Raw genomic sequence first — 118,657 nt, forward strand, 5'->3', positions numbered from 1 at the left:
ACCCCGGGGGGGGTTGGACTCCCAAAATCCCCCCCCCCCCCGAGGCAAAGGAAAGTTGGGGTTTACTCTGATTTTTAGGGGGGTGGGGGTTAGTGGGGTTTTATATCCAAGAAAGGGGAATTTTGGGGTGTTTTCTTTGGCTTTGACCATTTCCAGCTGCTCCCCGCCCCCCCCCCCATTTTCACCTTTCAATTCCCCCCTCCCCAAAATCCTCCCCCCCCACCTCCCCTTATCTCACCCCGGGAGCACTTTGACAAATCGGGTTTTTGGGGCTAAAAACTGAATTTTTGGGTTATTTTAGGGGTTTCTTTTATTTTGGGGTGGGGTCATTCCCTCTCCACCCCCTGGGGGTCCCCCCCCCTAAGTGCCACTGTCCCCCCCCCCCCACCCCAAATCCAGGGCCCCTGGGCTGAGTTTCAATGAGAAAACAAATTTTAAAACCTAAAAAAAGGGATTTTCACCCGTAAAAATGGTGAAAACCTGGAAAAAAAAAATCCCAAACCCAAGTGCAATAGACGGGGGGGGGAGGGGGCCCGGGGGGGCCGAACTCTTGGTGCTATAAATGAAATTCGGGGGGGGGCGACAGCCCTGTCACCCCTCCCTGGGGGGGTCTCAGCCCCGGGGGGCTGCGGGCAGTTCCCCCCCCCCCAAAAAAATGATCCCGGGCAGTTCCCACCCCCCAAAAAAACGACCCCAAACCCCTTCCCCGGGGTCCTGGGCAGTTCCCACCCCCCCCAGAATTGATCCCCCCCACCCGAAAAGTGATTCCCAGGATTTGGGGTGTGGGGGGGACATTCCCAAAATGACCCCAAACCTTTCCCGGGCTCCTGAGCAATTTCGACCCCCCCCCCGACCCCGAAAAAAAAAAAAAAAATCCCCCCAGTCCCAAAAATGCCCCCAAACCCTTCCTGGGATCCCAGGCAGTTCCCCTCACCTTCCCCTCACCCCAATCCCAAAATTCCAGGGGGATTTGGATCCATGTCCAGCCTCCTCCCCTCAGCATAGGTTTATCCCTATTTTTATTATTATTATTATTATAATTATTATTATTTTTGGCTTGCCCCCCCCCCCCACTGCCGCCCCCAGGGCTGTGATATCCAAGAAAATTCCCTTTTTTTATTCCCCCTGCCCTCCCCCAGCTCCAAACTTCGAGGATTTTCCTGCTTTTTTTCCAGCTAGGGGTAGATCCGCTTGTGAAAATGCTTTTTTGGGGTTTCTGTTTTGGGGGGGGGGGGGGGGTTTTTTTTGGTTCCTCCAAAGGCATATCCCATTCCCATCCCGAATTCCCACCTGAATTCCCCCATCCTGCCCCGTTTTGCTTCCGCTCTCGCTGCCGATATAACCAGGACTCATCCATGTATATAAAACTGAGCTGTTTCTTGACACATTAAAAGGTGAAAAGAAAAAGAAAAAAAAAAAGGACAAAAAAAGGTTAAAAAAAGAAAAATCCACAAAAAAAAAAAACAACCAGACAAAACAAAAAAACCCTGAAAACCTGTACATTGTGTAGGAAAACAAAAAAAAGCAGAAAAAAAGGGGAAAAAAGCCACAAAAAAAAAAAAAAAAAAAAAAAAAGAAGAAAAAAACCCAACAAAACGAAACAAACAAAAAAAAATAATAATAATGGAAAAACCGGCAAAAATTCCCGGGTGTTGTGGAAGTGTCACGTCCGTGTCGTGTGACCTCGTGTGTGTGACATGAACCGTGCAAGGAGGGGGGGCCGGGGGGGCTCCGGGCTCCGGGAGCCCCGGCCCCACTCCCCGAATTCTGTGCCTTTCACACGGGGCGGCACCGGGACCCCCGGGGGGGCCGAGATCCCTGTTCCTGTATTTGCACTGTTTTTATTCTGGATTGGCTTCCCGACAATACACGGCTCCAACAACCCCGGCTGCGCCTCTTCCTCTCCCCAAAATCCCCCGCGGGGCCGGCACGGGGCGGGAAATTTGGGATGGGGGGTGTGGGGATGGGGGGGGGGTGGGTGGGACGAAATTCCAGCATTTCAGCCCAAAATTCCAGCATTTCAGCAAAAAATCCCCAGGATTTTAGCAAAAAAAAAAAAAAAAAATCCACCCTGAAATTCCAGGATTTCAATCCAAAATTCCAGCATTTCAGCCCAAAATTCCAGGTTCTTAGCAAAAAAATCCAGCCTGAAATTCCAGGATTTCAACACAAAATTCCAGCTCAAAATTCCAGGATTTTAGGAAAAAATCCAGCCTGAAATTCCAGGATCTCAACCAAAGAAATCCAGGATTTCAGCCCAAAAATCCATCCCAAAATTCCAGGATCTCAGCCCAAAATTCCAGCCCAAAATTCCAGGATTTTAGCAAAAAAAATCCAAGATTTCGGCCCAAAATTCCAGGATTTCAGCCTGAACTATTGGTTTCCACTCTCCGTTTTCAGGATTTCACACCCAGGTTTTTTATTTCCCAGCCAAATGTGGGGATTTTGCTAAAATTTCCAGCATTTCAGCCCAGTTTGTGCATCAGAAAAAAAAAAAAAAATCAGTATTTGAGGCCCAATTTCAGGCCAGAATTGTGGATTTTGGTCCCGGTTTCCGGGATTTTAGGCCAAATTTCTGCGTTTCTGATCCCAATTTGCAGCATTTCAGTGCCCAGCTCCTGCATTTGGGCCAAACTTTTAGGATTTGGGGGATTTGGGCCCCATTTGCAGGATTTTCATTCCCATTTCCACTGCTCAAGCCAAATTTTGGGGATTTTGGCCCCCAATCTGTTGGGTTTGGTCCGAGTTTGGATGATTTCAGCCCCAGATTTTCAGGATTTTGGCCCCCAATTTTGGGCTTGGCGGGGGGGGGGGTGGAAATGGGGTTTTTTTTGCACAAATTTAAGGGGTTTTCCCCATTTTTTCCCCGTTTTCCATCGGGTTTGAGCTCGGGCTGATGGCGAAGTGGGGTGGAGGGGGGAGTGAGGATCCCCCAATTTTTGGAGAAAGGCTTCAAAATAAAATAAATTAAAACTTTAGCCCTCAGTAATAATTATTTAATTAAGAGAGAAATCGTTTGGCAAATTGGGAGGGGGCGACCTCAAATCCAAATAGGGCCCCTCAAATTCCCTCCCCCGCAAGAAACCTCCAGGACATGGGGACATGGCTTTGGTGTCCCTGTCCCCAATCTGGGGGTGGCAGGGACCAGATTTGCTACAAAAGAGTTTTATTTGCCAAAAAAAGTCCCCAAAATGGGGATTTTTTGTGTACAAAGAGCCCCCGGGGTGGGGGGGGGAGGCACCGGCGGCTGGGGGGGGGACAGGGGGGGAGGGACAGGGACCCCCGAGATGGGACACGGGCTTGGGGGGGGACGTGAGGAACTGGGAGGTGCTTGGGGACATGGGGGGGGGGGACACGGAGGGGACAGGATGGACTTGGGGACCCCCAGGATGAATTTTGGGACCCCTGGATGGACTTGGGGACCCCCAGGATGGATTTTGGGACCCCCGGATGGACTTCGGGACCCCCGGGATGGATTTTGGGACCCTCGGGGTGGACACGGGGTGCTCAGGCACGGCAGGACGGACACGGCGGACCCCCCCCAGGACACACCCGGGGACTTCCAGGACACCCGTGGGGGCACAGAATGGACACGGGACCCCCGGGATGGATTTTGTGACCCTCGGGGTGGATTTTGGGACCCCCAGAATGGACACGGGGTCCCCCGGGATGGACAAGGGGACCCCAGGATGGATTTTGGGACCCACGGGATGGATTTTGGGACCCTCGGGGTAGATTTTGGGACTCCCGAGATGGACATGGGACCCCCACGGCCGCCGCTGCCGGGGCCGGGCCCGGGCCGCTCCGGACAGGCTCAGATGCGGATCTGCCCGTCCCGGAGCCGCTGCCAGCGCTCAGCGTCCAGCGGGACGAAGGCTCGGGCGGCCTCGTCCAGCACAAAGAGCGGCTCTGGCACCAGCGCGGGGTCACAACCGTCCCGTGCCAGCCGCACCTTCTGCTGCTTGAAGGTCTCCGTCATCTCCAGCCGCTCCTGGGGGCCCAGCGGGAATTGGGGACCCCCCGGAACCCCCGAGCACCCCCCAAAAATCCAGCATTTCAGCCCACAATTCGAACATTTCAGCCCAAAGTCCCATGATTTTAGCCCGAAATCCCAGCATTTGAGCACAAAAATCCAGGTTTTTAGCCCAAAATTACAGGATTGCAGCAAAAAAAAATTCCAGGATTTCAGCCCGAAATTCCAGCCCAAAATCCCAGGATTTTAGTCCGAAATTCCAGCTCAAAATTCTAGGATTTCAGCCCGAAATTTCAGGATTTTGGCTCAAAATCCCAGGATTCCAGCCCAAAATTCCAGCATTTCAGCCAAAAAATCCAGGATTTTAACCCGAAATCCCAGGATTTTCAGCCCAAAATCCAGGGATTTTAGTCCGAAATTTCAGCCCAAAATCCAGGGATTTCAGTCCGAAATTTCAGCCCGAAATTCCAGGATTTTCAGCCCCAAATCCCGGGATTTTCAGCCCGAAATCCCAGGATTTCCCCGTTACCTGCAGGCGGAGGAAGCGTGGCCGCGCGTATGGCGGGAGCAGCTGCTCCAGGTGCCGGTAGAGGCCGGGACCGTCCAGGGAGCGGCCGGGACGCAGAACGAGCGCGGCCATCCCGGCACGGCCCTCGTGGCCTGCGGGTGAGGGGATACTTGGGGACACCGCGGGGCTGGCAGGGGGACCCAGGAGGCGGCACCGGGGCCGGCGGTACCTGGGACGGTGACGCCGTAAACGGTGGCTTCCTGCAGGGACTCGTGGGCCAGCAGCGCCTCGGCCACCTCTGTGGTGGCCACGTTCTCGCCTTTCCACCTGGAAGGGGACGGGGAGGAGCAGGATGGGGATGAGACCCCGCCCAGAATGTTCCACGGGGCTGAGACAAGCCCAGAACGTTTCCTAGGGCTGAGCCCCCCGGCCATGCAGGGAGGGGGCTCTGGGGGTGCCCCCGGCCCGGGATGGGGCTCGGGTACCTGAAGGTGTCCCCAATGCGGTCCCGGAAGCGCACAAACTGCTCCTCGTCCTGCTCCACCAGGTCCCCGGTGTTGAAGAACTCGTCCCCCTCGGCGAAGACGCCGTGGAGCAGCTTCTGCTCCGACAGCTCCCGGCTGCCGGCGTAGCCCAGGAACGGCGTCCGGCGCGTCACTGGGGCAATCAGCAGCCCCGTCTCACCTGCGGCAATGGGGACGGTGACGGGGGCGCCCTGGGCACCCCCCGGTGCCGCCCTGCACCCGCTCCTCACCCGTCCTGGCACGGATGCAGCGTCCGGCCTTGTCCCGTTCCGGCGCTCCGGCCGCGACGTCGTAACGAACGACCTCAAAGGGCGAGAAGAGCTGGGGAGAGGGGCGGTGTGGGGGTCAGTGCCTGGGCTGGAGAGAGTTGGGGGCGCAGCCCCCCGTCCCCAGCACCCCAGACCTTGTAGATGAAGCTGCAGCGCCCCACGGCCCCCGGCGTGCCAGTGTAGTTGAAGAGGGTGACGTTGCCCTCGCTCATCCCGTACGTCTCAACGATGCGCACGGGCCCGAAGCGCTGCTGGAAGCTCCGCCAGACGTCAGGGCGGAGGCCGCTGCCCACTGCCAGCCTCAGCCCGTGCTGCCGCTCCCCAGGGCGCTGCGGGGCCACCGTCAGCTCCGGGGGTGCCCCCCGGGACCCCCCTCGCCCAGCGCCCCTCCCTGACCTGGGGCTGGTTCACCAGGTACCGGCACAGCTCCCCGATGTACTGGAAGACGGTGACGCCCTCGGCGCGGCAGTCGTCCCAGAACTGGCTGGCTGAGAACTTCTCCTTCAGCACACACGTGGCCCCTGCGGGATGGAGAGTGGAGGGATCAGCCCCAAAACGTCCCCGGAACCCCCCCCGTCCTGGCTCACCGATGCCGAGGCAGCCGACGATGCCCAGCAGGGACCCGGCCATGTGGTAGAGGGGCAGCGCCAGGTACACGACGTCCTGGCTGGAGGCTCCCACCAGATCGTAGAAGCTCAGGCACATGATGGACTTGAGGTGGGACACGCGGGCGGCTTTGGGGAGGCCTGGAAGGGGAAAACAGAGTTGAGCCCCTCCCTAGGCTCAAACAGAACCCCCCAGACCCCCGGTGCCGGCCCCACCGGTGGTGCCCGAGGTGAAGATGTAGAGGCAGGTGTCGTTCATGTCCTCGGGCTCCCACACGTCCTCGGGCTCCAGCTCCTCGGAGGCCGCGTCCAGCAGCTCTTGCAGCGCCACGACGCCGGGCGGGTACGGCCCCGCTCCCAGCACCCACACGGCCACGCCGTCCTCCCGCAGGCTGGGCAGGAGCGGCTCCACCGACCCGAACAGGTCTGGGGAACGGCACCTTGTGGGGACCACCCCGCCGGCCCCGGTGCCACCACCCCACCCCCGGTGCCACACGTGCCACCCACTCCTTGTCCCCCTCGTCCCCAGTCCCGCCCCGTTCTTTATTCCCCTGGTCCCACTCCGGCTCCCCGTCCTCTCATCCCCCCGGTCTCACCTCCGTCCCCGTTATACCCCGGGATCTCCCCACTCCGCGGCCCCATCACCCCCCCGGTTACCCCCGTTTCCCCGGTGCCTTTCCCCCGGTATTCCTCGGTCCCCTCCCGCTCCCCTCGGTGTTCCCCCGGTCTCACCGTCCGCCACCAGCAGCGCCCGCGCCCCACAGCCGCGCAGGCAGTGCCGGAGCCCCGCGGGGCGCAGCGCCGTGCCCAGGAAGGCCGGGCGGGCCCCGAGCGCCGCCAGCCCGAACCAGCCCCACACGAAGCGGGGCTCGTTGCCCACCAGCAGCCCCACGGTGTCTCCGGGCCGCGGCGGGGCCCGCAGCGCCCGCAGCGCGTTCGCCACCCGCGCCACGCTCCGCGCCGCCCGCCCCAGCGGCTCCGCGCCCGCCCGGCCCCGCAGGAACGGCCGCGCCGGGGCCGCCCGGGCGGCGCGGAGGAACCGGGAAGCCACGCTCCCCCCGGGGCCGCCCCGCGCCCGCCGCCGGACTCGCAGCGCCCGCAGCGCGAACGCCATGTCGGCCCAGAGGTGCGGCCGCAGCCGCCGCTGCAGTGCCAGCAGCGCCCCCAGCACCCCCGCGGCCAGCGGCCCCCCCGGGAGCCCCGCCAGGAGCGCCCCCAGGACCCCCAGCCCCACCGCCGCCGCCAGCGCCATCGCCCGCGCCCGCCTCAGGGGCGGGGCGGGGCGCACACGCCCACCTTGGCCACGCCCTCCAACCGCGCCCACCTTGGCCACGCCCGCTCTGGCCGCGCCCCCCTCCCAAACCCCGACCCCTCTGCCAAGCCCAACCCCGCCCCCACAATGTCACCTCTGTCCCCACCCCGGCCCCGTGGTCCCCCCGGCACGGTGCCCATTGTCCCCTCCCCATTGTCCCCTCTTGTCCCCCCACTGTCCCCTTTCTGTCCCCCCTTTCTGCCCCGTCTCTGTCCCCTCCTCTGTCCCCCACCTCTGTTCCCTTTATGTCTCCTTTCTGTCCCCTGTTCCCCCTCTGTCCCCTCTCTTTCGCCCCCTGTCCCCTCTCTGCCCCCCACCTCTGTCCCCTTTATGTCCCCTCTGTCCCCATCTCTGTCCCCTCCGAGGCCTCCCCGCTCCCTCCCTGTCCCAGATTCCCCTGCCTCGGGGGGGTCTGGCAATGTCACCGTCCCCGGGGGAGCCACGTGCCCCGGCCAGGCCACACCGGGGGGGGGACGGGGACACACACACGGCCCCCGCCCTCCCCCCCCGCCACAAATTGGGGCCGTTTGGTACAAAACATGAAGGTTTTTATTGCTGCTTTTCTTAAAAACATTTAAAAACGCTGAGGGGGTGGGGGGCTGAGCAGGACCCCCCCCAAATCCTGCTGGCCACGGGTGATGACCCCCCCCATGGACCCCGGGGGGCTGGACCGCCTGTCCCCCCCTCCCCAAATCATCCTGGAGCAGCGACTCATTTCACCCTTTATTTACATTTCTGGAGGAAAATGGAGGTGGGGGTCCCCCCCTTCCCCACACCTGTGTCCCCTAGGAGGGACCCCCTAGGGTGTGGCGGGAGCCGGGGGGGCCCCAAGCCCAGGGATTTTCTGGCACCGGTTTGGGGGGGGCTCCCCGAGGCGGGGGAGGGGTCCCCAATGTTGGGGGGGTCCCAGCCCTCAGTCACTGTCCGAGCCCACGGCGGAGGAGCCTTTCCTTTTCCTCTTGGCTGGTTTGGGTTTGGTGTCCTCTTCCTCCTGCAGGGACGGGGACGGGGGGGGGTCACCGCAGCCACCTCGGAGTTTTGGGGACCCCAGGGGGGTTCTGGGGGGGGGGCTCTCACCGAGGCGCTGCTGGAGCCCGACTCCTCCTCGTTGTTGGGGGGCTGTGCGGCGTTCTTGCGGCTGCGGGGGCTGGCCAGCGCCGTGGCTTTCCGGCGGCTCTTGGGGGGTTTGCTGGAGGAATCCTCGTATTCCTCAGCCAGGGAGAAGAGGTCGGAGAACCTGGAGGGGAGCAGAGGGGCTCAGGGGGGGTTTGGGGGGTCCCCCGGAGGGGAGGGGAGGCAGGAGGAGGGAGGGCGGGGGTCTCACTTCATCTTGTGGGCCTCGTCGCAGCTGGCCTGGACGTGCTGCAGCGCCTGCAGGATCGGGGTCTGGCTGAAAACTGGGAGAGAGGAGGGAATGGGGTGGGAATGGGGTCAGGGGAGCGCCCCCGATCCCAAATCCCGCAGCCCAGACCCCCCCAGAGGCACCCACAGTTCTGCTTGGTGTTGGTGAGGTTGAGGCGGAGGTTGTCCAGGTGCTCCAGGATCTGCTCCAGGGTCAGCTGGGCCAGCTTGCTGCTGGAGCTGCGCAGGCTGCGGGGAAAGGGATCCCAAAAAACAGGGTGAGAGCCCAGAAATGGGGATGAGACCACAGAAAAATGGGGGTGAGACCTCAAAAAACAGGGATGAGACCCCAAAAATGGGGATGAAACCTCAAAGAACAGGGGTGAGATCTCAAAAAATGGGGATGAGACCCCAAAAATAGGGATGAGAGCTCAAAAAATGGGGGTGAGACCCCCAAGCCCCCCCACCCCAGACCTCTGGCATTTTTGGGGCAGGTGAGAAAAACCTCCCCAAATCCTTCAGGAGGGAATTCCCAGGAATCAGGGAGCAGAATTCCAGCACTCCCAGACCTCTGGTGCTTGTGGGGCAGGGAGAAAAAAACCCCAAATCCTTTAGGGTGTGAATTCTGTGAGAATGGGGTACAGGGGAGAAAAAACCCCAATCCTTTAGGGAGGGAATTCCCAGGATTCAGGGACCAGAATTCCCAGGATTCAGGACCAGAATTCCCAGGATTCAGGGACAGAATTCCCAGGATTCAGGGATTCCAGGATTCCTAACCTCTGGCGCTTGCGGGGCAGGCTGTTGTTCTTGATCAGCAGGGCCTTGATGTGTTCGCCCAGGAGGTCGTCGTGCCGCAGCCCCCAGTGCCGCAGGATGCTGGTGGTGAACTGGTCCTCGGGGTGGCATGGCCGGCTCAGCACCATCTTCACCATCTCCTCGCTGGGCCTGGGCATGGCGGGCACGGGCAGGAAACCCCTCGGGACCCCCGGGAGAGCCCCCCAGATCCCTGGGACCCCCGGCACAGCCCCCCAGGACCCCCAGGAAAGCCCCCGGAGCGGGCACAGGCAGGAAACCCCCTGGGACGCTTGGGAAAACCCCCTGGGACCTGCAGGAGAGCCCCCCAGATCCCCCCCCACCAGCGGGGCCAGCGCGGCCCCACGACGTGGGGACAGCCCAGAGACCCCCAGAGCACTGCAGTGTCCCCAAGTCCCCTCAGTGTCCCCCAAAGCCCCCCTGTGCCCCCCAGATCCCCCCGGCGCTCACTTCTCCCTGCGGAGCTGCAGCAGGAGGCAGGACAGGGCCTCGGGGTGCTCTGCAAGGGGGGAGGGACAGGACAGTAATGTCACTGGGAGTGTCACTGGGAATGTCACCAGGGAATGTCACCTGGGGATGTCCCCCAGGAATGCCCCCCGTGTCTCCCCTGGGAATGTCCCCAGCAGTGTCCCCATGTCCCCAGCCGTGTCTCAGCAGTCTCCCAGCCATGTCCCAGTGTCCTCATGTCCCCAACCATGTCCCCAGCCATGTCCCCAGTCGTGTCCCCAGTGGTGTCCCCAGCGGTGTCGCCGGCTGTGTCCCCAGCCGTGTCCCCGTGTCCCCAGCGGTGTCCCCATGTCCCCAGCCGTGTCCCCAGCCGTGCCCCGCTCACCGCGGTACTTGAGGTGCTGCAGGATGGGGATGATGGTCTCCAGGGGGATGTTGTGCGCCAGGAAGAGCTGCCAGGTGCAGTACTGCTCAAAGGTCTCCCAGTCCAGGCTCTGAACTGGGACCGGGGAGGGGAGAGACAGAGGGACAGAGGGGACAGGGGGACAGAAGGACAGGGGGACAGAGGGGACAGGGGGACAGAGGGATGGGGGACAGAAGGACAGAGGGGAGAGGGGGACAGAGGGACAGAGGGATGGGGGACAGAAGGACAGAGGGGACAGGGGGACAGGGGGACAGAGGGGACAGGGGGACAGGGGGGATGGCAGGGATGGATAATGGGGACAATGGTGTTAACAGGGATAATGGGGATTGGGATAACAGGGATAGTGGGGATGGATAACAGGGACAATGGGGACAATGGAGACAATGGGATAGTGGGGATGGGTAACGGGGACAATGGGGTTCACAGGGATAATGGGGATTGGGATAACAGGGATAATGGGGATGGATAAGGGGGACAATGGGATAATGGGGTTAACAAGGACAGTGGGGATGGATAAAGGGGACAGTGGGGTTAACAGGGATCTGTGCCAGCCCCTTCCCAAGCTCTGAGGACCCCCAAACCTGCCTGGGGTCCCCCCACCCCTCCACGCACTGGGAATGGGGACAGAGCCCTGTCCCAGGCAGGGGCTATGGGGACAGAATTAACGAGGCTCCCTAATTAACGGGCTTATCCCGCTGCTCCCAAAGCTGATCAGGGAGAACGGGATTTGCTCTGGAAACACCGAGGGACCCCACGGAGAGGCTCTGGAGCCGGGGCAGATTTGGGGATTTTCCCCATTCCCTGCCTGGCACGGCGGGAGCTGCCGGGAATGGCACCCACAGGAGGGCAGGGGGGCACAGGGATAAATCCCAAAATCCGCCTTGGGGCCGCGATCCTTTCGTGCCCGTGGGGAATTCAGCCCCAGGGATCTTCCTCTGGATTTGGGGGCTGCTCACCCCTGTTCCCATGGGAATGTCACTCACTGAGGATGTTCAGCACAGAGTCCTTGCGGAACATGACAAGGTTTCCCATCATCACGTGGCACACGAGCTCCTGAAGCTGGGGTGGGGGGACAGGGAATGGGGTCAGGGGGGGGCTCTGAGGAGCCTCCCCCCGGCGGGATCCAGCGGGAAAAATGCCAGCACCATCCCTGGGATGGGAGCTGGGGTGGGGGGGCTTCCCACTCCCACTCTGCCTCCCCTCCTCCCTGCCCCTCTGGAGATCCCACAGGATCCTCTGGAGCTCCACAGGGAAGCACCTGGAGGACGCCAGGAAGGAATGGCAGCAGGGAGGGGAAGGAAAAGCTCCGGGGCAGGGTCAGGAGCCGCCAACCCTTGGGATTTGGGAGCATCCCAGCCCGGAGCTCCCTGGCACAGCATTCCCGGCCCGGGAAGGGCAGGAGGGGCCGGGAACGCCGCGGGGCCCGGGGTTATCAGTACATCCAGAGCCTGCTCCAGACATTCCAGAGGTGCCCCCGTGCCCCCACGGCTATTTCTGGCTTCTCATGGCAACTCTGGAGCTGGGGGGGGGGCGGAATTCCTGCCGGGAGCCTCAGCCAGGGCAAGGCATAGCCAGCGAGATCCCCCCGGGCAAAGTGGGGCTCATTAGGGGTAATTAGTGCTGATTGCCCAGGAAATCGCTCTGCGGGAGATCCCTTGGAAGCAGCAGCTCGGGATCAACCTTTGGACACAGCAGGAGAGCCGCGTGGAGCTTTTGGGGCTCATTCCAGTGAGGATTAGGGGAACCGGAGCCCGAGGGTGGATCATTTTGGGGTTAAATCTCCCGGGAATGGCGCAGAGGGGCCAGGAAGGGGCCGGGAATGGCTTGGAAAGGGTCGGGAATGGCCGGGAAAGGGTCGGGAATGGCCGGGAAGGATCCCCCGTACCTGGAAGGAGTCGATGACAGCCACGATCATGTTGAGCAGCTCCCCGCTCCGCAGGGTCTCATCCGGAAACTGGGAACACACAAAACACGGGCAAGATTCCCAGAGAGCCCTCCCAAAAACTCGGATCCCCACGGAAAAGCTCCGACAGCGGGAGGCAGCCGTCAGCCGGCCTCGAGTGCCTGGAATTCCCTGTTGTGCTTCTCCTCCTGGCTCTGGAATTCCCTGTTCTCCCTCTCCTTCCGGTTCTGGAATTCCCCATTCTCCCTCTCCTCCCAGCTCTGGAATTCCTTTTTCACCCTCTCCTACCACCTCTGGAACCCTGGGACAGATCGTGGGATGTGGGGAACAGCGGGACCCTGCCCTGACATGGATCCTGGGATTTGGGGTCAGTGTGGGAACAGTGGGACATTGTCCTGGGATGGATCCCGGGATTGGGGGTCAGTGTCAGGAACACCCTGGGACGGATCCTGGGATTTGGGGTCAGTGTGGGGATTCTGTGGATTTAGAGAGAATTTTTGGGGATTCTCTGCTGTAGCACAGCTGGGACAGGGCTCAGGACACATCTGGGATGGGCTTGGGACACACCTGGGACGGGATTTGGGGCACCCCTGGGACGGGACCCGGGGCACACCTGGGATGGGATTTGGGGCACCCCTGGGATGGGATTTGGGGCACCCCTGGAGCTCGGGGCTGACCCAAGCAGGAGCCCGGGCGCGCGCGGGCAGGTGAGGCCTTACCTCGGTGTAGATGGAGGGCGTGAGGAAGCAGAGCAGGCGCACGTCGTCCTCCTGGCACGCCTTCATGTCCATCATCAGGCAGGTGTGCAGCTCGCCCAGCTGTGTGGCCTGGGCGAACGACTCGTACAGCCCCATCCTGCCCAGCGCCGCCTTGCTGGGGACACAGCGCAGCTGGCACGGCTGGCACAGCTGGCGCACACCTGGCACAGCTGGAGCACAGCTGGAGCACAGCTGGAACAGCTGGTGCACAGCTGGCACAAGTGAGCTACGCCATGACTGGGGACAGGCACAGGCAGGGGAGGGGCCCAGGTAGGAAGAAGGTGCCCAGGTGAGAGGGTGTGGTCCAGGTGAGGGGGAGGAGTCACATGAGGGTGGGGCCCAGGTGAGGAGGAGGAGCCACAGGAGGGAGGAGCCACAGGAGGGTGGGGCCCATGTGAGGGAGGTGTCCAGGTGAGAGGGAGGAGCCACAGGAGGGAGGGAGGAGCCACACGGTGGCCCCGGGGGGTCTCACCTGGCCCTCAGGTAGTACAGCAGGTGGTATCCGATCTTGGGCTGCTTCTGGTAGAGCTCGGAGAGCAGGTCCAGCAGCAGCGAGAAGCCGCTGTTGTCCTCCTGCATCTGGCACAGGTTCCTTGGGAAGAGCAGGAATGTTGGTAGGATAACAGCTCCTGAGGCACCTCCCACTCCCCAAAATCCCAAAAAAAACCCTGGTTTCCCACTGGAAATATGACAGAGGGAAGTGGGAAACTCTTTGGGATTTTGGGATCAGCACTGAGTGGGCAAGCCCAGAATTCCCGAGGATTTTTTGGGAACGTACCGGAAGATCAGGTACAGGGGCTTCCCGACGGACTCCTCCAGGGACCTGGGGACAGACGGACACTCTGAGCTCCCAGGGCACCCACGCTCCGGGTTTTCCCAGGAATGGCACAGGAACAGCCCTGGGGAACAGCCCTGGATCCCGCTGGGTTTTTCCAGGAATGGGAACAGCCCCAAATCCCTCTGGATTCTCCCAGGAACGGGAGCAGCCGTGGCCCCCGTGGCCGCAGATCCTGCAGCAGCCCCAGCTCCCAGCAAACCCTGGAGGAGGAGCTGGCCGGGGTGAGGCCAGCAGAACCTTCCCAGGGAAGCTGTTTCCAAACCAGGAACGTTTCCCTGGGAATATTCCCCCCATTCCAAGGGGGATCCCGAGCCCTTACTCCTCCGTGATCTCCTCCGGCAGCACCTCCCCGCGGAAGTGAGCCTTGAACAGCTCCTGCAGGCACGAGGCGAGCACCGAGAGCTGCTCCGAGTCGAAATCCTCCTGGGAAAGGCACGGGAAGGGGGGAAAGGAGGAGCTCAGACCCTGCCTGGCACCGGGAAGGGATGCCGGGCTGCTCCGGAGGGGATTCCAGCACCAGGGATCCCCAATCCCTGCCAGGGATCCCAGATAATTCCCACCAATCCCAGACCACTCCCAGATCTCTGACATCAATCCCAGATCCACTCCCAGCAATCCCAGATCATTCCCAGCAAACCCTGATCACTCCCAGCAATCCCAGACCACTCCCAGATCTCTGTCACCAATCCCAGATAATTCCCAGCAATCCCAGACCCACTCCCAGCAATCCCAGATCTCTGCCAGCAGCTGCTGGGGACATTTGGGCACGGGGAACAGGGACACGGAGCAGGGATGGATCCATGGATGGAGCTGCCCAGGCTCTGAAGTGGATCCCAAACAGATCTGGTGTCCCCAGGCCCCCAGGGGCAGAGGCGATCCCAAATCCTGCCCAGGACGGATCCCAAATCCCAGCCGGGATGGATCCCCAATCCTGACAGGGATGGATCCCAAATCCTGCCCAGGATGGATCCCAAATCCCAGCTGGAATGGATTACAAAACCTGCCCAGAACGGATCCCAAATCCCAGCCAGGACGGATGCTGAATCCTGACAGGGATGGATCCCAAATCCTGCCTGGGGTGGATCCCAAATCCCAGCCGGGATGGATCTTGAATCCCACCCAAGATGGATCCCAGATCCCACCCGCCCCCAGCTCCGTTACCTCCAGGACCTGATCCACGATTTCCTGCATGACCTCGCACTGCGCCTCCGTGTCACTGCAGCACCACAGGGACAGGAAATCCTGTTACTGGGAGCACTGGGAGAGCGGGGATGGGCTCGGGGCTGCTTTTGGGGGAGGCCCAGGTGTGCAGATCCCAGGGTGGGATGAATTCCGGGATTTTAAGGGCACTTAAAGCCAGGAATTCCATGGAATTGCTGGGGCTGAGCTCTGTCCAACCTCCCCTGGGCGCTGGGAACTGAGGGTGGAGGTGAGAGCTCCAAGGCTCTCCTCCAGTTTCCTTTTCCTGCAGGAATTCCCTCTCCATGGGGACAAACCACGGGGCTGAAGGAGCTCTGGGAGCCCTGGACACATCCATGGGAATGGGAATGGGAAGAAGGGCAATGGCCCCACCTGCCCTTCTGCAGCTGCAGCACTTTGTCCTTCAGGGACTCGTCCAGCTGCTCCAGGAAAGGGGTGATGTCTACGGGCTCCTCCACGATGGATTCCTTGATCGGATGGAACCTGAACTCCCTCTTCTTCCCTGAAATTCAGGAAGCCCCAGTGGAATGAGGGATTTTATTCCTTCTCAGCAATCCCTGTCCTGGATCCTTCTCCCCCTTGGAGCCCGGATAAAGGTGGGAATGTCTGGGATCGTGGTCCCCGCTCAGTCCCCGTTCCCAAACCTGACCCTCCAACATTCCCAAGGTGTCTCCAAGGAGGCACAATTTGGGATTGGGATTCCGAGGCTCCCAGGCCACATCCTCTGCCCCATCCCAGGCCTGTGGGCACTTCCCACTGCTGGGAAAACACCCTGGCACAGTGGGAATCCCACAAGGATCCCACCAGTGAGGCTCCAGAGGGGGAGCAGAGGGGATCAGGGTGAGACCAGTTGGGATCTGAGGCTGGAAAAGTGCTCTGAGCTCCTGGGAACGGCCAGGAGATGGAACAAACCCTTCCCACTGGGATGTGGGATTTGGGAATCAGCCCCTCCACACCCTCCCTGCAGGAGGAAACCTGGGATCTCCCAGCGGGATCAGCTCCTGGGCAAGGGGCTTTGAGGGAATTGTGCTGACAGACGGGAATTCTGCGGTGTGGTGGGAGCTGTGTGTCCCACCAGGGGAATTCCAGGAGCTCACTCACCTTTGCTGCTCAGCTCCTCCTCGTCATCGCTGAAGGCGGCCTCGGCATTGTCATAGCAACCGTCATCCTTCTCCAGGTGATTCTCCATCTCCAAGGGAACCGGCTCCTCGATTTTCACTGGGAGCATACATGGAGCCAGGTGAGGCCTCTGCCATGGCCTCTCCCAAAAAAAAGCTCCGGGAAAGGGCTGCAGGTGCTTTGGGAAGGGGTCCTGGGCAGCAGAGGGGACGCTGGAGTGACCACAATTCCTGAAATCCCATTTGAATTCCCTAAACTCCCAGCCCTGCTCTCCCTGGAGCCTCACCCCACCCATCCAGCCACTGCTGCTGGAGGAATTCCTTGGAAAACTCCCTCAGAGGATCTGCCAGGAGCCCCCCCATTCCCTACCTTCGATGGGGGGCGAGGGAGAGCTGCAGAATTCTGGGAATTTCTCCCTGAGCATGGCCCGGAGCTCCTTGTCCAGCTTGGGGTTGTCAAAGAGCGGGGCCAGGTGCCTGCAAGGGATGGGACAGGGATCAGCTGGAGCTGGGATGGGGCCTCATCCCCGTGGGAATGCTGGGGGCTCCTCCCCGGGCCAGGGTTTGTCACCTGCAGCTCCCTGGGATGCCACCAGAACACGGGAGTGGGACAAAGGGCTGGAATTCCTGGGAGGAATTCCGGGAAATCCCAATCCCCTCACCACCCCATCCATTTTCCCTCACGGGGCAGCCCCCAGGACACAACCCTGGCTGCTCCCAAGGTTTCATGGATAACAGCATGGGCTCAGAGCTCTGGGAGCAACCCAGGGGCTGGAATTCCTGGGAGGAATCCCGGGAAATCCCGAAATTCCCTCATCCCCCATCCCTTTTCCCTCACGGGGCAGCTCCAGAAAACAACCCCGGCTGCTCCCAAGGTTTCATGGATAACAGCATGGGCTCAGAGCTCTGGGAGTGACCCAGGGGAGCAGGGGGCAGCTGTGTCCACATTGGGAATTCAGGAAAAACGTGGGAAAACCCGGGGCTCTTACGCCAGGACTCGCTTCTCCACGATGTGGGTGAGGGAGTTGAACACGCCCTGCCGGACGTGGGCTTCCAGAGGGGGGTAGAAATTGGGAATGATCTGGAAGAAATCAAGGGTGGAGAGTGGGGTTAGGGGTCTGCAAGCAGGAGGAAATCCCTGCCAGGGGCAGGAAATTCCGGAATGCTCGGCTCTGTCCAGGCTTTTGCTCCTGGGATTCCACCCTGGAGGCCAGGACATGCCAGGAACCTTCCCCCAGTCCTGCTGCCAGGAGCAGCCAGTTGGGACTGGGAGGGAGGGATGCAGCTCCAGGCCCTTCCCAGAAACACCCCCAGCCCTCCCCGGGACCCCATTCCTGGATCCAGCAGCTCCTGGTGCTGCTTCCCTGCCCTGGCATGGGACAGGGATCATTCTGGATCATTCCCTGACACTCTGATCCCCACTGGGGGACGGGGCTGGGCCAGAATTCCATTACGAACTTCAGGGAACAATCCAGAAGGTTTTTTCCTCCGCCACCCTGGCAGGGTTTGCTGGCAGCGCTGCCTTCCCACCAGTAACAGACAACACGCAGCCCCAAAGCTCCAGGAACACTCGGGATTTTTCCCACCAAGTGCTGGGGATGATTTGGCAGCGAAGGGAAAATCCCTCCTTGATTTGGGATGAGGATGGGAGCTTCAGGTGACTCTGGAACCCAGAGGGATGCACTGGGAGGGGGGGTGAAATCCCAGGGGAGATCTTTTTGGGTGGGATTTGTGGAGCCCAGCAGGTCCCTCTCTCTCCCTCTCTCTCTCTCTCCCCCCCAGCTTTCCCCATCCCCAGAAATTCCCTGGGGAAGGAGGGGCACTCACCCGGCACATGAAATCCAGCAGCGTGGCCGTGATGGCCGGGTGGGGCTTCATGGAGTGGTGCATGACCAGGATGGCAGGCTCTGGGGGGAGGGAACAAGCTGAGAGACCCCCAGAGACCCCAGATCCCTGCCGAGGGATCCATGGGATCCATGGGGTGGGATCCAGGGGCTGAGGGGCAGCCGGGTCCAGAGCTGCCCGAGGGTCACACACAACGACCCCATATCCCACCCCAGGAACACCCCATGGATCCCATCCCATGGTGGATCCCCACGATCCCACCCCAGGATCCCACCCCATATGGTGGATCCCCATGGATACCACCCCCAGGAACTGTCCATGGATCCCATCCCAAGGCAGATCCTCATGGATCCCACTCCCAGGAACACCCCAGGATTCCATCCCATGGTAGATCCCCATGGATCCCATCCCATAGTGGATCTCCATGGATCCCACTCCCAGGAACACCTCATGGATCCCATCCCAAGGCAGATCACCATGGATCCCTCCCCAGGAACTGCCCATGGATCCCATCCCATGGTGGATCCCCATGGATCCCACCCCAAGGTGGATCCCCATGGATCCCACTCCAGGAACTGCCATCCCCAGGCAGATCCCTACGTATCCCACCCCAGGATCCCATCCCCAGGCGGATCCCGGGGATCCCACGGCGGGCAGGCCCCACATACCGATGTTCATGATGCTGTCCTTCTCGGGGTTGAAGAAGAGCCAATCGTAGAACAGCGCCAGCTTGGCGTTGGAAGCGGCGACGTTTGACTGCAGGAGACCGATAAACCCCAAATTATTCCACAAAGACAACGCCCAGATCCCTCCAAGATTCCCTCAAGATTCCTTGAGATCCCTCCAAGAACCCCCTGTGATCCCATCCCATGCCCTGGTTTTGGGATGTTCCCATTCCCAGCCCATCCCACACCCTGATTTTTGGGCTCTCCCTGCTCCCAGCCCACCCTGTGCCCTGTTCTTAGGATGTTCCTGCTCCCAGCCCATCCCATGCTCCATTTTTGGGATGTTCCCATTCCCACACTCTGTTTTTGGGCTCTCCCTGTTCCCAGCCCACCCCATGCCCCATTTTTGGGATGTTCCAACTCCTATGACTCGTTTTTAGGATATTCCCATTCCCTTGCCCCATTTTTGGGATGTTCCAATTCCCATGCCGCGTTTTCGGGCTCTCCCCACTCCCGGCCTACCCCGTGCCTGTTTCAGGGCACCCATTTTGGGGTGCCCATTTTGGGCTGCCTGTTCTGGGTACACATTTCAGGGCGCCCATTTTGGACTGCCCACTTCGGGGTACACATTTCAGGGTGCCTGTTCTGGGGTGCCCATTCCAGGGTGCCCGTTTTGGACTGCCCGTTTCAGGGTGCCCATTTCAAGATGCCCATTTTGGGGTGCCCGCGGGCACTGACCGTGCAGGTGGTAAGCAGCCAGCCGATGATGGCCCAGCGGGGCAGGATGTCGGAGCTGAGCACCTCGTTGGAGGGGTGCACCACGCCGCAGATGTAGCGGATCAGGTCGCAGCGCAGGGATTGGCTGTCGGGTGTGGACAGGTACTGCCGCTGGAACCAGTCCTGGTAGCGCTTCTGCTGCCCGAAACGCACCTGGGGACACAACAGGGTTGGCAGTGGGGACAGGGACAGGGCTGGCAGTGGGGACACTCAGGACCCTGAGGGACATGGGACAGGGCTGGCAGTGGGGACATGGACAGGGCTGGAAATGGGGACAGGGACAAGGCTGGCAGTGGGGACATGCAGGATCCTGAGCCAGTGGGATTTGGGAGGGAATCCATTGGGAATTTGAGATGGAACCCATTGGGATTTCAGGAAGGAATGCAGGGGGAATTTGGAAGGGAACCCATCATTAATTTGGGAGGGAACTCACTGGGATATTGGGAGGGAATCCATTGGGAATTTCGGATGGAACCCATTGGGAATTCAGGAGGGAACCCAGGGGGAATTTGGGGATGGAATCCAGGGTGAATTTGGGGATGGAATCCAGGGGGAATCCGAAAGGCAACCCAGGGAGAATTTGGGATGGAATCCAGGGGGAATTTGGGATGGAATCCAGGGGGAACAGGGGAGGGAACCCAGGGGGAACAGGGGAGGGAACCCAGGGGGAATTACCCGCGAGGTCATGAAGAGCAGCTTGGTCTCCATGTCAGGGGTGAGGCGGCACGCCAGGAACTTGCGGGAGGTCCTGGACTGCAGGAGCTGCAGCACACCTGGGGAGGGACAGGCAACAGGATTTTGGTCGGAAAAGGGCTCCAACACATCCTGAGGAGTTTCCCTGAGCAGCATCTGAGGTGTTTAAGAGAATTTAACCGGGCCCCAGAGGGGTGGGAATACTTCCAAGCCCCATTTCCCTGGAATTGCTGCATCCAGAACCTGCTGGGAAGCGCCCAGAGAAGGGAACAATTTATAGGAATATCATTAATGTTAATAAAGGTGGTGAATCCATCACTCTTCCTATAGAACGAGGCTACTGGGAGGAATTAAATCCCATGGAAGTGCCACTTGCTGCAACTCCTGGAATTCCTGCTTTTTATGGAGCTTCTCCAGGCTCTGCTCAGCCACTTCAGAGTTTGGGCTCACCTTTTAAATCAATTAAGGGAAGTAGCTCTGATTATCCCGGAATTGCAGACTGGTTTGGGTTGGAATCACCCAGAGATTACCCAATCCACAAATAGGGACAATTCCCACTGGATCAGGCTGTTCCAACCCAGCTTGGAACAATTCCAGGGAGTAGAAACTACGGGAGTGTGGAGCCCAGAAGGAGCAGCACCATTTAAGGATCCCACGAGGTTTTCTGGGATGGGTCAGGCCTGGATGCCTCCGAGGCCTCTGCAGCATTGGAAAATCCCTGGGAAAGGGTGCTGGGTGAGCACAGGGAATGTTCCAGGCCTGGTACCTGTGAACTGGGAGCTGAGCACCTGCGGGTTGTGCAGGATGTCCTTCCAGAGCTGCTCGAACTCTGGGATCCGCGCCACGTTCTGCAGCAGCCGCACCAGGTCCCGGCCGATCATGAAACAATCCATGAACTGGGGAAAAAATATGTGGAATTCACAGGAAAATGCTGGTCGTAGCAGGGGGATGGGAGCAGGGAAGGGAGGAACGCTCGGTGCTGCCGTCTCCCTGGGCACGTTCCGCTCCATTCCCCGCTGGAAGGCGCAGGTTGGGATCGGAGGGGGGACAGGCAGGGAAGGTTGGAAGCTATTTTGGAATGTTCTCCCTCCCAAAGCAAACAATCAGCCCATAAATCCCATAAATCTGCCACCTTCCCCCCAGTGCTGCAGCCAGATCCTGGCACTGAGCAGGCAGCGCTGGGAGCTGGGGGAGGATGGGGAAGGATGGAGGATTTGGGATAAATCCCAGCTCTGGGGGGGGGTTCTCCTGCTCCATCCAGAGCCAAACGAGGCCTGGAGCTGCTGCCGTGCCCCCATCCCAAACTGCCCTTCCCAGGGGAACAGGATCCCAGCCCAATCCACTCCCCTGCTCCTGGAGCAGGGAGATGCAGGATCCCAATCCCAATCCCATTCCCATGCACTCACCCTCTCCTGGAGCAGGGATATGCAGGATCCCAATCCCACTCCCAATCCCAATCCCACTCCCAATCCACTCACCCTCTCCTGGAGCAGGGAGATGTAGAATCCCATTCCCAATCCCATCCTATTCCCAATCCAATCCCACTCACATTCCCACCCCATTCCCACCCCACTCACCCTCTCCCGGAGCAAGGAGATGCAGAATCCCATTCCCAATCTCATCCTATTCCCAATTCCATTCCCAATCCAATTCCAATTCCATTCCCAATTACAATCCCAATCCAATCCCATTCTCATCCCATTCCCACTGCACTCACCCTCTCCCGGAGCAGGGAGATGCAGAACTCCACCTCCTTCTGGCGCAGCGCCTGCAGCGCGGCCGTGCCATGGTGGTCCACGATGAGCCTCAGGTAGGTGTACACGGCCATGGCCACCAGCAGGCTGCTCTTCAGCACCCACTCCCTAAAAACCCCAAATCCGCCCCAAAATCAGCGCAGCCCCCAGCGGGACGGACCCCCCGGGCACCGGGGTTTTTTTGTGGGATCGGGGTTTGGGAACACTGGGAACGGGCCAGCAGCAATGCTGGGAACGGGTTGGTGTCACCTGGAAGCATCAGGGTGTCAGCAAAGGTGTTAATTAATGAGTGTGTTAATTGGGGGATGTGCTAATTAATAACGATATTAAATAATAAAGATATTAAATTATGTCTTTGAGGGATCGGGGTTTGGGAAGGGAACACCGGGAACAGGCCAGCAGCAAAGGTGGGAACAGGTTGGTCTCACCTGGAACCATCAGGGTGTCAGCAAAGGTGTTAATTAATGAGTGTGTTAATTGGGGGATGTGTTAATTAATAAAGATATTAAATGATATATTTGTGGGATCGGGGTTTGGGAACCCCGGGAACGGCGGGGAACGGCGGGAACCCCGGTTTGGGAATGCCGGGAACGGGCCAGCAGCAAAGGTGAGACCAGGCTGGTGTGTATTAATTGGGGAATGGGTTAATTAATGAAGATAATAAATAATAAAGATTTCAAATGATACAGATATTAATTGATAAATATATTGGTGATGAAGGTAGAATTGATAGACATTGGAAAATCCACCCCAAGTGGCTCCTGCTGGCTCTGGGAACAACAATCCCAGGATAAATCCAGCTGGATAAAGGCTGGGACACAGAGAAATCATGGATTTTAGGGAATTTGCTCCATGGGGCAATCACGGATTTTAGGGAATTTGCTCCATGGGACAATCACGGATTTTAGGGAATCTGCTGCTATTCCAGCTTGGAGCAAAGCTCCTCCCAACCCTGCCTCGGGAATCCTGAAGCCAGGAATTCTGTGGATCCTCACTGGCCAGCCTGGGATGAGCTTCCCAGATGGCCAAACCCGGAGCAGGAGCTGCCCAAACACAGGAAACTTTTCGGGCAATCAACTCCAGGCCGCTGCTCCCAAAGGAAAACCTCCCCCACGGCTCGGGAAGCTCGGGAAGGAAACATTCCCGGGATGCTGGTCCCGAGCCACGCACGCTCCTCAGCCCTGCAGAGGGATTTGGGGGGGATCTGGGGAGGATTTGGGGATGTTCAAGCTGCAGGAAGAGCTGGGAATTCCCAGTTTGGGAATGTGGGAAGGGCAGGAAGGTGTTCCACACTCGGCCTGGGGCGGGGATTCCTGGCTGTACCTTTGCTCCGTCAGGATCTCCAGGACGTTCTCTGCCAGCCAGATGTTCTTGGCAGTCACGTCCCCACCTGGAAAAACGGCAGGGAAAAACAGCTGGATTTGGCAGTGGGATGGAACAGAGGGATGGAGCAGAGGGATTTGGAGATGGATGGAGCAGAGGGATTTGGAGATGGATGGAGCAGTGGGATGGAGCAGTGGGATTTGGCAGAGGGATTTGTCAGTGGGATGGCTGGGAAAACCAAGAAAAACCAGGGAGAACCAGTGTGATTTGGCAGCTGGATGGAGCAGAGGGATGGAGCAGTGGGATTTGGGCACCCATCCTACACTCCCAGAGAGGCTCCCCACGGAATCTGCTCCATGTCTGAGCCCCCCACAAGTCCAGAACATTCCCAGGGATGGCTCTGAGGGATCGAGGGAACCGGGAGAAGAGCTGTGGAGGCAGCGGGGATCCCGCTGGAGGCAGGATGGGATGGGAAGCAGCAGCTGGAATGGGAAATGCTGGAATACTGGTGGCTGCTGAGGCTCCCAGAGGGGAAGAGCACCGGGGGAAATGCCCAAACTCGGGAATGAGGGCCAGGTGTCCCCTTGGAGCAGGGCTGGAGCATGGAAACCAGGGAGAACCTGGGAGAACCAAGGAAAACCAGGGAGAACCATGAAAAACCATGGAGAACCAGGGAGAACCTGGGAAAACCAGAAAAAAAACTGGGAAAACCAGGGAGAACCATGAAAAAACAGGGAGAACCAGGGAGAACCTGGGAAAACCATGGAGAACTAAGGAAAACCAGGGAGAATCAGGAAGAACCATGAAAAACCATGGAAAACCAGGGAAAACCTGGGAGAACCAGGGAGAACCATGAAAAACCAGGGAAAACCACGGAGAACCTGTGAGAACAAGGGAAAACCAGGGAGAACCAGCAGGTCCAGAGAATGGGATGGCAGTGAAGGGCATGGAGCGTGAGCCAGAGGGGCCCTGCAGGGGAGAAGTGGCCCAGGGGACACTGGGCCTTTCCCAGGGACGCCTTTTCCAGGGCTTTTCCAACTGCTCAGCACTCCCTCCCTCCCAGCATTTCCCACCCCAAACGTGACACCGGGGGACAGGGGGACAGAATTCCTGCTCCATAGATGTCAGCCCCGGCCCCGGGAACACGGAAGAGGCTCCGGAAAGGCGTGAGCAGGGCTGGCTCCGAGGGGCTTCCCGAGGGATGAGCGGTGACCCCGGGGCTGCCAGCCCGGCTCTGCCACCCCCGGTGATCCCGGTGATGCTGGTGATCCCGGGAAAAGCCAGGAGCAACAGGAAGCACAGCACTTCCTGCCTGCTGCAGCCTCTGCCAGGAGCCTCCCAGCTCCGGCTGAGCCACAGGAGGATCATCCCGGGGAGATTTCCTGCCCGGAGAGGATCCGGGGACAGATCCTGCAGGATCCTGCCGGGATCCGGCTCCGTGGGATCCGAGAGAGGGACAGACCCTGGGGTTGGATCTGTGGGGTCCCAGCTGGGGACAGATTTGGGGACAGAGCCTGGGATCTGGCCATGCCCAGAGGGATCCCAGCTTGGATCTGGGAATGCTCCTGAGGATTCCCGGCTCAGATCCGGGGAATTCCTGGCTCAGATCTGGGGGATTCCCAGCTCAGATCCCGAGAATTCCCAGCTGAGATCCCAAGGATTCCTGGCTCAGATCCCGAGGATTCCCAGCTCAGATCTGGGGGATTCCCAGCTCAGATTCTGAGAATTCCCAGCTCAGATCCCGAGGATTCCCAGCTCAGATCCTGAGAATTCCCGGCTCAGATCCGGGGGATTCCCTGCTCAAATCCCAAGGATTCCCAGCCCAGATCCCAAGGATTCCCAGCAATTCCCAGCCCACATCCCAGCATTCCTGCCTCAGATCCCGAGAATTTCCAGCTCAGATCCAGGAGATTCCTGGCTCAGATCCTGAGAATTCCCTGCTCAAATCCCAAGGATTCCCAGCCCAGATTCCAGTGTTCCCGGCTCACCCGCGATCTGCTTCATGAAGGTCATGCAGACTCCATCAGCTCCCAGCACTCCGCTCTTCACCAGCTCCCGGAGCAGCCACACCAGCTGGGCATGGAGATTTCGGGATCAGAGCCACCCACGGCCCCATCCCCACTCCTCCCTCCCGCCCTCAGTGCTGGGACAGAGGATTCCAGGTGGGATAGGAGATTTGAGGTGGGACAGGAGATTCTGGGTGGGACACGAGGTGCCAGGAGGGACACGAGGTGCCAGGAGATGCCAGGTGGGACAGGAGATTCCAAGAGATTCTAGGTGGGACAGGAGAGTCCAGATGGAACAGGGGATTCCAGATGGAACAGGGGATTCAAAGAGATTCCAAGTGGGACAGGAGATGTCAGGAGATTCCAGGTGGGACAGGAGATGTCAGGAGATTCCAGGTGGGACAGGATATTTGGAGTGGGACAGGAGATTCCAGGTGGGACAGGAGACTCCAGGGATCCCTGACCTGGGTCCTGCAGGTGTCCTGCAGCTTCAGGTACTTCTCCATGAGGATGTGGTTGATCTTGTTGAGGACGATGTTCATCCCGTCCCGGCTCACCAGCGCCAGGTCCCGGTAGCACTGAGTGGGGAAAAGAGGGAAAACACATCCTGAGCAGGGAATGGACAGCAAATCCACGGATTTCGGGGATAAAACCAGCCCAGGAGGAATGTTTGGGGTGTGTGGGGTCATTGCTGGCAGGAAACTCGAGGGAAGGGCTGGATTTGTGGGATTTCTCCTGCCATTCCCTGGCAGATCCACAGGGAAAGCCTGGAAAAGTGGGAATGAACCCCCCCTGGGAGGAAAACAGGGAATGTCACCAGCACAGATGGCACAGATGGAAAAATCCCCCAGGGGGAGAAGCTGAATTCCTCCATTTCTGCCAGGCTGGCACAATCCAGGGGCTCCTCCCTGCCCTGGGTGGTTAATTAACACTGAGTGATTAATGGAGGCTCCAAATGAGGGGCCAGGGAGAGCAAACAGCCCTGGGGGGGTTGGGATGGACAGAGAGGGATGGCAGGGAAAGCTGGGATCATCCCTGGGCTCCCATCTGGAGTAATCACAGCTGGAGGAGGAGGAGGAGGAGCTGAGGGCAGCTGGAGCCAGCTGGGGGCAGCTTTGGGGGTCCCTGTGCCCAGGTTTGGGGCACATTTTAGGGCAGATTTTGGGGTCCCTGTGCCGAGTTTTGGGGCAGATTTTGGTCCCTGTGCCAAATTTTGGGTCCCTGTGCCCAGTTTTGGGGCAGGTTTTGGTCTTTTGGTCCCTGTGCCAAGTTTTGGGGCAGATTTAGGTCCCTATGTTGAGTTTTGGGGCAGATTTTGGGGTCCTTGTGCCCAGTTTTGGACCACATTTTGGTCTTTTAGTCCCAGTGCCCAGTTTTGGGGCAGATTTTAGGGCAGATTTTGGGGTCCCTGTGCTGAGTTTTGGGGCAGATTTTGGTCTCTGTGCCAAATTTTGGGTCCCCGTGCAAAGCTTTGGGGCAGATTTTGGTCCCTGTGCCCAGTTTTGGGGCAGATTTTGGTCTTTTGGTCCCTGTGCCGAATTTTGGGGCAGATTTAGGTCCCTATGTTGAGTTTTGGGGCAGATTTTGGTCCCTGTGCCAAATTTTGGGTGCCTGTGCCCAGTTTTGGGGCAGATTTTGGGGTCCCTGTTCCATGTTTTGGGGCAGATTTTGGGGTCCTGGAGGGGTCCTTGGGCAGGTTTAGGGTCTCTAGGCCAGGCTTTGGGAATTTGGTTTTTCCCAGCTCAGCAGATCCTAGGAATCCACCAAGACCTCTCAGGGTGGGGAGTGTGGGAGCTCCTCGGGCAGGGAAGGGTTAACCCAAGCCCAAATCCCAAATCCCAGCTCCCAGCAGGAATCAGGAATCCCTGGCCAGGCTCCCTAGCTCCAGCAGAGCCTGGCAGATGCAATTATCCCAATTATCCCAATTAATTATTCCCTTGGAAAAGTGCCGTGCTCCGGGGAGTAGCCAAGGCAGAATCCTCCCTTTTCCAGAGGAAAATTCCACAGGAATCCATGGAAAAATCCCCTCCAGAGGGGTGGGATTGTCCCAACCTTTCCTTCCAGCTGTGGCAGCCCCTGGAGGGGTCATTCCATGGGGAGAAGGGGTCACCCTTTGGAAAAGCAGCTCTGGAAAAGCGGGAAGAGCCTTCCCGGCCTCGGGAACAGATCCTGGCAGGATTCAGCCTTTCCAGGGCTCCCTGGGAAGGAGCTGGGAATGCTCAGGTGGATCCAAGGAAAAAAATCAGATTCCCACCAGCACCAGCAGCAGGAGGATTCCCAGGAAAAGTGGGGTTTTGATTCCATGAAAGCCTGGATTTGCTCCCAAAGCTGGAATTCTGATCCAGGATGTGGAATTAATTGAGCTGGGAATTCGTTTTCCCTGGAGCTGAGCATGTTCCTCCCCCAAGGGATGAATTCCAGGAGCATCCACGCGTGGCTTCCCTGAGACAAACCCATTCCAGGCCTCCCAAGGCAAGGGAAAAATCTGGGAAAAACCCTGCCAGACCCTTGGAAAAACTGGGATCTGCCTGCCAGGGAACAAACCCAAGGAATTCCTGGCGAGGGAGGCAGCCTGAGCTCCCCGCTCCCCACGGATCCTGGGATGTTCCAGGGCAGGGCTGGGCACTCAGGGAATTCCATGCAGGGAAATTCCCAAATTCCCTCCCTTTTCCAGGTTTTTCCTCACCTTCTGTGCCTGGGTTGGGTCGGTCAGGACGAGGGTGAAGAGCCCCAGGCAGATTTCCTCGTGCTGGGGGGTCCCTTTGCAGATCTGCAGGGGGGGAAAATCCAAAAATCCAGGTGAATTCCAGCTGGGATTGGAGGGGAAGGGAAAATCCCCCCGAAATCCCTGGATCATCTGGGAATCTGAGACATCCAAAATCCAGGTGAATTCCAGCTGGGATTTGAGGGAATTCCAGGCTCCAGGAGGGAATTCCAGGATCAAGGAGGGAATTTTGGGATTGCAGGAGGGAATTCCAGGAGCCAGGAGGGAATTTTGGGTCTCCAAGAGGCAATTTCAGGCTCCAGGAGGGAATTTTGGGGCTCCAGGAGGGAATTTTGGGATCCAGGAAGGAATTCCAGAATCCAGGAAGGAATTCCAGGACTCCAGGAGGGAATTTGGGGCTCCAGGAGGAAATTCCAGGATTCCAAGAGGGAATTTTGGGATCCCAAGAGGGAATTTTGGGAATCCAAGAGGCAATTTCAGGCTCCAGGAGGGAATTTTGGGATCCAGGAAGGAATTCCAGGATTCTAGGAGGGAATTTTGGGGCTCCAGGAGGGAATTCCAGGACCCCAAGAGGGAATTTGCTGTTCCAGGAGGGAATTTTGGGGCTCCAGGAGGGAATTTTGGGGCTCACGTGGGCGTTGAGGGCGTCGTTGGCCTCGCGCTCCGAGAGCCCGCTGGTCAGAGAGGTCACGATCCCAACACAGCGCTCCAGCCTCTGGAAAAACGGGGAAAACAGGGAAAAACGGGGGGAAAATGGGGAAAAGTGAGAAAAATGGGGGGGAAAATGGGAAAAATGGGGGAAAATGGGGAAAAATGGGGAAAATGGGGGAAAATGGGGGGAAATGAGGAAAACGGGGGGGGGGGATGGGGAAAAATGGGGGAAAACGGGGGGGAAATGGGGAAAAGTGAGAAAAATGGGGGGGAAATGGGAAAAAAGGGGGAAATGGGGAAAAATGGGGAAAATGGGGGAAAATGGGGAAAAATGGGGGGAAATGGGGAAAAATTAGGAAAACGAGGGGGGAAATGGGGAAAAATGGGGAAAAACGGGGGGAAAAATGGGGAAAAGTGAGAAAAACGGGGGGGGGAATGGGGAAAAATGGGGAAAATGGGGAAAAACGGGGGGAAAAATGGGGAAAAGTGAGAAAAACGGGGGGGGATGGGGAAAAATGGGGAAAATGGGGGAAAGTGAGAAAAATGGGGGGCAAAATGGGGAAAAATGGGAAAATTGGGGGAAACGGGGGAAAAACAGGGAAAAGTGAGAAAAAGTGGGGGAATCGGGGCAAAATTACAGGAAAAAAAGGGGGGAAATGGGGAAAAATTAGGGAAAAAGAGGAAAAAAGGGGGAAAGAGGGTGAAAAATTAGGGAAAATTGAGGGAAATGGGGAGGGAATGGGGGAATAAGGTGGGAAATGGGAGAAAACAGGGGGCAATTGGGGGAAAACTGGGAAAAAATGGGGAAAATGGGGGAAAACCGGGAAAAACTCCACAGGGATTTGGAGAATTTTGGGGATTTAGGGGGATTTGGGGAATTTGGGGACTGGAAGAATTTGGGGGATTTTGGGAGGATTTGGGGAGAATCTGAAGAACTGGGGGAATTTGGAGAATTTGGGAGGATTTGGGACCAGGAGAATTCCAGGGAAGGTGTGTGTCCTGTTATCCCTGTTATCCCCGCTTATCCCGGTGTTCCCGGTTATTCCGGTGTTCCCGGTGATCCCGGTGTTCCCTCACCTCCTCCAGCTCATCCTTGGAGTCCAGCAGCGAGCACAGCAGCAGCTTCCCGCCCGCCGCCGCCCCCGCCTTGCCTTTGGCGAGCTCCATGGCCCGGGAGGGGCCCCGGGAGCGGCACCGGGAGCGGCACCGGGAGGGGGCGGCCCCTCCCCGGGGGCTCTGACCGGAGACCCCCCCCTCGCGGGGGCCCGGGCGCCCCCTCCCAGCTCGGCCCGGCGGGATCGGGGGCGATCCCCGGCAATTCCGCGCTCGGGAGCCGCGGTGGGGGCGGTGATGGGGGGATCGGGGCGATGGCGGCTCCCCCGGAGGAGGCGGGGACAGGCCCGCGGAAGGTCCCGGTTGGGGGAACGGCGGCGGAGCGGCCCCGGGGACACCGGGGGGTTGCGGGGCGGTGAGGAGGGGGCGGTGCGGGAGGCGGGTCCCGGTGAGGGGGGTCCCGGGCCCGCTGGGTCCGGGCCGGGGGGAGGCGGCGGCGGCCGGAAGTTACCGGAGAGCGACGGAGGCGCTCGGCCGGAAGCGGAAGCGCCGCTCGGGAAGAAGGTCCCGCCCTTTTCGCAGCCGTGAACCAATGGGAGCGGCGGGATGGGCTTGAGTGACAGCTCGAGGGGCGGGGATTGAGGGGCGGGGCAAAGGGGGAGGTTCGGCCAATGGTGAGGAGGGAGCGGGGCCTGTGCTGCGAGGAGGCTCCGCCCACCCGCGCCTGTGGGGTAAACCCCGGGAACCCCCCGGGAACCCCCCCGGGAACTCCCCCGGGAACCCCCCCGGGAACCTCTCAAGAATCCCCCAGGAACCCCGAACTCACCGGGGAACCCCCCGGGAACAGCCCGGGAATGCCCTGGGAACCCCCAAGGAACCCCGACCCCCCCGGGAACCTCTCAGGAACCCCCCGGGAACCTGCCGGGAACTCCAAACCCACCGGGAGCCTCCGGGAACCTCTCTGGAAACCCCGGGAACCCACCGGGAACCCCTCTGGAACCCCCCGGGAACTCCAAAATGACCGGGAATTTCCCGGGAATCCCCCGGGAACCCCTTGGGAACCCCTCAAGAACCACCCAGAGACTTCCCGGGATCCCCGGGAACCCACCGGGAACCGCGAACCCACCGGAGAAACACCCAGGAACCCGCCAGGAACCTCCCGGGAACTCCAAACCCACCGGAAACCTCCGGGACCCCCCCGGACCCCCGGGATGTGACTCACCGGGACCCCCCCAGCCCCCCCCGCGTTCCCGCAGCCGCACGGAGAGCCCCGAGCGCGTCCGCAGCAGCTTTATTACAAAAACGGCGGCTCCGGGGACGCCCCCGGCCCCCCCGGACCCCTCCCGGTGCCACCGGGGGTCCCTCCGGAGCCACTTCGGGGGGTTGGCGATCCGGGGGTGCCCCCGCTCCGTGCCCGTGGTGCCCCGCGGTCTCTGGGTGTGGGTTTTGGGGCGCGGGTTTTGGGGTCAGCCCCGGGTGCTGCTCCCGCGCTCCCCCAGCAGCCAGTAGGTCCTGAGCTTGCCCTTGCCCTGCGGGGGGGGATTGGGGGTACCCCGGGGTGCGGGGGAGTCCCCTTTGGGGGGGCACTGGGGGGGTTTGGGGCAGTTTGGGGGTTATCAGGGCAGTTTGGGGGTGGGTTGGGGCAGTTTGAGGGGTATCAGGGCAGTTTGGGGGTGTGTTGGGGGTGGTTTGAGCAGTTTGGGGGGTATCAGGACAGTTTAGGGGGGTTTGGGGGGGTATCAGGGCAGTTTTAGGGGGTATCAGGGCAGTTTGGGGGGTATTGGGGCAGTTTAGGGGGCATCAGGGCGGTTTGGGGTCAGGGCACTTTGGGGGGGTATTGCGGCAATTTGGGGGGGTCAGGGCGGTTTGGGGTTGGGGCATTTTGGGTTCAGGGCAGTTTGGGGGGATCAGGACTCACCTTCATCTCCACATCTCCCCGCAGCTCCAGCTCGAAGCACCCGAATTCCTCCAGCACGGCCTTGGTGACCCCCGAGATGTGGATCTTGAGGGCTGGGGGGGGGGGTGGCACCCTGAGCACCCCCGGGGTCTCCCCGGGGTGTCCCCAGGGTGTCCCCGGGCTGTCCCCAGCCCCCCGTGCTCACCCTCTCCGTTGGACTCCATGCGCGAGGCCGTGTTGACGGTGTCCCCGAACAGGCAGTACCGCGGCATCTTCAGCCCCACCACCCCCGCACACACCGGGCCTGCGGGCCACCCGCGGCCGTCACCCCTGTGCCACAGCTGTGCCCTGAGGTGTCACTGTCCCCCTGTGCCACCCTGGGTCAGGGGGTGCCCAGCCCCCATCTGCTCTGGCTGTGTCCCTGTCCCTGTATCCATCTCTGTCCCCGTCTCTGAACACGTTCCCATTCCTGTTCCCATACTTGTTCCCGTCCCCGTCTCCATTCCCATTCCCATTCCCATTCCCGTTCCCACCCGTGTGGATGCCGATGCCCATTCCCATTCCCGTTCCCATTCCCATTCCCACTGGTGTGGATGCCAATGCACATTCCCATTCCCATTCCCATTCCTGTTCCCGTTCCCATTCTTGTTCCCATTCCCGTTCCCGTTCCCATTCCCATCCCCATTCCCGTTCCCATTCCCGTCCCCATTCCCGTTCCCGTTCCCATTCCCGTTCTCGTTCCCATTCACGTTCCCGTCCCCATTCCCGTCCCCATTCCCGTTCCCGTTCCCACCCGTGTGGATGCCGATGCGCAGCTCCAGCTGCTGCTGGGGCCGGTGGCGGATGCGGAAGGAGCGCACGGCGTCCAGCAGGGCCAGCGCCATCCTGGCCACTTCCCGCGCGTGCAGCTTCCCATTGCGCACCGGCAGCCCCGACACCACCATGTAGGCGTCGCCAATAGTCTCCACCTGTGGGAGAGCGGGAATTCTGAGAATTCCTCAGGGAAAGGTCTCGGGAAGGGAGGTCTGGAGTGCCCAGCCTGGGGTTGACCCAGGAATGCCCAGAGGTGGCACTTGGGGCAACATCTGGGGTGGGGATGGGGCTCTGTGGGCTGGGGGGGCTTTTCCTGCTGCAGTGATCCTGGCATTCTGGGGTTTTGAGATTCTGGGGTTTTGGGATTCTGGGATTTGGGGATTCTGTTATGCTTGGATTCTGTAATTCTGGGGGTTTTGGGATTCTGGGGTATTGGGATTCTGGGATTTGGGGATTTGGGAATTCTGTTGTGCTTGGATTCTCTAATTCTGGGGTTTTGGGTTATTGGGATTCTGGGGTATTTGGATTCTGGAATATTAGCATTCCAGGAAACTGAAGCTCTGGAACTCTTGGGTTCTGGGATTTTGTGGTTCTGGGATTCCCTGATTCTGGATTTCTGGTATTTTCTGATTCTGGAATTCCGTGACACCTACTGGGGACATGCCAAGAGCATCCAGCGTGTCCAACACGTCCCTGTGTGCCTACACCTGTCCCCCCATGTCCCCAGGTGTCCCCCTCACCTTGTAGACGTCGAAGTTGTCGATGATGGCGTCGAAGCAGGTGTAGAGGTCGTTGAGCAGCGTCACCACCTGCATGGGGGTGCTCTGGGCCGACAGCGCCGTGAACCCCACGATGTCGCTGAAGTAGATGGTGACGCTGTCGAACGCCTCTGCCTGCACCGTCTCCCCCCGCTTGAGCTGCTCCGCCACCGAGCTGGGGGACAGCGGGGGGTGGGGGGTCAGGGCAGGCACGGCCCCCGGAGGTGCCCCCCAGGACCCTCCCGGAGCTCACTGGGGCAGGATCTGGTAGAGCAGGGCCTCGGCCTTGCGCTTCTCCTCCAGGTAGGCCTGGGTGCGCTCCTCCACCAGCTCCTCCAGGTTGTTGGCGTATTGCTCCATGCGGGACAGGAGGTTGTCCAGGATGTTGGTGCTGCTCTCCCTGCGGGAACAGGGTCACCTCCCGCCCATGGACCCTTTTCGGGGGTCACCTCCCACTCAGGACCCTCCCTGGGGTCACCTCCCACCTGGGGACCCTCCCTGAGGGTCACCGCTCACCCGGAGATCCTTTCTGGGAGTCACCTCCCACCCAAAGATCCTCTCTGGATGTCACCCCTCATCCGGGGACCCTTCCGAGGGGTCACCGCCCACTCTGGGACCCTCTCTGGAGGCCACCCTTCACCCAGGGACCCTTTCTGGCCCGCGGGTTGGGGTCCACAGTGGCACCTGTTGAACTTGCGGAGCTGGACCTTGATCTGGTTGAAGTCGGGGCGCTCCAGGACATCCTCGGCCCAGCAGTGCTGCATCAGCTGCCCCAGCTCCTCCAGGTGACAGCCGACATTGGCCGAGGGCCGGAAGCTGGGCCGCTCCCCGCTCTTCACCCGCTCGATGATCTCTGCGGGGTTGGGGACCCGTCACGGAGGGCAGCACCCACAAGGACTCACCAGCGGGTCCAGGAAGCCATCCGTGGGTCCAAACACCCGTTGGCCAGTCCAGGAACTCATCAGAAGGTCCAAGAACTCATCAACGGGTCCAAAACCCCATCCATGGGTCCAAAAACCCATTGACCAGTCCAGGAACTCATCAGAAGGTTCAAGAACCCATCACCTGGTCCAAGAACTCATCACCTGGTCCAAGAACCCATCACTGGTTCCAACCATCCACACACATCCAAGAATGGACCAATGGATCATCCAAGAACCCACCAATGGTTCCAACCACCCATCCACACCTCCAGACCCCACCAGCCAGTCTGGCCACCCCCCAGCAGGTCCCTGCTGACCTTTGGGGCTGAGGTCCATCCCCTCCACGTAGAAGACGCCGCTGCGCAGGGCGATCTCCTGCAGGATGATGCCAAAGCTGTAGACGTCGCCCTTCTGCGTCCCCCGCGCCGGCGGCTCCTCCATGCGCAGCAGCTCCGGCGCCGTCCACAGCTTCTCTGCGGCACCGGGGATGGGGTCAGGCCAGGGGACACTCGGGGGACACTTGGGGGACGTGGGGGGTTCTCACTGGCGAAGAGCGCATGGGTGTCGTCACCGTCGGGGGCCACGCGGAAGCTCTCCAGCCCGTAGTCCGTGATCTTGAGCACAAAGCGTGAGTCCACCACGCAGTTGGAGGACTTGAGGTTCCCGTGGGAGACGATGACCCCGTTGTGCAGGAATTGCATCCCCTGCAGGTGCAGAGAGAGCTTGGACACGGCCGGACCCTGGTGAGCCGTGGGGTGGGGGGAGACCTGTGGGGTCAGGGAGACCTGTGGGGTGGGGGAGATCTGTGGGGTGGGGGATTCCTGTGGGATGGAGATCCTTGTGGGATGGGGGATTCCTGTGGGATAGGGGATTCCTGTGGGATGAGGGACTCCTGTGGGATGGGGGACCCCCACAGTTTGGGGAACCTCCCAGGAGCATCACTGATACCTTGACGATGTCATGGGTGAGGGAGTAGCGGAACATCCAGTCCAGCGTGATGCTCTCGTTCTCCAGGATGTCCTGGGGACACGGGGGTGAGGGGCGGACCCGGGCCGGGGGTCCCGGTCCTGGTGCAGCCCCAGGAGGATCCCGGTCCCGGTCCCGGTGCAGCCCCAGGAGGGTCCCGGTCCCGGTCCCAGCGCAGCCCCGGGAAGGTCCCGGCCGTACCTGGAGGCTCCCACGCGGGCAGTACTCGGTCAGGATGCAGATGTTGGGCGGGTCGGTGCAGGCGCCGACGAACCGCGTCAGGTGCTCGTTCTGCACATCCCGCATCTACCGGGGACAGCGTGGGGGGGTGGGCCGGGGTCCCGCTGTGTCGTCACCCCCCCACCCCGGCCCGGGGCCTCCCCCTGGGGTCACCCACGTACGTGTTTCAGCTCAAAGCGGACCTTGCGCGTCAGCTCGATGCGTTTGCGGTTCACGTGCTTCACGGCCACCAGGTTCCCCTGGGGGGACACGGAGGGGTGGGGACACGGCAGGTGGGAACACGGCGGGTGGGTGTCCCCCCCCTGCTGCCCCGCCCCCCCTACCTTGTAATAGGCGGTCTTGGCGTACACCTGGAACTGCCCCTCCGTGGTCATCAGCGAGCCGTAGTTGGAGCCCCTCTGTGCGCGGGGTGTGGGGTGAGCCCGGGCACCCCAATCCTCCTGTCCTGCGACCCCGAGCAGGGCTGTGGGGTGATCCCGGTCCCCACAATCCCCGGTCTCTGAGCTCCGGGGTGACCCCAGATCCCATGATCCCCGGGCCCTGAGCGGGGCTGCGGGATGACCCCAGTCCCCACAGTCCCCAGTTCCTGAGCTGTGGGGTGACTCCGGTCCCCATGATCCCCGGGCCCTGAGTGGGGCTGCGGAGTGACCCCGGTCCCCACGATCCCTGGTCCCCATGGTCCCCGAGCCCTGAGCTGTGGCGTGACCCCGGCCCCCACAATCCCCGGTCCCTGAGCTGTGGGGTGACACCAGTTCCCGGTCCCTGAGCAGGGATATGGGGCAACCCCTGTCCCCCGTCCCCGAGCGGGTCCGGGGCGTGACATCGGTCTCTGATCCCCAAGAGGGGCCATGGGGTGACCCCGGCCCCACTCCCCGCGCTCCCCCCGGTGCCCCCAGTGCCCACCAGGGACAGGGTGAGTTTGCTGCCGGCGCTGCGCAGATGTTTCTCCAGGCTGCTCATCTGCAAATCCTCCCAGCGCACCCGCCACAGCTCGGCCGCCAGCTCCTTCTCCAGCTGCAGCTTCCTGTGCCCGTGGGGGGGCTCATGAGACCCTGGCCCGTGCCCCCCCGCCCTGCCCCGGGGTCCCCACCCGCCCCGCAGCCCTGCACCTGTAGATGAAGAAGGAGGTGATGGTGATGGCTGCGAGGATCAGGCTGACCACGAGGGACAGGATCTCCAGCGTGGACAGCGAGGCTACTGGGGAGAGGAGGGAGCGGTCAGGGCCCGGGGGGGGGGCCGGGCGGGGGTCTCGCGGCTCCCCCCCACACCTTTACCGCACTGGGAGTCGGTGTCCTCGAAGCCGCAGGGAGGGACATCGGACGGGACCGCGTTCCCCGGCCAGTGGATCTCTCGCCCCGGCACCATCTGGATCTTCTTGGTGGTGCCGTTGTAGTTGGCCACGATCTTTGGGATGTTTGGGGGGGACAAGGAATGATTGGAGGGAAGCCCCCGGACCCCCCCCCGGGCCCGGCTGCCCCCGTGCCGGGGCTCACCTGGAAGTTTCCCTGCTCAGGATCCATGTCCCACAGGGAGTAGTCGCTCTCCCGGTCCCCCTGCTCGTCGATCTTCAGGAAGCCGGTGACACCTGGGGAGGGAGGGTGAGGGGCTGGGGCGGGGGGCTTCGAGGGGGGCTCTGATCCCCAAATATCAACCTGGGAGTGGGGCTGGCGGGGGGACTGGCAGGCGGCACCGGGCTGGGAGGGGGACAGGGCTGGGGACAAGGAGAGGATGGGACAGGACGAGGAGGGGTTGGGCTGGGTCTCACCGTAGAAGGTGCGGTTCCACATCTGGCGGGTGATGGCCGAGGCATCGCTGACGGAGCCGCCGCGCTCCAGGGTCTCATTGAGGGCCTGGGCGTAGAGCAGGACCCCGTCGTGAAAGGCGGCGGCGATGAAATTCATCTGGGGACACAGGGACAGCTCAGGGGACAGGACACAGCTGGGGGTCCCCATCCCCGGATCCATCCCGTGTCCCCCAGCAGCTCCAGCTCAATCCGGTGTCCCCATATTCCATTGTCCCGTTGTCCTCAGCTCCATCCCGTGACCCCCAGCTCCTCCAGCCCCACCCTGGGCTCTCCTTGTCCCCAGGTGTCCCCCGCCCGGTGTCCCCCCCCTGCCGCGGCTCCAGCAGTGTCCCACCAGTCCATCCTTCATGGAGAAGTTGAAGTGGTCCCGTGCCTCCTCCTTGAGCCGCTCTAGGAAGGGCTGGTACTCGGGGTTCTCGGGCTCCTTGTAGGTGATGATGGTGACAGCCTGGCACGGGGACAGGGGCTGGAGGGGCTGGACGGACCCTCCTGGAGCCATCTGTGCCCACCTGGGCATGTCCCTGCGGCCTGGGGCTATCTGTGCCTGCCTGGGAGTGTCCCTGTGCCCACCTGGGGTTATCTGTGCCCACCTGGGCGTGTCCCTGCCCACCTGGAGCCATCTGTGCCCCCCTGTGTGTGTCCCTGACCCTCTGGAGCCATCTGTGCCCACCCGGGTGTGTCCCCGTGTCCACCTGGGCATGTCTGTGCCAGCCTGGGGCCATCTGGGCCCGCCTGGGCGTGTCCCTGCCCACCTGGGGCTATCTGTGCCCACCTGGGCGTGCCCCCGTGCCCACCCCGCTCACCTGGAAGGCACGGCGGGCGCGGGCGTCGTGCGGGTCCCCGCGGTGCCAGGGCCGCTGGGGCTCGGGGAAGCGCTGGCCCTGCAGGCTGGCCCCGAACGTGTCGATGTAGAAGAAGGCGAAGTCGCCACCAGTGAGCCCCTCGTGCTCCGCCTGCAGCATCAGCTCCCGCAGTGTGTCCGGGGCGCAGCACACGTACACGACTGGGGGGACACGGCCCTTGGAGCGCAGGACCTCTGGCAGCCCCGAGACCCCAGCCCCACATCCCAGGGGTCTCTGGTGATTGTGTGACATGGGCTGGTGACCCCAACACACCTGGGAGACCCCTGGAGACCCCAGCCCCATATCCCGGGGGTCCCTGGTTACTCTGTGACATGGCCCCAAGACCCCCAACATGCCTGGAAGACCCTGGAGACCCCAGCCACACATCTTGGGGGTCCCTGGTTATTGTGTGACACAGCCCTGAGACCCCCAACACCCTTGGGAGACCCCAGCCCCACATCCCGGGAGTCCCTGGTTATTGTGTGACACAGCCCTGAGACCCCCAACACCCCTGGAGACCCCAGCCCCGCATCCTGGGGGTCCCCGGCCGTTGCGTGACATGGGAATGGGTCGCGGTGCCCCCGGGGCGGGGGGTCCCGACCCCGCTGCTGGCCCCCCGTGCCCTGCCTGGCGCTGCCCTCGGCGCCAGGCCGAGGTTTCCTGTTTTCCTGACTCCGTTTCCTCTGCCCCGCGGCCCTGATGGATTCCCGGCGACACCGTGACCCCGGGGGTGCCGCTGGGTCCCCGCCACGGCCCCTCCCGCCGTGCCACCCCCGGGGGCCCAAAATGCGCCCCCGAGGTTGAGCAGCCGGGGCTCCCGGTGCCAGCCGGGGCTGGAGCAGCGCCATGGAACGGGACCGAGCCAGCCCAGGACACTGGGACAGGTGACAACGCCCAGAGACCCTGATGAGACACGGAGTGGGGAGAGGTGCAGGGGTCCGGACGCTCAGCGTGGGGCAGGGGCAGTGTGGGGGACATGTGTGTGCGGCTGTGACAGACGTGGGCTGCCACAAACAACGGTGAACAACAGTGAACAGCCATGAACAGCTGTAAACAACCATAAACCACCATGAACAACCATAAACAACCACAAACAGCCATGAACAGCCATGAATAGCCGTGAACAACCATAAACAACCATGAACAGCCATGAACAGCCATGAACAGCTGTGAACAACCATAAACAACCACAGAAAAACATGAACAACCGTAAACAACCATGAACAGCCACTCACAGCCATGAATAGCCATGAACAACCGTAAACAACCATGAACAGCCATGAACAGCCATGAACAGCTGTGAACAACCATAAACAACCACAAAAAACCATGAACAGCCGTGAACAACCATGAACAACTATGTACAACCATGAACAGCCATGAACAACCGTGAACAACCCTGAACAGCTGTGAACAACTGTACACAGCCATGAACAACCATGAACAGCCTTGAATAGGCTTGTACAGGCATGAACAACCATGACCAACTGTGTGCTGTGATGAACAACCATGACCAACTGTGAACAGCTGTGAAACAACCATGAACAGGCATGAACACCCAGAAACAACCAGAAACAACCAGAAACAACCGTGTGCTGCCATGAACAACTGTGTACAGCCATAAACAACCATGAACAACCATGAACAGTCATGTACAGCCATGAACAGCCATGCACAACCATGAACAGCCATGAACAGCCGTGTACAACCATGAACAGCCATGAACAGCCATGAACAGCTGTGTACAACCATGAACAGCCATGTACAACCATGAACAGCCGTGCACAACCATGAACAGCCATGAACAGTCATGTACAGCCATGAACAGCCGTGCACAGTTGCGAACACCCACAAAACCCCCGTGCAAAGCTCTGCCTAGCCCTCTCCGGCCCCGAAAACCTCGGCACAGCCGTGAATAACCACGGAATCCCCGCATGAAGTTCGTGCATGGCCGGGCACGGCTGCAAACACCCCCACAAAGCCGTGCCCGGCCGTGCCCGGCCACCTGCGGAGCGCCCGTGAAAGCCCCATGTGAAACCGGGCACGGCTGGGCATGGCCAGGAGTGCCCGTGGCCAGCTGTGGGCACCCCCTGTAAAGTTGTGCACAGCCATGTATGGCCATGAACACCCGGGCACAGGCGTGCCAAGCCTGGCACACCCACGGGCACCGGTGTGGGGCTGGGCACTGCCATGTGGGGCTGGGCACTGCCGTGTGGGGCTGGCACTCCCGTGTGGGGCTGGGCACTGCCATGTGTGGGGCTGGCACTCCCGTGTGGGGCTGGGCACTGCCGTGTGTGGGGCTGGCACTCCCGTGTGAGGCCAGGCACACCCGTGTGGGGCTGGCACTCCCGTGTGGGGCTGGGCACTGCCGTGTGTAAGGCTGGCACTCCCGTGTGGGGCCAGGCACACCCGTGTGGGGCTGGGCACTGCCGTGTGTGGGGCTGGCACTCCCGTATGGGGCCTGGCACTCTCGTGTGTTGGGCTGGCACTCCCGTGTGGGGCCGTGCGCCGCCCTGTCCCCGTCCCCCCGCCCCGCTGGCCCCGTCCCCCGGCACTCACTGCGCCCCTTCGCCTTGATCTCCTGGATGATGAAGGAGAAGTTGCCGCCGTCGCGGAACACGACGTCCATGACCGTGAGGTTGCGCAGGGTGGGCAGCTGGACGTACAAGCCCTCGGCGGCGAAGTAGTAGGGCCGGTCGTCCACCCGCTCGTCCCAGTAGACCAGCAGCGCCCGCCGCGTCCAGTTGAAGCGCCGGTGCAGCTGCACGCCCAGTTCGCCCAGTTTGCGGTGGCTGGGGCCGGCACGGGTGGTCAAGCCGAACTCCTCGCTCTTGTCGTCGAAGCCGTGGGCTTCGGCCCCCGCCGTGACCAGCGGCAGCTGCCAGTGGCTGGTGAACCGGGCCACCGGCGCCGCCGAGTAGACGCACCCCGGCCCCAAAAACGCCGCGGGGTGATGGGCGAGCCGCAGGTCCACGGCCACCAGCGGCGCGGCCATTTCCGAGCAGACCCCGTGGCGATCCTCGCTGTTGCCGAACACCCACCCGAGGGTGAAGCCGGGCAGCAAATCCCGCCGGGAATTCACGGCGGCCGCGGCCAAGCGCACGGCGGGTCCCACGCGCGGCCAAGCCCACGGGTAGGTGAGGTTGTGCTGGGGCAGCACCACGGCGAGGGTCAGCGGGGCCGGGGCCGTCACCGCGCCCGGGAGCAGGGCCAGGAGCGGGGCCAGGAGCGGGGCCAGCACCGCCAGCATCGCCCACGGACGGAGAGTGGCTTCCCCCCCCCGCCCCGCGGCGGGGCTGAGCCCTTGCTCGCCCCCCCCACTGGTGACACAAAGGGCCGTTATCATCCACACCGAGCTTAACTCCTTCCTGCCCGCTCCCCCCACGGCATTCCAGCCGGGATGGGCGGCGGATGGGGCCGCCCGCTGGTGGGTGGGGACATTCCCACCCGTGGGGCGGTGGGACGGGGCTTGGGGCGATGTGCGGAGTCTGTCCCCTCCGTGCGTTGAGTCCCGGCGGCCGCCGCCACCCACGTGCCGCTGCTGACCCGGTCACGCGTGGGGCGCTGAGACACGAGAAACTCATTAGGGAGCAGGGGACGTCCCGACCCACGGACCCCACGCTGTCCCCACGCAGCTCCGGAGCCTTCGCGCAGCCCTGGGGGACCCGAGGGGGCTCGGACACGTCTGGCCTCCCACCTCCGTGGGAGGTTCTGCCCCGTGGAGGGGTCACGGCAGCCCCACGGCAGCGGGGGTGTGACCCCGGAGGTGCCAGTCGGGGGTTGCGCGGCTGCCGGGGACACTGGCAGCGCTCGGGGGACACGCGCGGATGGGGACACGGCCAGAGGTTGGGGACACGCGCGGATGGGGACACACACAGGGGGACGCACTTGGTTGCGGGGGCGCGCGCAACGGTCCGGCCGCGTCGCGCCCGCAGCTCCCGGGGCCGCGCGCGTGGCGCTCGGGGACGCGGGTGGGGTGACACCCGTGACCCCAAGCGGTAACCGCACGCTGCCGCTGCCGGCTCGGCGCGCGGGACAAGCCTGGGCAAAGCATTAGGGAGCGCTAAGAAATCAACGCAGCAAATAAAAAACATTAAGGAGCAAAGCAAACCTCGCGCGGAGTCAAGTGGAAGGGGGGCAAAAAGAAAAAAAATCTGCTAGCAGAGGATGGTTTCGATCCATCGACCTCTGGGTTATGGGCCCAGCACGCTCCCGCTGCGCCACTCTGCTACTGTATTTCTCTTTCGCCGGGCGCCTTATGGCCGTGGCGCGCGCCATTCATGGGCCCTGCGTTCTCCATTCATGGGCTCCGCGCCCCCTCCAGCGGCTGCCCGGCGCGCGCCGCCATTGGCCGCTTCCCGCTCTGATTGATGCGCCGCTTCACCAATAGCTGCCGGCGGAGCGCCCGCGAGGGGCGGGTGGGGGGAGAGCAGCGACCAATGAACGGGCGGGTTGCTGCGGGGTCTGCGAGCGGCGCTTCATTGTCGGGAGCGGCGGCGACATGAGGTGGGGACAGCGGCTCTGGCACTGGGGCGACCGGCGGGATCCCGGGTTTAGGGGAGGACGGGGGGAAGTGGAAGGAGAACCGGGAGCGGGAGGGACCACGGGGACCGTGGGGGGAGCGGCACCGGGGAAAGACCGGGACTGGGGGGCCGCGGGACCGGGGAGACACCTGGAGCGGGGCGGAAGAACGGGAAAAGAGCGGCGGGAGCGGGGCGAACAACCGGGGGGATCAGGGCCAAGGGGGACCGGCAGTGGGGGAGACCAGCACCGAAACCGGGGATGGGGGACCGGGGAGGGACCGGGGGAGGCGGGCGGGGAGCACCGGGAGGGCCGGGGCGGGGCGGGGGTCGGGGCCCCCCGTCAGCGCCGCTCCCCTTCTCTCTCCGCAGGGGCGATCGAGGCCGCGGCCGCGGCGGCCGCTTCGGTTCCAGGCGAGTCCCGGGGCCGGTCCGGTGCTACTGTAGGGGCCCGGGGGGCCGGCTCCCTGCATGTCGCGACAGGACCGTGTCGTGACAGGGCGGGAGGTGGGGGGGTCTAGGGCCGCAGGGAATGAATTGGGGTTTTCTCTGCCCTGTAGGTTCCGGCCCTTTGTGCCCCACATCCCCTTCGACTTCTATGTCGTGAGTAACCCCCGCCCCCAGGGCGATTCCCGGGAATTTTCCAGGACTTTTCCCGGTTTAACGACCCCCCACCCCTCATCCCTGATTTGTGGGGGTTGGGTTCTCGTGGTGTGGCTGAACTGAAGGAATTCCCTAAAAACGCTGGTGGTTGAGTAAAAAAGCCACACTAGAGGATTTTTCTCCTGTTGGAAATGGGATAACGGGGCCCAGTTGAGGAATAATGACACAAATCGCTCCAGGATTGGGGTTTTTGGGATTGTAACAGGTAAATCCTTGGAGTGAGGTTTCTCCCCCCTTCTCAGGGTGATGCCAATCCCCTCAGCTGTTCACATACCTGTTTCCCACCTTTCCCACGAGGAAATCATTCCCTCTTCCCAAATTCCCTGAGTTTCTGCCCTCTGCACAGGTGACTCCAAGGCCCTGTGGCTGCACATAACGGGGTTTAATGAGTTAATTTAGTAACTCCTTTAGTAGACTTCATAAAACCCTCTGGGGGTGCACAGGTGGGAGCTGCTGCACACCTGTGCAGCTCCTGGAGGCTGACAGAAGCATGGAGGATGAGATCCCGGTGGGAATTCTGTCCCTTTCCAGTGTGAGATGGCTTTTCCCCGCGTCAAGCCCGCGGCGGACGAGACGGCCTTCAGCGAGGCCCTGCTCAAGAGGAACCAGGACCTGGCTCCCACTGCTGCCGAGCAGGTGCTGTGCCCAAAATTCCCCCAGCTCCTCAGGATGGGGCTTGGGGAATCCAAAGTTTTTCAGGAGTGGCCTAAAAATTAGTTAGTTGCCTGGAATAAGCACTCTGGGGGAGTGGTTTGGAGAATAACATGGATTCTGTGCTCGGCAGATGGGATTGTTCCCAGATAACCCTGTCCTGTTCCTTCCCAGGCTTCCATCCTGTCCCTGGTGACCAAGATCAACAATGTCATCGACAATTTGATTGTGGCACCGGGAACATTTGAAGTGGTGAGTGCAGACATTGGGGAAGGAGCTCCATGGGTGAGGCCCAGAGTGGTGGGACTGGAAAATGGGAGGGTGCTCCTGGCTCAGGGTGGGTTAAGGCTCAATGCTGACCCCCCAAATGCGGCATGTGGGTTGATTCCGGGGATTTGGGTTGTTTTTTCCGCCAGCAAATCGAGGAGGTTCGCCAGGTGGGCTCTTATAAGAAGGGGACGATGACGACGGGGCACAACGTGGCGGATCTGGTGGTGATCCTGAAGATCCTGCCCACCTGTGAGTGCCACCTGGGCGGCATCGCAGCGGCTCTTGGCACCAAGCCTCGCTCCGACCCTTCTCCTCCTCCTTTTCCTTCTCCTTTTTCCCAGTGGAAGCCGTAGCAGCCTTGGGGAACAAGGTGGTGGAGAGCCTGCGGGCACAGGACCCCAGCGAAGGTGAGGCCGCGCTCCCGAGCGGCGAGGCGCAGAGATCCGTGGAGATTCCCGGCCCCTCCACGCGCAATTCCCGCTCTTTCCCCGCAGTCCTGACCATGCTGACCAACGAGACTGGCTTCGAGATAAGCTCAGCTGACGCCACGGTGAAGATCCTGATCACCACGGTGCCGCCCAACCTGCGCAAGCTGGACCCGGAGCTGCACCGTGAGCGCCCAGCCATGCCTCCTGCCCGGAGCTGCCGCGGTGCCCGGGGCCGCCTGGGAAAACCGGGAATTTCTGCTTCTTGCAGTGGACATCAAGGTGTTGCAGAGCGCCCTGGCTGCTATCCGGCACGCGCGGTGGTTCGAGGAGAACGCCTCGCAGTCCACGTGAGTCCAGTGCCCGCAGAGCCGGGGCTGGATCCAGGTCCTCATTCTGGGTCCAAATCCTCGTTCTGAATCCAAATCCTCGTTCTGGATCCAAATCCTCGTTCTGGATCCAGATTCTCATTCTGGGTCCAAATTCTCATTCTGGATCCAAGTCCCTGTTCCCAAGAACACGGAGAGCAATCTCAGTGTGGGACTGAGCCTCTTCCTGCCTCTGCTCCAGGGTGAAGGTCCTGATCCGGCTGCTCAAGGACCTGAGGATTCGCTTCCCTGGCTTCGAGCCGCTCACGCCCTGGATCCTGGACCTGCTGGTGGGGTCACCGATGCGGTGCTGATCCCGATCCCGGCAGGAGTTGGGATTCTTGCCCCAGGCTGGGATTCTTCTGTTCTTCCTGCCCTAATTCCTGCTCCTTTCCTCTGCAGGGGCACTACGCCGTGATGAACAATCCCACCCGGCAGCCCCTGGCCCTCAACATCGCCTACAGGTCGGTGGCATGGCTTCCCTCACAGGAATTCCCATTGTTTTCCTGATAAAACCATTGGAATCTCACGGGCTGACTGGGAGATAAATCCAGCCCATCCAGCTGGGATCTCCTGGTGGAGTTTTTGCTGGAAGAATCCAGTTTTTAACCCAGAACGTCCCTGTGCAGGCGCTGCCTCCAGATCCTGGCGGCCGGGCTCTTCCTGCCCGGCTCTGTCGGCATCACGGATCCGTGTGAGAGCGGCAACTTCCGCGTGCACACAGTGATGACACTGGAGCAGCAGGTGAGGAGGGGGTCCCTGAAGGGCAGGGGACTCGGGGAGGGGTCACTGACCCCACACTGACCCGTCCCCGTCCCCAGGACATGGTGTGCTACACTGCCCAGACCCTCGTGCGCATCCTCTCCCACGGAGGGTACCGGAAAATCCTGGGACAGGAGGGTGACGCCAGCTGTGAGTGGGGCTGGGGGGTGCCCAGGTGGCGACGGGGCTGGGGTCCCTGAGCGGGTGCCCAGCATCACCTCTTGGGGCAGACCTGGCCTCCGAGATGTCCACGTGGGATGGGGTGATCGTGACGCCGTCGGAGAAGGCGTACGAAAAACCTCCGGAGAAGAAAGAAGGGGAAGAGGAGGAGGAAAACCAGGAAGAGCCAGCGGCGGGCGAGGAGGAGGAGAGCATGGAGACACAGGAGTGACACCTGTGCTGCCCGGAGCAGGTGAGGGGACACCAGCCGAGGGACACCTGGGGGTCAGAGCCCCTCCTCGGTCACCTGACGTGTCCCTGTCCCTTGTCCCTGTTTTGTACGTTGCACATTAAAGTTGTTCCCCCTTTCCAGCGTGTTCTGCTTGTTCAGGTCCATGTGGGACAGATGGGAACGAGGCAGGTGGAGCAGCAGGAGAATGATCCAAGACTTGAAGGAGCCACCTGGGGCTGCTCAGACCCCACTTGGGGCAGCCCAAATCCCCCCTGGGCCTCCCCCAGTTCCACCTGGGGGAGTCCAAATCCAACCTGGAGGTGCCCAGACCCCCCAGGCAGCACCTGCCTGGCTCTGTTGTCCCCAAAGCCCCTCAGGGACGTGGGAGCATCACAAATTCTCAGTCACTTTTATTCCAGCACCCACAAATCCGGGAATACGGCTTGGAGCGTCCCGGGTCCCTCAGCTGCAGGTGATGGGGGACATCCCCTCAATTCCTGAGCTGGGATAAACAGGGATTCCTGCTCCCCTGGCTGGTCACCTGCTCCCCTGGCTGGTCACTTGCCCTGGTAGCCCCCGGCCTCCAGCATGGCCCTCCTCCGCACTGTCTCCTTGGCCACGCTGTGATTCAGCCTCCGCAGCCGCTCCTGGACACAGCAAAAGTCACCTGTCAGCACCTGGGGGGGGCTCTGGGACCCTCAAAACTCCTGTGCCCCCTCACCTGGGCATTCTGCAGGATGTTGTTAACCAGCACCACGCGGCGCCGGGCGTTCAGCAGCTTCTTCACGTAGGGGTCGAGGTCCAGCGCCACTTTCTGGTCCTCGTTGATGCGGCAGAGCTCTGGGGAGGGGTTTGGGTGAGCCCCCTGTACCCTCACGCTGAGGGGGACAGGGGTGACCCCCCCCGGCTTTGGCTCACCTGTGGCCAGGCTGTCGATGTGCTCCCGCAGCTCCACCTGGCTCTCCCTGTGGAAGGGGGACAGGTAAAACCCTGGATCCACACCCCAAATCCACCTCTACATCCCCAATATGGAACCCAGCACCCCCCAGCCACCAACGCCAAGAACTGCCCACCTCACGTACCCCCAAAGCCCTTCAGCCCCAAAATTCGCCCTCACGTACCCCCAAAGTCCTTCAGGCCCAGAACTCGCCCTCACGTACCCCCAAAGCCCCATAAAACTGCCCTCCCCGGCTCTACCTGCCCCTCAGCCTTGCAGCCCGGCCCGCCGCGCCCCGCCCCGCTCCCGGCCCGTCCTGCCCCGCTGCCGGCCGCTCTCCGTGGCTGGACCTGACGCTGTGGACGTGGCGGTCGAGCTGTCGCACCGCGGGCCGCAGGAACTGCAGGAGCCCCTCAGCAAAGAGCTCCCGCGCCCCGGGGCCGCTCCCCGCCGCCATCTTGGCCCACAGGCGCCGCGGGGGCTACTGGGAAACTGAGTCCGCGGGGAGAGGGAGAGGCCGCTTCCGGTGCGCGCCGCGGGGGCTGGTGGGAAATGTAGTCCCAACGTGCAAGGGCACAGCTGGATGCACATCTGAAAACTCATCTGGCGGCACATCTGCAGCGCTGAGCGGCCGTCAAAGGCGCCGGCACAATCAGGCCAGAGATTCCAACCCCATCCATTAAATAATGGTTAAAAACAACATGGTGTTGGTCCTTTCACCTTGTTGTTTCGGCTTTAAAATTTTTTTTTTGTTTATTTTCATACAAAAGTTAAAGCAGGAGGTGAAAATCAGCGCTGAGGGCCGCACCACACCCAGGCCACAAACACCCATCCATTAAATAACCGTTAAACCAACACATTTTTGGTCATTTTGCTTCATTTTTTCTTTTTTGCCTTTTTTTTTTTCCTCTTTTTTGGCCGCTCCTTCCCGGAGTCAGGCGTGGGCATCGGGCAGGGCGTGCAGGACGTGGTCGAGCAGCTGCAGGGCACGGTGCAGGTGCACCTCGATCCAGCAGGGCGTGCAGGTGATGCTGGCCCGGGGGTAGTCAGGCCCCCAGCCCTTGACGAAGCTCAGCCTAACGAGGCACAGGCGCCGCAGGTCGTCCACGCCGAGCCCCGCGGCCACCGACAGCCCTGGGGGGGGTGGCACGGTCAGCACGGGGGTCTCAGCCCGCCCTGTGGGCAGCGGGGGGGGGGGGGCGTCACAGGGGTCCTGTCACCGCTGTGGTCACTCACCGATAGCCGGGGCAATGCCACCCACCGAGCCAGGCCCGGGGAGGCTGCCAGCCACAGCGGCGGCCTGGGCAGTGGCCGCAGCCTGGGCAGTGGCCGCCTGCTGCTGCATCTGCCGGTGGCACTGGCGCAGGTCAAATACCTGGGGGGCCACGGGGGGCACCCCTGAGCAGGGTGGCTTTGGGGTGAGTGGTACCCTGGGGCCCACCTCTGCATGCTCATGGGGGTCCCCCCATCCCTGAGGTCCTTCCACTCCTAAAATCTGGGCCCAGAACTCCCCCCAGCCCTCCTGGGCAAACCCCTGAGCAGGGGTGGGGGTACTTCGGCAACCCCTTGGGGGTGCCCGTGGGGGTCCCTCCATTCCTGGGGTCCTTCCACTGCCTAGAACACCCTAAAATCTGGGCCCAGAACTCCTGGGGGGACACGAGGGGACCCCTGAGCAGGGGTGGGGGTACTTTGGGGCCCCCCTCAGCATGCCCAAGGGGGTCCCCCCATCCCTGGGGTCCTTCCACTCCTAAAATCTGGGCCCAGAACTCCCCCCAGCCCTCCTGGGGACCCCCGGGGAGCCCGACCTTGATGTGTGCTCCGGGGTACACCTTGTGCACAGCGTCCCCGGGGGCTCTGCCCGCCTCCCTGTCCAGGTAGAAGCTCTGCACGAACACGGCGTGGTCGCTGCGGCAGCGCATCCACACGTCTCCCTCTCCTCGCCGCTCCAGCTGCACGCCCTTCCCGATGTGCAGCCTGGCCGAGAGCCTCAGCACGGACCCCCCAGACCCGCCCTGGTCCACCTGCCCAGGCCAGGCCCCAGCTTCTCCCTGTTTTGCCCTGATTTTCCCTCATGTTCCTCACTTCCACCCTGATTATCCCCCACTTCTGCCCTAGTTTTCCCTCCTGGCCCCCTCTTCTCCCCATTTCCCCCCTTTCTCCTGATTTTTCCCCTTTTCCTCCTCCTGCCCTGACTATCCCCCCTTTCCCCCACATCCCCATTCCTCCCTGTTTATCCCCAACCCCCCCACCCTGATTACCCCCCTTTTGCCCCCCATCCTTCACCCTCACAGCCCCTGTGCCCCCCTGCCCCATTACTCCCCACCCTCCCCCGTGCTCCCCATTCCCCCCGACCCACTGTGCCCCCAGTGCCCCCCTCACCTCCTGCGCCCTCTGACCCACTGAGCCCCCCATGTCCACCGTGCCCCCTGCCCCATTACTCCCCACTCTCCACCCTCTGACCCATCGAGCCCCCCGTGCCCTCCATGCCCTACTGTGTTGCCCATGCCCCCCTGACCCCCTGTGCCTCCTGACCCACCAAGCCCCCATGGCCCTTGACCCACTGTACCCCGCTGACTCCCTATGCCCCCCCGATCCCCCATGCCCCCCATGCCCCCTCTGACCCCCCGTGCCCCCGACCCACCGTGCCCTCTCGCTGGCCGCGCAGCGCTGCACGTTGGAGAGCTGCCCCAGGCAGAAGCGGGCGCCCCCCGAGGGGTCCACGTAGCCGTCCACCACCACGGAGGGGCAGCTCGAGGGCACCTTGAAGATCTCCCCCACCTGCACATCCTGCTCGAAGTAGGCAATGGAGCACCAGAATTCCGGCCCTGGAAGGGGGCACATGGGATTTTTTTTGGGGGGGAGGGTCACGGCACCCATGGGTGTTAAGGAGGGAGGGGGGCACTCACCAGGGTGGGTGGACATGGGGGGCTGGAGCACGGGGGGCCCTGGGAGGGGCAGAGAGGGGGTCAGCACCCTGAGGATCCCCCCCCCAGCCCTCGCTCAGTGCCCCCCAAACCTACAGCAGTGGTTGGGGTGGTGCTGGGGGGCCTGGGGGTGGCTCTGGCTGCTGGGATGTTGTAGTGGGGGGGCCTGCGACCCCCCCAAACTTGGGGTGTAGATGGTGGCACTGGTCCAGCTCAGCGGTGAACCTGCAGGGGGGGACACAGGGGGACATAAGGACGGTCCCACCAAGGGGGTCGGGGGGCAGTGGGGTACCCCCATACTCACTGTGGTGGGGTGGTTTGGGGTACCCGTTCTGCGGGGGGGGCTGTGCTGGGGGGTCCTCGGGGTGGGCCAAGGGGTCCTGGGGGGTCACTGTGGGGGAATATGGGAACAGGGGGGTCATGGGGGGTCATTGCAGGGTGAGGGGCTCAGGGTGATGCCTCCAAACCCTCACAGGGTCGGGGCTAAGGGGGGGGGGTCTCACCTTGGGGCACCATGGGGAACGCAGAGTAGGTCCGGGGCACACGGGGGGGCTCAGGGGGCCGCCGGGGGGGCAGCGCTCGGTGGGGCCGGGCGGGGGGCTCGGCCCCCGGCTCCCGACGGGCCGGCAGCTCCATCTGCACACAGTCATGGACAAACTCCTCCTTCACCGGGCGCGGGGGGGGCACTGGGGAGGGCGGGGGACACACACCGGAGACCATGGGGGGATATGGGGACCCGCTGCCGGGGGCTGGGCTGGCTCCGGGGTGGCTCCCCGCCGGCCCCGGGCCGGGGTCTCACCTGTGCTCTGGATGCTCAGACCTGCGGGAGAGGGGGGGGGGGGGGGGGGATTAGGGGTGCCGGTGACGCCCCCTTGGGAACCGCCCAACCGGGGGTCCCGGCTCACCGCTGTCGGGGGTCCCCACGCGCTCGTAGTGGTAGGGGTTGACACAGACGCTGTCGCACTTGAGGTCGAAGGCGAATTGGCAGAATTGGACGGGTTTCAGCTCGTTCTTGTGCAGGTCGGGCCAGCGCCAGAGCCGGGCGTAGATGACGTGGGGGAACCCCTTCCTGCCGGCCACCTGCGGGGAGCGGGGGGGGACACAAAGGGGGAATGAGGAGATGTGCCCCCCTCCCCGGGATCCCCCCCAGCCCCCGCAGCACGGAGCTGGCGCCAGGCCGGGGGTTCCCCCCGCGCTTCCCGGCTCCAGACATAACAAACTCCCCGTCCCTCCCCGATCCCCCCCGGCCCAAGGCTGCCAGACACTGACTCACCGGGCAGGGCGGCGCGGGGCACGCCGCGGAGGGGAGGGGGATGCGGCCAGGGGACCCAGCCACTCCCACAGCGTACGGAGGGGGCTCATGGGGCACCCAGCACCCCCAAACTTAGGGTGGGTTTACAGGGGGTGTCACGGGTCGCTTGTGTCCCCTCCCAGCCCGGGGGGTCCCCACGGGGGGCGGCCACGCCGAGCCCCCATGCCGGTGGTACCTGGAGCCGCCCGTCCAGGGTGCGCTGCACGGTGACACACTGGCCGGGCTGGGCTCCTCCAGAGGTGACAGCGGCCACGAGCGCGTCCAGCTCGTCCCTCTTCTCCTTCAGCTTCCTGAGCAGGCTCTGGATGGCGCGGCGGGCGAAGGCCTCGCTGTCCCCTCCCTGCCGGTGGCACAGCAGGCTGTGCACGATGCCGGGGCCGCTCTCACTGCCCAGGGACATGGCGCTGCGTCCCTGCAAGGCACGGCGTGTCCCCGCTTGTCACCCTGCTGCAGGGCATACCGAGCCGCGTGCTGGCACGAGGGACGTGTGTGGCACCGGGAAGGTGGCACTCTCCAGGTGACAAAGCCATCTGTCACCCAAAGCCTGGCTTCCGTGGTCCCTGGCTGATCGCACGACCCGAGTCCCAGAGTTTGTCCCCAGCTTGGGGAAGAGGTGAGGTGACGGGACACACTTGGGGTGTCCCCAGCTCCCCATAGCAGCAGAGCCACAGCTGGTGGTGGCACCCTGGCATCAGGCTCGGGGACAGCGGTGTCCCCAGCGCCTGGCAGGGAGCAGGGCTGTGTCCGTGCCCGGTGCCACGGGGACAGACCAGCTCCCGCTGCCGCCGCCGAGGCCAGACTAAACAGAGCCCAGCCTGGCGCCGCTCCTTAACCCCTCTCTCTCCCTGGCTTCTCCCTTTCCTGCCTCCCTGCCAGACCCTGCTCACGCCAGAGCCTGGATGCAGCGCTCCAGAGCTTTGGAAAATCCTTGGGATGGCGGCAGACACAACAAACCGCTGGTCCCTGCTCCTTATCTGGGACTGTGAGGGAGCCTGGCTGTCCTGCCAGCACCCTCCGCGTGTCCCCCTGTGCCGAGCTCCTCCAAGATGCCATCTCGGTATTGGGGGCACTTCCAGGGATGCTGGAGGGACCCCATGGAGCCCCCCGTGGTGGGGGTGCGACCCTCAGCCCCCCGCTAGGCTCTGGGGTTCATCCCGGGGATCTCATCCCGGCTGCTGCCTCAATGCCAGCATTCCCTGCTCCCTGCCCATTCTCTGCCTCATGTTTCGGGGCTAAAAGCAGTGGAAGAGGGGACCTGGGGTCCTGCTCCCCCCAGGAGCTGCATCCCAAGGCTGCTCCAGGAAAGCCTGGAAGGGTCAGAGCCATCTCCGTCCCTCTGCAGAGCTCAGCCCGCTCTGGTTTTGGGGGAAGCTGGGGTGACCAGTGGGGCCAGACCTGGCCCCATCCTCACCCCGCATCGCCCTGCCAGGAGAACTCCCGGCTGATCCCTGTCCCGAGCCCCAAAGCCCGTCCCACAGGGATGCTCCTGGCACACCACGGGGCACGGGAAGGTGACAGGGATGGCGCAGGGGGTTTGAGGAGCGATGGGCTTCAAGGAGGGGACACAGTAGGGACCCCCAGGGGACTGATGATGGCTCAGGCTCTACTCACCTCCACTGCCCCCGGCTGCCGTCACTCGCGGCCCGGCTCCCGCCGCATCTCCTCCGGCTCACGGTGGTGCTGCCGTGCCTGCAGCCCCCTGCTTTTCCCTCAGCCGTTCCCTCAGCCCTTTCCCTCAGTCCTTCCCTCAGCCCCTTCCTCCTGCCCTCAGCCTCCTCCTCCTGACCTCAACCCTTTCCCTCAGCCTCCCTCACCTCCCCCCAGCCCTCTCCTCCTCCTCCCGGCCCTCTCCCCGGTCCCGTTCCCGCTCCCTCAGCCCTTTCCCAACTCCGTCCCTACAATAACAAAAGGAGCGGCCGGAGCGCGTGAGGCGCCGCCGCGCCGCAGCCAATGGCAGCGCCCGTGACAGCCGGGCCGCGCCCCGCCAGCCAATCGCAGCCGCGCTTTCACGGCGCGAGCCCCCAGACGGGCCCCGCCCCCGGCGCCGCCGGGCCCCGCTCCCACCGGGAGCGCCGCGGGTCCCGGCCCCGGTCATCCCCCGGGAACGCCGCGGGATCCGGTCCCGGTTATCCCTCGGGAACGCCGCACCGGGAAGGAAGCAGGAGTTGGTGGATTCTCTCTTCCTTCTGCCCCTGCGGAGTAAACTGAGGAAAATCCCATTTCCAGAGAAAAGCCCCACACACAGCTTTGGGAATTCTCTCTCCTTTAAGTAACCAGAAATGCAAGACTCCAAGGGAACAGGAAAACTTAAAGCGTGGAAGGGGTGGGTGATCAAATCACAGACCTTTTAGTCACACTGGGTTTTAAAAATTCATCAGTTTTTTTGGATGGGGTTTGGAGCCTGTTCTGGAAAAGAGGCATTTTCACTTCACTGTCCTGGCTGAGTTTTCTGTCCCTGCCTCTCATTTCTTTAAAATGCTTGAACCACACAGAAACACAGCGCCAAAAGAACTCAAACTTCAACCCCTCAAAATCCACTAAAACAGGGAAGTTCTCCACCTGCCCCAACCCCACAGGGATTTTTGGTGCAGAACCAAAGGATCTGTGAGGAGAACAGCAGCCAAACTCGGGCTCTTCCTGCGGGGAAGGTGGTTAAACTGAACTCCAGCAGGGAACATGGACATTCCAAAACATACATGGGCTGATCCCAAATATCCAATAAACCCATCCCAAAACTCAACCAGAGAGCTCCAGAGGCACACAGGGATCTGGTCCCCAAGCCATGGATGCATCCCTGGTGCTGCCAGCAGTAGATTCTCCATGGCAGATCCATCCCATCCGGGAAAAGCAACCAAGAAGATCCCCCCCAAAAGAACAATCCAAAAAAAGTTTAATACAACAGAGAGTATCAAAACATCGAAGAACACACTAAATCTGAATTCTCCATCGGGGATTCCCCCCGCAGCTCCCGATGGAACGAACCCCCCCTCCCCCGGCAGTCCCGGCCCCTCAGTCGGTGGCCTCGGGATCCGTCTGTGCCATGTACGCGTCCAGCTCGGCATCCAGGTGTCCCTTGGTCTTGGACATGTAGGCGTCCAGCTGGTTGTCCAGCTGCTCCTTGGTGAGAGCGGGGCGTGCCGAACCTCTGCCGCGGCCCCGGCCTCTGCCGCGCCCGCCGAAGCCGCCCCGGCCACGCCCGGCCATGCCGCGCCCTGCCCAGGGACAAAACACTTGTCACCGCCTGCGTCCCGGGATTTCCCACCCTGTGGATGACCACAGGGGTGTCTGACTCGTGGATACACTCCCAGCTCCTTCTCGCTCCTCGGAGCAATGAGGAGCTTCCTGAGAATTCCTCAATGCCAGCCTAACACCGACATCTGGTTGCTGCGTTTCCCCTCCCAACCCCTGCTGAGCTTCAGTTTTAAAAATAACCAAGTCTTGGATAAACGGTTTGAATTCCAGGCTTGGAGTTCTTGGGGCTGCAGGTTCCAAGCCCCAGCCTTAGCCAGGACAGAAGGATCCCAGCTGAATTATTCCTGTTATTCCCAGGCCCGGGCACTCACCTCTGCCACCGATCCCTCCCCGGCCCATGGCGCCCCGGCCCAGGCCGCCTCTTCCCAGGCCACCGCGGCCCCTGATCCCGCCTCTCCGCAGGCCCATCCGGGGGGCGATCCCTCTCCCGCCGCGCAGCAGGCCTTGACCTTCAGTGGAGAAGCCAGAAAAGCGGGATTTCAGCCTGCGGAATGGCGTGCAAGGGGCTGGAGCGGGGATGGCGGCGGACTGACCTCGGAGCGCGACCCCTCCTCGGATCATGGCCCGGGCGCCGCGGCCCCGCAGGGCCCCCCGGGGCATCCCCCGCTGGCCCAAGGCCAGCCCCCGGCCCCCCAGGGCTCCGCGGGCCAGCGTCCCTGCCGGCCGGCCCAGCCGTGCCTGGATGTTGCTCTTCCCGAGGCGTTGCTTCAAGCTCTTCTGGAAGAGAAGATTTGGGAGGGACAGGAGTCATGCAGCAATCTGGGATTGGGGACACAGGAGGGACACAGCGCTCGCAATGGAGGGGTTGTGCCTGGAGTCCAGGCCTGCATTCCCAATCAGTCAGCATGGGAGCCGGTCCCGCTGCTCCTCGGGGAAAAACCACCACAGCAGCGGCTACCGAGGGAGGGTGGGATTTTAGGGGCTGTCGCTGCCGTGGGACTGCGAGGTGAAGCACTCGGCAGCTCCCTGACCCTGGGATGAGCCATTTCTCTGGAAAAATAGAGAGGAGACATCAACAGCCAGCACCCAACGCCCCCACACCAACGCCGACAACCAGGGAATGACAACTCGTTACCAATCTGAGGTAAAAAGCCAAAATTTTCTGCAAGTCCCTCCCAGGTACCTCATTTTTAGGATCATGGAATGCTCTGAGTTGGGAGGGATCCATCAGGATCATCCAGGCCAACTCCTGCCCCTGCACAGACACCCCAAAATCCACCCTGTGCATCCCTGGGAATGGTGTCCTGGAGCTCTGGCAGCATTGAGGCTGTGCCCATTCCCTAGGGAAGCTGGGCAGTGCCCAGCACCCTCTGGGGGAAGAGCCTTTCCCTGATCTCCAACCTGAGCACAGCTCCAGCCACTCCCTGGATCCTGTTCTTGTCCCAGGGAGCAGAGATTGGAGCTGCAGATCCCCGAGTCTCCCCTCAGGCTTCTCTGCTCCAGCTGGACACACCAAGTGCCCTCAGCCACTTCAGACCCTTCTCCATCCTCATGTCTCTCCTCTGGACACTCTCCAACACCGTTTTTACACAATCCCACAAGTCTCCAGGTTGGAAAAGACCTCCCAGACTACTGAATCCCCACCTTGTGCCCAGCCCAGGGCACTGAGCGCCACATCAAGGCCTTGCCTGGACATCTCCAGGGGTGGCAACTCCAAAATTCCCTGGCCAGCCCCTGCCAAAGCCTGACAACCCTTCCCAGGAAAAAATTCCTCCAACCTGACCCTCCTGTCAGGGAGATGTGGAGAGCCAGAGGGTCCCTCCACGAGCCTCCTTTCCTCCAGTAGCTCCCCACACTCACCCTCCATCCCCTTTCCCTCTCTGGCCTCTTTCTCTTTCCAGATAAGCTTTTTCCACATCCTGCAAGGCCAAAATCCCTTTTCCTCTCACCTGTTTGAGCTTCAGAGCGGCCTGCACAGACGGTCTGTTCTCCATCTGCTGGGCCAGACGTCTGTTTCGAGCGCTGGCCAGCTGCTGCTGCTGCATGGTGGCCCGGATATTCACCGGCATCGGCTGTTTGTTCTTCAGCATGTTAGTGAAGCTTCAAGGTCGAATAAAACGGGGTTTAATTAAAGCTTAAAACACACAATTATCGGCATTTCACGGTGCTCGAGTGGGGCTCCAGCTCCCATGAACCTTATGCAAAGAGTGGCACTTATGGGATTACGGATCCCTCGCTGGCCGTGAGGCCCGGAGAGGCAGGAATGAGGTGGAAGTTTTCAGTGGGAATGAGAAAGCCGGAGGTTAGTGGGTTTAGAGATGGCAGAAGGGGTGACAACCAGCAGGAAGCGGGGATGGTCGTGACAGGAGGGGGAGAAACAGGACAGCAAAAGCCAAATCAACCCCCAAAAAAATCTGGGAAAAAGAGTCAAAATTCCAGGCCAGGAGGAAGGTTGGGATGAAGCCGTACTCAGCGTCCTCCAGCGCCAGGTTGGAAGTGATCATCTTAAAGCCTTTTCCAACCTCAGGAGTTCCATGATTCTACAAAATTCCACCACTCTGAGCATCTCCTGAATGCCACCCAACTGCTCTCCTGGAATCAGGCCACTTGGGAATTTACGTGGTGTTTTTATTTCTCCATGGAAGAGCAAACACGCAGTGTGATGGTAAATAAAGCTCCTCAGCAGCACCCCAGCAGCTTCCTGGGAGTTGGCGAACAAAACCCACCCCCTAAAAACGAGGGGTTTGGGCTGACAGGGAGGGAAGGAGGCAGCAAGGTGTCCCTGAGCTCAGGCCACACCTCCCCGCAGCACAGCCGGAGCAGAAGCTGCCCCATGGCAGCGTGTTTAACCCCAAAATGCTCAGCGGGAGAGCGGGACACCCATTAGTCATCACAGAGGAGCCACACGTGGAAAAACCCAGCGGAATGACCCACGGGAAGAGCTCGAGGACAGAGAGAGATGGAGGTGAAGCGAAGCTGTTGCCTCTTACAAGGCCCAGAAGGGCCTTCGGGCCGGTTCCAGGGCCGCTGCCGGCCTCTTACAGGGCCCACCGGGGCAGGTGGGACCCTCGGGCGCGGCAGCAGAGCCAAAATACCAATGTCAAAACATGTGGGAGAGACAGGGAGGGTGTGAGGTTGGTCTCTGCTCTTACAACACATCCCACCGGATTTATGAGGCGAATCAACACTAAAGACACGGAGAAATCCCTCCGGGATTTTTGGCCCTTTTAACCTTGCGTGCCGCAGGGGTCGGAGGGTAAGGCGGGTGTGTGGAGGCACCCGCTCGCTCGACGAGGTTAAAAGAGGGCGGAAACCACGGTGGGTTTTTGGATTTTGGATAGTGAGAATTAAGTAAAAAAAAAAAATTATATGATTTCTTAGGAGCTGAAGGTGCCGTTGGCTTCCTCACCGCTCGTTCAGAGACATCTTGGTGGTGCTCTTTAGCACGACCTTCGGTGCTGACTGTGCAGCCATCTTCAGAGAATCTGCAAAACAGGCCCCAAAAGGGAAAATTTAGGCATTTGTTACACGTTTATACCACTAAATACTAAAAACCCCTTCTGTTCTGCCTCCTTGGGTGGAGGGAATCAAGATTAGGGCAGGTTATGTGTAATATATTCTTTTTTTTCCAGTGATTTTTAGCCCTCTGCCAGAATTTTTCCATTTTGATTCTGAGACTTTTAATCCTCTCCCAGTTTCAATAAATCAGGGAGTTCCTTTATTTGTCCCTTACCAAAAATTTATCTTTTTACAGTGAATGCTTCAGCAATATTAGGAGGAAGAATACAAAAATCCAGGAGCAGGATGGCAACCAAATGCCACCTTCGGAGCAAAGATGCAAAACAGAACCCAAGACATCAAATTAAAACAATTATTATGCATTTACATGATTAAACATTGAAAAACTTCTGTTCTCTGTGTAGAGAACTAAGAGTGAGGCAAGTTATAGGTATTGTATTTATGCATTTTTAATGTTTTCTAGCCTTCTACCAGGTTTAATAAAAATGGGGGTTATTTTAATTTACCTTTAGTAAAAATTTATCTTTTTACAGTGAATACCTTATCGGTTTTTTGAGTAGCAACATAAAAATCCAGCTATAAATAGCATCCAAATGCCTTTAGCACATTGACACCTCCACATCTCCCGTGTTCTTAACATGACCAAGGTGCAAATCCCAGTTTTAAGGGCACGGGGAATAAAACTGGGAATAAAAATCTTAGATAATGCTACACAGCATCGTATCCTTTAAAAACATCGAGGTTCCACCTCCCTCAGGGCAGGGATTTAAATCCCCCCCCCAGTGCTGGATGCTACAGAAACACGCTGGGTTCCAACCCCCGAGCTCTGCAGATCGATTTATTAATTTAATTTATAATTAGCAGCAAATTTAACGGGTGGATGACGGTCGGGATGCGCTCACTCTGTAATACCCTCAAAAAACCGCTTTATTGAGAGAATTTACACCCAGAAACGGAGACAACAGAAAGCCTTATTCCTGTTTTAAATTAATATTAATAATTTTATTTTAATATACAGCGGCTTTTCCATTTTGAAGTGGTTTTTAAAGCGTTTATCTTCCTGAGGAAAAAAAACCAAACCAAAACAAAAAAACAACCGCTCCGGCCCCCTCAGGCCCGGCTTCGGAGCCCGGTCAGGGGAAAAGCCCCGACCCTGAGGGGGCTCCCCCGGGCTATGAGGAGACCATGAGGGGGCCATGAAGGGACTCCCCGGGCCTTCAGGAGCGCCCCCCCGGCGCCCCGCCCCCGCGCAGCCGGGCCGGTCACTCACCGAAACACACGGTCGCCAGGTCTCCGGTGGCTCCGGCGGGCGGGCAGGTGAGTGCGAGGTGAGTGCGGGGCCGGTGCGGGGCCGGTGCGGGGCCGGCGCGGGGCCGGGGCTGGCGCTGAGCTCCGCCCGCTCCCGCCGTCGCCGCCGCTTCTCCCTCAGCCGCCCGCGACAAAATGGCGCCGGCGCCGCTCCCGCCCCCGCCGAAATGGCGGCCGCGCTCTCGGCCACGCCCACTGCTGCGCGAGCCCCCCCTCGAGGGGGCGGTGGTTGGTGGAGCCGCGGAGGGGGCGGGGAAAGGGGCGGGACGGAGGGAGAGGCGGGAACGTTCTGGCGGGAGTCGGGGTGGAGTCATAGAGAGTGGTGTCGTCATGGAACCGTGATGGAATCGTCATGGAACCGTCACGGAGCCATGGGACGAGGGAGTCGTGGGGTCAAGGAACCGTGGAGTCACGGAGCCGTGGAATCACGGAGTCTCGTGGTGCTGGAATCCCCGAGTCCCAGGGAATTGTGGAATTGCCATGGAATCGTCGTAGAATCTTGGAATTATGGAATCACAAAATACTCCGTCATGGAATTGTATAGGATCCAGGTGTTTGGGAGTTGTGGAGCTGGAAGGGGTCTGTAAGAACTGTGGAGTGCCCTGCCCAGGATGCTCCCAGTGTCCCACCATGTCCCTGGGAACACTGTCCAGCTGCTCCTTGACCCCTTTCCCGTGCCCCTTTCCCGATGTCCATCCCAGCCCGGGCAGGGCCGATCCCGAGCCGGGATGGCAAGCGGATGATGGCGCTGGTGGCCCTGGTGGGGCCCTTGGCCACCGTCCCATCCCAGTGGGCTGGGAGATCCCAACCGGTTCCTCCAGCCCCGCGGGCGCCGTGCCGGCACCTCCGGAGCCACCTGCAGCGAGTCCCAGCCTGTCACCCCCTTCCCAAATCCCAGTGCTCCCGTGTCCCACACCCCGACACCGGCGGGGATCCCCCGCCCCGGGGTCACCCTGCCCCGGGCGCTCGGGGTGGATCCCAGGGTGGATCCCAGGTGGATCCCAGGGTGGAGCCAGGGCTGTCTCCAGGCACTTGGGGTGACCCAGGGTGGCTTTTCCCTGTGACCCCAGAGTGGGATATTCCCAGGGGGACAGGGCAGGAATCCCGAGCAGGAATGAAGGAAGGAGCTGACAAAACATTGGGCAGGGTCGATGCCTTTATTGTGCAGCTGGATCCCAGTGGGATCCCCTGGGAATGCTGAGGGGGTGAGCTGGGGGGTGGCGGGGGGGGGCTCTGGATTTTGGGAGCCCACGTCCTGCTGTGGCAGGAGGGGGGTCAGGCGTTCTCCCAGAAGAAGTTGTTGCAGGCCACAGTCAGGGCGGCCACCAGGACCACGAATTCCTGGAAATCCACCTCCCCGTCGCCGTTCTCATCCAGGTCCTGCATGATCTTCTCCACGGCCCCTGCGTCCTTCTGGGTCTGGGGGGGGGCACAGGGTGAGCCCTGAGGCTGGGCAGCCCCCGGGGAATGGGGAAAGGGAGACCCCTGCACCCCAGACTGGTCCCAGTTACCTCCAGGAAACATCCCAGCTCGCTCTGCAGCAGCTCCTTGAGCTCCTTCTTGCTCAGCTTGTACTTGTCCCCCTCCTTGCCCGAGTAGTGGTGGAACACATTGATCAGGGTCTCCATGGCCCCTTCCAGCTGCGATCCCATGGCTGCGGCTGCGGGACCCCCAGCATGTCACCCACCAGCCCCCCTGTCTCGGTGCCACCCCCAGATGTCACCCACCCCCGGCCGTGGTCCCCCTGGGCAGGACTGGGGGGTTCCCAGGGGCTGGGCGGGGAGGTTTGGCAGGGGGGACAGAGACACCTGTGCTCACCTGAGCTCCCCGTGCTCCGAGTGCGCCCGCCCGGCCTGGCCGGGCACGTTAAATAAGCTCCAAGCCCCCTCCCTCCGGGAGGATCCGATACCGGGGCTGGACAGCCCGTCTGGCACCGCCGGCCAGCCCCGCGGGGGCCGGGCGTGGGGGGCACAACCCCCGAGGTGGCCGCGGGCAGCACCCGCAGAGCCCGCGGGCACGGCCGGGGTGACAGCGTCACTTCACGGGGGACTCCCCGTGCCACCCCCGAGCGCCCCTCGCCGCCCACCCGGGATGCGGAAAAAATCGGGGACATTGGGATGCTTGGGACGGGCACCGGGGTCCCTCGCTGCGGTCAGTGCCCGGGGACCCTCGGGTGACCGCGGTGGCCACGCCGTGACCCCGCGGGGGCACCGGCGGCATCCCCCATCTGTCAGCACCGCGGGGCCGGATCCGTGGCCAGCCCCGCTCCCGGGGCTGATGAAGGGATCCGGTGTCCTCGGAGCGGCCACGGGAGCCAGCGGGGCCCGGGGGGAGCCGCGGGGGCTATCGGGTGACTCCGCGGGGCCCCCCGCGCGCTCAAAGGGCTCTTGTCCGGCTGAAAAGGCCCCACAATGCCGAGCCCGACGTTGCTCCAGCAACGCCTCGGCCAAGAAACCGGACTCCGAGCCGGCCCGGGTGATGCTGATAATCCCGCGGATCCCGTTACCGGCCCCGGATCTGCGCGGGATGGAGCCCGCAGCCTCCCCGGCTCCGGCATCTCCGGGGAGATCAGCCCCCGAATTCCTCAGCCCCCAAATTCCCCAGCCCCCAAATTCCTCAGCCCCCAAATTCCTCAGCCCCCCAAATTCCTCAGGCCTCAAATTTCTCATCCCCAAATTCGTGATCCCCCAGATTCGTGATCCCCCAAATTCGTGATCCCCCAAATTCCTGATCCCCCAAATTCCTCAACCCTCAAATTCCTCAGCCCCCAAGTTATTCAGTCCCCAAATTCCTGATTCCTCAAATTCCTCATCCCCCAAATTTCTGATCCCCCAAATTCCTCAGCCCCCAAAAGCTTCAGCCCCCATATTCCTCAGGCCTCAAATTTCTCATCCCCCAAATTCCTGTTCCCCAAAATTCCTCAGCTCCCAAATTTCTCAGCCCCCAAATTCCTTAACCCCCAAATGCTTCAGCCCCCCCTCCCTGGGACCCACCCCTCCAGGAGTTGGGACCCCCTCAAACAGGAGCTGCATTTTCAGCAGGGCCGGGTGGTGCTGGGCTCCTCACGCCTGGTTCCAGCCCTAATTTGGGGCTAATTACATCCTGCTGCCTCTGCTCCCACCTCCTGCACTTCCTGTCCCTGCGGCTGAGGATGGGCCCTGCCTGGGCACCCCAAAAGCGGTGGTCCTGTGGGGCCAACCCCCCTCCCCACTGCCCTGGGAATGGGGAAACTGGGGCATCCTGGATGGATGCGGGGGGGGGGGGTCCCCAAACAGAGGAGGGGTCCCAGCTGGAATTGCGAGTCCCAGAGGGCAGCGGGGATCCCAAAGGGCAGCTCAGGAGCTGCTTCCCAGCAGGACACGGCTCCATTCCTGGGGCTCCGGGAGGGGTTGGATCCCGAGATCCTGAGCCTGGGGATGGGGGCACTGGGAGGGGCCCCGTGGCACTCACTCTCAGTGTCCCCGTCCCCTGAGTGGTTCGGCAGCGGGCAGGACTCTGGGAAAGCCCAGAAACGTCACTGGGCCAGCAGCTGCTCGTGACAGGAACGGGCATTGCCCAAAAATAACCCCGACCCCACTCCCTGCCAGGGGACAGGGCCAGGACTGCCTGGCAGTGGCACAGCCAGAGCGTCCGAGCGCTCCCGAGGGACAGCAGGACCCCCAAACCCTTCGGGACAGCAGCACCGGGGTGCCCCAGGGTGAACCCCAACACTGGGGGGGTCCAGGGGGGATCCTGGGGAGTCTCAGACCCTGAGGCCGGGGCAGAGCACGCCCAGCACGGCTGGCAGATTCCCAGGACAAGCTCTGGGAAGCGGGAGCAGCGAGGGACATGCCAGGAGCTTTACACACAGCTTGGAACAGGTTTCAGCCACTGCGACTCCCCTGCTCCACTTTGACCCAGCTAAACCAGTTGCTCCAGTTCCCGGTGCTGGGCTGGGCCGATCTTGTCTCCCCATCCCATCCCAAAAGAGGCTTTTCCATCCCCGGGGTTTGGAGAGGGAGGAGCTGCAGTGGCTAGGCTGGGGACACTGCGGTGGCTCTGGGCACCTGCTGTGGGCCCCACGGTCCCCTCCAGCGAGCCCCGATGGGGCCAGCAGGGGCCACTGCTGGGCTGGTCACCGTGGTGGCCATGGTGACCATCCTTAGTTGGGGTTCCCAAGCCAGACAGGTTGTGGAGAGCCCCAGGACCAGGATGTGGAAGTGGACACTGACCCCCTGCACATGGTCACCCTGTCACACAGGGTCCTGTGGTCTTATATGGCCCAAGTCCCTGTCTGATCCCATCCCTGACCCTATATGGCCCAAGTCCCTGTATGGTCCCTATGTAGCCCAAGTCCCTGTATGATCTCATTCCTGACCCTATATGGCCCAAGTTCCTACACGGTCCCTGATCCTATATGGCCCAAGTCCCTATATGATCCTGTCCCTACATGACCCAAGTTCCTATACTGTCCCTGACCCTATATGGCCCAAGTCCCTGTATGATCCCATTCCTGTCCCTATATGGCCCAAACTCCTATATTATCCCTGACCCTATATGGCCCAAGTCCCTATATGGTCCTGTCCCTATGTGGCCCAAGTTCCCACACGGTCCCTGACCCTGTGTGTCCCCCATCCCTGTCCCTACATGGCTTCAGTTCCTCCATGGTCCCAGTCCCTCTATGCTCCCAGTCTCAGTCCCTTTATGGTCCCCTCCTGGCCATACCGGGGTCCTCGAGGCCGGGTCACCACCCACTGCCCATGGGGACGGTCCTGAGGGGGATCCCAGGCTGATAAAAGACCTGGAGGTGCCTTTCCCATGTCCCCTCCTGTTGTGGGGTCACTGCTGCATCTGCCCCTTCCTCACCCCATCCTGGCTCCCCAAATTCCAGGGCCAGGGAGTCATGGGCCCGCCTGGCTGCGGGGCCAGTGATTCACCCCAAACCTGTCCCGGTCCCTGCCGGGCCTGACTCACCCGGCGCTTTCCCAAGAGACCATCCCGGTACCCTGACGTGGGGCTCGGTGAACGTCCCAGCCCCGTCCCCCCATCATCCCGGGGCCGGATGGGGCTGCAGGAAGCCAATTCCTGCCCCATGAGCCGGTGTGACGGCTGTGGGGTGGGGACAGGGCCACCCCGTGCCTGTGGGAGCCTCCCCGTCCCTGCCACTGCGTCAGGGCTCAGCACAAACCGGGCCGGTGACGTTGTGCTGGGGACCCCCCTGCCCTCGGCCCCCAAAACACCGCTGGGGCTTTGGGACCCCAAATTCCCACGTGTGGCCCTGGGGGGGCTGCTTGCTGCAGCCTTGTTGTTTGTTACAGCCGTGGGTGAGGCTGGGGACATCGGGGACAGTCCTGAGGCCGTGTCTGGGGTCCCCTAAGGGTGTTAGGCGCAGCTCGGGGTCCCCGTGGGAATGGGGGTGCCACCGGGAGCTGCTCCATCTCCCCGGTGGACACGTGCCAGGGCTGCCATGTTAGAAATAGCCACTGATTAAAGGGGAGCGCTGGGGCTGTTCCAACCCCCTAATTAATTTGGATTAATTAATTTTTACAGAGCCCACTATTAATAGGGATGATGTCATAGGCGGCTGAGTCACAACTCTCACTCGGTGCGGGCCGAGCCGGGCCCTAGGTCGGTGACACTGCCGGAGCCGGGATGTGACAGGGATGGCACCGGAATGTGACCAGGGCTCTGGGGTCACCTCCGTGTCCCAGCCCTGAAAGGAGGGAGCTGGGGGGTTATACCTGCCCTGCACCCCCGGAACGGGGCTCAAAGTTTGGATTCAATCATCTCGGAGGTCTTTTCCAATCAAAACGATCCCGGCGATGTTTCTGTGCAAGGTCCCGCTGATGCTCCAGCCCCGGGCCATTCTCTGCCCGCGGTCCCCTCCTGTCCCCACAGGAGGTCCCCGTGCGGCGCCGCTGAGGCCGCGGCGAGTTAAGGCCGAGCTTGGTCCGGTGCCCGGGCGGGGAGGGAGCAGAGGACGGAGGGACGGACGGACGGACGGACGGCGGCGCCCGGGCGGTGACTGCGCGTCCGTCCGGCCGCATCAGGAAACTCAACACCGGCGCGGGGGGGACAAAGGCTGCGCTGTCCCCTCCTGCGGCGCGGCTATAAAACCTCCTGAGAACTCCCCAAACCTCCCGAACCCCTCGAAACCTCCCGGGGGCCACGACCTGCCCACAGCCAGGGGGTAAGTGGGGCATCGCTCCCCGCAGCTCCGGCCGCACCCCGGCCACGGCAGCGGCGCTGGGGACCCCTGATGTCCCCCTGTCCCCTCCCCGTGTCCCCGCTCCGGGGCCGGGCGGCAGCGGCATCATCACGGGGACCCGCTGCCCCTCGCCGTGGTCCTGCACAAGCCCCGGGACCCTAACCCTGAGCCCTGCGGGGCTGAACTGAGCCCTCGCTGGGCTGGGGAGGAGGCGAGGGTCCCCCCTTGGGACACGCCTCTGCTTCCGACCCTCTCTGGGCTCCTGTCCCTGCAGCCCCGGGCTAGTGGCGTGTCCAGTGCCATGGCCGCGGCCGAGGTGCCCGAGACGACAGAGCCGACCGAGCTGACCGAGCTGGAGGCGGCCATCGAGCACATCGTCACCGTGTTTGTCACCTTCGCCGCCAAGGAGGGCAAGAAGGGGACGCTGACGGCCGGAGAGTTCAAGGAGTTGGTGCGGCTCCAGCTGCCCAACCTGATGAAGGTGAGGGGAGCAGCAGCAGCATCGCGGGGTCCCCGGGGGTCCCCCTGAACCGTGGGGGCTGCTCTCAGTCCCCCCGGGGTTTGCAGTCGGGAACAACCCCTGCTCCCCTCGTGCCCGTCCCTCTCTCTGGGGGTTGACAAGTGGCCGAGCCTCCCTGGCGGGTGCTGCCCGCAGGACGTGCCCTCCCTGGAGGAGAAGATGAGCGAGCTGGACGTGAACAACGACGAGGAGCTGAGATTTGGCGAGTACTGGCGGCTGATTGGGGAGCTGGCCAAAGCCGTGCGGAGGGACAAAGCGGGGAAGAAGTGACGGGGCCACTGCGGGGACTCGGCCGACGTGCGGCAAATAAAAGAGGTTTCCCTGAGCCTGAGCATCGCTGCTGTTCTTGGTGGGGGGCTCCTGATTTGAGCCCCCATCTCGTCCTCTCCCGTGGTGGCCGCGCTGGGGACCGGCCCGGCCCTGGGGTGCTGGCTTGGGGTCACTCCGTGGCTCCGGGCACCCCGTGATGGACAGGGCCATTTCCAAATTGCCCTTGTGCTGGTCTGGCTTTTGGGGTGCCACCCTGCACTCCACAAACACCTTCCTGCCGCGCTGGGGGGTGCGTGGGGGGCAGAGCTGTGGCTGTGGCCGGGGTGGGGCTCAGGAGATCCCCGGCAGCGATGCCGCGGTGGCCACCAGCTCCATGGCATCAATGCCCGTCCTCTGCAGGGTCTTGGGTGGCACGGGGTGACACATCCACCAGCACATCCCAGCTGGGGAATATCCCCATTCCTAGCGTTCAGCTCCTGAATCCCGGCTCTGCTGGCTGGTGAAATCGCGCTCTGGGCAAGCAGCCGGGCCCGGTGCTGTTCCCACGGCGCGCTGGGCCCGCTCGGATGGGGAACCGTCAGTGTGGCCGGGAAGGAGGCGTTTCCCGGCCCCACGCTGGCGCCGGGCCAGGCTCCCAAATGAGACGCCTTGCACCACGGAGCTCCCACTCACACCTCCCCGGTATAAAACCCCGGCCCGCCGCAGCCCGCGCACACCTGGGACAGCCCGTGCTGCAGGTAAGTGGCCCGGCCGCCCCACGGCACGGGGGTCTGCTCCCCCCACGGGCCCCTCTGCTCCTACGCTTGGCCCTGCCACGACTTGCGAGGACTCCGGGGACGTGTCCCGGCAGCTCCGGCGCCGCATCCCGGGGCTCCTTCCTCGCCCTCCGCTCGGGAATGAGGAGGAGTCCTGGCGCTGGAGGAGGGGAAGCTCCCCCCGAGCCGAGAGCTGAGCTTGGCTTCCTTCCCCCGCCAGCTCCCCCGGACCCTGCGGCAGAGGAGAGACCCCCGGAGAGAGAGAGAGAGAGAGAGAGAGAGAGAGAGAGACCCCCGAGGAGCCGCGAGCAGCAGGATGGGCCAGTGCAACTGCCGCAAGAAGCGCAAGGTCCGGCGGGGACACCGCGGCACTGGGACCCCCGGCGGGGCGGGGGTGACCCCGCACGGCCCCGGCCTCGGAGCCCTGTGCGCAGCGTGAATCAGAGCGCCCCGGAGGAGCCGGGGGCTGCTCTGGGGTTTGGCAGCTCTGGGCATGGGTGCTGCGGAGCCGCTTGAAAGCTCGGGGAAGCAGGCAGCTCCGTCTGCTCCCGCGGATCGACCTTCGGGAGCCGCCCGCGCTCCTTGCAGCCTCTCCAAGGATGCCCAACGGCAGCAAAGCTCCTGCTCTCCTCGGCTTTCAAACGGGAGGTGCCCACCCCGCAGCCCTTTGCACCTGTGGAGGATTTGGGGCGCCGGGCTGAGGCTCTGGAGGTTGTCAGGCTCTGCCCAGTGGGCATCGCTGGCTGTGGTTTCACGGCGTTCCGAGGGGAAGCCACAGATTTGAGTGAATCACCGTCGTTTCCCTTAAACGGAGCCGCACGAGCGGCCGGGAGTGATCGGGAGTGACCGGGAGCGGGGGTCGGGCTGTTCTGCGCCCCCCACCCCGCCGGGCACGGGCTCTGCGACGTGGGAGAGGGGCTCCACGGAGCCCCACGCCGGCGCCACCGCGGGCACTGACTCACGCTGCCATCGCCACTCGTGCGGAGGAGAGGAAGAACCAGTCGGGACGGGCCCGTGCGCCGGGGGTGGCGAGAGACGCCGGGGTGGCTGAGCCTGGCGGCCCCCGGGCGAGGACAGCGCGTCTGGGGGTTGACAGCTCGGGGGGACAGGCGACGGCAGCTGGAGGGGCTGTCACAGCCGGGCAGAGCAGCTGTGGAGGGGTGCAACAGCTGGATGTGGGGGTGCAACATCAGTACGGTCTCACATCTGGGCGCAGTGCTCTGGAAGCCGCGTGGAGACTGTGGGCAGGGGGGGCTCACAGCTGGAGGGGGGCTCACAGCTGGATGGGGAGGTGTCACAGCTGGACGGGAGGGTGCCTCACATCTGCACAGGCGGGCCAGGTGCTGACGAGGAGATTTATGCCGTGCTTGTGGAGAGATGAAATGTTTGCTCGGGGAACGTCCCACCTGCTCGGGGCTTGTCCTGTCCTACCCCCCACGGCATGTCCCACCCCTCCGGGGAGCTCGCTCACCCTCTGTCCCCCCCGCAGGACTGCCAGGAGCTCACGGACGTGGAACGGGCCATCGAGACCGTCATCAGCCAGTTCCACTGCTACGCAGTGAAGGGGCAGAAGGAGTACCTGACCCCCAACGAGATGCAGGAGCTGGTGGTGCAGAAGCTGCCGCACCTGGGCAAGGTGAGGGCAGAGCCTGGGGGTGGGCAGGAGGAACTGGGGGGGCCCTGGCTGCTGGTGGGACCCCCCAGCTCCATCACGTGTTCTCTCTGCAGTGCGTGGGACCCCTGGAAGAGAAGATCGAATGCATGGGAGACCCTAACGAGGCCAAGCTGGAGTTCGGAGAGTACTGGGACATGATGGGGGATGCGGCCAAGGGCTGCCGGAGGAAGTAGAGGGTGGTGGGGGACGGGAAGGCGCCCGAGGCCTCAGGCTCTGCTCCTGGAAGCGCGAGAGGCCGCTAGGCCCGGGGGATACGCCTGGGAAAAAGCGACCTCACTTCTGCCGGAGGATTCCCCCTCCCCGGCTCCATCCCTGCCCTCCTCGGCTCTCCTTCCCATCAGGATCGCTCCCTTCCCACCCCCAACTCTGCCCCGTGCCCGGGGGGCACGGGGGGGCGTTCCTGGCCCCGGAGCCGCCTCTCTCCGTGCGCCTCCACCCCCGGGCTCGTCCCACCTCCGGCCCCCGAAACCCTCCGGGTGCAGCTCCCCCAGCCTCGGAGCATCGCAGCGAGAGGAGCTCGGCTCCTTTCCCCCAACCCCCCTCGGATGCGGGGGCTTGTCCCCCCAGCCCCGTGCCCTGTCACCCCGTGGCACCTCCGGGGGCAGCCCGGACTCCCCCGCAGCCGCGGGTGGGTGCACGCGGCCCGGGAGCCTTCCCTGCCGTTCCCTCCCGGTTTTTGGGGGGGCTATTCCGGGATGTGCTGCCCTCCCGGTGCTCCCCACCCGCAGGGATTCCGGCCCTCAGCCGGGCACGGGGCCGGGGCTGGTTGGGATCAGCTTGGGCCGCTCACAACCATTTTTGTATAAATTAATAAAGGAAAACACTGGGAAACCCCCTCCCCCCCCAAAAAAAAAAAACCCAAACCGACCAGGATGGGGTGACCTTGTTTGTCTTTGGCAGGAGAGGGGGAGTGGGGGGCGAGGGGGGGCTGCAGCGGTTGTGGGTTGGGGTGATCACTTTGGGGTGTGCAGAGGATGGGGGTGCAGGAGAGGCTGGGGGGGTGCAGGGGGTGCAGGGGATGCTGGGGGGGTGCAATGGATGCTGCAGGGGTTATGGGGATGCTGCAGGGGTGCAGGGGGTGCAGGGGATGCTGCAGGGGTTCAGAGATGCTGTGGAGGTTCAGGAGATGCTGCAGGGGTGCAGGGGATGCTGCAGGTGTGCAAGGGCTGCAGGGGATGTTGCAGGGGTGCAGGGGGTGCAGAGGTGCAGGGGGTGCAGGAGATGCTGTGGGGGTTCAGAGGATGCTGGGGCAGTGCAGGATATGCTGTGGGGGTTCAGAGGATTCTGTGGGGCGTGCAGGGGGTGCTGCAGGGGTGTGTGACCCCTGTGGACATCTCAGGGCTCTCCACACCCCCAATTCCCAGGTGCCTGCTGGTCCCCGTTGTGGGGACCCCACAGACAGAGCCAGGGCTGTGCTCTGGGGACGCAGCTCCTGGGCTGGAGGGAGCTCAGGGGAGACCCCAAAATCCTAGGAGACCCCAAAATCCAGGGCTTGGAAAGCCCCAAGGGCTGCGAGGCCATGTGGGGAGAACGTGGAATTTGGGTGCAACTACAGCAAATTGCGGAAGAGTAAATGACACAAAGCTGCGGCTCATGGAGAGTGAGGAAACGGGATGGAGGACCCAGTTTTCCCACTTTTCCTTTGCCATCCAGGCCCTTCCCACCAAGCTCCACCTCCTGGAGGAGGCTGTGGGCACCCCAGAAACGCAGTGGGGACCCTAAAAAGGAGTACCTAAAAAGGGAGAGGGCGTGGGCGCCTCAGCAGCACCCGGGTCACCTCGAGAGGGAGAAAACCAAAGCCAAAAGTGCTCCCAAGCTCGGATGAGGTGATAAGAGGTGATAAGAGCCGGGGCTGGGCTGGGGACAGGTCCTGCAGCTCCGGCATCGCGGCTCGGCCACAGGCAGCCTCTGTCTGCTCTCTCGGGCTGGATTTCACAACGGGAATGACTATTTATTGTCCCTTGCCTGGAAATAAATACATGGGAATTAAGCAGAAAGGTGTGGCGTGGTAATTGGAGACAGGAAATGTGTCAGGTTGGGGTGATGGAGGGGAAAGGGGAGCCGGGGCTCCCTAGTCCTCTGCCCTGCACCCGGCTGGTAATGTGGGGACTCCTGGCTGTGCCTGGTGTGACACTGAGGGCAATTCCTGCGACGTGAGCCAGCCCTGGGTGAGTCTCTAGCGTATCTGGAATGTTCTGGAGGTGACAGGAGCAGCTCAGCCTGCTCTGGGACAGCCCCTCGGTGAGGACACCACACCGGGATGCCCATCCCAGAGGTCACCAAAGACCCCAAATCCAGCTCTTGGCCCCTCTGGAAATGCTCCCGTGGTGCTGGAGACACCAAACACATCCCAGCCCTTCATCCGGGGTGCTGGATCAGGGGGGACCCCGACCTCCCCGAGGTCCAAAGGGCTGGGAATGGTGCTGGGCCGGGCCGGGCCAGTTGGTGGCTGCTCGGGGCACACGCACACACCCTGGATGCCTCGTAAAAATAAGGGCCTGGATGTGGTTGTGACATCTGCCAGGGGAGCAGAGCGATGAAAGGCCGTGATTCAGGTGTGAGCTGTTTGCCTGCAGGCTCCGGGAGGGATTCCCACCCTCCTGGGATGTTGCATCAACACCACGACACCGGAGCATCTCGGCCCAGAACAGGTTTGCTTCCTCCCGACCGAGATTAGGAAGAGACCGGGGCGGGGGGAGAGCAGGGATGACACGTTTTTTCCGGGATGGGAGCTCCAGAGCTACTGGGAGCAGGTCAGAAATCTCCTCCTGCTTTGCATCCTCAGATGTGCCCTCCCCGATAAGGCCGAGATCTGATCTCGGCATCGGATCGCTCCGGGAGACACCAGGCCTGCAATTTGCAGGGGTAATTAATTATGGATGGGACTTCAACAGCCCAGCTCCCAGCTGGGAAGAGCCTCATCCATCCCAGTGCAGCCAGAGATGTCTGAGTGCTGCACAGGGCCCCAGACCTGTGCCAGCCTCTTCAACCTACCAGAATGAGTGGTTTTGGCTCAAATAAAGGATTTTATTTGCCCCAAACCTGTGTCAGCCCCTTGCACCCACCAGAACAAGTGGTTTTGGCTCAAATAAAGGATTTTATTTGCCCCAAACCTGTGTCAGCCCCTTGCACCCATCAGAACAAGTGGGTTTGACTCAAATAAAGGATTTTATTTGCTCCAAACTGATGCCAGCCCCTTGCACCCACCAGAAAACTCATTTTGGCTCAAATAAAGGATTTTATTTGCCCCAAAACTGTGCCAGCCTCTTCAATCCATCAGAATGAGTGGTTTTGGCTCAAAGAAAGGATTTTATTTGCCCCAAACCTGTGTCAGCCCCTTGCACCCACCAGAACGAGTGGTTTTGGCTCAAATAAAGGATTTTATTTGCAACAAAACCGTGTCAGCCCCTTGCACCCATCAGAACAAGTGATTTTAGCTCAATAAAGGATTTTATTTGCTCCAAAACCTGTTTCAACCCCTTGCACCCACCAGAAAAAGTGATTTTGGCTCAATGAAGGATTTTATTTGCCCGCGGTGCCTGGGGTGGGTTGGAGCTGGGATGGGTGGATTTCCAAACCCCAGGATCAGGTGGGAATTCTGTGCTGGGAGCCCTCGGCCCTGTGCCTCCCGTGGGGCCTTTTGGGGTGTTCTCCACTCCCGTGCCATCACCCCAAACCCCAAAGGTGTCCAGCAGCCCCCGGGAAGAGCCAGAGCCGCTGCGGGTCCCTGCTCGCTCTAACCCGTCCCAGTGTTGCAACCCCCAAGGAGCCATTTCCCAGGTGAGCCCTGGTCTGGGAACGCCCTGGGAACGTCAGGGAGGGGTGGGAGCCTCTTTAAAAACCCGGCTGGGCCGGCGGGATGGGTGCAAGGTAAGGAGAGAGCAGCGACATCGACTGCGAGGCCACAGCAGCGACAGACGGACACAGCGGGACCCCCAGGAGGATGCAGGTGGGGCTCCCAGGGAATTCCCATTCCCCCAGCATGAGGAACCCGGCCTCGGGAGCCTCGGGCTGAATATTTGACTGGGAAGAGCCCTGGGATGTCTGGCTGCAGGTTGGGAGGTGGAAATTCCTGGAATCCTTCGGCAGATCCGGGAGCGGGCCCGGCTGGAGGGACCAGCCAGGGTCACTGGCGGGGGGGAACCGGGACGAGCCGGGGTGTCCGGCATGGGATCAGCAGCACCCACGGACCGTCCTTGCCGCTGGAGAGCTCGGCTTGGGGCTGCCAGTGGGGTCTGGCTCCTGGAAAAATGGGATTTCCCAGTGGAAAAGGGGATTTGCTGGTAGAAAAGGAGGTTCTGTCAGTGGAAAAAGGGGATTTACCAGTGGAAAAGGGGATTTGCTAGTGGAAATGAGGGATTTCCCAGTGGAAATGGGCGATTTACTGGTGGAAAAGGGGAAAAGGGGGATTTGCTGGTGGAAATGGGAGATCAGTCAGTGGAAAAGGGGGGTTTGCCAGTGGAAAAAGAGGATTTACCGGTGGAAAAGGGGGATTTGCCAGTGGAAAGGGGGATTTGCTGGTGCAAAAAGGGGATTTACTGGTGGAAAAGGGGATTTACTGGTAGAAAAGGGGATTTGCCAGTGGAAAAGGGGGATTTCCAGTGGAAAAGGAGGATTTGCTGGTGGAAAAGCGGGATTTGCCGGCGGGGATGCCGGGCAGGGGGCAGGCAGTGCTGGGGCCATGTGTGCCTCTCTGTCCCCACTCTGGGCACTGGTGAGCAGGCAAGGAAGGAGAGGGAGAGGGGGAAGAAGCAGTGGGACCGCGGTGGTGGCAGTGGAGTTGCTGGAGAGCCCCATTGCACCCAGCTGGCTTTGTGTCTCACCCCAGCGCCGGTGTGCCCTCGTCCCAGCGTGGCACCAGTGTCCTCATGTCCCACTGTGGCACCAGCGTGCCACCCGGCGAGTGTCCCCGTGCCCGCAGCTGGCCCCGGGGCTGTGCCGTGAGTCAGTGGCGGAGCAGCAGCCGCGGTGCCCCAAGGACGGGCTGGGTCTGCTGGCAGGGCACAGGTGACACCGATGTCACCCTGGGCGAGGGCAGGGGGAGACGAGGGGGGCTTTGGTCCCGCTGCTGCCAAATCCCTTCGGTTCCTGAAGGGGCTGGAGCTGGAATCCCTGCTTTGGGACAGCCCCAAAGCCACCCCGGTGCCACAATCCTGAGAGCTGGGGACAGTCCCCAGCCCTGGGGTGACGGAGTGAGCCCATCACAGCGACAGGGATGGCTTGGGAGGACACAGGGCCACGCTGAGGCACGTGGGGACAAGGACAAGAGCGTGGCTGAGCCTGGTGTCACCTCCCTGGGGCTAGACTGGGGAGGATCAGGGTGAGGAGAGGGGACAGGAGCCAAGTTGTGGCACGGAGCAGGTCCTGTCTGCTCCCAGAGAGAGCAGCCGGGCTGGGGACACCCTCTGATGATGTCCCCAGAGTGGGGACAGTGCTGGGGCCACCCCTCGGCACTCCAAGGCCCCACGTGGCAGTCGCTGTGGCGGTCGCTGTCGTCCCCTGGGCTGGACTAAACCCGTGTGGAATCAAAGGGACCAACCGAGCCCAGCTGTCCCCACTCCCGGCCACCGACGGGGCAGGAAAGAGCCAAGTCCGGCCAAGGTGACGCAGTTTCCGTGCCCTCGTTGCCGGGACGTGACGGGGCCCATCCTGCTGGGCCCATCCATAGGAAGGAGCTTCCTGGCCGGGGACAGGAGGGACACCCGGAGCAGCCAGGAGGGGACCCTGGGCCGTGGGGCCGCCCTAGGCCGGGCTCGGGGGGGGGGGGCTCGGCAGGCCGGGACCTGCCCCGCCGGGCTGTTCCAGGAGCCGTGAAGCAACAGGAGGGCTGGCTGGTAATTCCTGCCCCTGCGCCGCCGCCGCTCGGCTCCCAGCCCCATTCCTCCCTAATGAGCCCTGGGAACGCGCGGCCGCGGCCCTGGCGCTGCTCAGCCCCGCGGGCCCGGGGCCGCAATCACCGGCCGGCCCACGCGCGGGGGCGGCGGCCCCGGGGGGCGGGCGGGGCGGGCACAGGTGGCACCGAGGAGTTCCGGGCTGGTGCAGGTGGCACCGAGGATTTTGGGAGGCCATGCGGGGAGATGAGAACCCCACCAGTCCCGCGGGCCGTTTGCCTTCCCGCGGGGATGGTTTTTAACCTGCCGAGGGGGGAGAGGGTTGCGGTGGAGACCCCCGAGCGATGGCTGCGGGGAGGGTCTCACCCGACTCCCAACCCCGCAGGGAGCCATGGCCGAGTGCACGGAGCTGGAATGGGCCGTGCAGGTGCTGGTGAACAACTTCGACAAGTACTCGAGCCGCTGCTGCTGCTGCAAGAACCCGCGGCGTATCAGCAAGAAGGATTTTCGGAAGATGCTGAGCCGCGAGCTCAACCACATGCTGACGGTGAGCCCGGGGGCCGCGGGGCCGGGGTCCCGCGGGCTGTCACCGCCCCGAGCCCGGCCTGAGCGGCTCCGCTCTCCCCGCAGGACACCGGGAACCGCCGCGCCGCCGACAAGCTGATCTGCGACCTGGATGAGAACAAGGACGGGCGCATCAGCTTCGAGGAGTACTGGACCTTGATAGGCGGCATCGCCAGCCCCATTGCGCAGATCATCCGCCAGCAGGAGCAGAGTGTCAAACACACCAAGTAGCCGCTGCTGGACCCTGCCGGACCCACCCCCGCTCCTCCACGACCCCCGCTTTGTGTCCGCCCCGAGCCTCCGGGATCCCCCCCCGCGTTTCTACGAGCGGGATGCGGCTGGGACGGGCAGGCCCCGGGGGTGGGATTTGGGGTGCGAGGCCGTCGCAGCCTCGGGGGGCTCCTCCTTCTTGCCGTGCCCCCCTCCTCTTCCACAGGGAGCGGAGGGAGAGGCTCTCCCTGCTCTGGGACGGGAATTCTGTCTGTCCTCAGCCCTCCGCTGGCAGAAATCCCATCACGAGCAGCACCTCCTCTGCCCTTGGGGCTCCCCCCCAAACTGGGGGGGGGGGGGTCTCCTTGGGCAAAGGGTGCTTTTTCCCCCCTTCCCGAGCTGGTGAAGGCGCTGCCGTGCCCGGGGCTCAGGGAGCGGCGCGGTCCCGGCCGGGTGCCACCACCGTGGTTATTTATTGCAGCAATAAAGTTCGGAGGAACAGCGGGTGTCGCTCAGGCTTTGCCGTCGCGGAGGGCCCGGGGTGGGGGCTGAGGGAGGGGGTCCGCCCTGTCCCCGCCCGCCCCCGAGCGGCCACGCCTCGCCTGGGCTGGCGACAAGGCCAGTCCTTGTCGCCCCGGAGCCACCACGGGGTGTCAGCAGACACCGCGGCCGCCCCGACCCCACCCCAGCCTAAGGCACGGGGTGGTGGCCGCTGCCACGTTTGTCACTGGAGGCCTCTCCACGTCCCCATGGGGGAACCACAGCCGTACATCCGCGGCTGCCCCGACCCCAATTCCTGTCCCGGCACATCGCACGCCCCCCACCCGCGATGGAGACAAAGCTCCGCGGGACCCCCGGGCTGGGCAGGGCCGGGCTCCCGGTGCTCTGCAGGACGCCCGGGCCGCCAGCTCTGCCTTTTCCTGGGGATTTTCCACCGGGAAGGGACTGAGCCGTGGCCCTGCGAGCGCGGTGGGGACCCCCGAGCACCCCCACGCTGAGGCACGGGGGTGGGACCGGGAACCGGGACCGGTGGAACCGGGACTCTCCCGGCTCTGAGCCCCTCCCGCAGCCCCCCAAAGCAGCCGCGGGCTCCGGTGCGAAGCAGAAGCGGGGTGTCCCGTGGGAGCGGGCGGGGCTGGGCTGAGTCACGGCCGAGGAATCCCCGCGGGGCGAGGCCCGGCCGTGACTCAGCCCCGGGGGTGCGGGGCGAGCCGGGCTGGGCCGGGCGCGGCTCCCGGCGGCTCCTCCGGGACCCCGGAGATCCGTGCTGGACCCCCGGGGGTCTCTCCGCGAGGGACCCTCCTCGGGGCGGGGACAGCCAAGCCCCAGGGTCCCAAAGGGAAACAATTCCGGGAATTCCTCCCGCTCGTGTCCCTTTCCCAGCCCTGGCATTGGGGGTGGTGGGGGCAGGGAAGGTCTTGTTTTCCCTCAAAGGGGACGCCCCCGTGTAGGATCGCAGAGAATTTGGGGGTGGGGGGTTCCCTGTGGGGGTGGGACAGCACTAAGTGTCCCGGGGGTACCGGGGTCCCCCACAAAGCTGGCACGGGGCAGTTTTGGGGTGGCCTGGTGAGCCAGGGGATGGTGCCAGGGCCCCGAGGGGTGCTTGGCACGCCGCACCTCCGGGTGGTGGGGATCTCACAGCTCGTTAATGGGATCACAGCTCATTAATGGGATAACACCTCGTTAATGGGATCACACACCTCATTAATGGGATCACAGCTCATTATTGGGATCACAGCAATTGTTAATGGGATCACAAGCTCATTAATGGGATCACATCTTGTTATTGGGATCACAAGCTCATTAATGGGAACACAGCTCATTAATGGGATCACACAGCTCATTAATGGGATCAGATCACACACCTCATTAATGGGATCACACAGCTCGTTAATGGGATCACAAGCTCATTAATGGGAACACAGCTCATTAATGATATCACACAGCTCGTTAATGGGATCACAAGCTCATTAATGGGATCACATCTCGTTAATGGGGTCACACACCTCATTAATGGGTTCACAAGCTCATTAATGGGATCACACGGCTCGTTAATGTGATCACAAGCTCATTAATGGGATCACATCTCGTTAATGGGATCACAAGCTCATTAATGGGATCACATCTCGTTAATGGGATCACACACCTCGTTAGGCAAAAATGAGGCGCGGGTGAAACCGCGGGCTCGGAGCGGCCGGGAGCGCCCGGGGGCTCGGCGCTGCCCGGGCAGTGCCACCCCCGCCGGGCTATAAATGCGCGCCGTGCCCCGCTGCCGCATCCCGAGCTCTGGGGAGCCGATCTGCGCTGAGCCGGTGAGTCCCCGCTCCCCTTCCCCCCAGAGCACCCCAAAAGCTGCTCTCCGGACAGGCAGAGGCTGATGCCAGCCCCGCTGTGCCCGCAGGCTGGCGATGGCGTGTCCCCTGGAGCAGGCCATGGCCATCATGGTCACCACCTTCCACAAGTACTCGGCCAAGGAGGGCGACAAGTTCAAGCTCAGCAAGGCGGAGCTCAAGGAGCTGCTCAACAAGGAGCTGCCCGTCTTCGGCAGTGTGAGTGGCCGCGGGGACGTCCCCGGTGTCCCCCCGGTGTCCCCACGGTGTCCCTCGAACCAGCCCCTCGTCTTTCTCCCGGGCCAGGGGGGGGTCTCTGATGTTCCCCGGGTGGAACCTGATGGATCCATCCCTCAGCGATGGAAAAAGCCCTGGGGAAGGGGAGGGACGAGGCCCCGAGGGGTTCAGCCCCAAAAGGAAGGAAATTCCTTTTCCCAAAGGAAATTTGGATTTTTTTTTTTAAACCCGCAGAAATATTTTGTTTGGTGAAGGAAATCACGCTCCAATTTCCATTTTTTTTTAATAATTTTTTTTTTAACCCCCGCTTCCCTTTCTTGGCTTGTGGTTTCAACTGGGAGGCGAATTTTTTTTTTTTTGCCAAATTTTTCCACATCCCAGAGGCACTTTGGGTAATTTGGGCACTGCCCAGCTCACCCACCTGCAGCTGCCAGCTCACTCTCCTTGCAGAGACCAAGGAAAAACCCTCCCCGAGGCAGAGGAGGGGAGAGGGGCAGCCCCTCACCCCAAATCCTCCCCCCAAACCCTCTCCCCATGCAGAAACAAATGGACGAGGCAGAGTTCAAGCGGCTCATGAACGACCTGGACCACAACAAGGACAGCGAGGTGGATTTTAAGGAGTATGTTTGTTTCCTGGCCTGCATCACCATGGGCTTCAACGAGTTCTTCAAGGACGACCCCAGCAAGCACCAGCGCAGGAAGTGACCCCTTGAGTGACCCCTCAAGTGACCTCTCGAGTGACCCTTCAAGTGACCTCTCAAGTGACCCCTTCCTGTGTCCATCCCAGCCCTGAGTGGCTTTCAATAAAAGCTTCTCCCCAATCCTGGCTGAGTTCTGGGGTTCTCTTCAGGTTCTTTCTCATCCTGGCTGAGTTCTGGGGGTTCTGTTCAGATTTTTCTGATCCTGGCTGAGTTCTGGGGTTCTCTTCAGTCTCTCCCCAATCCTGGCTGAGTTCTGGGGTTCTGTTCAGACTCTTCCCAATTCTGGCTGAGTTCTGGGGTTCTCTTCAGTCTCTCCCCAATCCTGGCTGAGTTCTGTTCAGATTTTTCTGATCCTGGCTGAGTTCTGGGGGTTCTGTTCAGATTTTTCTGATCCTGGCTGAGTTCTGGGGTTCTCTTCAGTCTCTCCCCAATCCTGGCTGAGTTCTGGGGTTCTGTTCAGACTCTCCCCAATCCTGGCTGAGTTCTGGGGTTCTGTTCAGACTCTCCCCAATCCTGGCTGAGTTCTAGGGTTCTGTTCAGGTTCTCCCCCAATCCTGGCCACCTCCTGGGCTCTGTGGCCACAAGCAGCGGGCCCAGGGTGACTCACACCTTCCTCCAGCTCCGTGGGATTTTCCACGGCACTGCTCAGCCCCAGGAAGTTTTTTTTTGAGAAATTTGAGTGAAATCAGCTCTTGGATGTCCCTCCTGAACGTTCTGGCTGGCTCGGGGAGGGTTCAGGGGTGGGCACGAGGTGCCCTGGGTGCCACCAGGCTTGGGGCCACACCAAGCCTGGGCAAGGCACAACAGCCAGGTGGCCACAATCCCCTGGGTCGGGGCTGGCATTGGGGAGTCGCGGGGCTCCCCCCTGCAGCAGCTCTGGGCAGGTCGGGGCTGGTTTGGGAAAAGTCCCTCGGCTGCTCTCTGCCTTTCCAGAGAAATAATCCCGACTGGGAAAACCCCTACAGAGCACGACAGAGCCTGTCCCCAAAGCCCCCAGGTCCTCCCCGAGCCCCCTCGGGTCCCTCCAGGAGCTCCAAACTTTCCCCTGCCCCTTCTCAGACCCTTTATAAAGAAACCCCGGCGCTTCTGCCCCTCCCGGCAATTCCCCCAAATTTCCAGTCGCTGATGGGGTGGTGAGGCTCAGCTTTGGGGGTTTCTTCTGCCAAAATGTAAAGACCCCCCCGATCTGGGCTTTGGTGAATTTCCCACTCCCCTGAGCGTTGGAACAGCCTCACTTTCGTCCCCGTTTTTGGTTACTGTGCCCAGCTGAGGGGGCTGGGAGACGCTCGGGGGTTTTGCCAGGCCTGGCCCAGGGCTGGGGGTTGGGCAGTGCCGGTTCCCGGGCCACGCCGCCACCGGAATAGCTCCGTTACACAACGGGGCCTTGCGACGCGCCGCCCTCGCCGTTAGGAAACACAAATCGCTGCCAAGCGACTGGAAAAGAGGAAAAAAAAAAAACAAAAAAACAACAAACCCTCGGCACAACCCCCGGCTCGGGCGAACCCCGCTGGGTCCCGGCCGAACCTCGGGATGCTGCCAGGGTGGCACCGGGCACCGGCGGGACGCGGTGCCCACCGGGACATCCCGAATCCCGAGGGATTCTCCCGGCCCGGGTGGTCCCTGGGCAGCCCCAGGGGCACATTTTGCTCCTCCTAACCCAAACCAGTCCCTTGGCAGGGCGGGCCGGGGGAGCTCTGGGTTTTTTTCCTTTCTCCTCCTTTTCTCCTTTTCCAGCCGTGGCCGGGCGGGCTCGGGAGCGTCGCTGCCTCCCCGGCCGGGTGCGGCCCGGGCGGGGCTATAAATGCCAGGGCCTGAGTCTGGCTCCTCTTCCGCCCTGCCCGTCCTCCTGTGTCCCGCCTGAGCTCTCGGTGAGTTGGTTTCCCCCCTCTGTTCCCACTCCAAATGTTCTCCAGATGTTCCCGAGGCGCGGCTGCCCCACCACCCTGCGGGGCCCTGGCAGAGGTTCCTGCTGCAGGTGCCGAGCTGGGAAAGCACCTGAGCCCCTTCCCCCCCTGTTCTGGGGCTGCCCAGCCCGGCCGGAGCGGGAGGGTGGAGCCGGGGAGGGAACGGCGCATCCCGGGACGTGCCGGGGCCTGGCAGGGGCCGTTCCCCTGGCATGGGGGGCGCCTGGGGACGCCGAACTCCTCTGTCCCCTCCCCGTGTCGCCAGGCTTGCCGCTGTCGCCATGGCGTGTCCCTTGGAGCAGGCTCTGGCCGTGGTGGTCGCCACCTTCCACAAGTACTCGGGCAACGAGGGCGACAAGTACAAGCTCAACAAGACCGAGCTCAAGGAGCTGCTCACCAAGGAGCTGCCGAGCTTCAGCGTGAGTGCCGGGGCATCCCGGGCTTCGAGGACGTGCAAACCCCGAATTTAACCCTTCCCCCCCCCCCCCCCCCTTTCCCCGGGCAGAAGCAAACCAGCGAGGCGAGTTTACAGAAGCTGATGAGCAGCCTGGACTGCAACAGCGACAACGAGGTGGACTTCCAGGAGTACGTGACCTTCCTGGCCTGCATGGCCATGATGTGCAACGACTTCTTCCAGGACCTCCCGGACAAGATGCCGCGCAGGAAGTGAGGGCAGGGCCCGGCACCGCCCCGGGACCCTCCCGTGGTCCTCTCGATGCCATTTCAATAAATCTCCTTTCAAACGAAGCGTTTTGCCTCGGGGATCTCTCTGCCCGAGCTGGGGGAAGCCGGGGGCGATGGAGGCTGGTTCTGGTTCTGGTTCTGACTCTGCCTCTGCCCGGGGGTTGATGCTGCGTTCCCCGAGGCCTCTCGAACCTCCCCCGGCAGCCACGTCGGGCTGAGTCAGCCCTGCCCGGCCTCTCCTTCCCTGGAGCCGCTGACATCCCGCAGGGATGCGGGAACAGCTCTGAGCTGGAATTGTGCCCGTTCGGCTCTGTCGCTCACCTGCCTCACCCGCGTTTGTCGCGATTGTCCCCTCCCCACCGGCCGCGTTCCTGCCCGGGGTGCGGCTGTGCGGAGCAGCCACTTCCCGGTGCTCCGGGCCAGCCCGGAGCGCGTTCCTCCTCCGGTGCCCTTTCCCCTGGCAATGAAAAGCTTTGTCTTGCTCCGGGCTCCAGATGTGCCACACTCCCCTTCCAGATGTGCCTGTGCCCCCTCCATCATCTTCATGCTCAGCTCCTGGGTGCTCCCAGGTGCCACAAAGGACAAGGAGGAGAGGGAATGGCCTCAGGCTGTGCCAGGGGAGCGTCAGGGTGGATAGTTGGGAAAATTCCTCTTGGAAAGGGCGGCCAGGCCTTGGAAGGGGCTGCCCAGGGAGGTTTGGAGTGGCCACCCCTGGAGGTGTCCGAGGAAGGCCTGGACGTTGGTCTGGGTGAGCGGGGGGGGTTGGGCACAGCTCGGACTTGGCGATCTCAGAGTTTTTCCAACCTCCGGGATCCTGGGATTTTAAGATTTAGGGAAAAAAAGGTCTCCATCCCTCCAGAGTCAGTGAGCCCCCAGAGAACTGGGCTCCACCACCCCGGCACCCCTGGTAGGAACCCCAAAATCCCAGACCTCACCTGTTGGCTGAGGGTGGAATGATGCTGCCCAAAGGGATCCACCCTCAATTCATCCCCCCTCACAGGGATCCACCCTGAATTCATCCTCACTGTCAGAGATGCACCCTAAATTCACCCCCCCTGTCAGGGATCCATCCTGAATTTATCCTCACTGTCAGGGATCCCCATGAATTAATCCCCCCTCACAGGAATCCACCCTGAATTCATCCTCAGTGTCAGGGATCCACCCTAAATTCATCCCCCCTTGCAGGGATCCCCATGAATTCATCCCCACTGTCAGGGATCCACCTTAAATTAATCCCCACTGTCAGGGATCCCCCCTGAATTCATCCCCCCTCACAGGGATCCACCACCAGGTGGCTCAGCCACCCCCATGGCACACAGGTGGCCTTGTCCCCCTCCTGTCCCCATGGCACTCACCTGTCCCTGTCCCCATCCCCAGGTGCCCCAGCCACGCCCTCTGCCATCCCCAGGCCTGTCTGAACCCGTGTCCCCGTCGTGTCACCCGTGTCCCTCTGCCCGGCCCACGCATGTCCCCTTCCCGTTGAGGACGCACCCGTCCCTGTCCCAAAACCTGTCCCTTTGTCCCCCTCTTTTGCAATTTTGGGGTTTTCTGGCACCGGTTCCGGGATTTGGAGGCTGGCAGGGAGATGTTTCACCAGCGTTGTCATCATCACTTCCCAAAAGCCTTCATCACCAGCTCAGGGCTGGACTCGGGGTGGAGGCTCCTCACCAGCCCCCTCCAGCCACTTGGGGTTCTGCAGCTCATTCTGGCCACTGGGAACACTGGGGGGGCTCCACTGGGAACACTGGGGGGGCCCCAAGCCTGGGGGACAGCTGGGGGTGGGCGGCATTTGCCAATGCCCTGGGTTATCCTCGGGCAGTGATTCCAGCTGCCGGGAAGTGGCGCCTCCCAGGAGCGGCTGGCAGAGCTCCAGGCGGCAGGGCTGTGCCCAGGAGTGACTCCCTGGATCCAGGGGGAATGTCCTCCTGGAGCGGGGGGAATGTGCTGCCCACCCCTGGCACCTGGGAAGTGAATTGGTGGAGAATTTTCAAAGCCTGACAAAATGAAATTGAAGTTTTTCAAATGCCTCTCAGTTGCCCCATCTGTGAGTCAGAAAAGGGATTAACCGGAGACCTGTCCAGCAGCCAAATTCACCAAAAACATCAGTGACAAAGCACATCCCCACTGGGAAAAAACCGCTGGAGACCCCCACCCAGAAAAATTCCTCTTCCATCATCTCCACCGAACACTTGGGGAACCTTCCACAAAATCTCCTGCGCCATCGCTGACCCCCGATGTCATTTTTGGTGTTTCCTTGTTTTGCCCGATGAGTCTGGGGCTTCCCCTCCCTCGATAACAGTTCCTGGATGGGGCGAGGAATCCGAAATCCTCACCTGGGCGTGCTGCGCTGCCTTGCACAACTCCTGGGGTGACCGCCCTGACGGCAACCGAGGCTGGCGCAGCTGGCAGCTCAGGGAGGGTATAAAAGGTGCCGTCCCCAGCTCAGCATCACCCGATCCTCCTGCTCCTCTCGTCCCTCTGCAGAGCCCAGACCTCCTCCAAAGGTGAGCAGCTCCTCCCAGGCACCGCGGGATGAGCGGCCGCTCCCGGTGCTCAGGTTCCGTTCGGCCGGTCCCGGTGCTCGGGTTCTGAACTGCAGAACGACTCAAACATTTCATGGTTTGGGACATGGTTTGGGATGTTTTGCTCTTTGTCCCTTCCCAGCAGGATGAAAACCGACCTGGAGCTGGCGCTGGAATGCGCCGTCAACGTCTACCACCAGTACGCGGTGCAGCGCCCCATGGACGATTACCTGAGCAAGAATGAGTTTTCCAGGCTGCTCAAGGAGACGGCCGAGCCTTTCCTGCGGAACACGGTGCCGGTGAGAGCCCGGAGCCGTGGGGTGGGTGGGAAGGGGTCTGGGAGATCCTCTCATTCCGGGGATGTTGGGCACCTCCTGCCGGATTGGGGTGCTCAGAGCTCATCCTTGGGCGCTTCCAGTTATCCAGGGATCCTTCTGGGTCACAGAGTCACAGTCACTGGGTTGGAAGAGACCTTCAAGATGATGGAGTCCAATCCAGCCCCAACAGCTCAACTCAACCCTGGCACCCAGTGCCACATCCAGGCTTTGCTTAAACAGCTCCAGGGATGGTGATTCCACCACCTCCCCTGGGCAGGCCACTCCAGAACTTTATCTTGGGAGCTTCCCAAAGGGAGGGAGGGTTTTTTGGGGTTCAGCCCTGGCTGGGTGAGCCTCGTGCCACAGCTGGGGGTGGGCAGGGTGACCCCGAGCTGACTGTGCTCCCCCACAGCCCAACACAAACACGGACAGCTACATCCAGCAGCTCTTCACCAAAGCCGATGCCAACCATGACGGCCGCCTCAAGTTCACCGAGTTCCTGACCACGTTGAGCCTTGTGGCCATCGATGCCCACAACAGGTCCCACGAGGGCCCTGGTGATGGCCATGGCCACGGCCATGACCACGGGCATGGGCACGACCATGGGCATGGGCATGACCACGGGCATGGGCACGACCACGGCCACCGCCGCTGAAACAGAGACATCGCCCACGATGGCCGTGCCATGGGCCTCTGCGTCCCCCCAGGAGCCTCAGCCCTTGTCTGTAACCAAACCTTTGTCACCTGCTTCTACTTGGTGGCATTGAAATAAAATCTCTTCCTTTGAGCACCAAACCCATCCATGTTCCATGTCCTGGGGAGGGGGTGAAACCCAGATTGAATGGGAGAAGCAACGGGGAGGGGAGAGTGGCACGGGGGGACATTGGTTTGGGCAGGGAGGGGGGCCAGGACAAGGTATTGGGGGGTCCCCAATGGGCAGGACAGGCTGAGGGGGCTCCTGGAGGGTGTCAGATGCCAGGGTGAAGCTCCAGGAGGTGCCAGAGGTGAAACACAGCTGGGGGGGTGGGGGGTGTCCTTCCTCAGGTCTCCTTCCGCAGCCCTGGAACTGGGGGTGCAACATCCTGGAGGTGCCAGACTCCGAAGATGCCACATCCCAGGGACACCAGATCCCGAGGGTGTCACATCCTGGGGGTGCCAGATCCCAAGGCTGCCACATCTTGGGGGTGCCACACTCCGAAGGTGCCACATCCCAGGGACACCAGATCCCAAGGGTGTCACATCCTGGGGGTGCTGCATTCCGGGGGTGCCACTTCCCAGTTGTGTGTGAGATGTTTTGTGACTCCCCCCAAAATAACCCAGCAGCCCCAGCAGAGCAAAGAACGAGGCTGAGGGGTTCCGGGGGCTCCGTCCTGGGAGCTGCTCAGAGGAGTGGCTGCTCTGCAGAACGAGTCAAACATTTCATGGTTTGGGCCACATCCCCTAGGTCACCACACACCCAAAAGCCACCGTGGGCTCCTGGGGGCTGAAACAGGAGGGGAGAAGAGCTCCTGGATCCATCAGTGAGGGGACACTGAGGGGGAAATTCCTGGGCTCAGGAGGCTCCAACACCAGCCCAAACCCGGAGCCTGTTCCGGGTGAAACCAGGGGGGTTTGGGTGGTTACTTGGTGACACAGGACAGCTCTGAATTTGGGGAGCCACCCTTGTCCCTTGAGGGAAATGTCACCCACTGCCACTGCCGTGTCACTCAGGCATCGCTGCCCTTGCAGGGCTGGGCATCACCAGCTGCTCCCCCACAGGTTTTAGGGAAAAGCTGGGAAAATTCAGAACTGCACAAGAGCATCAGACAATTTCCCTGACAGCTGGGGGTCGAGGATGCAATTTGGGATGGGTGACCCTCCAGTTTGGGATGGGTAACACTCCAATTTGGGATGGGTGACACTCCAGTTTGGGATGGGTGACCCTCCAATTTGGGATGGGTGACACTCCAGTTTGGGATGGGTGACCCTCCAATTTGGGATCCCAATTTGGGATGCGTGACCATCCAGTTTGGGATCCCAATTTGGGATGGCTGATACTCCAATTTTGGGATGGGTGACACTCCAATTTGGGATCCTTATTTGGGATGGGTGACACTCTGCAAGGAGCTGGCGGGAAACAAAAGGAGCAATAAAGTGAGTCAGGGATGCGGGAATAAATCCGTGCAATGCCCCGGGGACACAGGAGCATCCTCAAACAGGAACGGGCACCTCCAGTTCTGCTGGTCCTTCTCTCCTCCTCCTGCCCATTGTCTGATTTTAAATCTTCTCATTGTCTGATTTTAAATTTCCTCATTGTCTCATTTTAAATGTCCTCATTGTCTGCTCATTGTCTCTGACATGGGTGACACAGAGGTGACATTTGGCATGTGGCAACATGTGGCATTTCCTGCACCAGCCAGAAAAGACCCTGGCCTTGGGTTTTCTCCTGGTTTTGTGCCCAGTTTCCTCCAGAAAATCTCTGGAGCGAGAGCAGAGGTCTGCTACAAGTAGAAAACGATGGAAAATATTCTGGAAAACAAGTTATAAAATACAGACGCTGCTTTGTCTTGGGCAGTGTCCAACCAGTTGGGCTTGTAGAAAAGAGAAATCGCATTAAAAACTCACCTAGGGGACAAACTTATCTCTGTTTCCATGCAGAACAGCCCAATATTTGCTCCTACAGCAGAAGGAAAATGTGCAAATTTTTCGCTGTGTTGCAAAACTCCCCAAGTTTTGGCAACTTCTGTCCGGACGGCCTTGCCCTTGACATCGAGGTATGACAAAGCTGAGGTTTTTCCCTTCCCTGAGCCCTGTCAGAGGTGATGGAGGGGCCAAGGACAACATTTCCAAAGCCTGGTGGGTGCAACCAGGAACTGGAGTGGAGGAATGAGGTTGGGAGGGGCTCAGGGTTCCCACCTGGCAATTTCCAGGTGCGGGAAATGTGAACTCAAGCCAATGCTTGTGGCAGGTGTGTCACCAGCTCTGATGAAAGAGGACCTCAGGCAGGTATAAAAGGGCTGCTCCAGGCTCCTGGGTCACACCGACGGATCCATCCCCTGCAAACCCTCCTCGGAGACCAAGGTGAGTAGGACAAGAATGGTCCTTGCAGGGAAAAGGATGAGGGAGAAGCAGTTTGGGATCCACCAGCCCAGGGCAATAGGTTCTCCTCGGGGTAGAGCGGGAGGTCGGTTTGGGTTGGAAAATGAGGACAAATTAATGGGATTTTGGTGCCATCTTTGGTGGAGGCACCACTAATTCTGTGCCCTCTGCCCTAAATGCCTGCGCTGGTGGTGCCCCGCTGGCCTGACCTTGCTCCCCTCACCTGAAAAAGGTCCCCAGGTGTGTTGGAACAATCTGCTTCCTTGGCAAAGCCAAACTGGAGCCATAACCCAGCAATATCCCGAAATCTCCTCATTTTCTGCCCCACACCAAGGAGCTGCAGGTGGCCCTGGGCTCAGGTGCAGCTCAGGGATCCCAAACTGGAGTGTTACGCATCCCAAACTGGAGTGTCACCCATCCCAAATTGGGATCCCAAATTGGAGTGTTACCCATCCCAAACTGGAGGGTCACCCATCCCAAATTGGGATCCCAAATTGGAGTGTTACCCATCCCAAACTGGAGGGTCACCCATCCCAAATTGGGATCCCAAATTGGAGTGTCACCCATCCCAAATTGGGATCCCAAATTGGAGTGTTACCCATCCCAAACTGGAGGGTCACCCATCCCAAACTGGGATCCCAAATTGGAGTGTTACCCATCCCAAATCGCATCCTCATCCCCCAGCCGATTTTTGGCCCCTCTCACGGCTTCGAGGTTTGTCCCCAGCCCCTGCAGGTCCCTCCGGAGCTCAGCCATGTCCACCAGCACCCACAGCCATGCTGGGAGCCGGCAGTTCCCGGGGAACTGCACCCTGGAGAAGGCCCTGAAGACCATGGTGGACGTGTTCCACCAGTACAGCATTCGCCAGGGCCAGATTGACCTCCTGAGCCTCGGCGAGTTCAGGACGCTGCTGACGGAGAATGCGCCGTCCTTCCTGACGACCTGTGTGAGTGCCCGAGGGACAATCACAGGGATGGGGCTCCTGGGGGACGGGGGCCCTGGGGGGGGGTTTCCATCACACCCAGTTTGGGGTCACCCCTGCTCTTCCTCCTGCCGTGTGCGGTGTTGGAAATTGAATCAAACACACACCTGCAGAGCCCAGCGATGCAATTTGTGATTATTCTGATTTTTGCAAGGCTCAATCGAAAGATTCCACGTGTGTGATGCTGGAAATGGAATCAAACACACACCTGAACAGCCCAGGGATGTAATTTGTGATTCTTCTGATTTTTGCAAGGCCCAATCCAAAGATTGTCTTTTCGATGGCAGATAAATTGTTGTGGAGTCTTTGTCAGCAATCTCGCTCTGATTACGATCCGAGCTGTCGTTTCTAATGTTGTAAAAATTGGTTTTGGAGATCTGTAGGATGAGAAAATCCATTTGATTTTCAGCAGAGGATCCCTCTTTGAGGTGTCCCATTGAAATATGAGACCATAAAATTGCATTTTTTCTCCTAAAGCTGCAAGAAGAAACGACTGTGGCATCGATGTGCTTGTCTTTGTTGGAGGGCCTCAGCAACTTTCTCAACTTTCTCCCAGCTGTGAGGGTTCTGGGAGATCTGATGTTGCAGTCTCCTCTCAATGAGTTGAAAAGTGGTGCAAGTCCATCCTTGGTGATTCCGAAAACTGGCCTTGTCCAATTGATTTCTCCTAAAAACCGCTTTGTCCCCGGCAGCAGGGGTTTGGGACAAAATCCTTGGGACAAATCCTTTGGAACAAAATCAGGCCACCGTCCCACCTTGGAACACCCTGTCCCACCCCCCTCGTCCCCCTGGCACCTTCAGGGTGATCAAAGCCACCCAAATTAAACCTCTGGGGTTTATTAAATTAAATTAAACCTCTAGGGTTTAATTTGGGACTAAGGGCCAGGTAGGGGAGGTTTGGGACATCCAAACCCAGCTTCCAAACCCTTCCCAGGGCAGGGAAGGGGGTGGAGCCAGGGATGTGACCCCTCCTTTGTGTCCCCAAATTCAGAACAGGAACCAGGCTGGCTACTTGGACAAGCTCTTCCAGGAGACCGACCTGAACAAGGACAAGGAGCTGAGCTTTGAGGAGTTCACCATCGTGCTCAGCAAGCTGGCTGACGACGCCCATCGCATCAGCCACGGCTCCGACCGCTGCGGGCCGGACAAGGACTGAGCCTGGCGTGGAAAACGGGAGAGGGAAGCTTTGGGAATTGGGCTCTGGCTGCTCCCTGCCTGCCTGGAACAGCCCCTGGAACAGACCCTCCAATTTGATCCTAATTTGGGATGGGTGACCCTCCAATTTGGCATAATGGCACAATAAAGCATCACTTGAAGTTCTCGGAGCCTTTCCTGTCTCCTCATCCATCCCGGGGGTGGGAGGAGGGACAGCTGGGGGTGGCTGGGGCCATCTGCAGCCGTGGTTTTCTTGAGGAAGGATGGTTTTGTTGGGAAAAATCCTCATGAAGCACAAAATGTTCCCAGTGCCTGAAATCCTGTGGTTTGGGATGTTGGGATTTCAGGATGTGTTTATGATGATTTTCTGCCATTCTGGGAGAGACGCGGAGTCCAGACGCTTCCATATCCCAACATTGCAATATCCCAACATCCCAAATACTGGATCTCAGGCACTGGGAATGCTCTGCTTGATGGTGATTTGGGAAGCTGGGGTATTGGGGCGTTGGGATATGGACCCTAGGGGGACAAAACAGCTGCTCTGCCCACACCAGCCACTCTCCTGCCCCTAAAAGTGTGTTTTGAAAGAATTTTACAACTCCAACCTTGGGGTGTCCCTGCGGGCACCTCCCAGCAGATCCTGAGCTGCTCCTGCTCCACTCCATGGATCCCTGGCCGAGCCCGGGCCTTGGGGACAGCTGGACAGGGAGGTTGCCCTGCAAGAGCCACCAAAGGGGTGCCAGCACCCGTCCCTGTAACCCTTAGCACCGCCACTTGGACCTCATTCTAAAAAACCCCAAAATTCTACTTTTTCACCCTGTGTTAACTCAACTACCACACTACTCAAACCCTTGTGGCTCATAATTCCTCACACAAAGTTGGCAGCTTTTTCCGCGGGCTCAAATCGAAGCCACAGGTGTTTTTGACTTCGTGCCAAGGTCTCCAAGCCCCTGCCAGGGTCTCGAGACAGCCAGGGCAGCCAGAGGGATGTCCCGGGCTCCAACACCCGCGCACCTCAGTGCCTGCAGTGACCACCCACACCTGGGGGTCACCCCTGGCTCAGGCCACCATTCCATCTTGGAACCCCCTGTCCCCCACCCTCATCCCCCTGGCACCTCCAGGCTGATCAAAGCCACACAAGGAGGTTTCCTGAAATTGCACCAATCCTGGACGCCCCGGACGTTGTGAAACATCCCCAAGGTGCCCGGATGTCCTGTTCTGCAGCAGAACCCGCTCATTGTGAAAGCAGAGCGCCCCAGCAGCCAGGGCTGGGGGCTGGGGGTGGAATCCCAGCATCCTGGGCTCCTTTCACTTGGGAAAGGCCTCCAAGATCAAGTCCAACCCGTGATCTGGTCACCCAGTGTCGCCCTGATTTTTAAAAGTGTTAAGTTTTTTTTTATAGTTCTTTTGAAAGTTTTAAAGTTCTTACAAAACTTCTTTAGCCTTCTGATAATGTTTACAGATTTAAGAGTCAGAGTTCCCACACAATTTCATGTGGAAATAGAATAGTTTACATATTTCTCTGTAAACTATCTGTAACTCTCTGTAAAGAGAGAAATGATTGATTGATCTTTGGACCAGTGTGGTTGGAGAGATGGTAATTTCATCCTCCAATCCATGGTCACCTTTAAAATTCTATAAACACCAGATGTTTGAATAAAACGGAGTCTTTTTCTCTTTTGAACTTCCCAAACTTCTGTGTACTCATTGTGTGTCCAATAGCAACAGTCCAGCCCTTCCTTGGACACCTCCAGGGATGGGGACTCCAAATCTCCATGGCCTGGTCGCCCTTTCCAGGAGGAAATTCCTGCTGAAATTCCTGCTCCTTGCTGGTGTTTCCCTGTGCATATTGAAAATGCAGGTGAACCTGGTGGGAAGAAATGCTGATGTCTGACTTCAGTTCAGAAGGCTGAATGATTTCTTTATTATAACTATGCTATAATTCATTAATAAACTATTTAATGGAGATACTAAAACTACAAACCTACTTTTTCTAACTCCCATATCTAACCCACTCACAACTCGTGACCCTCTCTGAGAGTCCAGACACAGGTGGATTGGATTGGCCATCAGGCTCAAACAATCCTCTCCAGGATCCAATCAAGCAATCAACCCAGGTGAGCATTTCTCCAAGCACATTCCACATGGGAAAAACAAGGAGCAGAAATAGAAATTGTTTTCTCTTTCCTCTGTGCTCCTCTATGAAAAAATCCTGAAAGAAAGAGGAATGTGCCTGTGACACATGCCAGCTCCTCTGGAGCTCCTGAAATTGCCCCAGGCCTTGTTTTGGCCTCCACTTTGTGCCCGAGACCAACTCGAGCTGGGCAGGTTAAACAAAGCCCAGAGGAGCGTGCTGAGTCAGCAGGCAGCTCATTTGTATGAGGGAACGCTGGAAGATCTTGTTTTGCTCCCAAACTTGGCAGCTCGGAGCTGCCAGGGCCTCTGCCATGCCGAGAAACAGCAACACAAAAAAGCCACAAAGCCAGGAGAGAGCCCTGGAAAGAGAAATCCAAATGCTCCTTTCAGCCACACCTGGGCTCTGCAGCTCAGGGTGTTGCTTTGATTTTTAAAAGTTTTAAGTTTTCTTTTATAGTTCTTTTGAATGTTTAAAATTTTTTTAAAAAACATCTTTAGCCTTCTGATAATGTTTCCATATTTGAGAGTCAGAGTTCCCACACAATTTCATGTAGAAATAGAATAGTTTACATATTTCTCTGTGGGTGGAGAGAAATGATTGATTGATTTTTGGACTGGTGCGGTTGGAGAGGTGGCAATTCCATCCTCCAATCCACGGTTACTTTTGGAATCCTATAAATACCAGATGTTTGAATAAAACTTGCTCTTTTTCTCTTTTGAACTTCCCAAGCTTCTGTCCAATAGCGACATCAGGGCACACCTGGGGTGTGGACAAGCCACCCTTGGCACGGATGGAACGGAGCTCCTGGAGCTGTGTCAGGCCGGAAACACGCCCAGATCATCTTTCATGGGTGCTGCAGGCAGGGGACGGTCCCGGTGCCACCTGTGCCCCGCTGTCACACAGCCAGGAGCGGGTGGCACTCGACTTGGTGATTTTGGAGGTTTTTGCCAAGCTCAGGGATCGTGGGATGCATCAGGGTGGGGACATTTTGGGGACGAGCAGGGCAGGAACGGCGCCATGGGTGCCCTTCACCCCCTGGCATCGGAAAACAGCCCTGGAAAGGAGGAAAATGTGGGAAAATCCCAAAGGAAATTTTTTTTTTTCCCCAGAGCTGGTGAAGAATCCCAGCAGGTGAAGGGACAGGGCCACCCCCGTGGCCACCTGAGCCTGTGACACCCCGAGCTTGCGGGAAAAGCCACAGAACCCCTTTTGGGGAACTTCCCGGAGCCTTGAGCAACGCCAGGGGCGTTGTGGGGCCAGCCTGGAACGGGACAGAGACGTTTCACAATGGGCCAAGGCCCTGCTATAAGAGACCCCGGGGTGGCACCTGGCCCCGCGCCCGCCCCAGGGGACCTCGCTGTGGTGACAAGATGAGCAAGGCAAGTGCGGGGGGCATTGAGGGTGTCCGTGCTCTTTTCCAGGTCATCCGAGGTGTGAGGATCCTCAGGGAGCTTCTCTTGGTCTCAACCCCGCGTCCTGGCGGAGCAGAACCATCTTCCCCGCTCGTGAGGAGAGAGGTTTCTTCCTGCAAGAGCTTCCCAAAGAGGCTGCTGGACATCAGATCTAGTGCTCTGTGTCCCCACAGAGCATTTTTGGGGTGTTCTAACCTGCTCTGTGTCCCCACAGAGCGTTTTTAGGGTGTTCTAACCTGCTCTGTGCCCCACTGAGGGTTTTTGGGGTGTTCTAACCTGCTCTGTGCCCCGCTGAGGGTTTTTGGGGTGTTCTAACCTGCTCTGTGCCCCACTGAGGGTTTTGGGGGTGTTGTCACCTGCTCTGTGTTTTTGGGGTGTTATCAGCTGCTCTGGTTGGTTTATCAGCAGAGCCAGGCTTAGACCAGGCCCATTTTGGGCACAAATCACCTCTGAGCTCTCATTTGTTGCTTCACGGAGGCTACAAGGTCCTTCAGCCTCCTTGGAGAAAACCCCAACAGCTCCAAAAAGGAACATTCCCCCCCCCAAAAAAAGAAAGGCTGGACCCAACTTGGTCATCCCAGATTTTCCTGGGCCTTTGGTGTGAACGTTTCTCCTGCAGGCCCAGCAGAGCCAGGAGCCGCTGTCGGAGCTGGAGAAGGCCATGGACGTCATCATCGACGTCTTCCACCAGTACTCGCGGCGGGAGGGCGACAGGGACACCCTGACCAAGAAGGAGCTCAAGCTGCTGATTGAGAAGCAGCTGGCCAATTACCTGAAGGTGAGGGGCTGGATCCCAGGGCCTGGATGTCACCAGGGTTTGGGTTCCTACTCTGCTCTCCCGCCCAACCACCCCGTCCCAAACGTTCTGCGTGAAGGAACCCTCACAGCTCTCCTCCCCTCATCCCCTTCTCTGCAAAAACCAGATTTCTCTGCCCGAAATCTCCTTTTCCCCCTGGAAGCCACACCAAAAACTCTCCCTATTGAAAATGCAGGTGAACCCGGTGGGAAGAAATGCTGATGTCTGGCTTCAGTTCAGAAGGCTGAATGATTTCTTTATTATAACTATGCTATAATTCATTAATATACTATTTAATGGAGATACTAAAACTACAAACCTACTTTTTCTAACTCCCATATCTAACCCACTCACAACTCGTGACCCTCTCTGAGAGTCCAGACACAGGTGGATTGGATTGGCCATCAGGCTCAAACAATCCTCTCCAGGATCCAATCAAGCAATCAACCCAGGTGAACAATTCTCCAAGCACATTCCACATGGGAAAAACAAGGAGCAGAAATAGAAATTGTTTTCTCTTTCTTCTCTCTGTGCTTCCTTATGAAAAAATTCTGACAGAGAGAGAATTGTGCTTACCACATCTCCCCAAATCCCATTTTCGTTTGGAACTCACCTCCCTAAAAACCAAGGCGATGTTTTTTCCACCCAGGGGGTGGGGGGAGAAAGGAGGGGATTTTGCCCTCACCTCGCCCCCTCCTCCTTCGCAGCACGTGAAGAACAAGGCCACCATCGACCAGATCATGAAGGACCTGGACGTCAACAAGGACGCCCAGATCAGCTTTGGGGAGATGATGCTGCTGGTCACCCGTGTCACCTGCGCCACCCACGAGCACCTGCACGAGGTGGAGGACCACCAGCACCACCACCAGCACCAGCACCACCACTGAGCTCCTTCCCTCCCCTCCGAGGAGTCCTGGACCTTGGAGAAGGTTCCAGAGCTGAACCCGGCCTTAAATCCTCCTTCCTCCCCTTCCTCCTCCTCTTCCTCCCAGCACCGTCATTTTGCTGCCAAATAAAGATTTCCAAAGCTCTCCATGGGTTTTTCTGGGATTTTCTCTCCTAAATCCACCTTTAGGACAGGCTGCAGGTTCCCAGGGGTGGGGTGGGTGTTCCAGAGGCTGGGATTGCACCAGGATTTGTCAGATTTTTGCATTTCCAACTGGAACAAAACCCCGTATTTTGGCCTCAAAACTCTGCACAGGTGCCCCAAGCTTGAGCTGTGGTGTTGGGCAGGAGCTGGGAGGAATGATGGGGAAGGATGAGCTCAATTTTCTGCAGGAAAACCCTTTTTAGGGCATTTTTGCTCCACAGATGGTGGTGGACAAATTAAGTTTTGGGCAGCTGAGCTCTGTGTGGACAAGAACGGGAAACAACCCAAATCCCTCACTCAGAACAACCCAAATTTGCACCAAAAAGGTTCATTTGTTAAAAATCAGCTGTTTCCAGAGGGAAAAGCTGGCTGGGAACATCGATGTGGCTTCCCAGGCTCTGGATTCCCAAACCACTTTTGGGGCAGGAAAAGCACCAGAGCTGATTTCCCAAGGGTGACTCAAAGCCCTGAAACCGCCCAGCTGCGGGAAGGAACCTTCCAGAAGCTTCCCCAAAGCAGCAGAGCTGAAGTAAGACACAATTAACACGACTTCCCCAGGTTTGCTTCACCCCCAGGTTGCTTCAGCTTCCTCTGAACCAGGTTTTGACACCCAAAATGTTAAATTCCTCCTAATGGGGGCAAATCTGCTGCAGGAATAGGTTCCCTCAGATCTGTGCCCCAAAACAGGTCGGGGTTAAGCCTAAAACTGAACCTAACCCTAAACCTAACCCTAGCCCTAACCTTAACCCTAACCCAAATCCCTCCTAACAGGGGCAAATCTGCAGCAGGAATAGATTGTGTGCCCCAAAATAGGCCAGGGTTAACCCTAAAACTGAACCTAACCCTAAACCCAGACCTAAACCTAACCCTAACCGCAAACCTAACCCAAACCCGAACCCTAACCCTAAGCACTGCACTCAAAATAGGCCAGGGTTGACCCTAAACGTGACCAAAACCGTAAACCTTAACCCAAACCTAAACCTAAACTTAAATCTACCCCTAACCACAAACCTAAACCCAGTCCTAAATCTAACACTAACCCTAACACTATCCCTGAAACTGACCTTGACCCTAACCTTAATCCAAACCTAACCCTAACCACAAAACTAACCCTAACTCCAACCCAAACCCTAACCCTAAACCTACATCTAACCCAAAAAACCTAAACCCAACCATAAATCTAACCCTTACCTTAACACTAACCCTAAAACTGACCCTGACCATAAACCTAACCCCAAACCTAACACTAAACCTAACCCTAATCCCAATCCTGACCCTAACCCTAACCCTAACCTGATTGTTATTGCAACATTGTTATTACAATAATGATATTGTTATTATAATAATCAATACATACAAATTAATGTAAATTTATGTAAATTTAATGCAATTTTTTTGGTGGTAACCTTTTTTAGCTAAGGTGTAAAACCACCCCGCAGCTTTGGGGTCTCTGGAGCAGAAGCCTCCACATCCCATGGGGGTTCATAAATTTACACTTTAGTCATTGGTCAGGTGAGACAAAGAAAGTGTTCATTGGAACAGGCAGCTGCAGGTTTCTATTTTCTCTTATTTTCTCATATTTTCTCTTATTTTCTCTTATTTTCTCTTATTTTCTCTTATTTTCTCTTATTTTCTCTTATTTTCTCTTTATTTCTTATTTTCTCTTATACTTTTTGTCTTGGTTTCTCTGTCAACGACCTTGGCAGAAAATCCTTTCAGGGGTGAACACGGATCCTCTCCTCAAACTTCTCTCTGCCTCGCAGAAGTCGCTGTAAAACCTCTCCCACAAACCCCCAAATCCTCAGGGATCCTCTCATCCTGAGCTCAACTCCCCGATCCTGGAGATGTTTTCCAGCCCTAGAAGATTCCGGGATCCGGAGGCGAGGACCGGGCTCCTGCTGCCACCTGGTGGGGTGTGACATGGCGAGGATGCGACACTTGGAGAGGCCACCAGGACCTGCCTGAGCTCGCCAAGGACGCTGCGACCACCCCGACCCCCCGTCCTGCCCTCCCCGCTCCTCCTCCAGCGCTGAAATAAATCGGATTATTTGGATTTATGTGTCGGAATTTTGGGCCGAGCTGTTGGTGTGAGACCACCCACCCATTTTCAAATGTCCCAAATTCCTCTCTCGTCCCCTAAATGTCCTTGGAGTGGCCCCGGCAGCTCCTCACCCCTCCCGAAGCTCAGGTACCGACCCCAAAGTTGTTCCCAGAGCCACCCACAAACACAACCCTAGCGCTGGCTGTCTCTGCGGGGTCGGTGCTCAGCAATCTGCCAAGGCTGTGCCCCAAAAGTCTGTGGGGTCAAAGGTGCTGCTGCCTGTGACCGTCCCAAACCCAGCCCTGAAGGGAATCCCCGCCCTGGGGCTCCCCCAAAAGCTCCGGGGGTCCCCAAAGAGGGAGAGCCGCCAGGGCTGATGAAGCTTCCCCAAAAAGCAGCCAGGGGCCTGCAGGGACTTGCTGCCTCTTGCCTCACTCTGCTGGGGAAGGAAAATTGGGCTCGAGCCCGTGGCCTGATCCCATTTCCAACCCACCGCTGGCGGTGGCACCGGAGGACGTGGTTGTGGCTCTGCCAGCCCCTCCTATCCCAGCCACTGGGAGATGCCGAGCGAGATCTGCTCCTATCTGGAGATCTCGGCCGGTGCCGGAGATGCTGCAAGCGGCACGCCCTGAGCAGGGGGAGGGCTCCGCAGAGCCCCGCGGCTCCTCCGGGGGACAAAGGAGCTGGGCTGGGAGTGGCCTCGGCCTCCGAGCCCTTCCCGAGTCCTGGGGATGGGTCAGAGCCTGGGCCCAGTTCCATCGGGGCAGGATCAGAGCCTGAGCCCAGATCCATCGGGGCAGGATCAGAGCTTGAGTCCAGTCCCATCGGGGCAGGATCAGAGCCTGGTCCTGGTCCTGGCTCTGTTGGGGCAGGATCAGAGCCTGGGCACAGATCCATCGAGGCAGGATCAGAGCTTGAGTCCAGTTCCATCGGGGTACAATCAGAGCTTGAGTCCAGTTCCATCGGGTTATGATCAGAGCCTGACCCTGGGCATGGCTCCAACAGAGCCTGACCATGGGCACAGCTCCATTGGGGCAGGATCAGAGCCTGGTCCTGGCTCTGTTGGGGTAGGATCACATCCTGAGCCCAGATCCATCAGGGCAGGATCACATCCTGAGCCCAGATCCATCAGGGCAGGATCACATGGCGATCTTGGGTGTCCCTGGGTGTCCCCACAGTGCCACCACTGCCCTGCCTGCTCAGGGCTCCTGCTCCTTTCTCACCACAGCAGCCCCAGCTCTGCTGCCCTTGCCTGAGCTGGGCCAAGGTGCCTCCAGTCTGGGCCCAGTGACATTTGGGACAGCCTAAAAATAAGATTAAACCCCCTTTTCCTGCAGCAATTCTTCTGGCCTGTGACATTTTCTAAACTTTGCCCGTGAACTCACAAACGCCTTGGGTTGTAGAGGAAAAAAAAAAACCCATTTAGGGGATGTGAAATGCAGAGTTTTACGTAGGAAGGGAACTTTTCTGGGCGCCCAAGGAGGTGCAGAGCCCTTTCTTCCTGACCTACATACACCTCTCCAGGTGTGCTGTAAACATCCTTGGAGCAGCAGAATAATGAGGGAGGCTCCCCTGGGAAGAGGCAGCCAGAGAACAGGACTGACCGGAAGGAATCCTCTCCTCCTCCCACTCCCGAGCCCTCCCGGAGCTGCTCCGAGCTGCTCCCACCACTCCCACCCCGGCCCGGGCGGATGCAGGTGAGTCTCTGCCGCTTCTTTTCGGCTTTGAAATGAGCTTTTGTGTTTCCTTGGAACTGGTTTTACCTGGCAGGGCTCAGCTCTGGCAGCAGCAGGACGGGATCAGCTCCCAGGCAGGAGGCTGGATGCACTTTCCGCACCTGCAGGAGCTGATTCATCCACCCCACAAGTGCCCGGGTGCTTACAGGGAGCAGCTTCCCTTTAATTGAACCAGGGAAAGTGGAGAAATGAAGGGAATCAAGGGGAAAGTCCTCAGAGAAGCTGGGAAAGAAAAAGTTTCTTTTTACCTCTGGTGAAATCGAATGCAGGAAGGCTGAGGCAGGATGTTTGGGTTTTTTGGAAGGGATATTTGGGATTTTTGGAAGGGATATTTGGGATTTTTTGGAAGGGGTATTTGGGATTTTTGGAAGGGATATTTGGGATTATTGGAAGGGATTTTCCTGTCACCCTGACATGGCTGTGGCCTCAGGTTCTGCTCCTCTCCAGGACTGGAGCCATGTCCAGGCTCATCAAAGCCATCACTGACATGATGCAGAGTTCCCAGGGCAGCCCCAGGAAGGGCAGGAAATCGGAGACCTTCAGCAGAAGTGAGTTCAAGAAGCTGATCCAGCAGGAATTCGTTCCTGTCAAGGTAAGAGCAGGGGCTGGAGGGGAAAAAGCGGGTGGGAAAGGGATGTGGAATTGTTGGAGCGAGTCCAGAATTTGATAAAGGGACTGGAGCCCTTTCCTGATGGATCCAGGCTGGGAATGTTGGGAATGTTGAGCCTGTGGAGACCCCAGAGTCCCTCCAGGATCTGCAGGGGCTCCAGGAAAGCTGGAGAGGGACTTTTCCTCAGGAACTGCAGGGACAGGACACGGGGAATGGGGTCAGGGGGGTATGATGGACACCCACAGCTGGGAACTCCCGAAATTCGGGAATTTGGGGAACCCAAAATTTGGGATGTGAGAGTGGCCTGCCCTGGGGATGCTGCAGCCACCGGGGGAGTCGTTCCTGCTGTCACCACAGCCCCCTCTGCCCTCTGGGGTATTTCGGGCTGGCCAGGGGGGTTGGGGGATCTGCAGCAGCCACCCCACACCCCGGGCTGGGCTGGGGTCTCTTCACTCTTGGGGTTTTTTCCCCGCGGAGCTCCCCTGCCCCCTTCCCTTTTCCCGCAGGGAATAGGAGGCCGAGGGCGTGGAAGGGGCAGCTCCAGCTGTGCCCCAGGCTCTGCAGCCCTGGCAGGGGGTTTGGGCATCCTCCAGCCCTGGCTGCTGCTCAGGCTGAGGGCTCGGAGGGGCTGACGGGGTCGTGTCCCCTCAGAGGTCCCCGAGCAGCAAGTACAGAGCCATCCCCCGGCCCTCGGAGCCCGACACGGAGCCCATGAACAAGGAGAGGGCTCCCACCAAGCCCTGCGTCTACTGAGGGCTCTCTGCTGCTCCTGGCACGTGGAGGGGGCAGGTAAGTGACAGCAGGGAGATGTCACCCGTGGGACCCCTCCTAGGGTGGGGACAGAGCCATCTCTAGTGTCACCCCAGGGTGACGAGGGTCATCAGTCCAGCGGGGAGGGTGGGATGGAGCAGGAGCTGAGCTCTGCTGGGTATTTAATCAGCTCTAATTAAACTTGGGCAGTAATTAGGCACCAATCAGTGCCAAGCAGAGCGGGCTGGAGGGAGGGACTCGAGTCCTGCCAGGTTTTGGGGTGGCCGTGGGTGAACCCCGCCGTGCGTTTTCCTCCCTTTCCGTAGGATCCCTGGATTGCTCCGGTGCTGGGATCTCCTTCCAGGCTTTCCCTGCTTCTCCTTCCAGGCCAGGCACATCCTGGGACAAGTGAGGACCATGCCCAGCTCCACCAATTTACCTCCATGAGGCAAAAATATCCCCAGGTCTCCTTCGGTCCCGACGCTCCAGCGGTGTCTCCTTGGGGTGCTTTAAAAATGCAGCTTTGAAGGCTTGTGTGTGTGTGGGGGTTGGTTTGGGGTAGATTTTCTCTTTTTTTTTTCTGATAAAAAGCAAAAATCTCAACCCTGCTGAAATCTCAACCCCTTCACCCCGGTTATTGATGGGGTGAAAGTGAAAAAATCCCTGGTTAATAGGGCTGGGATAAGCAGGGTAATTATTTGAGTCAGCACGTACAGCAATAACGAGCCCAAAGTGGCAATTCCTGGCGGAAAATTAAAGGTTTGTTGTTGGGAGCTCATCTCCAGCTCATTTGGAGTCGACAGCAAAATTCCCACGGGTTTTTGGGGGGATGGACACACCAAAAATGCACCTCAGCTGCAGCCAATCCTTCAGCTCTGGCTGAGGGGGCTCATTGTGGTTTTCACGGAGATCTTTCTGCACTGTAAATATCCCAAAGACGTTTTTTCCCGGCTTATTTTTCATCTTCCCACATAAACGGTTGAACACCACAAAAACCCAATAAAAACTGTCCAACCTGGTGCCTGCCTGGATTTTAGGAGCCTCCCGAGGCAGGAGGGTGCTCAAAGCTGTGCTGGGGAATCTCCGTTGGGTCAGGAGAGGCTTGGGAAGCCCTGGGGGTCTGGGGGGCTGTGGGGTCCAGCAGGAGATGCTCTGGGGAGAGGTTTTTGGGATTTCTGCAAGATTGGGATCCCCCAGGGATGGTCCCGCAGGGATGATCCACAGCCACCAGAGCATTCTGAGGGTTCAGGGGTAACGCAGCTCTGGCACAAACCCTGCATCAAATATATCCCGATCCTCCCAGTGGCACGGAAAACACGGGTGAGAAGTTTGGAATCAGCGATCTCAGAGGTCTTTCCCAACCTCTCCCATCCTGTGACTCTGAGTTTAGGGAAACACCAACGCCAGAGGGATTTAGGGAATGTGACTCTCCAGGAGGGCGCCGGGTAGGCTTTGGGAGCCCCGGGGAGGTGGGAGGGTGCTGGATTGTCAGAGCCCAGGACATCCCTCTGGCTGCCCTGGCTGTCTGAGACCCTGGCAGGGGGCTCGGAGACCTTGGCACGAAGTCAAAAACACCTGTGGCTTCCATTTTAGCCCGTGGGAAAAGCTGCCAACTTTGTGTGAGGAATTACAAGCCACAAGGGTTTGAGTAGTGTGGTAGTTGAGTTAACAGAGGGTGAAAAAGTAGAATTTTGGTGTTTTTAGAATGGGGTTGAGGGGGTACAAGATGGAGGGATTTGGGCGTGTCCTGGCCTTCTTCTCCTTCTTCTTGCCCTCCATGTCTTGGTGTGGTGGTGATTGAAGAGAGAAACTTCTGGGCTTTTGTCCTTTTTAAGGAGACAAAGGGTAATTTTTTACTCCATCAACAGGGGGCACATCCCTACACAGGGGTGGGAACAGCTCTGTAGGGGCTGTCCCTCCTTTTTCCGGGAAATGAGACAGCTCGGTGTCACTGATCTGTCACTCCAACCCCGATTCCCGAACTGTGTTTACAGCTCCCTGACTCACCACGATGTATATCGCTCCATTTTTATCTGTTTCCTGTGCCACGGCAGCTGCTAATTTCCAGCCTCACCTGCCTGCAGTGGGAAAACCCGTGAGTGCCTGCTTCTCCAAAGGTTCCTCTGCTCGGGCTTTGCTTGGTAAAATTAAGCCCAGGTTTAATTATAGCCCCTTCTGCTCCCAGAGCTTAATCTCTGGAGCTGGCACCAGACAAAGCCAGGAATGATCTGGGTAAAAAAGAGGGGAAAGTGGTTTTTTCTTCTCCATGAGATCCCAGCCCTAAAACCCCATCCTGGGCTGCCTCTCTGGCTCTGGAGAGCCTCCCAGCCCTAAAACCCCATCCTGGGCTGCCTTTCTGGCTCTGGAGAACATCCCAGCCCTAAAACCCCATCCTGTCTCTGGAGAACATCCCAGCCCTAAAACCATCATGGGCTGCATCCCTGGCTCCGGAGCGTAAGGAAACACCGACACCAGAGGGATTTATGGAATGTGACTCTTTATTTGGCACAGCCCAGGCAGCACAAGCCCGGCCCTTGCCAGGCTCCAGAGGGCACCGGGGAAGCTTTGGGAGCCCCGGGGAGGTGGGAGGGAGCTGGTGCCGGCTTGGCCTCTGCTGCTGGGACGAGGCGAGGACCACGCTGTCACTTCATCTTCTGCTGGGGCATCTGCAGCACCTGCTGCTGCTGCTGCTGGCCCTGCATCTGCGGCTTCCCGTGGCAGCCACCACCTCCCGAGCTGTGACAGCCGCCACCCCCCGAGCTGTGACAGCCGCCACCTCCCGAGCTGTGACAGCCGCCACCCCCCGAGCTGTGACAGCCGCCGGAGCTGCCACCAGAGCTGTGACAGCCCCCGGAGCTGCCCCCGGAGCTGTGGCAGCCGCCACCCCCCGAGCTGTGGCAGCCGCCGCTGCTCTGGCGCTGCTGCCGGTGGCACTGGTCCTTGTCCTGGCGGGAGCACATGGTGCTGTGCTGGGTGACCTGTGGGGACACAGCAGCTGGCAGGGGCTTTTCCTTCCTGCTCCTGCCCTTCCAAGCAAGAGGAATCTGGGTGTTCCTTTTCCCAGTCTCAGCCAGATCCCATATTTCTCTTTAAAGCTTGCACTGGATCCTTTTCCCCCCTGGCATAGTCCCCCAAGGCATTGGGGACACCCAGGCCATACTTGGCTTTCCAAAGCCAGACCCAGCACCCCAAACCCTCCCTCCACATCCCCATCTCTGCTCCCTCTGAACCCCTGGGCTCCCTCCTCATCCACCCCAGAACAAATCCCAGCCCCGTTCCAGGTGTGGGGATCCAAACTCACCCTCCCCACCTGAAGGTTCTGGAGCCCCCCAGCTCTTACCTGAGCTGCTGGTGCAGGAAGAGATGAGGAAAGATGAGAGGGAATGAGGCTTTTGGGGACAGGAGCACTTTTATACCCTCTCTGCACACCCCACCTGGAGAAGCCCCTCCCTGTCCCACAGCTCTGCCCGTTCATTTAATTCGTCGGTGGCTTTTTTTTTTTAATTTTTTTGCCTCCCCATTCCTCGGGCTCCTGGGGTGACTCACCTGATCCATGCTGGGATTGCCTCTCCTTCTAGGTCGCCCTTCCTGTCCACAGAACTTTAATTGCCAGCTCTGCCTGCGCGGGGCTGGGCTGGGGGAGCCGTGTGGGTGGCCCTGGTTTCCTCAGCTCGGGTTTGGTGTTGATCACACCCCGGGAGTGCTTTGGGTTCAGGGGGAGATGGTGTCTCATCCCCAAACCACAACTTCCCTTCAGAATGTCCTGAGGTTCTCTGGGCCTGCAACTCCACTAAAAACGGAGATGGGCCTGGAAGTACCAAAAACAGCTTTGGGAAAGGAGAAAACTCTGCTTTAGCAGGAATTCCCTCTGTGCTGGGCACTGGTGCGGGGAACTGTGTCCAGCTCTGGTCTCACATGGCAAGAAGGGCTGGAGTGGGTCCAGAGAAGGGAACAGAGCTGGGGAAGGGGCTGGAGAGCTCCTGAGGGAGCTGGAGGGGCCCAGCCTGGAGAAAAGGGGGCTCAGGGGAAATTTCTGGCTCTGCAGAACTCCCTGACAGGAGGCTCAGGTTGGAATCAGGAGGATTTTCTTTCCTGGAAAGGGCGGCCAGGCCTTGGAAAGGGTTTGGAGTCGCCATCCCTGGAGGTGTCCAAGGAAGGCATGGCCATGACCCTCTGGGCTGGGGATAAGGTGGGGATTGGGCACAGCTTGGACTTGATGGCCTTGGGGGGCTTTTCCAGCCTCAGGGATTTGGGGATTTGCCTGGAATCACCGTTGGCTTGTTCCTCTTAGAACTGATCAAAACACGATGGGGCAATGAGGAAACTCCAACATTTCCTGCCGTTGCCGCGAGGACCACAAGCAGCTGGAATTCTTATTTTGGAAGGAATAAGCCCTGCCCTGGGTAATGATCCAGGATTAGCAAGGTGATTAATTATGTGGTTGAGTCTCAGCCTGGGAATAATTCTGGAACAGCCATGCCATGGTTTTATTCCAGGTGAGCAGAGGAGGAGGAGGAGGATGAGGAGGAAGAGGAGAGATCCCACAGGAGCCCTCGGTCACACACAGCTGTGGGCAACTGGCAGACTGGCAGACCCCCGGGACTTTCTCCAGAGCTGCAGGAACACCCTTTTTGCATTTCCCCTGATCCCCAATTAGCTCTTAATTGGCCAGCAAATCCCGGTGCTGTTCTGACAGGAGAGCTCATGAGAGGTGATAATTTGGGATACTCCCTGTACCTTTCTGCTGCGTGGGCTGGGAATTCTTTAGGACCATGGAGCTTGTTTGGCTCTTTTCTGTCACTGCTTATGGAAGACATTGCAATCTTTAAACAGGAAGCAAAAAAGGGCTGAAATCTGGATCTTCCCATCTGGGAGCTGCTGTGGTTTTGTTGGTGTGAAAAGGCTTGGAAAACACTGGGTGGAAAATATTTCCCTTCCTCCCGAGCTCTCCTACCTTTGATTTGTCTTTGTTTACGTTGATTTTATGGTCACCACAGGGAGATGGACACTGAGTGGTTCCTGCCATCCAAAACCCATCCACATTTGCTGCTACCCAAAACAGAGGATTTTGGGAAAGGTGGGAGGACAGGGCAGGTGAAGCAACCAGGTGAGCAGCCTGAAGCATCTTTTGTGTTGCTAAACTTCTGCCACAATCTAGAACAGTGTCAGGACAAACTGTGCCTGGGTTTGGTCGCTGCTCCTCAATTGGGTTTTGTTCTGGCCTCAGCAGAAATGTGGTCAATGACCTCTGGGGGAAAAAAACACTCGAAGGAATTTTTGGCTGTGTTCATTTCCTCGTGTTTTAATTGCTTTGAGTTTGTTAACAATGGGCACCTCTACATTTTGTGGTTGGCCACCTTAATGTGCCTTGGAAACAGGTTTTGAACTGGGGGGCTCAAGGCAAACCCCAGACTGGGACAAGAAGCCTTCCTGAGCCATCCCTGCTCCAAAACCAGGGAGTGAGCTGCTGCCTGCACCCTTTTCAGCAATGCCAGAAATTTCTGATCCCCCTGACGCACTGGAGAACAATCTTATCACGGTAACATCCATTTCATGAATGGCAATACCAGAGCAATAAATTACCCAATTCGTTTTAATTACAAGCTGAGAAGAAATTTAGCAGCTCATTGTGTAACGATGGAGCAACTCCCATGGCTCAACCCAGAGCTCTGGCAGGGCTGGGCAGAGCGTTTCTAGAAAGGCTGGCTCGGGGTTTGCCACCAGCACATGGAGGTACCTCCCCCAGGGGCGGCGTCTTGGGGCCAAGCAGCAAAAAAAAAAAAAGGGGTTTTTTGTCTATAGGTTTTAATCCCTGCTCTGGAGCTGGCACCGCATAAAGCCAGGAATGATCTGGGTAAAAAAGCCCTAAAACCCCATCCTGGCTCTGGAGAACATCCCAGCCCTAAAACCCCATCCTGGCTCTGGAGAACCTCCCAGTCCTAAAACCCCATCCTGGCTCTGGAGAGCATCCCAGGTTTTTTTTGCTCGAAACCTCTCGGAAATGATGGATTATGGTGGCTCAAATGTAGTCACAGACTGATCCAGACACAACTGTGCCAGCGTGAGCAAAGCATTTATTTCAGCACCCACAGAGAAGCTCAGGACAGGTTACAGGAATCACCAGGGGAGGGGGAGGACACGTTGTCCTTGGAAATTGCTGGGCATGTGCAAAGCTTTCCAAACATGGATCCAGGGCATTCCTGTGGATCACCTGCAGCTGGTGGGGTGATCAGTTGTCATTTGAGGATCCGAGGTAGGTGTTGCAGGAGATACTTCCAGTGACGGATCCTGCATTGGTCCCATGGAATCTGGATCCACGGCTCTTTTGGCTGCCAGATATGTTCCCGTAGTAAATGGATCCGCCACCGCTCGCATGGCTATTGGATCCACCACTGCTTGCGTGGCTACTGGATCTGTCATCGTTCATGCGGATACCGGGTCCACCACCGCTTGGGTGGCCACCGGATCCACCACCACTTGGGCGCCTGCCACGTCTGCCACTGCTGCAGAGGCAAGGGGGTTCTCCATGGTAGGAGGACCATTCTGTGTCCTTGTCCCTGTCCTTGTCCTGGTGGGAGTACATGGTTGGAGACCTGCCGGGAAAACTCATCCGTGAGTGAAAGCAATGAGCAGGGACACTGCAAGGCTGCGTTGGATGGGACTTGGAGCACCCTGGGAGGTGCTAGTAGGGGCGGGGGTGGGGGTGTCCCTAAAATCAGCAAGCTGATTTTAAGGTCCCTTCTAACCCAACCCTTTCCATGATTCCATCATTCCATCATTCCGCAGCTCTAAGCCAAGTTCTTGGGTGGGAGAAGAGTTATCACCGCGCATCTGCCCGTGGTGGCCTCTTTGGGCAAGACTTGGTCTTGTAGATCAGAGAGAAGTGAAAAGAGAAGTGCTGGACAGACTCCAGAGCAAGACACGCAGAGCCCTCGGCCACCTGAGCCCGGAATTTTTATGTTTTCCTACTCGGCAGAAGGACTGAGATGGAGATAGGATGTGGAAGAGAAGTGCCCAAGAGTCCCGGATTGGGGAGAAGCTGGAGGGCATTGGAAGAGCAAAAATCAGATGGATCTGGACTCACCTGGATCAGAAGGAGCTCAAGAGGAGACCCTGAGGAGATGCTGAGGAGAAACAGGGAGCAAGGGCTTTAAATGGAAATTGGACTTCTCTGGAAATGGGATGGACCTGATTACTCAGCACCCCAAGCACTTGGCTAATTAAGAGTTCCCCCCCCCACCACTGAGCAGATCAATATCCTGACATCCCTCTTGCTACTCCATAAAAATGTTAATTGTCCACTACACCTGGCCAGGTGGGCCGCGGGGCTGGGAGAGTTCGGGATGGTTTTTGCCACCTTTGACTGTGACATTTACCTGTTCCTTGTGCCCAAATCCTGAACTGAGATGGGATGGATAGAGGGTGGGAAGGTGGGGTTGTGGGGTTGTAAAGGAAACCCAGAAATAAAAGGGAAAGGGAACAAAAAAGGCCGTGGTGGTGGGTAGTAAAAATAAACATAATTGGACAGGGCATAGCATCAAAGAAACACCAAAAATTCTGAATAAAGTCAGCAAAGAAGCACTAAAAGCAGTGCTGGGATTTTTCAAGCCATTTGTTTCTTTACTTAAAGGCTTTCAACCCAAACAGAAGGAATTTAAAGCCCCATGGGATGCGGAAAATGTCCTGGTAGGAGCGGGAGGACATCAGGATCTATGTCTTCAACGCTCTGCTTTGGGGACAAAAGTGTCTTTCTGCCCAGACCTGATCTCCTGTGGGGCTCTAGAGGCCACTGTGAAATTAAAAATAGCCTGGATTGAATGAAAATAAAACACCGGGTCCAGAAGACTCCTTGGTCCCCATTGGAGCTGATTCACTGGAGCTGATAGATGAGGAAATACGATTTCACAAACATTGGGGGAATGAAAATCCTTGTGAAGCTCATTATTCATGATTAATTACAGCCCTGTTTCCATGGATAAACATGTTCCATTGTTTGTCTCAGGGATGGAGACAAACACGTGAGCAGGGCCCGGGGGCACCTGGGCCCACCCTACAGCCGGTCTCTGTATCCCCTACAAAGCTCCTGCTCCTTGGAGAGGCATCCCCGGAACCACGGGGACCATTCTGAGCGGGAAATGGCTTCTTTTGGCGTCGTTTGTCAGTTTTTTGAAGGAATTGCCTTTGCAGAGGTTGGCGAGGGAGGCTTGGGGCGGTGTCAGTGTCAATCTCCACCCCTAAAACCCCCGTCCTGCACCTCCTTTGGCTTCTTTCCCTTTTCCTGCAGGAGAAATCCCCACCTGTGACCCTGGGGAAGCGGCTGATGGTGCCATGTACCAGGTCCTGACGCCAGGAGGGGATGGAGGCCCTCACCTGGGCTGGGGAGGTGCCAGGAGCTCCGAGCACGCGGTGCCGTGACTCACAGTGGCTCCACATCCCTGCTTGGCCCCAGAAATCCTTCCGGGGAGTTCCTCTCCCAACCCTACCAGACCCTACCAGGAATTTGGGGCCTTTCACCCTGTTAGAGCCATTCCCAAATCCTCTTCCTTGCCTTTTTTCCCCAGGGCTTTTTTTTGAGGTTTATAGTGCCAATCCAGCTGCAGCCATTGCCTCGTGGTCCCAAACAGACCCCTCTGCTTTTTCCCTCTCTGATGAAATGTGGATTTTTCTTATACAACGTTATTAATATTGAATTATCCCCTTGCATAAACACTCCGTGATGAAAACTGTTACTTTACCAAGCAGGAAATTGCCTGGAGTGGGAACGAGGAGCCACCAGGTGGAACCAACCCGGAGCCTCCTTGTGAGGGCGGGCGAGGCCGCTGCAAGCCCAGCTTTGGCCACCAGAAGGACCAGGAGTCGCTCAGACGGATGAGGAGATAAAAACACGGATGCGAGGGGGGTTTGAGCCAGCATTTTTTTATTGCCTCCACGTCTGCTGTGAAATGAAGAGCATTTTAAATTTCACAGCGTCAGCGGGTCACAACTTCAGAGCGCGTTACAAGCAGAGGGACAGAGCAGAGATCGGTGACAACACAGGACAGGGGGGGACAGGGACAAGTTCCCTTTGCTTCCCCTCACTCCTCACGTCCTTTATTTCATCTTCCGAGCTGGCACTTTGCAGATCTGCTTCTGCTGCTGGCGGGGGATGCCTTTGGCCACGGGCACACAGCCCTGCTGGACCGGAGGGGGACATGGACATGGACAGGTCTGCACCGGGGGGGGACAGCTCTGCACTGGGGGGGGGCAGGGACAGGTCTGCACTTGTGGGGGACAGCTCTGCACTGGGATGCTCTGCACCGGCGGGGGACAGCTCTGCACTGGGATGCTCTGTACGGCTGTCCCACAGCACGGTTTCCCACCCTGGGCCACTGCTGGCCCGTGGCACCTCTCGGAGCACACGGACCTCCCATAGCCCTGGCACCCCCCCGAGCCCCCGTAGCTGTATGTGGGTCTCCTGACGCAGCTGCCACCCCCTCCGTGGCACGAGCCCGAGGAGCCCTGGCACCTCTCGGAGCACACGGACCTCCCGTAGCCCTGGCACCCCCCCGAGCCCCCGTAGCTGTACGTGGGTCTCCTGACGCAGCTGCCACCCCCTTCGTGGCACGAGCCCGTGGAGCTGGAGTAGCCGTGGCAGCGCTCGGCGCAGCGGGGCTGCCGGTAGCCGTAGTGGCGGTAGTCATGGCCCCTCATGCCCTCCACGCCCTCGCCGTGGCAGCCCGAGGAGCAGCACGTGGCGTAGCCGTAGCGGAAGGGCGTACGCCGCGTGTCCAGCCAGGAGCCCGAGGGATCGTACCAGGTGGAGTTGAGGTTGAAGAAGGATTCCCTTCCAGAGGAGTAAATCATGTCAGGGCTGTGGGGAAAAAACCTGGAAAAGAGATGGGTTGGTGGTCAGCATCTCCTCTGATCGCGTTTAATTTCCTGTGAGGTTTGTCCTGAGGGCCTGGATCTGGAGGAAATTCCTGTGGCTGCCCAAGGCTGGTCAGATTGCATCCAGATTGCATCCAAACCCTCCTTCTGACCTTCCCTTTCCAATTTTTCACCTCCAAGAACAAAACCAACCGCAAGGCACCGCCACATGTGGCGGCACCGCTGTAAATCCCATCCCCGGGTCCCTCAAGAACTTCTCCCGTGGCAGAACATGGTCTGAAGGTCCAGGTGTGACCTCCCAAATCCAGACCCCCATCCAAGAAGGGATGAGCCTCACCAGGTCTCAAACGAAGCCAGGCACTGCCCAGGGGAGCAGAATGTGAGAGGCCAAGGGGCTGAGGGCTTTTATAGAGCTCTGAGTGTTCCCCTGAAGGTGAAACACGCGGCAGGAACGAGGATTAAATTATTTATTGGCAAAACATCTCCTCCATTTGGATGCTGTTCCCAGTGCCTGGCATGTTCTGCTTGACTCACCATTTCTGATAAGCATCTTTTAATTATAACATCGGTCCCCAGCAGGGCACATAAAAGACTGAGATGGCCTAAGCCCCACTTTGGCTGGGTGATACAGGTAATAAAGGACTTATTCACCCTCTGCAGGGGTGACCTGTGAGTCAGGAGCGGTGATGGCACCGCTCTGACCCTTCCCTCCTGCTGCCCGTGAGGAGCATCTCCAGCTGAAGCACGAGCAGGTGATGGGAAGAGCCAGCTCAGAGTCACCAAAAGCAAATTGTGCCCGTCGGTTTCCGTGATGAAGGGCTTGGCTCTGGGCATGAGGGAGCGAGGGCGGGCAGGGCCTGACACGGCTTTTCCAGGGAATTTCTGGCTGCCTCATTCCTGGAAGTGTCCAAGACCAGGCTGGACAGGGCTGGGATGGTGGAAGGTGTCCCTGCCCATGGGAGTTGCAGTGAGATGATCCCTAACGTCCCTTCCAACCCAAACCATTCCGTGATTCTGTTTCTCCTCCATTTCTTCATTCCGGACTTGCCCCTCCTCTCATGCCCAAGTTGGTTTTTGAGGTCCCTCCCAACCCCAACCAGTCTGGGATTCTGTTTCTTCTCCATTTCTGCATTCCAGACTTGCCCTTCCCCTCATCCCCAAGATGTTTTTTTGAGGTCCCTTCCAACCCAAACCATTCCACAATTCCATGGTTCTGCCCCATCTTCTGCGAGATTTTTGGCGCAGTCTCCTACAGCAGCCTTGGGGTTAAACTGGTGGAGGCTTGGACTGGGTGGATGAACAACATGGGGGTGAAAAAGGGGCTGATTCTGGTGCTGGTGCTGTTTAACACCTTCATCAAAAGCCTGAATAATGGGATGGGCTTGGAAAATCCTCAAATTGGGGTGATGGGCTGGAATTACTGAAGGAACAGGCCTGTGGCTGGGATGGGGTAACTGGGGTTGGGTAACTGGGATGGGTTAACTGGGGTGGGAGGGCTGGTGAAAAGCAGCTTGGAAGAGAAACGACCAAATCAGACCTGGAAGCGAGGGCTGAGCTGGCCCCTGGTCTGTGGGCCCTGAGTCACCGTTCTGAGAACTGGGAAAAGGCTGTGAAGAAAATCCCTAATAAAAAAAGGGCTCTGCCAAGGAGAATTTCACAGGTAAGTGGTTTTTTGTTTATCTAGTGGTTTTTTATTTGGCTAGAATTAGACACGAGAGAAATAAATTGTTGTGGTGAAGAAAATGAGGGTGAATTTCCTTTTTTTCCTTCCCAGCTCTCCGTGGTGGTTGTGTGAGGACACGCCCGGGCAATGCTGAGACAACACAAAGAAATTAAATTATTTATTTTAATGCACTTTGCGGGAGGCTTTTCTGGCAAAGTGAGGAGAAGGAGCAGGTTACCCGTGTACCTTCCTGCAGGAGCGAAAAGGCATCCCCGGCATGCACAGCCACCCCTCCCGTGCCGGGCCACGCGCTCATTATCATAATTAACATGTAAATGAGGATGCCCTTCCCGTGCACTGCTTCCATCCAGGGGATGAAGGTGCTGGCACGGCCGCAGAGCAGATGTGGGCGCCCGGATCTGCCCATCCCGAGCTCCCGCGGTGGGTAAATCACGGTGGGAGAATTTTCCACCTCCCAGCCTGGAGAAATCCCAGCGGGGCAGAGCTGAAACCCTCCCGTGTGAGCCCTGACTCTGATTTAAATGTACGAATTTCCTCGCGAGGATTTTAATGGCTTTCAACATCTCGTTTCAATGCCGGTGATGCTTGTGGGGGCAAGAAAGAGAGGAACTGAGGGTTTGCTAAACATTTTTCAATTTTATTCTTGAATACACGGGGAGGAGAGAAAGTTGCAGGAGTCCGTGGTGCTCCTGCCATCACAGTGGCTCCTTTTTTAACTCGTAAAGTCCTGGAGCTGCTTCCAAACAACCTTGAAAGCACAGCTCGGTGAAGCCCGGGAGAGCAGATCCTTGGCTGTTCCTCCGTGTCCGAGTGGCCTCAGAAGGGGGAACAACCCTCTGCTCCTCAGGGAGAACCAAAGCCCGGCAGGGGAAGACACCCCGAATTTAAAGTGTCGGTGCTGGGGCCAAGCAGGGGACGGCAGACCCCAAATCTGATGTGCAAAGAGCAGCAGCGAGCCCAGAGCGGCGGTGGGAGCATCCCTCGGGCCAGGGGCGAATCCCCCGATCGGGCAGGAGCTGGGGAGGGGTCCCTGGGCTCAGTTCTTCACGCAGAGCGGCACCAGCGTGACCTGCTTGTGCTGCTGGTGGTGGCCGGGCTGCGGTGGCAGGGGGACAGCGGGCGAGCAGCAGCGCTGGACGGACCGGTGGCAGCAGGGCACGGCCCGCGGGCAGCGCTGGATGCAGGGGCAGCGATGCTGCAGCGGCAGGGGCTGCAGGACCACCGGGGGCTCCTCATCCTGCTCGGGACACTGCTCCAATCGCCGGCGCGGCTTACCGCAGGAGTCGGGCTCCGGGCACGGCGGGCACGGGCGGTGCTGCTCCAGCGGCCGTCGGTGGATCTTCACGGGCGGGGGGCACACGGGGGGCACCGGGCTCACCTCCACCCGCCGCCGGGGCTTGCAGCTCTGCGGGTGTGGGCAGCCGGCGGGACGGGGCGGGCACAGTTCGCCGGGGTGGCAGCCCCGGGGCGCGCTCTGGCTGGAGCCCTCGGTGTCATGGCTGAGGCTGCCGGAGTTGGGGCAGATCTCGGGGGGGTTGGGGCAGATCTCGGGGGTGTCGTGGCAGTGGCCGGCGGAGCTGGGCCATGTCCAGCCCTTGTGGCCGCAGCCCGAGGGGTGCTGGCACAGGTCGTGGTCGGTGCCGCCTTTCTGGTGGAGCATCCTGGGGCAGAGATCACAGAAGCGGGGGGTTATCGAGGGTGGAAAAGAATTTCAGGGTCATCCAGTCCAGCCTGTGATGGATCAACATCGCCTAGCCCAGAGCACCGAGTGCCACGTCCAGGAATTCCTTGGGCATCTCCAGGGATGGGCACTCCAAACCTCCCTGGGCAGTCCCTGCCAAGCCCTGACTGCCCTTTCCAGGAGGAAATTCCTCCCGAATCCAACCCGAGCCTGCTCTGGCACAGCTTCTCTCCTCCTGTCCCTGTTCCCTGGGAGCAGAGCCCGACCCCCGCTGCTGTCCCCCCCTGTCAGGAGCTGTGCAGAGTCCGAAATTCCCCCTGAACCTCCTTTTCTCCAGGCTGAGCCCCCCCAGTTCCCTTGGGAGCTGCTTCTCCCATGACTCACAAATCCTTTGAGGGTGACCAAGCCCTTGGGCATAAACAGCCTGGGAAAAAGTAAAGAAAACACCGACGCCTTTTTTTTTTTTTTTTTTTTTCTTTTTGCTATTTCCAAGGGAAAACGGGGGAATCTGAGAGAATCCAACTCACCCTGCGAGCAGAAACGGACGGGCTGAGCAGGGAGTCGAGTCCTGAGGACAGAGCTGGGGCTGAAAGCTTTTATATGCGGCCGAGCTCTCCTGAGAATGAGGCACGTCCTGGGAATGAATAGCTGAGCACTGAGGCCGCTGCCGTGTGTATGTGTCTGTGTGTTGTTCCTGGAACTCGCTGTCGGGTTAATCAGCCTCAATTAGCGCCTGCCCCGGTGTGGCCAGCGCTCCGCAGAGGCAGTGGCCATTATCTCATTAGTTCTAGCCATGCTCGGATGGGCTCCTGCCTGGTGTTAGTCAGATCCCGGGATGCAGATACCTGGGATGCCGGGGTGCTGAGTGATGCGCCCAGAAGGGGACTCTGGTGGCTGTGGGAAAACCACAGAAAGGCCCAGGAGTCCTTCCAGAGGAAGGGGAGGGAATCCAGGGTGGCCCCAGGACCACGAGGAGCAGCGGGTGTTGCTCCTGTGGGTGACTGGGAGATGGGAATCTGGGATTCCTACGGGCATCGGGCACGGGGGGACAGTGGCAGGCTGGGCATGGGACGTTTGGAGATTTATTCCTTGATTTAAATGGATTAATTCGCTCCCAAGTGTGGAGCACCTTGGCTAGGGCAAGGAAAATCCTTTTATGTGTGGAAAGTCTGGAATGGGGACACCAGAGGAGTGATGACCTCACACAGAAACAATTCCAGGCTCTGCCAAGCGCCGTGTCCACCTTTCTGGCATTTTTGCTTTGATTCACACTCTGTGGAGCTGCTCCATTTTGCATTTCTGTGGCCGAGATATTTTTTAAGTACCAGGAAAATTCCTCTCCCAGGAGCCCCCCGGGCTCCAAAGGCATTTTCATGTGGAATAAGGGATGCTCAGAGCTCTGTCCAGTGGAATTTGGGTTTGAATCACTGGGAAAAGCATCCACAGAATTCGGGGGTGTGGCTCCAGGGCTGTGCTGGCACCTGACAGGACTCTGCTGTAATTTATTCCGTAGCTACAGGAGAAGTGGAATTGCCTGGCAGGAAGCCATGGGATTTGTGCAGAAAGATGAAAAAAAAACTCTGGATCTGTTAGGGCCAAGCAGGATTTTTGGTTTAGAACTCATTGCTAGAGTCCCAGGTTTATGCTGGGTTTGGATTTTTTTCACAGTGGAGGAGTTTTGGAGCCACTTCCCTTCCCGAGGATTTCACAAATCCCAAAGTGTGAATATTGAATTTCTCATCTGATCTCTTAAAGTTCCCTACATTTTAATAGAACCCAGAGAAAATGACTCAGCATTTCTGTATCCTTCTGGCTGGACCTAAATCTATCAACCTGGGCTAGTGGGAGGTGTCCCTGTCCATGGCAGGGGATGGGACTGGATGAGCTTTAAAGTCCCTTCCAACCTGAACCATCCTGATCTATTTAATCTATTTAAGAACCCTCCTTTAAAGCTCAGCAAATTCTCTGGGAAGATTCCCATTAGGAAAAAAAAGCCCTCCAACTTTGGCTTTAGGACCACAGAGGTGCTTTGGCACGAACTGGATCTCAAATCAGCAGAGAAAGATGGAATTAAACTGATGCTCCTCTTGCTGAGGTGACATTTTTCACTTGCAAGTCCCATTTTCCCCCAGGTGAGCATCGGCCCAAGGAGCTCACCAGGTACACCGGGGCGTTGTCGTCACAGAATGCCAAACATGCAAAATTAATTACATTAATTAATTAGGCAAATGCTAAACGCATCCCACATTACTGTTCAAGGGATAAAGAGAAATGAATAAGCATAACCCAGGAGTCTGCAAGATCAGAAGTTACAAATTTTATTGTCTTTCATGGCTAATTGGGGATTAAAGAAAGAGAATGGAGAAGGAGACATCATCAAACATCCCATCACCAAGAGGGGAAGGAAAAGCAGCACAAGAAACTCGTTGGGCAGCGGCTTCAGGGCACAGCCAAGCACCTGGGGACTAAAGGCAGCAAAAAGAGAAGTTCTCAGTGTCCAAGCACAGCAGGAAGAGCGTTCGGGCTGGGATCCACGTCCACATCCGTGTCCAAGCCGGGGACCAGCTGGGCGAGCTCAGTTGCCACAGCAGCCACCATTGCTGCCGCCGCAGCAGCTGTTGTTGTTGCTGCTGATGGTGTAGCAGCAGGACATGGGCATGCAGCAGGACTGCATGGGCATGCAGCAGGGGCTGCAGCACTGCATGGGGCTGCAGCACATGGGAGTCTTGCAGCAGCGGGGACTGCTGTAACAGCGCACGGTGTAGTTATTTCCGCCGCCGCATCCGCAGCATCCGTTGGGCATCTTGGGGGTGGTGGGAGTGGAGGCGGAGCTGGAGGGAGCAGAGAGAGGCCGTGAGTGGGAGCAGCAGGTTTGGGACCAGGGGTGAATTCAAGGCTCTGGTCATTCATTCACCTTTGGGGGTTCAAGGAGGCCACACCCAGGCTTGTGTTGTTTGTAAATTGTGGCCGCAGCTCTGGATTTTTCCTGTGGTGCAGGTGCCCAACGACTCATTCTGGTGTCTTAGGAAGAGCAACCCAGCACTGAGTCCTCACTTTGGGCCCGTCTGGAATATTCTCCATGCCCCTTCCTTACATGGCCCAATTGATACCCCCAGAGACTCCCTGAACATTCCCAGGGTCATCCCCATAACTCCTCGTGCAGAGTTTGTAAAACCCCGACACCCAAGCCCCATCCCAGATCCCCAGCAATGCTTGGATCTGCCATAAAACATCCAAAATTCCCTTTTGGGAGGCAAAGGAAGGATTAGAAATTCTCACTTACCCTGCTGAAGAGTGAGGAGAGGTGAAGGGAGGAGAAGACGAGCGAATGAAGCGAGTTGGGCCCGTAGCCCTTTTATACTCCTGGCCATCCTTCCTCCTGGAAGTGAGACAGCCATTGACCATTCCAGCTTCCCTGTTTATCCATCCAAACCCATATTTTTTAGCCATAGGTGTCGCCTGGAATTTGCATTTCGCCTCATTACCGGTGATCACCACGCTTGTTCTGCCTCGTCATGGTTTAGCCTGGAGATAATCAAAGGGCTCCCATGAATTTGGATGAATTTGTCCTCCCCACAACCTTGCGAGGGAGCCAAAAAATGTGGCCTCGTATCTGCTGGACGGAGATGTTCTGGGACTGACTCAGCAGCAGGTGGTGCTGAATCAGTGCGGGAGCCCAAACCCAACCCCAGAATCGTGCTGGTCGTTCCGTCAGGATGGTGTTTGGAACAAATTGGGAAAACGTCAGGAAAATGGGGGTGTTTATTCCTGGTCACTGGACGTGCACGTGAGGAGGTGAAACAGAGTATTTTACAGGGTGAATTTAACAGAATAGGAACCCATTTAGATTTAAGTGAAATGTGCTGCTTTGAATTTTTAGTGCCTTGCTAGCATAGGTAAAATATGCTGTTTAGTCTGCTAGCTCTGCTGCTCTTGTAGAAACTGAGGAGAAAAAAATGCAAATTTCTAAGCTGAAGAGGTAAGAGAGGTCCCTTAAACTTTGAAACGAAAAGAAAAAAAATCCAAAGTTGTGTCTGCAAAAGATGAACAAAGTGACCAGAGAGTTCTCTGTACAAGGACTGTTCTCTGTACAAGGACTAATTGCAAGCTGTAATGTGAAACCAATGAAATGAATATTCATGAACCTATTGTGAAATTACTATGCATATGCACTAGAAGAAAAAATAAAAAATGATCGAGAGTTCTCAGGGGGGCGCATGTCCTTTAAAAGGAGAATGATCCTCACATGTGCCCAGCGCTGCAATAAACATACCAGCTTTACGACTTTTACAAATTTGTGGAGTTTGATTTATTTTTCTGCAGTTCAGACGGTGGCTCTGGGACTGGCTGTGGGCCACCCCAAATCAACATTTCCCTCCTGCAGCCACCCCTGGCATCCAGCTGAAGTCCAGCTGGGTCCTGGAATCCTGGCCCTGAGCAAGGATGGAGGGGTTTGGAGTTGGTGCAGGACCCTCTGAGGGTGTTGGAAGGGGAGGGAGCCCAGAATGAACCAAAAGGGAGAAGATTGAGGTGGAAGAGAAGGGCCCAGCACAGAAACTGCTCCTTACTGGGCTGGTGGAGCTGAGTAGGAGGCAGGGACTCAGGAGGAGACTTTGTTGAGGTGAAACCATTTTCTGGGAGGGAAAGAGGAAGGGAGGGACGTCGAGGTAGGGCAGAGCCTTGGGCAGCTGAACTCTGGCAGGAGCACCGGGGAGGAATTTTGGGAGGAATTTTTTTCATGGTCTGAAATTGCAGCTCTCAGTTGAGGGCCTCGCTGCATTATCCTGAGAGCTGCCTAATGAGAGGATGGTGGATCCTGCCTGGCCAGTTCCCTGCTGCTTCCTGACATCCTTAGGGATCACGGGGCTGCTCAGGAGAGGGGTCAGCCCAGGTGAGCTGGGAGCAGCCCCAAGGACAGTGACAAGGACCTTGATTTGCTCTCTGTGCAGTGCAAGGGGGAGCAGATTGAGATTTTAGAGCTGTTTCATCCCTGCAGGAAATGCCAACAGCTCCTTTCCAGGCTTTCCTGGCATGAGCGCAATTCTTGGAGCGGAACATAGGAGAAGCAACGCGGTAATTGTGACTTGTCCGTGAAGGGCAGGAGAACACGCGCGGCATTTCCTTCCTGGTGGGAGAGACAAATGCACCTGGACAGATCCATTTATTAATTTACAAGGAATTAATGGGGCAGAAGCAAAGGGACACACTCCATTTGTGCCTCCTGAGGGAAACTTTCCATTGGCAGCTGTGAGAAGGGGGGTCGAGGCGGGCATTTCCCACCCTGGATGGTCATGTCCAGTTCTTGGTGGAACCAAGGTACCTGAATCATTTCTGGGGAGCGGGATGTGGATCACAATGTGAACAAGGGACTGAAGTGTGGAAAAAGAGTCAGAAAATGGCATAAAATGCATCAAAAGGATGGCAGTGCAGAACTTTCATGTTTTGGTACAACCCCAACTGACCCTTGAAGGCAGCAGAGGTTCCTCAGCATTTGTTTTACAGCTTCAGTTCAGTGTCTGGAAACTCAGACGGCAGAGGCAGAACCTCCATGACCTGAGTGTCAGACAGTCTGCAGGGACTGGCTGTGGGACCTGAGGCAGATTTTGGCTGGCTGGGATGCATCTGTGTCAGACTCTTCTTGAAAACATTCCCATTTTTTGTGAGTTTATGAATTATTTTCACAGAACCAAAAACTGGTTTGGTTTGGGTTGTAAGGGACCTTAAAGATTCACTTATTCCACCCCCTTCCATGGGCAGGAACACCTTCCACTATCCCAGGTGGCTCCAAGCCCTGTCCAACCTGGTCTTGGGCACTTCCAGGGATGACACAACCAGAAATTCCCTGGAAAGCCTGTGCCAGGTCCTTACCACCCTCACAGGGAATGATTTCTTCCCAGTATTCAACCTCAATTTCCCCTCTG

At 59.5% G+C, this 118,657-nt stretch overlaps 18 protein-coding genes and 1 non-coding gene across 33 annotated transcripts; 9 read left to right on the top strand and 10 right to left on the bottom strand.

The window, feature by feature from the left end:
- Nucleotides 1-2,980: 2,980 nt before the first annotated feature.
- SLC27A3 (solute carrier family 27 member 3) lies at nt 2,981-7,131 on the bottom strand. The gene is made up of 11 exons (XM_053966720.1): nt 6,967-7,131; nt 6,612-6,855; nt 6,096-6,305; nt 5,862-6,020; nt 5,671-5,795; nt 5,409-5,603; nt 5,236-5,326; nt 4,967-5,165; nt 4,711-4,808; nt 4,503-4,633; nt 2,981-3,991 (listed from the first exon to the last, which is right to left on the bottom strand). The coding sequence occupies exons 1-11, from the start codon at nt 7,129-7,131 to the stop codon at nt 3,815-3,817; spliced, it is 1,794 nt and encodes a 597-aa protein (XP_053822695.1). The 3' UTR covers nt 2,981-3,814.
- Nucleotides 7,132-7,901: 770 nt separating this feature from the next.
- INTS3 (integrator complex subunit 3) lies at nt 7,902-30,053 on the bottom strand. Its single transcript, XM_053966800.1, has 30 exons — nt 29,550-30,053; nt 28,453-28,536; nt 27,783-27,866; nt 25,561-25,674; nt 25,079-25,163; nt 23,091-23,157; nt 21,731-21,875; nt 20,780-20,909; nt 19,996-20,093; nt 19,282-19,473; nt 18,547-18,634; nt 17,861-17,940; nt 17,023-17,114; nt 16,404-16,510; nt 16,017-16,133; nt 15,288-15,417; nt 14,877-14,931; nt 14,035-14,138; nt 13,656-13,700; nt 13,350-13,469; nt 12,839-12,992; nt 12,102-12,170; nt 11,200-11,275; nt 10,178-10,291; nt 9,796-9,844; nt 9,310-9,477; nt 8,681-8,781; nt 8,516-8,588; nt 8,269-8,428; nt 7,902-8,182 (listed from the first exon to the last, which is right to left on the bottom strand). Exons 1-30 carry the CDS (start codon nt 29,637-29,639, stop codon nt 8,105-8,107), a joined length of 3,069 nt encoding a protein of 1,022 aa, XP_053822775.1. The 5' UTR covers nt 29,640-30,053; the 3' UTR covers nt 7,902-8,104.
- A 748-nt stretch (nt 30,054-30,801) lies between these two features.
- On the bottom strand, nt 30,802-41,112 carry NPR1 (natriuretic peptide receptor 1). 2 transcript variants are annotated; one of them, XM_053966799.1, is made up of 21 exons: nt 40,328-41,112; nt 37,730-37,929; nt 37,261-37,374; nt 36,888-37,023; nt 36,616-36,707; nt 36,391-36,526; nt 36,232-36,316; nt 36,026-36,146; nt 35,446-35,520; nt 35,284-35,361; nt 35,084-35,188; nt 34,865-34,936; nt 34,461-34,620; nt 34,234-34,389; nt 33,678-33,846; nt 33,247-33,393; nt 32,976-33,168; nt 32,216-32,390; nt 31,628-31,726; nt 31,444-31,535; nt 30,802-31,054 (listed from the first exon to the last, which is right to left on the bottom strand). In XM_053966799.1, exons 1-21 carry the CDS (start codon nt 41,016-41,018, stop codon nt 30,992-30,994), a joined length of 3,159 nt encoding a protein of 1,052 aa, XP_053822774.1. In that variant the 5' UTR covers nt 41,019-41,112; the 3' UTR covers nt 30,802-30,991. The 2 variants fall into 2 exon arrangements, with proteins under 2 accessions (XP_053822774.1, XP_053822773.1); XM_053966798.1 differs by having other exon boundaries at nt 36,232-36,319.
- An 814-nt stretch (nt 41,113-41,926) lies between these two features.
- On the bottom strand, nt 41,927-41,998 carry TRNAM-CAU (transfer RNA methionine (anticodon CAU)). Its single transcript has one exon. It is a non-coding gene; the product is annotated as a tRNA-Met (tRNA).
- A 211-nt stretch (nt 41,999-42,209) lies between these two features.
- On the top strand, nt 42,210-45,956 carry ILF2 (interleukin enhancer binding factor 2). The gene is made up of 14 exons (XM_053967224.1): nt 42,210-42,274; nt 42,661-42,702; nt 42,849-42,891; nt 43,483-43,587; nt 43,777-43,854; nt 44,019-44,121; nt 44,214-44,279; nt 44,367-44,483; nt 44,569-44,647; nt 44,868-44,955; nt 45,068-45,129; nt 45,295-45,409; nt 45,487-45,577; nt 45,658-45,956. The coding sequence occupies exons 1-14, from the start codon at nt 42,270-42,272 to the stop codon at nt 45,816-45,818; spliced, it is 1,155 nt and encodes a 384-aa protein (XP_053823199.1). The 5' UTR covers nt 42,210-42,269; the 3' UTR covers nt 45,819-45,956.
- Nucleotides 45,957-46,211: 255 nt separating this feature from the next.
- SNAPIN (SNAP associated protein) lies at nt 46,212-47,246 on the bottom strand. Its single transcript, XM_053967238.1, has 4 exons — nt 47,106-47,246; nt 46,737-46,783; nt 46,540-46,658; nt 46,212-46,465 (listed from the first exon to the last, which is right to left on the bottom strand). Exons 1-4 carry the CDS (start codon nt 47,210-47,212, stop codon nt 46,376-46,378), a joined length of 363 nt encoding a protein of 120 aa, XP_053823213.1. The 5' UTR covers nt 47,213-47,246; the 3' UTR covers nt 46,212-46,375.
- A 228-nt stretch (nt 47,247-47,474) lies between these two features.
- Nucleotides 47,475-52,756, bottom strand: LOC128801380 (mothers against decapentaplegic homolog 4-like). 4 transcript variants are annotated; one of them, XM_053967220.1, is made up of 12 exons: nt 52,603-52,756; nt 51,167-51,403; nt 50,585-50,759; nt 50,479-50,499; nt 50,183-50,365; nt 49,984-50,070; nt 49,776-49,904; nt 49,662-49,700; nt 49,397-49,580; nt 48,561-48,729; nt 47,992-48,130; nt 47,475-47,889 (listed from the first exon to the last, which is right to left on the bottom strand). In XM_053967220.1, the coding sequence occupies exons 2-12, from the start codon at nt 51,389-51,391 to the stop codon at nt 47,690-47,692; spliced, it is 1,551 nt and encodes a 516-aa protein (XP_053823195.1). In that variant the 5' UTR covers nt 51,392-51,403; nt 52,603-52,756; the 3' UTR covers nt 47,475-47,689. The 4 variants fall into 4 exon arrangements, with proteins under 4 accessions (XP_053823195.1, XP_053823196.1, XP_053823198.1 ...); XM_053967221.1 differs by lacking the exon at nt 49,662-49,700; XM_053967223.1 differs by lacking the exons at nt 49,984-50,070; nt 50,183-50,365; nt 50,479-50,499.
- A 1,108-nt stretch (nt 52,757-53,864) lies between these two features.
- CHTOP (chromatin target of PRMT1) lies at nt 53,865-59,182 on the bottom strand. 5 transcript variants are annotated; one of them, XM_053967229.1, is made up of 6 exons: nt 58,973-59,181; nt 57,593-57,668; nt 56,133-56,283; nt 54,777-54,957; nt 54,555-54,692; nt 53,865-54,203 (listed from the first exon to the last, which is right to left on the bottom strand). In XM_053967229.1, exons 2-6 carry the CDS (start codon nt 57,655-57,657, stop codon nt 54,001-54,003), a joined length of 738 nt encoding a protein of 245 aa, XP_053823204.1. In that variant the 5' UTR covers nt 57,658-57,668; nt 58,973-59,181; the 3' UTR covers nt 53,865-54,000. The 5 variants fall into 5 exon arrangements, with proteins under 5 accessions (XP_053823204.1, XP_053823203.1, XP_053823202.1 ...); XM_053967228.1 differs by having other exon boundaries at nt 54,777-54,960; nt 58,973-59,179; XM_053967227.1 differs by having other exon boundaries at nt 54,555-54,957; nt 58,973-59,182.
- Nucleotides 59,183-60,153: 971 nt separating this feature from the next.
- On the bottom strand, nt 60,154-64,929 carry S100A1 (S100 calcium binding protein A1). Of its 4 annotated transcripts, none has more exons than XM_053967232.1 (3): nt 64,731-64,929; nt 60,522-60,670; nt 60,154-60,429 (listed from the first exon to the last, which is right to left on the bottom strand). In XM_053967232.1, the coding sequence occupies exons 2-3, from the start codon at nt 60,660-60,662 to the stop codon at nt 60,286-60,288; spliced, it is 285 nt and encodes a 94-aa protein (XP_053823207.1). In that variant the 5' UTR covers nt 60,663-60,670; nt 64,731-64,929; the 3' UTR covers nt 60,154-60,285. The 4 variants fall into 4 exon arrangements, with proteins under 4 accessions (XP_053823207.1, XP_053823209.1, XP_053823208.1 ...); XM_053967234.1 differs by lacking the exon at nt 64,731-64,929 and adding an exon at nt 63,964-64,219; XM_053967233.1 differs by lacking the exon at nt 64,731-64,929 and adding an exon at nt 62,461-62,635.
- Nucleotides 64,930-64,983: 54 nt separating this feature from the next.
- On the top strand, nt 64,984-66,042 carry S100A13 (S100 calcium binding protein A13). 2 transcript variants are annotated; one of them, XM_053967239.1, is made up of 3 exons: nt 64,984-65,179; nt 65,472-65,678; nt 65,820-66,042. In XM_053967239.1, exons 2-3 carry the CDS (start codon nt 65,499-65,501, stop codon nt 65,985-65,987), a joined length of 348 nt encoding a protein of 115 aa, XP_053823214.1. In that variant the 5' UTR covers nt 64,984-65,179; nt 65,472-65,498; the 3' UTR covers nt 65,988-66,042. The 2 variants fall into 2 exon arrangements, with proteins under 2 accessions (XP_053823214.1, XP_053823215.1); XM_053967240.1 differs by having other exon boundaries at nt 64,993-65,179; nt 65,853-66,042.
- Nucleotides 66,043-66,518: 476 nt separating this feature from the next.
- LOC128801385 (protein S100-A14-like) lies at nt 66,519-69,248 on the top strand. Its single transcript, XM_053967235.1, has 4 exons — nt 66,519-66,724; nt 66,963-67,091; nt 68,232-68,378; nt 68,471-69,248. The coding sequence occupies exons 1-4, from the start codon at nt 66,554-66,556 to the stop codon at nt 68,588-68,590; spliced, it is 567 nt and encodes a 188-aa protein (XP_053823210.1). The 5' UTR covers nt 66,519-66,553; the 3' UTR covers nt 68,591-69,248.
- A 3,028-nt stretch (nt 69,249-72,276) lies between these two features.
- S100A16 (S100 calcium binding protein A16) lies at nt 72,277-75,523 on the top strand. Of its 2 annotated transcripts, none has more exons than XM_053967241.1 (3): nt 72,277-72,366; nt 74,634-74,795; nt 74,879-75,523. In XM_053967241.1, exons 1-3 carry the CDS (start codon nt 72,361-72,363, stop codon nt 75,041-75,043), a joined length of 333 nt encoding a protein of 110 aa, XP_053823216.1. In that variant the 5' UTR covers nt 72,277-72,360; the 3' UTR covers nt 75,044-75,523. The 2 variants fall into 2 exon arrangements, with proteins under 2 accessions (XP_053823216.1, XP_053823217.1); XM_053967242.1 differs by lacking the exon at nt 72,277-72,366 and adding an exon at nt 74,160-74,251.
- Nucleotides 75,524-77,099: 1,576 nt separating this feature from the next.
- LOC128801390 (protein S100-A4-like) lies at nt 77,100-78,402 on the top strand. Its single transcript, XM_053967243.1, has 3 exons — nt 77,100-77,334; nt 77,424-77,571; nt 78,130-78,402. Exons 2-3 carry the CDS (start codon nt 77,431-77,433, stop codon nt 78,292-78,294), a joined length of 306 nt encoding a protein of 101 aa, XP_053823218.1. The 5' UTR covers nt 77,100-77,334; nt 77,424-77,430; the 3' UTR covers nt 78,295-78,402.
- Nucleotides 78,403-80,052: 1,650 nt separating this feature from the next.
- LOC128801391 (protein S100-A4-like) lies at nt 80,053-80,941 on the top strand. The gene is made up of 3 exons (XM_053967244.1): nt 80,053-80,158; nt 80,460-80,613; nt 80,700-80,941. Exons 2-3 carry the CDS (start codon nt 80,476-80,478, stop codon nt 80,862-80,864), a joined length of 303 nt encoding a protein of 100 aa, XP_053823219.1. The 5' UTR covers nt 80,053-80,158; nt 80,460-80,475; the 3' UTR covers nt 80,865-80,941.
- A 2,395-nt stretch (nt 80,942-83,336) lies between these two features.
- LOC128801386 (protein S100-A9-like) lies at nt 83,337-84,512 on the top strand. Of its 2 annotated transcripts, none has more exons than XM_053967237.1 (3): nt 83,337-83,382; nt 83,546-83,699; nt 84,130-84,512. In XM_053967237.1, exons 2-3 carry the CDS (start codon nt 83,547-83,549, stop codon nt 84,370-84,372), a joined length of 396 nt encoding a protein of 131 aa, XP_053823212.1. In that variant the 5' UTR covers nt 83,337-83,382; nt 83,546; the 3' UTR covers nt 84,373-84,512. The 2 variants fall into 2 exon arrangements, with proteins under 2 accessions (XP_053823212.1, XP_053823211.1); XM_053967236.1 differs by having other exon boundaries at nt 83,343-83,382; nt 83,543-83,699.
- A 2,202-nt stretch (nt 84,513-86,714) lies between these two features.
- LOC128801345 (protein S100-A7A-like) lies at nt 86,715-89,102 on the top strand. The gene is made up of 3 exons (XM_053967173.1): nt 86,715-86,777; nt 87,522-87,741; nt 88,769-89,102. Exons 2-3 carry the CDS (start codon nt 87,550-87,552, stop codon nt 88,931-88,933), a joined length of 357 nt encoding a protein of 118 aa, XP_053823148.1. The 5' UTR covers nt 86,715-86,777; nt 87,522-87,549; the 3' UTR covers nt 88,934-89,102.
- A 3,274-nt stretch (nt 89,103-92,376) lies between these two features.
- LOC128801324 (protein MRP-126-like) lies at nt 92,377-94,310 on the top strand. Its single transcript, XM_053967142.1, has 3 exons — nt 92,377-92,448; nt 93,101-93,259; nt 93,985-94,310. Exons 1-3 carry the CDS (start codon nt 92,440-92,442, stop codon nt 94,162-94,164), a joined length of 348 nt encoding a protein of 115 aa, XP_053823117.1. The 5' UTR covers nt 92,377-92,439; the 3' UTR covers nt 94,165-94,310.
- Nucleotides 94,311-101,984: 7,674 nt separating this feature from the next.
- Nucleotides 101,985-102,895, bottom strand: LOC128801370 (keratin-associated protein 5-4-like). The gene is made up of 2 exons (XM_053967205.1): nt 102,845-102,895; nt 101,985-102,482 (listed from the first exon to the last, which is right to left on the bottom strand). Exon 2 carries the CDS (start codon nt 102,462-102,464, stop codon nt 102,147-102,149), a length of 318 nt encoding a protein of 105 aa, XP_053823180.1. The 5' UTR covers nt 102,465-102,482; nt 102,845-102,895; the 3' UTR covers nt 101,985-102,146.
- A 5,509-nt stretch (nt 102,896-108,404) lies between these two features.
- LOC128801372 (keratin-associated protein 5-2-like) lies at nt 108,405-109,347 on the bottom strand. The gene has a single exon (XM_053967208.1). It carries the CDS (start codon nt 109,345-109,347, stop codon nt 108,595-108,597), a length of 753 nt encoding a protein of 250 aa, XP_053823183.1. The 3' UTR covers nt 108,405-108,594.
- Between the last annotated feature and the right edge of the window lie 9,310 nt (nt 109,348-118,657).

This window comes from Vidua chalybeata, chromosome 29 (assembly GCF_026979565.1).
Source record: "Vidua chalybeata isolate OUT-0048 chromosome 29, bVidCha1 merged haplotype, whole genome shotgun sequence".
NCBI classification, from domain to species: Eukaryota; Metazoa; Chordata; class Aves; order Passeriformes; family Viduidae; genus Vidua; species Vidua chalybeata.

Bases quoted from the DNA above. Each gene is read 5' to 3' on its own strand.
- LOC128801386 (XM_053967237.1), top strand. From the start codon at position 83,547: ATGAAAACCGACCTGGAGCTGGCGCTGGAATGCGCCGTCAACGTCTAC. The intron at 83,700-84,129 runs GTGAGAGCCCGG...GCTCCCCCACAG, and splicing joins TCCTGCGGAACACGGTGCCG to CCCAACACAAACACGGACAG.
- S100A16 (XM_053967241.1), top strand. The intron at 74,796-74,878 runs GTGAGCCCGGGG...CTCTCCCCGCAG, and splicing joins AGCTCAACCACATGCTGACG to GACACCGGGAACCGCCGCGC.
- LOC128801345 (XM_053967173.1), top strand. From the start codon at position 87,550: ATGTCCACCAGCACCCACAGCCATGCTGGGAGCCGGCAGTTCCCGGGG. The intron at 87,742-88,768 runs GTGAGTGCCCGA...CCCCAAATTCAG, and splicing joins CGTCCTTCCTGACGACCTGT to AACAGGAACCAGGCTGGCTA.
- LOC128801385 (XM_053967235.1), top strand. From the start codon at position 66,554: ATGGGGAACCGTCAGTGTGGCCGGGAAGGAGGCGTTTCCCGGCCCCAC. The intron at 66,725-66,962 runs GTAAGTGGCCCG...TTCCCCCGCCAG, and splicing joins TGGGACAGCCCGTGCTGCAG to CTCCCCCGGACCCTGCGGCA. The intron at 67,092-68,231 runs GTCCGGCGGGGA...TCCCCCCCGCAG, and splicing joins ACTGCCGCAAGAAGCGCAAG to GACTGCCAGGAGCTCACGGA.
- LOC128801324 (XM_053967142.1), top strand. The intron at 93,260-93,984 runs GTGAGGGGCTGG...CCTCCTTCGCAG, and splicing joins AGCTGGCCAATTACCTGAAG to CACGTGAAGAACAAGGCCAC.
- S100A1 (XM_053967231.1), bottom strand. From the start codon at position 61,123: ATGTCCCCGATTTTTTCCGCATCCCGGGTGGGCGGCGAGGGGCGCTCG. The intron at 60,671-60,828 runs GTGAGCACAGGT...GGGGTCCCGCAG, and splicing joins TCGGAGCACGGGGAGCTCAG to CCGCAGCCATGGGATCGCAG. The intron at 60,430-60,521 runs GTAACTGGGACC...GCCCCCCCCCAG, and splicing joins AGCTGGGATGTTTCCTGGAG to ACCCAGAAGGACGCAGGGGC.
- NPR1 (XM_053966798.1), bottom strand. From the start codon at position 41,018: ATGCTGGCGGTGCTGGCCCCGCTCCTGGCCCCGCTCCTGGCCCTGCTC. The intron at 34,937-35,083 runs GTACGGCCGGGA...CCGTGTCCCCAG, and splicing joins GCCCGCGTGGGAGCCTCCAG to GACATCCTGGAGAACGAGAG. The intron at 32,391-32,975 runs GTGAGGGGGACA...GCTCTCCCACAG, and splicing joins ACAACTTCGACGTCTACAAG to GTGGAGACTATTGGCGACGC.
- ILF2 (XM_053967224.1), top strand. The intron at 44,484-44,568 runs GTGAGCGCCCAG...TGCTTCTTGCAG, and splicing joins GCTGGACCCGGAGCTGCACC to TGGACATCAAGGTGTTGCAG. The intron at 45,410-45,486 runs GTGAGGAGGGGG...CCCCGTCCCCAG, and splicing joins TGATGACACTGGAGCAGCAG to GACATGGTGTGCTACACTGC.
- LOC128801370 (XM_053967205.1), bottom strand. From the start codon at position 102,464: ATGTGCTCCCGCCAGGACAAGGACCAGTGCCACCGGCAGCAGCGCCAG.
- SNAPIN (XM_053967238.1), bottom strand. From the start codon at position 47,212: ATGGCGGCGGGGAGCGGCCCCGGGGCGCGGGAGCTCTTTGCTGAGGGG. The intron at 46,784-47,105 runs GTCCAGCCACGG...CCCCTTCCACAG, and splicing joins CGCCACGTCCACAGCGTCAG to GGAGAGCCAGGTGGAGCTGC. The intron at 46,466-46,539 runs GTGAGGGGGCAC...TGCTGTGTCCAG, and splicing joins ACATCCTGCAGAATGCCCAG to GAGCGGCTGCGGAGGCTGAA.
- S100A13 (XM_053967239.1), top strand. From the start codon at position 65,499: ATGGCCGCGGCCGAGGTGCCCGAGACGACAGAGCCGACCGAGCTGACC. The intron at 65,679-65,819 runs GTGAGGGGAGCA...GGGGTTGACAAG, and splicing joins AGCTGCCCAACCTGATGAAG to TGGCCGAGCCTCCCTGGCGG.
- SLC27A3 (XM_053966720.1), bottom strand. From the start codon at position 7,131: ATGGCGCTGGCGGCGGCGGTGGGGCTGGGGGTCCTGGGGGCGCTCCTG. The intron at 6,021-6,095 runs GTGGGGCCGGCA...TTCCCCTTCCAG, and splicing joins CTTCACCTCGGGCACCACCG to GCCTCCCCAAAGCCGCCCGC. The intron at 5,166-5,235 runs GTGAGGAGCGGG...CCATTGCCGCAG, and splicing joins CTGCATCCGTGCCAGGACGG to GTGAGACGGGGCTGCTGATT.
- INTS3 (XM_053966800.1), bottom strand. From the start codon at position 29,639: ATGGAGCTCGCCAAAGGCAAGGCGGGGGCGGCGGCGGGCGGGAAGCTG. The intron at 20,910-21,730 runs GTGAGTGCAGTG...TTTTTTCCCCAG, and splicing joins TCTCCCTGCTCCGGGAGAGG to TTCATGGATTGTTTCATGAT. The intron at 16,511-17,022 runs GTAAGAGCCCCG...CATCCCTTGCAG, and splicing joins GTGGAGAAGCGAGTCCTGGC to GCACCTGGCCCCGCTCTTTG.
- LOC128801391 (XM_053967244.1), top strand. From the start codon at position 80,476: ATGGCGTGTCCCTTGGAGCAGGCTCTGGCCGTGGTGGTCGCCACCTTC. The intron at 80,614-80,699 runs GTGAGTGCCGGG...TTCCCCGGGCAG, and splicing joins AGGAGCTGCCGAGCTTCAGC to AAGCAAACCAGCGAGGCGAG.
- CHTOP (XM_053967225.1), bottom strand. From the start codon at position 57,657: ATGGCTGCACAGTCAGCACCGAAGGTCGTGCTAAAGAGCACCACCAAG. The intron at 56,284-57,592 runs GTGAGGAAGCCA...TCGACCTTGAAG, and splicing joins AAGATGTCTCTGAACGAGCG to CTTCACTAACATGCTGAAGA. The intron at 54,204-54,554 runs GTGAGTGCCCGG...GTCCCTGGGCAG, and splicing joins GGGAGGGATCGGTGGCAGAG to GGCGCGGCATGGCCGGGCGT.
- LOC128801372 (XM_053967208.1), bottom strand. From the start codon at position 109,347: ATGATTTACTCCTCTGGAAGGGAATCCTTCTTCAACCTCAACTCCACC.
- LOC128801380 (XM_053967220.1), bottom strand. From the start codon at position 51,391: ATGTCCCTGGGCAGTGAGAGCGGCCCCGGCATCGTGCACAGCCTGCTG. The intron at 49,905-49,983 runs GTGAGTATGGGG...CCCCCCCTGCAG, and splicing joins CCCCAAACCACCCCACCACA to GTTCACCGCTGAGCTGGACC. The intron at 48,730-49,396 runs GTGGGTCGGGGG...GCTCTCGGCCAG, and splicing joins GCGGCCAGCGAGAGGGCACG to GCTGCACATCGGGAAGGGCG.
- LOC128801390 (XM_053967243.1), top strand. From the start codon at position 77,431: ATGGCGTGTCCCCTGGAGCAGGCCATGGCCATCATGGTCACCACCTTC. The intron at 77,572-78,129 runs GTGAGTGGCCGC...CTCCCCATGCAG, and splicing joins AGCTGCCCGTCTTCGGCAGT to AAACAAATGGACGAGGCAGA.